The following is a 144,179-nucleotide window of genomic DNA, read 5'->3' on the forward strand; positions in this document are numbered from 1 at the left end:
AGAAAAAATTTATTTTTATTTTCAATTTTTTAAAAAATATTTTTCTTTAATTTTTTCTACTACATTTTTTACTTTTCTGTAAAATTTTCCAATTCTATTTTACTTCCATCATTTCATTTTATTTTATTTCATTGTATTCATTTTTTAAATTTTCAAACATTTTCCTTTTTTTTCCTTTTTCCCCTTTTTCTCTAATCTATCAAGCCCCTTTCAACACCCAGACCAAAACACACCTAGGTTCTGGCATCATTGATTTTATTTGTGTGCGTGTGTGTGTGTTGCTTTTAATTTTTTAATTTTAATTTTTTTTACCTCATTATTTCTTTTTCTTCCTTCAAAATAATGAAATGAAGGAATTCACCACAAAAAAATGAGCAGGAAGAAACGACAGCCAGGGACTTAATCAACACAGATACAAGCAAGATGTCTGAACCAGAATTTAGAATCACGATAATAGGAATACTAGCTGGAGTCCAAAATAGATTAGAATCCCTTTTTGCAGAGATAAAAGAAGTAAAACCAGTCAGGATGAAATAATAAATGTTATAACTGAGCTGCGATCTCGAATGGTTGCCATGGTGGCAAGGATGGTTGAGTGAGAGCAGTGAATCAGTGATAGGACAAAATTATGGAGAATAATGAAGCAGAAGAAAAGAGGGAACTAAGGCAAAAGGAGCACTATTTAAGCATTAGAGATATCAGTGACTCATTAAAAAGGAACATCAGAATCATAGGGGTCCCGGAAGAGGAAGAGAGAGAAAAAGGGGAAGAAGTCTTATGTGAGCATATCATACCAGAAAACTTTCCTAACCTGGGAGAAGACACAGACATAAAAATCCAGGAAGCACAGAAGACTCCCATTATATTCAACACAAAGCAACCATCAACAAGGCATATCATAGTAAAATTCACAAAATACTCCAGAAAGGAAAGAATCATGAAAGCAGCAAGGGAAAAAAAGTCCTTAGCCTACAAGGGGAGACAGCTCAGGTTTGCAGCAGACATATTCACAGAAACGTGGCAGGCCAGAAAGGAGTGGCAGGATATATTCAATGTGATGAATCAGAAAAATGTGCAACAAAGAATTCTTTATTCAGCAAGGCTGTCATTCAAAATAGGAGAGATTAAAAGTTTCCCAGATAAACAAAAATTAAAGGAGTTCATGACCACTAAACTATCCCTGCAAGAAATTTTAAGGGGGACTCTCTGAGGGGAGAAAAGATGAAAAAAAAAATAAATAAGGACAAAAAAGCAACAAAGACTAGAAAGGATCAGAGAACACCACCAGAAACTCCAACTCTACAAGGAACATAATGGTAATAAATTCATATCTTTCAGTACTCACTCTAAATGTAAATGGACTAAATGCTCCAATCAAAAGACATACAGTAACAGAATGGAAAAGAAAACAAGATCCATCTATATACTGTTGACAAGAGACCCACTTTAGACCTAGACACCTTCAGACTGAAGTAAGGGTAAGGGGATGGAGAACCATCTTTCATGCTAATGGATGACAAAAGAAAGCCATAGTAGCCATACTTATATCAGGCATTCTACACTTTACAATAAACTCTGTAACAAGAGATGAAGAAGGGCATTATATCATAATGAAGTTGTCTATCTGCCAAGAAGACCTAACAATTGTAAACATTTATGCTCCAAATGTGGAAGAAACCAAATAAATACATCAGTTAATCACAAACATAAAGAAACTCATTGATACTAATACCATAATAGTAGGTGACTTCAACACCCCACTTACAACAATGGACAGATCATCTAATCAGAAAATCAACAAGGAAACAATGGCTTTGAATGACACACTGGACCAGATGGATTAACAGATATATTCAAACATTTCATCCTAAAGCAGTGGAATACAAATTCTTCTCCAGTGAATATGCAACATTCTCCAGAGTATATCACATACTAGGACACAAATCAGCCCTCAACAAGTATGAAAAGATAGAGATTATACCATGCATATTTTCAGACCACAATGCTATGAAACTGATCAACCACAGGAAAAAATTGAAAAGGTAACAAATACTTGGAGACTAAAGAACATCCTACATAACAATGAATGCGCTAACCAAGAAGTTGCAGAGGAAATTAAAAAGTACATGGAAGCCAATGAAAATGATAACACCACAGCCCAGAACCTCTGGGATGCAGCAAAGGTGGTTATAAGAGGAAAGGATATAGCAATCCAGGCCTTCCTAAAGAAGGAAGAAACGTCTCAGATACACAACCTAACTTTACACCTTAAGGAGCTGGAAAAGAAACAGCAAATAAAACCCCAAAACAGCAGAGGACAGAAATAATAAAGACTAGAGCAGAAATCAATGCTCCCAAATTAACAACAGAACAGATAAATGAAACCAGGAGCTGGTTCTTTGAAAGAATTAACAAAATTGATAAAACACTAGTCAGTTTGATGAAAAGAAAAAGGAAAGGACCCAGATAAATAAAATCAAGAATGAGGGAGAGGAGATCAAAACCAACACAGCAGATATACAACCAATATTAAAAGAATATTATTAGCAATTATACACCAATAAAATGGGCAATATGGAAGAAATGGACAAATTCCTAGAGACATATAAACTACCAAAAATCAAACAGGAAGAAAATCTGCACAGACTCATAACCAGTAAAGAAATCGAGTTAATAATAAAAAATCCCCCCCAAAACAAGAGTCCAGGGCCAGATGGATTTCCAGGGGAATTCTACCAAACATTTAAGGAAGAGTTAACACCTATTCTCTTGAAACTGTTCCAAAAAATAGAAATGGAAGGAAAACTTCCAAACTCTTTCTATGAAGCCAGCATTACCTTGATTCCAAAACCAGAGACCCCACTAACAAGGAGAAGTATAGACCCATTTCCTTGATGAACATGGATGCAAAAATCCTCAACAAGGTATTAGCCAACTGGATCCAACAATACACTAAAAAAATTATTCACTACGACCAAGTGGTATTTATACCTGGGATGCAGGGCTGGTTCAATATCTGCAAAACAATCAATGTGAATCATCACATCAATAAAAGAAAGGACAAGAACCACATGATCCTCTCAATAGATGCAGAGAAAACATTTGACAAAATACAGAATTCTTTCTTGATAAAAACCCTCAAGAAAGTAGGGGTAGAAGGATCATACCTCGATATCATAAAAGCCATATATGAAAGATCCCATGCTAATATCATCCTCAATGGGGAAAAACTGAGAGCTTTCCTCCTAAGGTCAGGAACAAGATAGGGATGTACACCCTCACCACTGTTCTTCAACATAGTATTGGAAGTCTTAGCCTCTGCAATCAGACAACACAAAGAAATAAAAGGCATCCAAATTGGCCAGGAGGAATTAAAACTTTCACTCTTCCCAGATGACATGATACTCTATCTGGAAAACCCAAGAGATTCCACCAAAAAACTTCTAGAACTGATTCATGAATTCAGCAAAGTGGCAGAATCATGCACAGAGATTGGTTGCATTCCTATATACCAACAATGAAGCAACAGAAAAAGAAATCAAGGAATCGATCCCATTTACAATTGCACCAAAAGCCAAAAAATACCTTAGAATAAACGTAACCAAAGAGGTGAAAAATCTGTACACTGAAAACTATAGAAAGCTTATGAAAGAAATTGAAGAAGACACACACACACAAAAGGAAAAATACTCCATGCTCCTTTAAACATTGTTAAAACATCAATATTACCCAAAGCAATCTACATATTCAATGCAATACCCATCAAAATAACACCAGCATTCTTCACAGAGCTAGAACAAATAATCCTAAAATTTGTATGGAACCAGAAAAGACCCCAAATAGCCAAAGCAATCTTGAAAAAGAAAACCAAAGCAGGAGGCATCACAATCCCAGACTTCAAGCTGTATTATAATGTTGTAATCATCAAGAGAGTGTGGTACTAGCACAAAAACAGACACTCAGATCAATGGAACAGAACAGAGAACCCAGAAATGGACCCACAAACGTATGACCAACTAAACTTTGACAAAGTGGGAAAGAATATCCAATGGAATAAAGACAGTCTCTTTAGCAAGTGGTGCTGGGAAAACAGGTCAGTGACATGTAAAAAAATGAACCTGGACCACTTTCTTACACCATACACAAAAATGGATGACAGACCTAAATGTAAGACAGGAAGCCATCAAAATCCTCGAGAAGAAAGCAGGCAAACACCTCTTTGATCTTGGCCGCAGCAACTTCTTACTCAATACATCTCCAGAGGCAAGGGAAATACAAGCAAAAGTGAACTATTGGGACCTCATCAAGATTAAAATCTTCTGCACAGTGAAGAAAACAATCAGCAAATCTAAAAGGTATCCGATGGAATGGGAGAAGATATTTGCAAATGATGTATCAGATAAAGGGCTAGTATCCAAAATCTATAAAGAACTTGTCAAACTCAACACCCCCAAAACAAATAATCCAGTGAAGAAATGGGCAAAAGACATGAAGAGACACTTTCCAAAGAAGACATCCAGATGACCAATCGACACGTGAAAAAATTCTCAATATCATCAGGGAAATACAAATCAAAACCACAATGAGATACCCCTTCACGCCTTTCAGAATGGCTAACATTAACAACTCAGGCAACAACAGATGTTGGCGAGGATGCAGAGAAAGAAGGTCTCTTTTGCACTGCTGGTGGGAATGCAAACTGGTGCAGCCACTCTGGAAAACAGAATGGAGGTTCCTCAAAAAATTAAAAATAGAACCACCCTATAACCCAGCAATTGCACTACTAGGCATTTATCCAAGGGATACAGGTATGCTGTTTTGAAGGGGCACATACACCCCAATGTATATGGCAGCACTATCAACAATAGCCAAAGTATGGAAAGAGCCCAAATGTGCATCGATGGATGAATGGGTAAAGATGTGGTATATATATACAATGGAGTATTACTTGGCAATCAAACAGAATGAAATCTTGCCATTTGCAACTACATGGATGGAACTAGAGGGTATTATGTTAAATGAAATTAGAGAAAGACAAGTATCATATGACTTCACTCATATGAGGACTTTAAGACACAGAACAGATGAACACAAGGGAAGGACAGCAAAAATAATATAAAAACAGGGAGGAGGACAAAACATAAGAGACTCTTAAAAATGGAGAACAAACAGAGGATTACTGGAGGGATTATGGGAGGGGAGATGGGCTAAATGGGTAAGGGGCATTAAGGAATCTACTCCTGAAATCATTGTTGCACTATATGCTAACTAACTTGGATGTAAATTTAAAAATATAAAAAAAAGAAAAAATATATAATTTTATAGGAATATCTTTCAAAAAACATCTAAAATCTTTTAGATTAACGAAAGTTGGGTAGGCAGAACGGCCCTCCAAAGATGTCCATGCCTTAATTCCTGGAACTTGGGAATAAGTTAGAAGGCAGGGATTTTGCAGATGTGATGATGTTCCAGATTATCTATATTTGCTGATCTAATCACATGAGCCCTTAAAAGCAAAGAACTTTATTTGGCTGAAGTCAAAGAGATTCCAGGTGTCAGAGGGACTGGACCCGTTATTGCTAAGGAGACAACATGGAATGTGGGCAGCCTCTAGGAGCAAAAATCAGCCCCTATCTGATAGTCACAAAGAAACAGGGATCTCGGTTCTACAAACCTAAAGATCCAAATGAAGCCCTGGGGCGCCTCAGTGGCTCAGTCGATTAAGTGGCCGACTTCGGCTCAGGTCATGATCTCGCAGTCTGTGAGTTCGAGCCCTGCATTGGGCTTTGTGCAGATAGCTCAGAGCCTGGAGTCTGCTTCTGTTTCTGTGTCCCTCTCTCTCTCTGCCCCTCCCCCATTCGCGCTCTGTCTCTCTCTGCCTTTCAAAAATGAATAAATGTTAAAAAAAAAAATTTAGAAAAAAAAATCCAAATGAAGCCAATAATTGAATGAGCTTGGAGGTGGTTTGCTCCAGAGAGCCTTCAGTAAGAAACACAGCCCTGTTGACAACTTGATTTTAGCCGAGTGAGATAAACATCAGATTTATGACACAAAAAACTATGAGATATTAAATAGGTCTTGTTTGAAGCTACTAGGGTTTTAAAAATTTGTTATAGCAGCAATATAAAATTGACACAATGCAGTAAGTGCATAATTCCCACAGTTCTAAGTCATTTGGGACTTAAAAGTTTAATTGCCCTTAATTTCACATAATTAGTGAAATAAGTGAATTGCCATATTTTGGCCTCCTGTTTTGTTCAGAAAAACATATTATTTATTAATACATTCATTCATTCATTCAATATTTATTGAGAGTCTGTATGTCAGGTATGAGGAATGGTCTGTGAATTATGACATCAACATGGGATATACCAATAATTTTAGGTGGAGAATTGGAAGCGATTAGATTACATAGTGCTCAGCTAGTTTGTCTATGAAAAAAGGAGGTGTTACCAGTGTTAACTATATGTGTAAGCTAGGACTAGTCATTTTATCTCTCCGGATATAGTTTATACCTTGCTAAAGCAAAGACATGGCAATATATCAGTGTTTCCCAGTGTTCTACAGCATACTGGTGTAGCTGGCAATGTTAGGTAAGTATTGTGTTGGAGCTGAGGAGGAAGAGAAAAGCGTTCCATGACCAGAAGAGGACTTTTACAGACTCCCACCACCCCAAAATCTTCCCCTACAAACTCTACCTTCCTACCTGTCTACCAGGAAGGAATTTTTTGTGCTGATATCTAAAGTCAGAATAATGCTTGTGCCTTAAGGAAAATGCTCTAGCAAGTCCCCCTTCTCCTACATCATCAGTTTAAGGTTTTATGTATCACTGTCATAAGCATACAAGCATACAGACATTTTCCTTCCTAAAAGAAAAAAAAGCACAAACTTCCCTTGGCTGTACTTTCCTCCCACCTTTTCTTTGAGCCCATCTGTAGCAAAACTTCTTGGAAAAGTTTCTATACTTATCATCTTCAATTATCCCTCTTCTCATTTTCTCCTAAACTCACTTCATAAGGCTTTTGACTCCACCATTCTTCTAAAATTGTACTTACCAAAGTTACCAATGACTCCACATTGCTAAATCCGATGTTTAATTCTCAGCCCTCACCTTACTTGACTTGTCAGAGGCATGTGACACATTGTCACTCTTATTTTCTTGATGTAGTATCTTTATTTGTCTGCCAAGACACCGCATTCTCCTACTTTACCTCCTGTCCCCTTGACTACATTTCAGTCTCCTTTGCTGGTTCTTCCCCTTCTCCCCAGGCTCTTGATGCTGGAGGCTCCAGGATTATTCTTCCATCCCTTTTGATTTTTTATTACCATTTTGGTGACCTCTTCAAGTTTCAGGTCTTTAAATATAATCAATGTGTTGACTGCTTCCAGATTTGTATCTCCAGCTTAGACCTCCCTCCTGAACTTCTGATATATCTACATCATCTATATCTATATTACATATATCTAAGTGTCTTCCCAGCATCTCTGCTGCTATGCCTATGCATGATCACAAGCCCCAAACTAAATTCCTAAATTTTCCCTAGAGAGCTAGCTCCCCATATATAGCCTTCCTGTCTCAGTTGATGGGACCTCCATCCTTTCAGTTCCTCAGGCTGAAAGCCTGGAAGATATCTCTGACACCTCTCTTTCTCTCATGTAATGTGCAAATTCTCTTGGCTCCACATGCAAAAATCTCACCACTTTCACCATATCCACTGCTATTCTCCTATCAGAATTACAATGATCTCTCACGTGTATTGCCGCAACAGAGCCCTAGTGGGTTTTCTTGCTTCTGTCCTTGCAACTTTATAATCTATTCTCAACACAGTGGCTTAAATTATCTTTTTAGAACTTAAATAAATTCAAGTTACTGTTCGGGTCAAAACCTTGCTGAGGCTCCCCATTTCACTTACAGAAAAAGCCAAAAGCCTTAAATGGCATGCAAGTATCTTCAAAAGATTTTCTCTCATCTCTTCTCTGTGACTATCCTCTTGCTCATCTGGCTTTAGCCACAATGGCCCCCTTGCTTTAGCTTGAACATCAGACCTGCTCTTGCCTTAGCATTGGTTGTTCTCTTTGACTTAAATACTATTCTGTCAGGTACCTACTTATACAATTCCCTTGCCTCCATCAAGTCTTTGTTCAAATGTCATCTTCTCAATGAGCCTCTTTTGACCATTCTGTGAAATACTGAATGAGGTCTGTTCCCATCCCTGCATCAGCTCTCTTAATTCCCTTTACACTCTTCTAATTTTTTTCATGGAATTTATAGTTTTTCAATCATATTTTATAAATTACTTATTATGTTTGTTGTTTATTCCTCACCTCAACCATCCAGCATGTAAGCCCTGGGACAAGACTGTCTGTTTTGGCACTGATACATCCTAAGTACCTGTGGCAGAGCCTGCCATATAGTAGGCACATAATAAATTGTTTGAATGAATAAAACATATGTTTAAAGTTAACTGGATTTTTTAATGAGGAATTTTTCAATACCTTTAATATACTGATAAGATTTGAGGATCTCTCAAATATACTGTGCACATTGTCCACACTTATTTGATCACAGAACTCATTTGTTACCTAATGCTTATTAACATCTCATAAAATGCCCATTCCACAGTTTTAGCAAAAGCTAAATCAAATCATTTTTTAGGTTCCTTCATCTATAAAATGTGTAATTCCATCAGGGAATGCTTTGCAATTTTAAATTTCTAGGCATGACTTCTCGGTGCTAATTGATTTACTTTACTTTGAAAGAGGAATACACTTTCCAAGTGGCACATAAAGTCATCCAGTCAGACACTTAAAGTAGATGAATTTTATCTTTCTGATCTCATTTGTACTCTCATTTTACTTCTGAAACCTGCAACATTCCAATTAGTTAAAGAGTTTTCAGCCCTGTTAGAGACCTTAGAGATGATGACATATATTCATCTCATATTAAACGTGAAGAAACCTAGGCAGCAAAAGGATTTTTCCCAGGTTCTCACTACTGGAGCCCCATGAAACAGGTCCAATCAATATGGCCCAGTATGTTGAGGACAAATATAGCAGTGTATTATTTATTATACTCCAAACTTACCCACACGCATTTTTCACTTGTTCAGTTATCACATGGCATACCCAAATCCTTTTCTGATCCCTCCTTCCATATATATCTAACATCCTCACCCTAATTATGACACTAATTACATATTAGCATCTCCTACTAGAGACATTATTTTTCTCTGAGTAATTTATAGCAGCTTAGAAATGAAAAAAAAATCTAAGATTTTTACAACAATACATATCCTGATTAATTAATATGATCTTGCCACTATATCATTTTTGAAAAGACATGTAATTATTTCTTCCACCTCAAAAAATGAAAACAAGAAATTTCTCTTGGCCCTACTTCCCTCTTACTTTTCCTTTGATCTCATTTTCAGCAAAACTCCTTGGGAGAGTTGTTCTCTATGCACCCTTATGCCTGCTTGGTTCTGGCAGAATCTGCATACTTGTCTTTGGATATCTCAGGACCAGCAATTATTTCTCAAGAGTCGATCCTTTCAATTAATCTACTAATTTTCTAAACATTTGAGATAACTTAGCTGAATGCGTTCTTAACCCCACTTCCCAATATTTTAAGAGAATTATAGGAGGTATTAAAAGATGAAGGGTATGAGTAGTTGTTACTGCCTCAAATTTGATTCCTTGCAGTACATTCATTCAAGAAAGGCTTTTGTTAATTCTATTTAACTCCTATTTGGGTAATATAGGTGAAGAGCATTAAAAGGTACAAACTTCCAGTTAAGAAATAAATAAGTCAGGGGATGATGAGTACAGTGTGGGGAGTATATCAATGATACTGTAATAACTTTGTATGGTGACAGATGGTAACTACACTTACTATGGTAAGCATTTTGTAATGTATATAACTGCCAAAATATTATGTTGTACAACTGAAACTAATGCAATATTGTATGCCAACTATACTTCAATTTTTAAAAAAGTAAAAAACTGAAATGTTTTTGAACCTCTATTTGCCTTTTTAGAGGTTTGGGACACAGAGCTGAACAAAATGTCTGTTTTTAAGGCCTATATCGTCTAGTGAAAAAGAACAGAAAAATAGACAAATGGCAAGAAGCAGCCCGGTAGTGCTAAATGCTATAATGAAGATAAAACAAGATGAGATACTTGAAAGATTTGAGAAGCTGTTTAGATTAGGTAATCACGGAAGACTAAGGAAGTGTCTTTAAGATGGATCTAAATGGCAAGATACCAAGTCTCTTAAAAGAGGTAAGCGAAAATCTCCAGGAGAGAGGTTCTTCAAAGGCTGAAAATGGAACTAAATAAAGTTGGTGTCTTCAAGTAAGAGAAGGAAGGAAAGTGTAACTGTCGCTTGTGAGTGAAGCTGAACATGGTGAGAATCGATGAGAGTGGTTAGCAGGGGCCAGACCTGCAGGGCCTGTTGGCCAAAGGAAAGGGTTTTTTATTCCAAGTGGACTGGAAAGCCATCAGAGACGTAAATGATAAGCAGGTAAACGATAAGGGTCTGATTTTTCCTTTTTGAAAAAGAAAGTGCTCTGGCTTCTGTGTGGAAACTGGATAGCAAAGGGAAGGGCTCAGAGTTAACTGAGCAAGTGGAGTCTGTTCAGCACACTTCTGTACTTAAGATTTCCCTGCATATGCCTATTGAGAGGCTGAATCTAAGTAATTTTAACTTGTTCTGCTTTTGTCTAAAACATTAAAAACATTTTGAAAAAAATGTATTTTCTTACAATGAACATAATAATGAGTAACTTTTTTTATTCTTGAAAAGGGAAGAAAGGACATAATGGTCTCTTAATTTTGTATATTAGGTTCTCCATGTACTTAAATCACCCTCAATATCCCCTCTGGCCTCATCTCGCAGGCTTTAAGTTGCCCACGGATACATGGCACTCTGTGTACCTAGCCCTCCAAAAATCCAACTTAATTTTATAACATGTTCTGGGCACTCTGGAAGGTTCTGAGGATACTCAGGGAAATAAAGTATAGTCTATGCTCACACAAAGTTCAAAATTCAGGCATGGAGTGAAGACTATAAACCAGTAACTGGAATAGAATATATGTTTTGGGAAACATGATGAGGAAATAAATAACTCTGCACAGGTTGGGAGAGGGGTGGAAAAGATTGTTTGGGGAGGATTATTGTGAAAACGGGATACTTGAGCTCAGCAAACATGAGTGGAGAGAATGGAGACTTTACCAGAAGGAATCACAAGGCAAATCATGGAGACTTTCAAAGTGCAAAGTGTGTTAGGGGAAATAGCCAGTCATACAGTGGAGCTCAGGCTCAGAAGCATGCTTTATCATGCTAAAGAAAGTTAATTGAATGTTTGCAAATGTAGGTTCACAGTGAAATAAAGTTTCATAGGATGTAAGATAAGAAATTATTTCCTTCCTTCACTTTAGAATAGTTCATATAGAGTTGCTGTAAAAACCGAGTTTAATAATTTCTTAGGAGAAACATTTTAAACTACATTATCTTATTTCTTGCTATGGGAGGAGCAAACTTCACATTAATCTCTCCTTTAATGTATCTTCTTTTAAACTTATTAATATTGAATTCTGGTTTTAGTGTTGAGGATGACATCTTTGTTGTTTTATATTTTCATTTTTTCAAGGCTGAAAATAAGTCTAAGGCTGCTCTGGGTTATCTGGAATGTTGATGTTACTTGTAACTCTCTTCTATTTGGATTTGCTTCCGTAAAAGCCATTTATAGTTTATTGCCTCAGCAATCTTTGTCACAGGAAGAACTAATTTCTTTGAAAGGTTATGGTTTGAAAGATTCAAAATGATTGCTGCCTTGCCTATTTTAGTGCAATAATTTATATGTATATACATGTGCCAAAAATACATTTTGTAAATTATGGGATTTACAATCTTGGTCAGCCACTGGAGGAAACTCTGGTATTGAGATTATTTAAATTTTCTGATCTGGCCGACGACATTAGGAGCATTTTATGAAATAATTGAAATTATTGTTAACCCAGAGTGAACCTAAATTTTGTTCTGCTTAAAAATTTTAAAAAATGCATATAAATGTCACATGGCTGTGAATCTGTGCAATTTAAATCACCCCTTAATCAGTTTTGCTAAAAACGGAATCCAAGCAGAGAAGCTCTACAGAGCTCATCTGCTTCACAGGATTCTCACTCACGTGGAGCTCCCTCTAAGGCCCATATCAAGTACTGCACCACAAAAGTTACCCAACCCAAGAAAGGGATGCCTATGTGCTTAGCTTTGTAATAAGCACTTCACATGTACATCCATTATCTTCACAGCAATGCCCTAGGTTAGGCAAGCCCTATTATTGTCCTCATTCAAGATATAAGAATACTGATTCTCACACAGCTCGCACATAGTGATATCACTATGGGCTCTACAACTTTTAACCTCTCTGCTAATGTGCTCTTAGCACTGATACTAATATCAAGATGAATGATTTCAGTGCACATAAGCCAACAGCATAAGCATCAGGAATAAATACAGCATGTTCTTCAGTAAGAAAAATATAGCCTAATGGAAGCAAAGGTTTCTGGGAGAAATGTAAATTATCATCCATTTTATAAGCTAGGTGCTGTCTAGACATTTTACATTATCTCTTGGAGTTCCCAAGATAACCTGATTAGTCATTATTAGCTTATTATTAAAGGAGAAATTTGAAGATAGAGAGTAAATTAACTTGTCAAGGCTGCAGAGTGAATAATGGAAAAATTGGAGATTCAAATTCAAATCCCAGTTACTCTAAATGATGGTATGATTATCTCTTTATAATCCCACCCAAATTCTATCTTCCAGAGGTTGATCATGTATTTCATCAAGGATCATGGGACTGTGCTCTTGGTAATCAGCAAAATAGGAGCTCTTCATTATTATGACGCTATTTCTGTTTCTGTGAAACTTGAGGAGAAGGTTAGGAATCAGGTAAAAGGAACATGTTGAACATCTTATGATTAAAAATAATGGAAACTTTAATGATCTTGATGTAGATTGCATCAAAATAGTCCAACACATTAAAAGTACTATTTCAAAACCCTGCATCTAATTGTCATGTGTTGATGTGTGTTTAGTGTGCCAGATTGAGTATATGTGTTTGCTTCTCCTTGTTCTTAATATTGCCCTAAAATTTCAGTAAAAAGTATAATGAATATAATAAATCCATGTCAACTATGAAAATGAGTGAGCATATCATGTGGATATTACAGATTTTTTAAGTTTCTGGGATGTAGAATTTAAATGGCTCATACTGATGGGAAGGCAAAGGCAAAAGGAAACTAATGTACTATAGTGCCCTAGAGAGCCATCTGCTTCAAAGAGCCCCAAATCAAGCCCAAGGCTCCAAGCTCTATTTGGATTTTAAATCAATTATCAAAGTGTCTAATTGAAGAACATTTTTGACCAGTTGGCTTCTCTCCCATCCATTCCAGCAGTTAGCTATAACTTTTGCCTCTAGTTAAGATTTCAAAAATTTTCCTAGGTAGACCTCAAAATGTTGGTCTTGAAGTTGGGAAAAAAGGTAGAGCAGATCCTAAGATAAATTCAGATCTCCACAAGAGATCTAGAATACAGGTGGGTTTTAAAATTTTTGTTTTGTTTTGTTTTCTTTCTGGTTAATTGTGAGGGTTTCAAATCATTTTGCTTGCTCCTTATGACATTCTTAGAGTAGGAGTGCCAGAGGCCATGGGAGTGGAGACAGAGGCAATGTATGAAATGAAATAATTTAAAAAATAGTTTTTCCTGAGTTAAAGATATTTCTTTATCTTCACATTTAAAGTCTTTTCTGAGGTTCAAAGAAAAGTGAATGAAAAGAAGGGAAAAGATCTACACTTATTCACATCTTAATAAAATTTAAAAATCTAGGACAAAATTGTTGTCAAGAGTTACTTATGAAAGAAGATAAATAAGATTAGGATCATATCACCAGTACTAAATACTAAAAGCCAAAGGAAAAATACATCTAGCATTGCAGGAGAAAAAATGATCCGGAATATAGAATAATTTTATTAGTTAATTTATCAGTTAAGTATAAATAAAATGAAGCAATTTTAAGATGTTCATGTACTAAAGAATTTAGATCCCATTCATCATTTCCTGAAAACAAAAATCTTGTGAATGTCCATAGGTGGAGTAAAATCAGGAATGCAAGAAGGATAAAGTCATTAAAAAGTTAAAAAGAAAAACAGTAATGGAACCAAAATAGTAATATAGTAAATATAAATCCCAGAATGATAGCCATGCAGTTAGAAATGAATATATTGATATTGCAACAGAAGGCTCTAGAAGTCATGTCTCCAGAATAAAAATACACTAGGCAATCTCAGTTCAATTTTTTTTATGATTTATTTATTTTTGAGAAAGAGAGACAGACAGAGTGCAAACAGGGGAGGGGCAGAGAGAGAGGGAGACACAGAATCCGAAGCAGGCTCTAGGCTCCCAGCTATCAACACAGAGACCAACACAGAGCTGAAACTCACAAACAGTACATCATGACCTGAGCCGAAGTCCGAGGTTTAGCCAACTGAGCCCACCAGGCGCCCCTAGGCAATTTCAGTTTAAAATCTAGAAAGGTTTTATATATATTTTTTATACTTTTAAAGCTTACTTATTTTGAGAGAGAGAGCAAGTGGGGGAGGGGCAGAAAGAAAGGGGGGAGGGGACAGAGAGAGAGACAGAGAGAGAGAGAGAGACAGAATCCCAAGCAAGCTCCACAGTGTCAACACAGAGCCTGATGTGAATCTTGAACTCATGAACCGTGAGACCATGACCTGAGCTGAAATCAAGAGTTAGATGCTTAACCGACTGAGCCACCCAGGCAGCCCTAGAAAAGTTTTAAAATATAATAAAGCTAATTACTTCTCAGATAAATTAGAAGAAAAACAATTGGAAACTAGGAAAAACAAATGTGTACGTTACAGTAATGATCCAAATATGAAGCTAACTGAAATGTGATATGATTTAGAGCAATTGATACATATAGGAGAATTCAATTGAACTTTGCTCTTGAAATATTATTCTTAGAGTGATATGTGGATACATGGTATTGGTTTAGGGTTCCTTCTCTACCCAATCATACTACATGTGTGAGAAAATTTACACAATAGCAATTTCACAAAGTACTAGAATCAACCTATAGACTGTAAATAATGTAACCTTGCCAATGATGACACAATGACAAAAACTTTGAGAAGAGTAGGTGATAAGAGAATATCAAAGAATTATAGGAGAGCTGATTGCTCAATTTTCCACAATTACCATAATTAGATAATATCTAATCCATTAGATAATGTCAAATGGGTTATTAAGATATTTAAATCTGTTGTTTAATATTGAGAAGGTAAACAAGAGTGCTAAAATAGTAATATCAGGAAATGAGACATAAAGCAGGGGAGTAGGGGGGTAAGAGAAAGTACACCAAATTCCTCATTTTTATGATGAGATACTGTGTAATTGTGATAAATCATGAAATAGAAAAGGATTACTTAGAGTTCCAAGGGTAACCACCAGAAGCATTAAAAACTGAAATGTTTGAAAGTTCCACGTTAAATTTCTGGGGAGTGCAACTGGGACTGACAGTGGAGAGAAAGGAAAGACTTTTGCCTTTCTTTCCACATCCTTCTCTACTGCCTGAACTTCTTTTCACTTTAATTCTTTATTATCTTAATACAAAAATAATAACCCATGTTATGTCCTCTTGAAGTCTGGAATTTATATTAAACTGTGGAATTTGTATTCTGTGTGGAGAAATAATAAACAAACAGAAACACAGACAATATAATTTCAAAAAAGTTATTGTTGCGATGAAGGAAATAAAACAGTGGGCTGTGTTAGAGTGACTGGAGCAGGTACCACTAGCTGAGGATGGGGGAGGGAAAACCAGGAAAGACGCTTCTAAGGAGAAGACTATCCACCCAGATCTCAAGGGAGAAGATGGATTCCAAGGCAGGACAGTTCAGACAGATGGAAGGGCAAATACCAATCCCTGAGAATGAAAATTGCTTAGGGAACCCAAGGACAGAAAGCTAACCGGTAACACCAGAGCGACGAAAGGCAGGAGGAAAATGGAGTTATTGTAATTATAATTTCTAGTATAATTCTCTGCTAGTGTGTCTCAGTTGTGATTTGAGAAAGATTACTTTTCTTGACAGAGAGAGCAAGATGGGACGGAGGGAGCATGCTAGTCTCATTAACAACACAAATGTGGTTAAGTTTCTTGGATACAGACACTGGGCACTCTGCCAGCTTTATTCACAACTGTAGCTCCAGTACCTGGCTCATGGTATGCATTCAGTTAATGGTGATTAAATTAGGGGACTTGAAAATCATCTCTGAAGTGGACATTTTAGCTTTATATCATAATTTCGGGGCTACATGCCACATCTCATCTATTCAAGAACCTTATATTGGGTTTCTTTTTTATGCCAGATATTGTGCTAAGCATTAGAGACACAAAGATAAGACTCTGTCCTACTTGCAGAGGGCTTACAGCCTACATAATTTATTAGACTTTACATCATAATTGTAAGATTAAAAACATTTGTACACGCCCACAGATACAATTAAACCAATTATCATGAAATATAAAAAGTTATACTGGTATGAGAAAGGTACTTAATGAATCACAAAAGGGGGCTTCTCACAACAGGTGTAACACTTGTGTACTTTCTAATTCAAAACTGAATTTTGACCATTATGTAACAGTTTCCTACAGTACTGAATACTTAGTAGTTTTCATTGCTATGCTCACAAAACAATATTCATTTCAAACTGTAGTTGGGCTGACAGCTGTCTGAAAAGGTAGGAGAGGTTTTTTATTTTTTGTCTTCTTTATCAAAGTCAATGAAAAATGTGATGATTCATTTTAAAATGAACTTGGATAGCCATAAATAGTTGTTTTTTTGGGGGGGGGTGCAGCTGGTTTGACCACCCTCATGGAGTGACTTGGAAATCTGCTTAATCCTTCTCTATATAAAGAGTCAAAGAAGGAACAAAATTTTGTTCACCAAAAATTAGCTAAGGCTTCGAAGAGGTTTTGTGTATGAATGGAACAAGATGGTGATGAAGAAAGAGAAATGTTGAAATCTTCAGTAATAGACATTTGTGCCCATGACGTTTTTCTTTCTAAAATATACCTTTAAATAACATAATCATTAGAAGATTATACTACCCCCAACATATAGGTACAGTTTTTATAGATAGGACAAAGTGGTATAAACTATCTAGGGAAACATATGCAATACAGATAAAAAGTCATAAAAATGTAAATGTCATTTGACCTAGAAATTCTTTTAGAGCTATATCTTAAATACTTCTCAAACTTATTCACCAAAGAAACTTGGATGATGCAAGAAAATGTGCTTTCCTCCCATTCCCACATATCTTCTACTTACCCTTCCCCATGAAGCTCCCTAAAGTGGCCTGTTAACAGCTTGAAATTTCTTTGAAATTTCAGTTTTATATTTCAAATGTAAGTATACTTTACATTTTACTATACTACAAAACTATATATATTAGACATAAAAACAATAAGTTTATTTTATCACTCCTTAAGAAATAAGGACATTTGGGAAAATATAGCCTCCATTTGATTAGAACCAGAATAAGAATACAATTAGGCAAGTGCACAAATGTATCAACAAAAAAGAAATGACAGTGCTCTTATAATAGAGATAAATCCTAAACAGTACAGATCTGCCAAAAGAGATTGGCCCAATAAATTATCATATTGTAGAATACTACATTCCTACTAAAAATTTTAGTGAGAAGGTATATTAATTAACAAAAAATAGAGGATGATGTACTAGTACTTAGGTAAAAAATAAAAATAAAACAATTTAGAGAGCTGATCCCTATATTTTAAAAATATATGTTCCTGTGTGTGTTTGTCTGTGTCTCTCTCTAATCTTAAATATTAAATTTAAAAATTAAATATTTGGGGATGTCTGGGTGGCTCGGTTGGTTGAGCATTCAGCTCTTGATTTCAGCTCAAGTCATGATCCCAGGGTTGTAGGATCGTGCCCCACGTTGAGCTCTGTGTCAGGTTCCACACTAAGTATGGAGCCTGGTTAAGACTCTCCCTCTCTCTCTGTTTCTCTCTGTTTCCCTCTCTCTCTCTGTCTCTCTCTCTCTGTCTCTCTCTCTCTCTCTCCCCCTCCCACCCTGATGCCTCCCTCACTTGTGCTGTCTCTGTAAAAAAAAAATTTTTTTTCAATAGAACCCTTATCATAAGAATCAGAGTAAAACATCTTAATTATTTTAATATGTTAGAAGACAAACTTAAGGCAGCAAAGTAAAAACTGCCATTCTATATACTACTGTATATTCAAAATATGTATGAATAATTTGTGTAATTTTTATTGGTACACCACATACATGATTAGAAGGATTTAATATGTACACAAAATGTTATCAATACCTATCTTTGTAGTATGCTACAATGGATACATTTCATTTATTCTCTTTTTTGCTTATTTTCTAATTATTTCTAAAAAGAATATAAACTACACTAATATAAATAACATGTTTTAATAAGATTGGAAAATGTACTATTTTCATAATGATATCAAATTATTAAATGTTGGATCACCTCAATGTTGTTTTAGAAGTCCATAAGAATACAGAACAACATTAGGTAAATTATACACACACTAGCATTGCTGCTTCAAATCTTTACACAGAACATCCCCACACAATCAACTTAATCCCACCTAAATTTCTCTTTTCTCATTAGTGTTGTAGAAATAGTAGTGTATCATAGGTGTTTTGTTTCTAGCAGGTGTTATCACTAATCAATTCTTTGAACCTAGGAACAAAAGAAGTCTACCCTTTTCCCATGTAATACCATTCAGCTGCTGGTTTTTCTTGCCACTGTGAACAATGATTTTCAGACATTTATAATACTGTACCACTGTAGATAATAGAATTTGAGCCCACGCTGATGTACGTTTTTTTTATTTAAAGTATATCCACATGTTGTACCAATACACTGTAATAATACACTGCACATTATTTCTAACCATGTCTCTCTTTCATCTAGTCACAGCACAGCACCAGATGGATTCTTCTAAAACATGTCAGATCATGTCACTAGAAACCTCCAAAGGTTCCCTGTCTCACTTATAACAAAAGCCAAAGTCTTTAAAATAGCTCTGTAGGCCATATACAATCTGGCCCTCACCACTTGATATCCCTCACTCATTCTATTCAAGGCACACTAGCCTCCTTGCTATTACGTTAGCATAAAAGGAATATTTCTGACTCAAGGCCCCACCATGGAGTGTCAAAGCTAGAGCAAGGTGAGAAGGGTTTCACAGAGGGAGTAAGGGAGTAGATTGCAGTGGGGAATGAGCGCTCAAACAGGATGAGAAAGGTGGGGCACCTTGTCATGTTGTGCCAATATCTAAGCAACATGAGGAAGGTTCCACTTGGTGGGAGCAGCCTGGCATTGAAAATCAGAGCCTGAGCAGGGTAGGGATGGAGAGCATCCATTTGAACAGGTGGCTTGGCACTGTGAGTTGAACCCAAAGCACAATGAGGTAAGCATCCTTGCATTGTCACTGGGTGTAAGAGTCCAAAGAGGGGGAGGCAAGAATTTGTGCAGGAGGAGACGGCAATGGATATGGGAGATTTGTTGCATACCCAAATTTATCAAATAAACATGTAAAGAATACTTTGAAACAGTTTTCTCACTATTGGAAAAGGGAGATACAAATATAAGAAGGAAAAAACTAGAATATGAACGGACACACACACACATTTATTTCTCAATCCATATATATTTTTTAAATCATGAGTCCACACTGATACCTCCAGTTCCAATCCAATACCACAAGATTCATTAACACACACACATGCACACGCACACATGCATATGCTCCTACTTCTGTCCACTGTGAGGACTGAAGTAGTAATATCCCAGTAGTATACTGAGCATTCTCAGTGCCCACATCTTGCTTTCCAAGTTCTTTTTCCCAAAAGTATCCAAAATCCTTGAGATCACCTAGGTTCAGCACTGGGTGAGGAAAAGTACAAGGGGTGCCTTTGCTCCAGGAGGCAGGCAAGTGTTCAAAAAACGAAGGGGCCATGTCAAAAGGATTCAAAAGTTCACTTGAAAGGGTTCCATGAACAAATTGGGGAGAGAGACAACTTGAACATCTAAATAAGAATGTTCACAAGTTATAACCCACTGAATAAAGCAGGAAACTATGAGTCAATAAAGGTATAAATTAATAAATAATTCAATTATTATTTTGATGATGAATGAGATATTTATATAGCTTCAAAGTATTACCTGTAAAATATTTATTTATTATAAGGGGGAAACAGTAACTTTAGTGTTCAGAATCCCTGCAGACATCATTCTAATCAAAGTGATCAAAGTGAATGCCATTTAGTAATGGGACAAATTGAGACAAGTTGATAGGATACAATGAGACTACAGCATCACTTCACGTTTACTCTTGCCAAGGAAACATTAGACAAACTAAACTGAGAAGACTTCTATAAAATAATTGGCCTGCAATCTACAAAAGGTTCAAAGTCATGAAATTCAAGGAAATACTAAGTTCTTGTCCAAACTGAAGAAATCTAAAGAGACATGACAACAAAGTCATAGGCTGTAGTAGGATTCTGACTTTGCTATTTTCAGTATAAGGACATTATTGGGACAACTGGTGAAACCTGATTGGGTTTTGAGGATTAGTTGGTGGTAATGTATCAATATTAATTTTCTACCACTGGTGGTTGTATCGTGGTTACATAGGAGAATGTCTTGTTTGTAGAAAATACACTAAATGTATTTGTGAGTAAAGGATCACCAAATTACTCAAATGGTTCCAAAAAAAAAAGTAAACAGGTTTATTTCCTATATTTACAAATTAAGTTGGTGATCATTTCAAAATTTTAAGATTATTGAAAAAAGAAAATGCAGTTGAGGTCATGTCATTCCTTCATGTAGAAATCTCCTCCTGGCCCTCACTGCCCTTGGAATACAGTTATTGCATAATCAGGTTATTTACCACACCTGAGCCCTTCTTTCAGGTCTTGGATTGCACCATGGTCCTTCATACCACAGAGTCTTAGCACTTGCTGTTTCCTTTTCCCAAGACATGTTTCCTATGCTCATTGCAAAGCTTCAAGGTCTCAGGTTAAATGCACTTCTCCAGTCTGGGTATAGTTTCCCTACTGTGCTCACCTGGGCTCTACATTCATCCTTTGCAGGACTTCCCATGATCCTAATTAAATGTCTGCTCAACATAGGATTATTCCTCTAATAAATTACATGAGTTCTGGGACCTTATCTGTCTTATTTACAGTTTCTCCTGGATATTATATAGTGACTGGCAGACAAACATAAATATTAAATATACTAAACTTCAGGGCATTCTTTGAAGCAGGCATTGTTCCATATTTCAACTATTAGGATGCTAAAGATGGTGGAACAGAATGGAAGTTTTTTGTGTGTCTCACGTCCATGAAATACAGCCAGACCAACACTAAACCATCCTACACACGTAGAAAACTGACTGGAGGATTAACACAACAATCTGCACAACCTGAACCACAGAATTCAGTGGGTACACGGCACGGAGAGCTGAACTGGGGAGCGAAAAGCTGCTAAAGTTAGAGAACTGCTTTTGTGGGCGGAGAGAGGATGGAGACTGGGGAGAGGGGGAGAATATGGGAAAAGCACCCCTTCCCAAAAGCAGCTGGAGAGAAAGTGGAAAATTAGAAACAGCTGCAGGGACTAAACTAAAAAGGGAGAAAGGAGAAAGGAGAGGGCTTAAATTCCATTAAGACTGTAAACAAGGGGAGTGCAAAGGCTGCAACTCCGCAGCTCCATACCTGGCAGTGCTCTGGTGGGAAGGGCGAATCCCCAGCAACAGAGTGGGGTCTGGGAGGTTCTCGGGCCACACGGGAAAAGCGGTTCCACTGATGGAAGGACATTTGGTAGAAACTGTTGAAGCCACCTGGTCCCAGCAGACCCCAGAAAACAACCACATTCACTGGTGCTGGAACAAGGTCGTTAAGGGTGAAGCCTGGTGCCAGATGTGTGTTGTGATTTTCCATAATCCCTGAGGTGCTGCTGCTACACTATCTCGCAAACTTTTTCTGGAGCAGGCTGGCACCTGGCCACAGTCTCGGGGCACCGGCAGTAGCAGGGTGCAGCGAATGTTCCTGGGTGCAGCTGACATTCCGCCGTTGCTCATTCGCCATTGCACAGTGAGACCCTCCCACAGAGGGGTGGAACGGGTCAAAGCCACAGTCCTTCTGAAGTAAGGGGCTGGGGAAAACAGCCGCATCTGAGACAAAACTCAGGAGAGAGGTACTGCCTGGGGCCTGGTCACGGAGAGTAAAAAAGCAGGGAGTGGATGAAAGCAGAAGACCGAGGACGAGTGCATGATTGTTGACCCGGGAGAACAGACTGGGTAGCTGGGTGGTGCCATTTTCACCGCTCCCGTGCATGCGAATACACACCTAGGAGCACTGCAACAATCCACCCCAGTAGGATAGTAGCGCCATCTAGTGGAGAGCGGAGCTGTTACACTGAGCCCTGCCCAACTGGGCCAACCTCACTCTTCAAGAACACAAGTCTCACTGATGGCTTAATTTATGGACTATAAAATGCTACATAACCTGACTTCTAGGGGAAAACGAAGTAATTTCAGTCTTACTTCAATCTGTTAGCAGGTTAATCTATCCAATTTTCTTTCTTTTTTTTCTTCCTTTTTCTCTTTTACACTTCTTTTTCTTGAATACGGAAAGAGAAAAAATTCATTTTTATTTCCAATTTTTATTAAAAATATTTTTCTTTAATTTTTATTACTATATTTTTTACTTTTGTGTAAATTTTTTCAAATTCTATTTTACTTCCATCATTATATTTTAGTCTACTTCACTGTATTCACCTTTTCAAATTTTCAAACAATTTCCTTTTTTTCTTTCTTTTTTCTATTTTTCGTTTCTTTTCTTTTTCTTGAATGCAGAAAGAGAAAAACTTCATTTTTACTTTCAATTCCTATTATAAATATTTTTATTTAATTTTTATTACTATATTTTTTACTTTTGTGTAAATTTTTTCAAATTCTATTTTACTTCCATCATTTTATTTTAGTCTACTACAGTGTATTCACTTTTTCAAATTTGCAAACGATTTTTTCCTTCTTTTTTATCTTTTTTCTTTTTTTCATGTTTTTTCTTTTTTCTTAAATACAGAAAATGAAAAAGTTCATATTTATTTTTAATTTTTATTACAAATATTTTTCTTTAATTTTTTCTACTACATTCTTTACTTTTGTGTATATTTTTTCAAATTCTATTTTACCCCCATCATCTCATTTCGGTCTACTTCAGTGTATTCATTTTTTCAAATTCTCAAATGATTTCCTTCCCCCTATCCTCCTTTTTTTTCTTTTCTCTAATCTGTTAAACCACTATTCCACACCCAGACCAAAACACACCTAGGCTCTAGCATCATCTATTCGATTTGTGTATGTGTTTTTTTCATTTTTAATTTTAATATTTTTTTACTTCTAATTTTCTTTTCAATTTCAATTTTTCTACCTCATTAATTCCTTTTCTCCCTTCAAAATGACAAAATGAAGGAATTCACCCCAAAAGAAAGAGCACGAAGAAACGACAGCCAGGGATTTAACCAACAAAGGTACAAGCAAGATGTCTGAACCAGAATTTAGAATCATGATAATAAGAATACTAGCTGGAGTCGAAAATAGATTAGAATCCCTCTCTGTAGAGATAAAAGAAGTAAAAAATAGCCAGAATGAAATTAAAAATGCTATAACTGAGCTTCAATCACGGATGGATGCAGTGGCGGCAAGGATGGATGAGGTGAAACAGAGAATCAGTGATATAGAGGGCAAATTTATAGAGAATAATGAAGCAGTAAAAAAGAGAGAGATTAAGGCAAAAGAGCATGATTTAAGAATTAGAGAAATCAGTGACTCATTAACAAGGAACAACATCAGAATCATAGGGGTCCCAGAAAAGGAAGAGAGAGAAATAGGGGTAGAAGGGTTATGTGAGCAAATCATAGCGGAAAACTTTCTTAACCTGGGGAAAGACTCACACATCAAAATCCAGGAAGCACAGAGGACCCCCATTAGATTCAACAAAAACCGACCATCAGCAAGGCATATCATAGTCAAATTCACAAAATACTCAGGCAAGGAGAGAATCATGAAAGCATCAAGGGAAAAAAAGTCCCTAACATACAAGGGAAGACACGTCAGGTTTGCAGCAGACCTATCCACAGAAAAATGGCAGGCCAGAAAGTAGTGGCGGGATATATTCAGTATGCTGAATCAGAAAACATGCAGCCAAGAATTCTTTATACAGCAAGGCTGTCATTAAAAATAGAAGGAGAGATAAAAAGTTCCCCAACAAACAAAAGTTAAAGGAGTTTGTGACCACTAAACCAGCCCTGCAAGAAATTTTAAGGGGGACTCTCTGAGGGGAGAAAAGATGAATATATATATATATATATATATATAATATATATATATATATATATATTATATATATATATATCAAAAGCAACAAAGATTAGAAAGGACCAGAGAACACCACCAGAAACTCCAACTCTACAAGCATCATAATGGCAATAAATTCATATCTTTCAGTACTCACTCTAAATGTCAATGGACTCAATGCTCCAATAAAAAGACATAGGGTAACAGAATGGATAAGAAAATAAGATCCATCTATACACTGTTGACAAGAGACCCACTTAGGCCTAAAGACAAATTCAGATTGAAAATAAGGGAATGGAGAACCATCTATCATGCTAATGGTCAACAAAAGAAAGCTGGAATAGCCATACTTATATCAGACAATCTAGACTTTAAAATAAAGACTGTATCAAGAGATACAAAAGGGCATTTTATCCTAATCAAGGGGTCTACCCACCAAGAAGACCTAACAATTGTAAACATTTATGCACCAAATGTGGTGACACCCAAATATATAAATCAGTTAATCACAAACATAAAGAAACTCATCGATATTAATACCATAATAGTAGGAGACTTCAACACCCCACTCACAGCAATGGACAGACCATCTAATCAAAAAATCAACAAGGAAACAATGACTTTGAATGACACACTGGACCAGATGGACTTAACAGATATATTCAGAACATCTCATCCCAAAACAGCAGAATACACATTCTCCAGTGCACATTCTCCAGTGCACATGGAACGGTCTCCAGAATAGACCATATACTGGGACACAAATCAGCCCTAAGTAAGCACAAAAAGATCGAGATCATACTGTGCATATTTTCAGACCACAATGCTATGAAACTCAAAATCAACCACAAGAAAAAAGCTGGAAAGGTAACAAATACTTGGAGACTGAAGAACATCCTACTAAAGAATGAATGGGCTAACCAAACAGTTAAAGAGGAAATTAAAAAGTATATGGAAGTCAATGAAAATGGTAACACCACAACCCAAAACCTCTGGGACGCAGCAAAGACGGTCATAAGAGGAAAGTATACAGCAATCCAGGCCTTCCTAAAGAAGGAAGAAGGATATCAGATACTCAACTATTAGGATGCTGTAAAGTGTTCAAAGTCATGTGAAATGTGACACTTTTAAATGTGAAAAATCACAATTAAAACAAGTCTTTCTAGCTCTAGAACCCATGCTCTTGAGTTATTTCATAGAGTGGAGCCAGGATCAGTAGTTCTAGAGCCTAAATATAGAGTACCCAGGAGGAGAGCATGTGCAGAGTCCTAAGTCCTGGCCAAGTACTAAATGCTGGGTGATATACACTTGCCCTCCTGATTCTCTTTTTACTTTCCTGTTTCAAAAAGCTCCCAGACAATGGAACCTTAGTTTCCAGCCTGTCTTTTCTTTCCCAATGACTTCTGCCATGGTCTCTCCCTAGGAAAGAACTTTTTCTAAGGTGGTATTATTGTTATACACCTATAAAGTCAGCAAGATTGTGTTCTTCCACACAAAATGGGAATTCAAGAAGTCTGAGTGGCTAACTGGAAAACCTGATCAGTTTCTAACTATCTAACATTTTGTGACAGTGAGAGAGTGATCCATACAAATCAAAATGCAGTTGCCTGGTAGAAAAGAAAAACTTATTAAGAAAAAATGAAAGGTAATTATGGACATGCTTGAAGAGACTGCACCTTCTCTGAGTAAATAAATAGGATATTCTCAAAACTTTGCATACAATTCATGTATATACCTCCTGTTTGCTATCTCTTTTCATTTGATGTGAGACTCACTTCACTAATGAGTGTATTTGTTTGCATCTATCTAGCACTTAACTCCCTAGACCATGCAGCAGCCCAAATGGGCACAATTATGAATTTGGTCCCTTTTTCATGTGTTTCCGCTACTTTAGTTATACAACTTGCCAGAGTCAATATATGCACAGCACCCATCATAGGGCTGGTCACAAAACCGATGCTAAATAAATGGCTTGATTTTTTTTCTTTCTTTTGTCTATCTATTTTTATTATAAATCAAATGAGTAGTGGCCATAGATAACTTTGAAGAAGACTTCTTTCATCTGGACGAAATCTTGCTTGTTTTGCACGTCTTACTCCCTTTTCATCAGTGCCTAAAACAGTGTTAGCCATATAATAACACATGCTCCTGATATGTTGCATTGCACGGTGTTAGATGTTCTACATCTTGCAAGACAATGACTTTGCAGCATGATAAGGGAGATGGAGAACATAGTATTGTGACAACACCTGAAAAATAAGTAGGGTTATGATAAGTAGAAGACAACAGAGAGTGCTTGGAGTAGGAGTAAGAGTCATCTTGGCATTGAGAGTAAAATACTCTTTGGGCCCTTTAAAGGGGCAGCTTTCTAATTCGCAAAGAGTGGGGGAGAGGAAGAGAGATCAGGAATGGAATCTCTAACTGGCCACTTAATAACTGTACAACTTTGAGTAAATAATTTAACCTCTTAACCTCAACATTTGTAAAAATGGAGATAGAAAGGGTTGGGATGAACCCAATTTCCAGCATAGAGTAGGTACCAAATAAATTTTATTTCTCCCTTAACCTTGAATACTTGATATTTGGAAAAGGAAAACCAGCAAATTAGAGGAAGAAAATGAATTACAAGGGCACCAAGAGTCATATGCAGTTCCAAAACGCAGAGAGTTGCAGCATGTGGTGACAAGATTTGGTCTGGTTTTAAAGAATACATTAAGATTCCGGCATAGTTCACCACAATCTCCCGCTCTTATCACATGTTAAGAATCTGACAGTCTACTGATATCAACATCATGGTCTCTACAACCCTTCTCCAATGATCTACAAAGGAAGCAGTTTCAACAGAATTGCCATGTGATGCTTCTAGGTAGAAAAGTAAAGCAAAGGAAAACTGCAGAGGAAACACTTAAGGACACATCAAACACGTCGTATCCTATTATATAATTATAAATAATATTTATTAAGTGTTTACTTCATGAAGCACTTTAAAATGCAATCTCATCAACTCTTGTCAGTAACTCTAGGAAGTAATCCTGTTATACTTTCTGGTATTGACCAGCTCTACCAAGCTGGTCCCTTTTTCCTGCCTTCCAGGATCACTAGGCTCTAACATATCAGTCATTCTCTATTGTATTCTCCAGGTAGGCAGGGCTGGGTATTCTGAGACAGCCTAGAAAGACATTCCTCATTGTGAGGAGGGCTGGAGTGAGACTCATGCCCCATTGTGTCCTCCTCTGAATGGGGGATAGGAACCTGTTGCCTACCCTGTCCTGGGATCCTGCACAGCATTTGAGCCTCAGGAGCAGAGTAATTTGGGCCTTGCTTTGTTCCTGCTACTGTCCCAAAGTACCCCCAACATCTTGGATCATGATTAAATGCTTGAACTAAAAAAAAAAAAAAATCACAGATGAAAACCTGAGACCCAGAGAAGTTATATGACTTTCCTAAAGCCACACTTCTGGTAAATGGTAAATCTGGGATATAATCCAGATAATATGATTAGACTCATAGTCATGAAACTATATCATTAAGAAAAAAATAAAATAAGAAAGCAGTTTGTCTTAAAAATGTAGATATCCTAGAATGTAGCTATAGGCTTTGAAACCAGATTATGGTTTACTAAAGACTTGAAAGATTATGTGAACTTTAAACTTAGTGCTAAAATATTCATGTGTTTGTCTTTTCAAAACATGATTTCCACCATGATTTGGCCAGTCCAAGTAATTTTGAAAATCTCTTTGGAGAAGGTTGGAATCAGGGGATAATTAAAGAGTATAAAGTACACGAGAAAGCAGTAGTTCAAGGCTGTAAGAGGAACAGCTGCCCAAAGTCTTTAGATCAAGGTCACTGTCTATCCATCTATTGCCCCATTTGCCTATTTCATCTTCTAGTGACTTGGATTCCTCCAAGAATTTCAGGTATTCCTACACACACACACACACACACACACACACACACACATGCACACACATGCACATGCACATGTGTACATGTGCATGCACGCTCACACCTGGTAACTCCACAAGTTAATACCAACCAAGCATAGGAGCTGGTTTGTCTGCCAGATTTTTGGTCAGCATAAGTATTTGGAAAAAATACTGATAAGCTCATTTAAGCTACATATGAATAATGAAATATAATAAACATCAGACTTAAATAGAGGACATAATTATAGAGAAACATTTTCAAGTAATTTTCAAAAAAATATTAAGTTCAAAATAAACGTACAGGTCAACAATTCCCACCACCTTCAGTGTTCAATTTAATTCAATCGATATTCATTGCACATCAACATCATTAAACAAGCCACAAAGACTTAAAGGAGGGTAGAGGTTATTCATCTGGAAATGCAGAGAGCATTCCAGGCAGAAACACTGAAGGGTCAAAGAGCCTAAGGTGGAAGCATACTTAGTGGTGTTTGAGTGTGTGCACGCATGTGTGTGTGTGTGTGTGAGAGAGAGAGAGAGAGAGAGAGAGAGAGAGAGAGAGGGAGAGAGAGAAGGTATAAAATTAGTATATACTTTGGCCAGAGGAGTGAAAAATTACTTTCTTTACCTTGGTGATTTGTTTTCCTAAATTAAACTGAACCATAAAACTAAAAGCCTAATTATTGGAAATATTTTTGAAACATGCACACTGAGCTAATTCTTCTAGAAGAAATAACAGGGGCCTGAGAAGTGAAGGAATACAAAAGAGAGATGAGAGAGCTGGTGCCTCTGGTGTGATCAGGGATGGCTCTCAGCACCTGCTGCCATCAGCTGCCGGCACAGTCCTCTGCCAGTAGCCACCTGTGTGAATTCACGCTACAGGATTCAGAATGCTCTACGAAGACTGGTTTTGCTGTTTGGAATTTTGGTACAAACAAGAGAAGGCTTCCAAGAAATCTATGTTGTGCTTTACAGAACATGGGCATCCTCAGGCCTTTCTAGATGACATTTATAACAGATGTCTCATTAGCAACTACAAGTTCTCCTCTTCTGAGCATCTCTAATGAGAGTGTCTGTGATTATTGATATAATAACCTCCCTTCCAAACACAGAACATTAGATTCTGTATAATACAGCTTATGTAATGTATGCATGCATGCGTGTATGTATGTACATATACATGTGTACATACATGTATACTTCTTTTTCATGAGATCCCTGCAGCAACCTTGTGAAGAGCACAAAACAGCTGCAAGTTCCATTTTACTGTTGAAGTATCTGGCCAGAGCATCAGATATATTGGGGCAGATACTCATGACACAAGGAGACCAGACTAAGGGGCAAGAGAGGGCTGAGATCCAGCTCATGTTCTGTTCACCAAGTTTAGTGTCTGTGGGGCTACACTGGCCCAAAGGGTGTGCCTTTTCCATTGTGCCCAAAGACACCATATGGGCTAGAAATAGCCCTCTATGTGGATCTTGGAGGGATTAAACAACTTTCCCAATATCCACTCAGGAATTAGGTACCTCTCTTTCTCTTCTAATCAATTTTCTCTTCGTTAAATTTGCATTCCTCTGTAATACACTAAAATAGAATTCCAGGCATTGGTTACACAGATAAAGAACCTTCATGCTCAGAACACTTGCAAGCATAAGTTCATTGATTTCCACTCCCACTTTTAGGCCTTTTTCTAGTTTCATCTCGGCTTTTTCTTTACTGGACAGCCTACAGAATTTGCTACACAAGTTAAGATGGATCCTCAGTAGAGTGAAGGGCTTTAAAAATCCTTATAAATTTAAGCTGCATAAAGATGTGGATATCAACTACGGAAGTAGATGGAAATTAAATACTATCACAATTTTATTATAAGTAGTGTTTTTGAATGATTTATTTGACATATATTATTTGGTCTCATATATTACATAAGATGTTTATTTCCTTGAACTTCAGGGATCACTGAGTAGATATTTTTACTTTGCAGTGGGTAGGCAACACATATTTGCTGAATGACTATCTGAATGAAGGAGAAGACAATGTGAGGTTTGTTCCTGTAGACTTATATTCAGGAATAGGGAGTGGGATTTAAACTCCCTCATCCAGAAACCTATAGAAGATATATGACAGTCAGATGGACAAAATTCAGAGGACACACAGATACACAGACAGACTGACTGAGATAGCTCTTAACATGTGCTGGGTCCTCAAAATGAGTCTGTCTGTCACCGCACTATGGAAAGGGGAGTATGAGATGAAGCATGACTGAATGTGAGGGAAAATGGAGGAGAAATAGATAGATAAATACACATGGAGGAGCAACAAAAATATCAACAACCATCCCCAGTCTAGTAAACTTGAAAAGAGGTACCATGAACTAAGTCTGAAAGCATAAGTTTCAGTCCCCTCTTAAATTCTCTGTTGTCATTCTCTCCTTACACAAGATAAAAACAAGCAGGTTGACTTCCCAAGCACCAAACTCCCCATTGATAAAACAATGAAATTTAACTAAACCCCTTCCTACCCCTGACTTTTCTTGAACTATAAAGCTTTCCTGGCCAGAAGTCAGTCTTCTACACTTCTGCTAATGTTCCAGAAGGGGGCAGCATTTATTCACAGTAGGAAAACCAACAAAAATTTTTTACTTCAGCTAGCCTTCAAAACAGTAAAACTTGGAAAGTTGGATGAACAAAACATTTAAAATCTTTCTTGAGTTTTGAGTCGGTGTGTAAGAGTATCAAGAGTAGGAAAGTGGGTGGAAGCCTGGTATCCACTCTGTGTGGGCATTAAGTGAGGAACCAGTCAAATAACTCTATGAAGAGGTATATACACTCACCATTGAATCCCTGATGCTGAGTGCAGTTTCTGGCACATAGTAGTTACTTAAGAAATGTGAATATTAATGATTATATCTTGATCTCTATTTTTCTCACTCTTATTTTTCACTCTTCCCCCCCCCCCCCCTTTATGTAGGCTTCACGCCCCAGGTGGAGCCCAACATGGGGTTTGAACTCACAGCCTGAGATCAAGACCTGAGCTGAGAAAAGAGTCAGCTGCTTAACCCACTGAGCCACCCAGGCATCCCTTTAATAAATGAATGCCTGATGAAAAATGGGGATGGAATGGGTTCCCAGGGCAAGTCTCAAGCATAAGTGTGAAGCAGGCAAAACTATCTCTGGAGCTTCTCTCCATATATTCCGTGTTCTAGGGCTCATGCCTCTTTCCATGACTCTAAACAATTCTGTGCACCTACAGCTCTACACACCTCTGCACCCGTCTCCTTTAAATTATTGATTCATCCACCCATTTACTTAACAAATATATTGAACACCTGATACATACTAGATTTTGCTCTGATACATACTGGATTTGCCCTGACGAAATGCACACTAACTAACCTATGCCTGAAGATATAATTCTTAAGGGTAGTTGTATTAGAAAGCAGGGATTAATCTGCTTTTTATTATTATTATTTTTTTTACTGTTTATTTTTGAGAGAGAGAGAGAGAGAGAGAGAGAGAGAAAGAGAGAGAAGCGCAAGCAGGGGAGGGGCAGAGAGAGGGAGACACAGAATCCAAAGCAGACTCCAGGCTCTGAGCCACACAGAGCCCTATGCAGGACAGAGCCCTATGCAGGGCTTCAACTCAGGAGCTGTGAGATCATGACTTGAGCTGAAGTTAAATGCTTAACTGACTGAGCCACACAGGCACCCCGGATTTGCTTTTACTATATGCAGAGACATAGACTTTATAACACAAAAAGTGAGTCACTACTATTGGACACACCAAGTAAAGAAGGTAATAATTTGGGGCAAGAGGACTCATTGAGTTCCTCAGGACTCCTAGCACCTACGTGAGCCCCCCAAGAGTATCCTTGATTACTTTGTTCCAAAACTGAGCATGTGGGAGGGTTAAAAGAGGCTTAGAGATCACCTATTCTACATGCTTACTTTCTTAAGAGGAAATGCAGCCTAGGGAAGTTGCTACTTTCCCAAGGTAATGCTAACTAATTGGAAAGCAGGGTCTAGAAGCAATTCTCCAAGGTCAGGTCCCCATTCAGTGCTCTCTCTCTAGGGGTCTGCTACTCTTTTTCTTTTCTTTTCTTTTTTTTAAACCTCATCCCCATCCACTCTTCATCTGTTGCAGGTTTGTTTGTTTGTTTGTTTGTTTGCTTGTTTTAAACAGACTTTATTTTTTATGGCAGTTTTAGGTTTACGGAAAAACTGAATTATCAATTAGTTCTTTCATGGATCTTATCTTTAGTGTTGCATCTAAAAAGTGATGGCCAAACCCAAGATCATATATATTTTCTCCTATTGTTCTAGGAATTTTATAGTTTTGTGTTTTACATTTATGTCTACCATCCATTTTAAGTTAATTTTTGTAAAGGCTGTAAAGTCTGTGTCTTGGCTCAGTTTTTTTGCAAAGAGATGTTCAGTTGTTTTAGTGCTATTTGTTGAAAAGACCATGCTTGTTCTATTTTATTGTCTTTGCTCCTTTGTCAAAGATCAGTTCTCTATATCTGTGTGGGCCTATTTCTGGGCTCTCCATTCTGTTCTATTACTCTGTTTATTCTTTGACCCATACCACACTATCTTGATTCAGGTAGCTTTACAATAAATATTGAAGTTGGATAGTGTCATTCCTCCAACTTTTTTTTTTCTCTGCCAATATTGTGTTGGCTGTTTTGGGTCTTTTGCCACTCCATAGAAACTTTAAATTGATTTGTCCACAAAATAATTTCCTATGTTTTTCATTCAGATTGCATTGAATCTATAGATCAAGTTGGGAAGAACAGACATCTTGATGATATTGTCTTTCTATCAATGAATGTGAAGTAACTGCCCATTTATTTCATTATTCTTTGATTTCTCTCTTCAGAGTTTTGTAGTCTTCTTCATACAAATCTTGTACGTATTTTGTTAGGCTAATACCTAAGTATTTCATTGGGGAAGGGATGATGATATAAATGTTACTGTGTTTGTAATTTCAAATTCCACTTGCTAATTGCTGGCATACAAGAAAGCAATTGACTTTTGCAGATTAACTTTGTTAATCCTGCAACCTTGCTACAATAGTTTATTAGTTCAAAGTATTTTTGTTGATTCTTTTGTATTTACTACATGGACAATCATGTCATTTGCAAATAAAGCATTTGTTTCTTCCTTCTCAATCTGTATACCTTTTATTTCCTTTTTTCTCTTCATGCATTAGCTAGGACTTCTAATACAATGTTAAAAGGAACTGGCAAGAAGGGACATCCTTGCCTATTCCAAATCTTAGTGGGAAATCTTTGAGTTTCTTGCCATTAAATATGAAGTTTGCTGAAGTTTTTGCAGATGTTCTTTTTCAAGTTGAGGAAGTTCCCCTCTATTCCTTGTTTGCTGAGTTTTGTGCTTTTTTAAAAATTATAAATGGCTGTTGTATTTTGTCAAATGCTTTTCCCGAACCCACTATGATCATTTGATTTTTGTTATTTTTTTCTTTCTTTTCATAATTGGATTTGATCTGCTAGTTTGTTTTTAGGCAGATTAGTAAACTCTCCAATGCATCTATTTCCTTTTTCTTCAAAACTAGAATAATAATCCTTGTCCCAGAGATCCCTCTAGAAGCCGTGTGCTGCCAGTCTGCAGTTATGGGGAAGGCCCATCGGCTCAACAGTTCAGCCTGATTCTGAATCCCGCTGTGCCACTCTCCCACTACATAGACCTGGGCCGGCCATTCACCTGCCTGAGTGCCTTCACTCATTTATTGATCATGGAAACACTAAGGACATCCAAAAATGGTATTTAAAAGCAGCTTCTCAAAATTTCAATTAGATCACTTACTTCCTTTATTTCTGTTGAGATGATTAAATGCACTATGAATGTGAAAGCACTTCTTTTTTCTCTTTTTTGCTGTCCTGAAATTGCACTTCCAAACAAAAAGCATCATCAATCAAGCCTTGTCCTGCATTCTGTTTTCTAGAAAACATGAGCCATGACATTCATTTAAAGTACCATTATAACTAGGAATATCATCAGAGCATTTTTTTTCCTTTCATTCATTTCCTGTTTTAATTCGTTGCCTACTCATCAAGGCTTTCCCTAGGGAACAATTTTTTTCAAGTGAAATCAGATTAAAAATGACACCAATCAGAGGAAGAAAATACAGCCCAAAAGGGCAATGTGAAGAGTAAAAGTTTTTCTGTAATGACAGAAGAACCGCCCCTTCTGTTTCAGTAACTCCTCTGCTTTAGCAACCATCTAACTGGGGCTAACACTCCATTCTGGGTCCCCTGTTCAGAGCCTCCTTTATGAACTGTCCAGTTACTTGATCCCTTGAGGTGGGTGCCTGGCTATAAACACACACACATACATGCACCCCATGTGTGGCCTCAGGTGGTTTTTCCATTTCACATTTCCCAAAGTTTAAGGCCATGATTCCTCAATTTTCCTCTTTTGCAGATCTTTTCATAAAAGAAAGACCTCTTTGTCACAAAAATATAGAAATTACATAATTTCAGAGTAAATGATCTTCCTTTCAATTAAATAAATTTAGCCCTAAAAAAAGTCCTCACATTATCCTTATTTTTCTCATTTTACTTCATACCAGTGAAATTTTGTCGCACTCTTGTGAGTGGTTTGGAAACCACTGGCAGAGGGACAAGTCAGTTAATGAGCTAGAGAACTGGAAAAAGCTGACTCACCTCACCAAGGTGAGGAATGTTCCAGTATAGGCAAACACCAGGAAATTCAGAAAGGGACAGTTTGAACTAATTTCAATATTTTAAGTAATTAAGACCACCATGCCTTTAATAGATGTTTTACAGCAAAGCAGAGGAGAAAGTTTTGTTCAAGGTGCCTGGGCTTTCTTTTCTAATCCTTTTGTAGAGATTATTCTTACAACCCAAATTGAAGCCCCAATTGTTCATTGCTTTTATGATTATTATTTCAATATAATTTTTCTCCAAATACATCTGAGCTATTATGGTCACTGCCATGGAGCACTGAATAAGATTAACACCCATGAATGTATGCGTGCATGTGTGTGTGTGTGTGTGTGTGTGTGTGTGTGTGTGTGTGTTTTGAGAATGTGACCCTCGTCAATGACTCTGTGGCCTTGGCAGAGTGGGAAGCTCTGTTTTAGGTATCATCCAGAGCAGGACTAGACATGGTCCCTTCCCTTGAAGTTCTAAATTCCCAACTTTAAATATACACAGCACACACAGCATTACAGACACAGGGCATACCAAAAGGTAAGTTTTATATTTGGTTTTGATATCTCCTTTAATTCCCTAAGAGAAGAAAAGAAAGGAAGGAATGAGGATAGAAAGTGAAGAGGGAAAGTCAGAAGAAGGGATTAAGAGAAAATGGAAAACAATAGTGGTAATTCCCAGAAAGAAGGGCAATGGCTGGTAGGAGATTTATGGGAAGTGAGAGCCCTGATCCTGCCCAGCTTGTCCGGGAATTCTTCCTGTTAGAGGGTGATTTGTTAACTGCTGTCTGAACAGCCTTTCCAGGGAGTCAATTTTGGACTCTGATACTCACATTTAGAATCACCAAAGCCAAGCCAAGGTTGTTTTCCAGGAATAGGGTTTTATAGGATGAGGCTACTTCATGCATTGTGTGGTAAATGGTGAATATTCCACTTCATATTTAAGAACAGAGTCAGGACAGAAAAAAAGGGGTAATATTACCAGAGCTTGGAAAGCACTAATTTAAAGAAAAAAAAATCATTTCTTTCTTCCAGCACAGATATGGCCCCATGTGACCATGGGTATAAAATAGTTAAACACTCAAACCTCTGAACTTCTAAAGTCATGAGGGACTTTCATTGCTATTTCCCAGTAAACATCATGACACCAATGTTTCTGTTTAGTAAACTACTTTTCAGTTAGGAAACATAATAACAATAATAGTAACAGCAGCTAGCATGTACTAAACTCTTCCCACATGCCAGCCACCATCCTTTTACGGTGATATCATATGTGAAACCATGTTTAGTCCTCACAGTATCCCAGAAAGTTAGCTAATATAATTATGTCCATTCTATAGATGAGGAAACTATTTCTCAGAAATTTCAAGTAATTCATTCAAATTCATTCAATACATGAATTCAAGTAATTCATTCCACCTTTGAATAAAGGTGGAACCAGAGTTTGAGCCCAAGCAGTCCAACTGCAGAGCCCCATGCCTTATGACCATTACATATTTTCTTCCATTCAAATAGTCTTTTCTCACTACACTGAGAAATGGATACAATGCCTTTTCAGTAACTCTGAGATTTAATTCAGATAGACAGATTTAAATCATGATGTATGACCTTAGAAAAATAGTCGAATTTCTCAGATTCTTGGGTTTTTATTTGTAAAACAGAGATAACACCACTCTGAAGAATTACTATGAAAGCAAGAGGTTATATATGGTGGCCATTTCATACATGAGAAGTATTACCACAGCACAGATAGATAGAGAACTGTCAAGATTAAAAAGCAAAAATAGGGCATCTGGGTGGCTCAGTTGGTTAAGTGTCTGACTCTATCTTGGCTCAGGTCATGATTTCATGGTTCGTGAGTTCAAGCCCTGTGTCAGGCTCTGCGCTGATAGCACAGAGACTGCTTGGGATTCTCTCTCTCCCTCTCTCTCTCTGCCTCTCCCCCACTTGCTCGCATGCAAGTGTTCTCTCTTTCTCTCTCAAAATAAATACATAAACATTGTTTTTAAAGGAAAGACAAGTGGGGTGCCTGGGTGGCTCGGTCAGTTAAGTGTCCAACTTCAGCTCAGGTCATCATCTCATGGTTCTTCAGTTTGAGCCCTGCGTTGGGCTCAGTGCTAACAGCTTAGAGCCTAACACCCTCTTCGGATTCCGCATCTCCCTTTCTCTCTGCCCCTCTCCCACTCACAATCTGTCTCTCTCTGAAAAAAAAAAAATTATATATATGAAAAACAAGCAACAAAACAATGAAAGCCAGGCACCCAGGACAGATATCCAGGGTGAGGGATAATTGGAAGTAGATCATCAGAAATATTGAAGGAAGTATTTCCCTTAAACAACTCAGTTGATAAAGTAAACTTTGAGTATACTTGCAAAAGAAGAAGAGATATCAGGTAATCACATAAAAACAAAAACAAAAATACAAAAAAAAGAGGATCAGTTGACCCTGTACAAAGAGAGAAAGCAAAATGCAAACCATTACAAAGTATTATGCTCTGAGCCATGGCAAGCCAAATTAATTCACACAGTGAAGGAGGAAATGAAGCTTGTGTCAGAATCCATCTATCACATACAACGCAATATTCACAAAAGTAGCTTAAGTTAAACCAGACAGAGTTCTGATCCCATGTTGTGGAGGAATCATCTCTGTGACTCTTATTGTTGTTTCACTGAAGCTCTAGGTTAAAGAATCGCTTTAGCAAACACTAGACCGAGTGGACAGCCACTGGCTATGCCAATCAAGAATCCCATATGTGCTGTGAAAAGAAGTAGATGACAGACTTTAGAGAAGATCACTTTGGCCAGGTCTCCAGTGTTCTTGTGCTCTATATTCTCTAATGAAATTTCCCTTTCCAGTCAAGTTTCACAGCCTTTCCACTGTGGATGCACTAAAGATCTAAGATGAAAAGGGGGTGGGGGAGCATTATGAAGGGGAGAGAGGAAACTATAGCACAAATAGCAAAAGGACAATCTGAAACAGCTTGAGAGAGGATCCAGTGTTCTAGCGGCAGAAATCTCCATAACCATTTGTTACCATAAGTTGGGTTCTTCTATTCTCTAGATCCCTATCTTCACAGAGCATGGTAATGAAAAGGTAAAATTTATGAAAATAAGACATATCCTCTCCTAGTTTGTTTTGTGTACATAAAATACACAGACAAAAGCTTGAATTTTAAAAATTCAGTCAATTAAACTTGCAGTTGTTAGATGTACCTAACTACTGCCTACTAAAACAAGAGCAACAATCTTAATGTCGTTGGGGGGAAATTACTGAATTCCCAGGCTTTCTGGAGAGACACTTCAAAATGGCTTCCACCTACCAAATATTAATACATATTTTATACACTGGCTTTGAAGATAGCTATTAGGACAAAAGAATATGATCGTGACTATATTCCTTATTTTATTCTGTGTGATGCATTTTAACCTGCTATTAATACTGGAACATCTAGTAAGCACTCAATGGATATTTGTTAAATAAAATAGGAAGAATTTGGTAAGGAGTTTTAAATGAAATTTCATGATAATTAAGACCAGATCAAATGGTCTTTCAGATCAAATGGACCTGATAATTTACTTCTCTATATCTTTGAGCAAATTTTTAAATTTCTCTAAGCCTCAGATTTTTTCATTTAAAACTCAGTCGGTTAGGCGTCCGACTTTGGCTCAGGTCATGATCTAATGTTTGTGGGTTTGAGCCCCACATTAGGCTCTGCTGACAGTTCAGAGCCTGGAGCTGCTTCGGATTCTGTGCCTCCCTCTCTTTCTGCCCTTCCCCTGCTTGAGCTCTGTCTCTGTCTCTCAAAGATACATAAACATTAAAAAAATTTTTTTAATGTCAACATATAATTAACCCTTCCATTGACTGGTCCTTTAGATTAATTAGATAATTCATATAAAACTCTTATCTCAGACCATGCTCATGGTAAGTACCCAAAAACAGTCATTAACACTTTTGTGCTTGATCTTAGGCAGATAATACACACAATTCTTTAATCTGCTAATTATTTAGTAAGTCTTTTTGTGATAATATTGAGTATTATGTTCTTGCAAAACAGCACACTTTTTGGATACCTGTGAGACTTACCCACAAACAGATGAGAAGAATATCTCAGAATTTGACGTGCTCATGGTTTTATGGAAGATCACTGAGAGCATGGAAGTGGATTTAACAGCAGAGGGCACAGCAAAGAGACCAGGAGGGAGAGAATAATTCACTCCTAAGAGAAAAAAAGGAAAGGATTCTGTCATTTTCTGATGCTGAATCTCATAATATCTCTGACAGGCACCATTGAACAAGTATACATTATACAACTCAGCTGTCCAAAATAGCAGTACACGGGAAGAAAAAGATAGTTTTTTTTTCTTGAAAAGGAGGAAGACGGAAAAGAGGAGAAAGCAGCAGAAAACTTCACTGTACATAAAATGGAGAAAATCAAGGTTGGACTGTGGAGCGCAGGGCAATATAGTGGACAGTACATGGGCTTTATAATGGGATAGATCTAAATCTGGTTTTCTAGGTCAGTTATTTGCTACTGAGGCTAAGTACCTATTGTTAACAATTTGTGCTTCTTTTGCTTGATCTTTGTAATAATACCTGTATCATTAAATTTAAAAAAAATAATTGTGTAATAAAAATTGTGATTATGTCATAGGGTTGTTGTGAAGATATAATAAAACAACAATGCTAGCAGAGTGCTCAATCCATTTTCTCGTCTATACGGGTACTTGAAAAATATTTCTCATATACTCTGAAGGCAAGGAAATTACAGAAATGCTTGCTAGAGCATTGTATCTTGCATTTGTCTACTCATTTTTCCAGAAGCATTCCTGGTAATTGTAGGCATTACATCAATTTAACCAAGCTTGAACTACATTTCCCAGAATCCACCTTTCCTTCATGGGATTAGTTCAGGTGCAGACAGGGAAGATACAAGTGAAGCCCAGCTGTCTTCTAGTGCTGAGAAGGCTGGTGCAGCACAGGGCACTTGTGCAGCTCCTGCCTATTGGAGCTGACCTCCTGGCTTTCTGGCTGGAGGGTGGCAGCAGTAACTCCTCGAGACTCTACCACATCTCCTGCTCTAAGTTCTCCAACTCCTGGTCCAGGTTTGTGTTTAGGTCTGTGACAATGGGGCAGGCACTAGCTTCTGAAGAAAACCTTTATCATTAAAATTGTAAACTTGGAGGTGATAAGGAACATGTAGAGGTTCCAGTTCATTCGTTCATTCTCAAGGGTTCCAGTTCAAATTCACAGTTTCCAGTTTGTATTTTTTCCCCCAGTCCATAACCATCTTGCATTCCCAACTACCTGCACATGGACATCTGGTTCCAGCGCTAGACTTAGAAACTAAACATCACATAGACTAGTTCTTCTGCCTCTATTAACCATGTAAGGTCAAGTCCTTATGATAAATACTGTAAATATTATACACATATATATTCTGGTGGTTCTACTTCTATAAGAACCTTGATTGATACAGAAGGTTTTCTATGTGCCAAGAACTATGTTTTGGGCTGAGGAAACAGATGAATAAGGTATAGTCCCTACATTCATAAAGGTTTACAGTGCTTAGAGGAGAAGTCAGCCATCACTCATCATATCACAAATTATAAAGTTTCTATGGATTTACCTAATCTGGAAAGTTTGTATAAATGGAACCATATAATGTTACTATTTGGTCTTTTTTTTTCTCACTTAGCATGTTTTCTAGGTTCATCCACATTGTAGCATGTATCAGTACTTCACTTTTTATGGCTGAGTAATATTCATTTGTAAGGATATATCAGATTTTGTTTATTCATTCATCTGTTACTGGACATTTGGCTTGTTTCCACTTTTTGGAACTATATAGTTCAAAACTAGACAATGATTTTTGCACAACGTACAAATGCCAATCAATTATACACTTGAAAATAGCTAATTTTATATTATATAAATTTCATTTCAATAGAAGTTTTTTTAGGGTTTTGAAGTTATAAAGTTGTTTTCCTTTATTAAACAAATTTACATGTATCTACAATTATTCAGAGTGAAATTCAAGAGATTCCAGATTATGGATTTTATGCAGTTTATGGATGTCAAACTGGTAAAATGTTCATTACACTAGATATTTTCAGTGATAAGGTCAGATGCTTTCCACATTTGACTACAATCTGCTTTGTATATTTTTCTTTGCTCTGCTATTTTGCAGCAAGCCTGTCATTGATTGGCTTCTTGACATGCACATAAAATCAATTAGCATTCAGTCTCTGAGAATAATTCTCTTAATAGGTTACTGCTTTCACCATTTAACCAACAGAGAAACAGTTCTTTCCACACCACCCTATACTTATTTAGGAAGGCATTTGGTAACACTTATCAGCCTGCACATGCCAGCAATTAGATGTCAGTAGAATTTCTATGTTCAATCCTTTGTATACAAGAAACATTTTAGCCAAAATTCCCAGTCTTCTCACAATTTTCTGAACTCATCAGTTTTTGTCCATTCACCATGGGGTGATTTTAGAGACATGGAATAAAGGTCCATCACATCTGCCTCTAAACTTCCCCTAAAAGGGGGACAGTATGAAAGTAGATATCAAGATTGAGAATATGCCAGGCCTGTTTTCTATTCCTTATGTTTCAGGAGGTACAATGACAAACCACTATCTAACTTCTTATAAGTGTAACTTTTTCTTCAACTGTTAACCTAGCTTTTTGTTGTCATTGTTTTACTTCTTTGTTACTCCAGAGATCTGATCTGAATGTCATTGTCTTGCAGAACTTTCTAACCTCCCTCCCTCCACTATCATTCTCTTGCACTACGATCCAGCCATACTGGCTTGCATTTGGGTTCTAGAACATGTAAAACTCAACTGAATCTCAAGACCTTTATAGTTGCTGCTCCTTCTACTTGATTCCTCTTCCTCAACAATGCCATGTGGCTTCCCTTTTTCCATTGTTCAAGTCTCAAATCATTTGGTATCTTTTCAGAATGGGCTTCCCTAGGGGTGCCTGGGTGGCTCAGTCAGTTAAGCATCTGACTTTGGCTTAGGTCATGATCTCACGGTTTGTGAGTTTGAGCCCTGCATCAGGCTCTGTGCTGACAGCTCGGAGCCTGGAGCCTGCTTCAGATTCTGTGTGTGTGTGTGTGTGTGTGTGTGTCTCTCTCTCTGCCCCTCCCCTGCTCACACTCTGTCTCTCTCTCTCAAAAATAAACATTAACATTTTTTTTAAAGAATGGGCTTCCCTAGCTATAGCAGCTCTTCCAATCACACCTTAACCTCTTTCCCTGTTTTTTTTTTTATTTTATGTATCCCCTCACTAGATCATATAATTCTTAACATAGGGACTCTGCCTGTTTTGGTCACCACTGTTTGCCCAGAGTTTAGAATAGTACTGGAACAGATAGTAGTTGCACAATTAATATCTTGGCTGACTGATTATAAACTAACAGACACTAATTATGCCAATAAATGAAAATTGCAGTGTAATTCATGGTGGTGCCATTCCTTGTAACACAGTATTCTAGAAAAGATCAAGTATGTATGTATGTATGTATGTTGGATAGATATTTTTTGTGGGGGAACAGGTTATAAGTTCAGTTTAGTATTTTGAAGTACTATTACTTTTTTAAAAATGTTTTTTCCTATTTATTTACTTTTGAGAGAGACAGAGTGAGAGCAGGGGAGGGGCAGAGAGAGAGGGAGACACAGAATCTGAAGCAGGCTTCAAGCTCTGAGCTGTTAGCACAGAGCCCGACGTGGGTCTCGAACCCATGAACCATGAGATCATGACCTGAGCCAAAGTCAGATGTTCAACCAACTGAGCCACCCAGGTGCCCCAACTATTACTTTTTTTTTTAATTCAAGTTAGTTAACATACAGTGTAGTCTTGGCTTCAAGGGTAGAACCCAGTGATTCATCTCTTACTTATGACACCTTCAAAAATTAATATGTTGAAATCCTAATCCCCAACACGATGTTATTTGAAGGCAAGGAGGTAATGAGGTTTGGATGAGGTCATGAGGGTACAGTCCCCATGATGGAATTTGTGCCCCTATAAGAGGAAGAAGAAACACAAGAGCCTTCTCTCTCTTCTTGTTCCCATAAAGAACAGATCATTTGGGCACACAGCAAGATGGTAGCCCTCTGAAAGCCAGAAAGTAGGTCCTCACCAGGCACCAAATCTGTGGGCACCTTGATCTTGAAATTCCAGCTTCCATAATCGTGAGAAAATAAATTTCTGTTGTTTAAAACATGAAGTTTATGGCATTTCGATATAGCAGCAAAGGTGACTTAGATAAGAGTGTTTCCAGAAGGAGAGCATTGTACAATGTGTGAGATGCTGCTGGAATGATGTAAGGTGAGAACTGAAAAGTATCCAGTGAACTTAGTCATATGGAAATTGCTGATAAACTTTGTTAGAGTTGTTTTACTGAAGTGAGAGGGTCACAAGTCAGACTGAGGAGTGGGAGATGAAACACAAGGACTATGAGTACATGTGTATCGTTTTTGCTATATGTGACCTTGAGCAAAGCTCATACATTCCCCAGATTTAATCGTTATTATCATTAAGTTGAGCAGCTCATACTTATGTTGGAGACATGTTGTAAGGATTAAGTAATATGATATGGAAAGATGCTTAAAACACCATGAACCCTCAATAAATGCAGATTTCTTTCACTTCTCCCACTTGAAGGCTTTTAAAATAAATCTGTTGACCGGAATCAAACATATTGCCTTAACCAAGGACTACATGGGAGTTTTGTTATTTGTCCAATAAAATACTATGCAAGAGGAGTACAGAAATTGTGTGTGTGTGCGCGCACACATGCATGTGTGTGTCCTAAAATCATTTGGTGATATGCCTTACTACAATTGCAGAACACTATGAATTTATGTTCTATTTATATTTCATCCTAACCCTGAGATTTTTAAAATAGAATTTATTGTCAAATTGGCTTACATACAACACCCAGTGCTCATCCCAACAAGTGCCCTCCTGAATGCCCATCAAGCATTTTCCCTCTCCCCACCCCCCTGTCCACCCTCAGTTTGTTGTCTGTATTTAAGAGTCTCTTATGGTTTGCCTCCCTCCCTCTCTCTTTGTAACTATTTTTTCCCCTTCCCTTCCCCCCCGCATCCCCCACCCCCCACTGCCTGGTCTTCTGTTAAGTTTCTCAAGATCCACATATGAGTGAAAACATATTATATCTGTCCTTCTCTGACTGACTTATTTCATTTGGCTTAATACTTTCCAGTTCCATCCTCGTTGCTGCAAATGGCATGATTTCATTCTTTCTCGTTGCTAAGTAGTATTCCATTGTATATATAAATCATATCTTCTTTATCCATTCATTAGTTGATGGACATTTAGGATCTTTCCATAATTTGGCTATTGTTGAAAGCGCTGCCATAAACATTGGGGTACATGTGCTCCTATGCCTTAGAACTTCTGTATCCCTTGGGTAAATTCCTAGTAGTGCTATTGCTGGGTCGTAGGATAGTTCTGTTTTTAATTTTTGAGGAACCTCCACACTGTTTTCTAGAGCAGCTGCACCAGTTTGCATTCCCACCAACAGTGCAACAGGGTTCCCATTTCTCCACATCTTTGCCAGCATCTGTAGTTTCCTGAGTTGTTAATTTTAGCCATTCTGACCAGTGTGAGGTGATATCTCAGTGTGGCTTTGATTTGTATTTCCATGATTATGAGTGACATTGAGCATCTTTTCATGTGTCTGTTGGCCATCTGGATGTCTTCTTTGGAAAAGTGTCCATTCATGTCTTCTGCCTATTTCTTCACTGGATTATTTGTTTTTTTGTGTGTTGAGTTTGGTAAGTTCTTTATAGATTTTGGATACTAATCCTTTATCCGATATGTCATTTGCAAATATCTTTTCCCATTCCATCTGTTGCCTTTCAGTTTTGTTGATTGTTTCTTTTGCAGTGCAGAAGCTTTTAATCTTGATGAGGTCCCCATAGTTCATTTTTGCTTTTAGTTCCCTTGCCTTTGTAGATGTGTCAAGCAAGAAGTTGCTGCGGCTGAGGTCAAAGAGGTTGTTGTCTGCTTTCTCCTCTAAGGTTTTGATGGTTTCCTGCCTCACATTTAGGTCTTTCATCCATTTTGAGTTTGTTTTTGTGTATGGTGTAAGAAATGGTCCACTTTCATTCTTCTGTGTGTTGCTTTCCAGTTCTCCCAGCACCATTTGCTAAAGAGACTGTCTTGTTTCCACTGGATGCTCTCTCCCGCTTTGTCAAAGATTAGTTGGCCATACATTTGTGGGTCCAATTCTGGGTTCTCTATTCTATTCAATTGGCTATGTGTCTGTTTTTGTGGCAGTACCATACTGTCTTGATGATTAAAGCTTTGCAGTAGAGGCTAAAGTCTGGGATTGTGATGCCTCCCACTTTGGTTTTCCTCTTCACTATAACTGTGGCTGATCGGGGTCTTTTGTAGTTCCATACAAATTTTAGGATTGATTGTTCTAACTTTGAGAATGCCAGTGCAATTTTGATTGGGATTGCATTGAATGTGTAGATTGCTTTGGGTAGTATTGGCATTTTATCAATATTTATTCTTCCAATCCATGAGCATGGAATGTTTTTCTATTTCTTTGTGTCTTCAATTTCCTTCATAAGCTTTCTATAATTTTCAGCATACAGATCTTTTACATCTTTGGTTATGTTTATTCCTAGATATTTTATAATTCCTAGGAATTGTAAATGAGATAAGTTTCTTTATTTCTCTTCCTGTTGCTTCATTATTGGTGTATAAAAATGCAACCGATTTCTGTACACCAATTTTATACCCCTAACCTTGAGATTTTTATTGGAGACTCTACTTCCTAACTAGCTTATTCCCATATCTTTTGGTTCCCTATTTATTATGCCTCCTACAGGAACATGTTTATTTACATAAAATTCTTAACATGACTCTCTCTCTCTCTCTCTCTCTCTCTCAGTAGATGGCATTTCTTCATGGTCAAAATTGCAGTGAACTTGAATCCTTCAAAATATCCTTGATCACTTCCAGTTTATACCACTTGCCAGTTCAGACATGCTATAGTCATTGCAGACTTTTAAATGTTTGTTCTCTTTAGGAATGCTAAGCACAAATGACTATATACTCTCTTGTTTCTAATATCTTATTTTGACTACAAGTTTTTTGCGAGGCCCAATCAACCAGAGGCTCCAGCACGGGAGTGTGATTTTTAGCAAGGGACAAAAGACATTTAGATTCTTTCATAGCAGCAGCAGCAGCCATGGTGTCCTGCATGTAGCAGCAGCTCTAGACCAGCCTGTTTAGGCTGAAAGACCTTGGCTTCTTCCCTCTTGGCATAAAATGCTTTGGTTCATATCCAGTCTTATGCTGGTTCTTTATCTTCCCATTGATTCTGTGCCATCCTTGCACATTTATATATATAAATTTTTCTTTTTCTTTTTTTCCCCTAACATCAGCCAGTTTTGTTACCTGTAATCAAAACATTCCTAACTAATAGAGAGGGAGGTCTTCACAGAATAGACCCAAGTAAGAATCTAGTGACCATGCTTAGTGATGGAGCTGGCACTTCCTAACAGAATTATTTGTTGCTTTTGGCAGATTCAGGAGGGAAAAAAAACCCACTGCATTACCAGAGCTTCTGATGCCAGTGACTATCACTCTGGGGGTATTCTCCAGGGAAAAAGAACACTGGGGGAAAAAACAGCATTGCAATTTAGACTGCCACTCCATTTAATAATGGAGAAATGGTATTACTTTACTGGTAATTATTTTTTTTAAAGCCTCATGTAAAATGTTAGCTGGACTCTGTTTATTGGAATGTATCAACACATTAAACAAACTTAGCTTTGTTGATTTACCCAAGACAGCTAACCTGATGAATTTCAATGGAGCCCGTTACAAATCTGGCTCTGAGTTGTAAAAATGTCTATTTTGAGTCAAGTCTGAGTTGGACTATCTACTTATATATGTGTTTTTCTGCCTTTAATGACAGACACATACATATGAAAAAGTTGTTTATCCTTTGAGCACCAAACATCATACAGAGTCCCTTTTAAATGTTAAAACTGGAGCCATTGGTCTGTTATCTACAGAGAGAAAAACAATACTGTGGCTTCAGGAGAAATAGATAGGAGGGGGTGAGATGGGAAGAAAAACACCAACAGGAATGATAAACTGGATTTTAATGACAAAGTCACTTTGCCAACTGTAACTTGGGTGTTGGGTAAGCTGATCTGACTTCATTAGGTGATAGCCAGCCTCCCAAAGCCATCATCAGCCTGGAAGAAAGCCATATGTGTTGGTCGCACAAATGGACATTGATTTTTCAATAAACTGGAACCCAAAGCCAACATCACTTCAATGATATCTTTTCTCAGGAGAGAGGATTTCTCGCTCATGCCTGGCACCATGTCTCAGCTCTTACATTACAAGAATTACATGGGTGAAGCAGAGTAGAAAACATCAGCTCACTTAAGTCATGTGATAAATGAGGCAATTAAGTCAATTAGATGCACAGTTACTGAGTTATATCTGTTTTGCTTTGTAAAATATAATTTTAAATAGGATCATCTATCTTACCATTCTTGACAGCATTAGAATTCTGTGGGGCAGAAAAAATGTGATTCATTACTCTATGAAAACAGTGCCTACTCTCTGAACTGGATAAAGTAACCTTGGTCTTTAAATTAGAGGTTGTGATCCCTTAACTCTTTCTCTGTAAGCAGAACACATTTTGTGTTTGTTGTTTATCTAACACTCTAAATGTACGGCTTTTGTACTAGCCATCATGTGGTTGGGGAATTAGTATACAGAACATTAATTTTTCAATGTGTGATTTACCAGATGTGTCTCTTTCTGGGGGAAGAGAGAATAGAGTTGTAGCAGATTTATGTTCTGGTTGAGTCACTTGAGTGACTTTGTAATAAAAGGATGAGCAGTCACCCTTGTTTGTGGGAAGATCACCAGGACCTTCAGTAGTTTAATTAAATACTGTTCAGTCCCACACCATCCTCTCGGTATACAGAATTGTCACTGGTAAGAGGTTTATCTATCTGCAGAGAAGCCAAGGAGCTTTGGGAAAGGTGACCTAACAAGACCCTTTATTTTTGGAAGATCAGTACTTCTAGAGCCTCCAATGAATTGTGATGGCTTTACCTAGGGTGTGTGGGCCAGTCAGGGCACTATATGCCACCAGGGGAAACTAATCGTGAATCAAGTTAATATTGGACTGGTAGCCACAGCTAGATTGGAGGCTTATCAAGAAATTGCTCATGAGTCAAATTATGTTTCCTTTGCCCTCCACAAATTATATTTTAGTGAACCAACTAAACTTTCAGTGAACTATTTTTGTGAACCAACTAAAATTAGTGAACTACTTAAAAGTCTGGATATTTCACATATAAATATGGATTACTTTGGCCAGAGTACATGCACTGTAGTTTGCTTTCCAAAGCCTACCACTAGCATATATACTTCTACTCTCCCTGCTTTATTCATTTCTCTTACTTTCTGGAATCCAGCAGGTAGTTGAATTTTTCACCTTTTGCCTACATGGTCTTAGACGAGGGTTCTGATTCTGCCACACAATGGGGCTGAGATTTAACCCAGCCACCTGGGTGTGTGGTTGAGAGACTACAGCTGAACAGGTGGGGAGAAACTGAGTTGTAGCTTTGGAAGTATTCCTGGCTGAAACTGAGCATGTGAGTTTTGATATCACACATTGAAGGGTGGAGATCTAGCAAGAACATCACTGCAGGAGAGAACAAGGACATTAAACATGGAATTTTAAAGAAAGAATTAATTGTTGGCTAAAGAATATGTAAATCTTAAAAAATATATCATCAAATTGACCTGAGAAAGATTGAACCAAGTTAAATACTGACCAATGGTTCATGAGAGCACCAGTTTGCATACTAGTCTTTTTCAAATTTTGCTAATCTGATGGGGGAAAATTGCCACTTTGAATTTTTTTGAAATCTGATGAGTTTAAGTGTATTTTCATATGTATGCTGGCCATTTGTATTTTTTCTAAGAATTGACAGTTTGTAACTATTGTTTATTTATCTTATTAGGTTATTTGCATTTCCTTATTGACTGTAGGAACCTCTTGATGGTTCTTTCTCTGTCATATCTGTTGCAAACATTTTCTGCCAGTTTGCTATTGCATTTAAATTTGGTGTCATTATCTCATTGTTTTTATTTATAAAATAAAAACTGTTAATGTTTTTTACGGGGTTTGGGGTTTAATGTCTTTCATAGGTCCCCTCAACTCCATGATCGTCAAAATAATTTCCTGTACATTCCTTTAAGAAGTCTGTAGGCTTTGTAGTTGTATTTGATTAATTATCCAAAAGTTATTTTAAGTTTGCTGTGAGGTACAGATTTAACTTTTTGAAACAAAAGGAGAGCTGATTACCTCACTATCATTTTCTCATTATTAGAAATCCTAATTGTATCTTAAATTAACAGGTGTCTTTGCCTTTTGGTTCATTTTGAGATTCCTATAAGACAACTTCCTTCTCGGAGATTTAAGATTGGTGATTACTCATCATCCTTTTCTCTAGATTCCTCAAAAATTGACAATAGGCACTTAGAGTACAATAAGAAAGAAAACGTACAGCATGAGGGTTGCACTGGCTGAATAGTGTCCAATAATCTCCCAAAAATATAGAACTTCTGATATATTGTGTAAAAGGATATAGTTTAGCTTGGGGCCAAAGTGAGACTATATTTCTTCCCTACAAATCTAGTTCTTAGGGTCTAACTGTGGGGAGAATGAGATCTGCAAAGCAATTACTCAACCAGTTCAAGGTCTTAAGAGAATGCCAGGATCCCAAACCCAGTTTTCTTGGAGTATTTACTCCAATAATATCTCCCTCCAAGGAGGTGTAGAAATGTTCTCTTCTTTAAGGAAAAAATAAAAAACAAAGGAATGACCATCCCTCCCAACTTACACTCTCATTGTTTATCTTTCTCAATTTTTCTTTTTCAGATATGCTTGCATGTTTTCTCTTTCAGATGAATTTTAAAAGACACTTGTAACTTCATTTAAAAAAATCTTATTAGGATTTAATTCATTATTGTATGTAATTTACTTATTTATTTAGGTTTAATTAACATCTTTACAAAACTGAGTTTTCTCTTCCTGAGGCTTCTTTACTCAGGCTTTATTATATACACTTGAGTAAAGTTATGTAATTTTCCCTATAAATGTCTTATGCACTCTGCTAAGTTTACTTATGGATACTTTAATAATTTTTATCACCATTGAGTTTTTAAGATTAAAAAAAAAATTTTTTTAATAAGAGGGAGTAGGGGAGGGGGCAGAGAGAGAGGGTGAGAGAGAATCCCAAGCAGGCTCTGCACCATCAGTGCAGAGACTGACTCAAGGCTGGATCCCACCAACTGTGAGGTCATGACCTGAGATGAAATCAAAAGTCTGGACACCTAACCAACTGAGACACCCAGGTGCCTCTTTCTTTGTTTTCCTAATTAGTTTTTTACTTGTATATAGAATAGAGATTGATTTTTACATTGTATCAACCTATTTTACTAAAATTACCGTTCTGTTCCTTCTCTCTACCAATTTTATTTTTACAAATAATACAAGTTTGAGTCTCTTGTTTCAGTACTTCTAACTCATTTTCTTTTCTTGCCTGTTGCATTGGTTAGGACTTCTAGTTCTAGTCTTAATAGTTCTAAACATCCTTATTTTGGTCAAGACTTCAGGGGAAATGCTTTTAACGTTTCACCTTTATGATATTTGCTAAGTTTTTCTGACAGATTTATTTTTAAAAATTAAACTAAGGAAGAACCTGTCTATTCCTAGTTTGACTTTGTGAAGAATTGTATTGATTCATCAGAAGTGTCTTTTCTAATAAGATAACTATATAATGTTCTCCAAATCTGTTAATCCAGTTGAATTATATAAATAGATTTCCCAATGCTAAAGCATTATTACACCTCTAGACTAATCATGTTTGGGCATTTATATTATACTCTGAAAAAAATACTGCTTTTTATTTGTTAATATTTGTTAATAATTAAGATATTTAACTTATGTTTGTAAAGGAGATTAATCTATAGTTTTCTTTTTTTTTCAGAGTTATGCAGCTTAGTTAAATGAGTTTTGAAGTTTTCAACATTTTTAATGCTTTGTAAAGATTATTAAACAGTAATTTTCTTTTCTTTCAAAGTTAAGTAGGATTGGCTTATGAATTACTTTTGAGCTAGTGTCTTTTATAGGGATAGATTTTTTTTTCTTTTTAAAAAATTTTTTTTAATGTTATTATTTTTTTTAATTTTTGAGACAGAAAGAGACAGAGCATGAGCAGGGGAGGGGCAGAGAGAGAGGGAGACACAGAATCCGAAGATGGCTCCAGGCTCTGGGCTGTCAGCACAGAGCCTGATGCGGGGCTCGAACTCACGGACTGTGAGACCATAACCTGAACTGAAGTCGGACGCCCAACTGACTGAGCCACCCAGGCGCCCCTATAGGGATAGATTTTTAATATGGTTATTGATGTATTCAACTTTTACCTCTTCTCAAGTCATTTAAAGTAATTTATACTTTCTTAACCATTCATTTTCTTTGTTTTTATTATTCTTTTTGAGCAAAAGTTATGAGTGCATCCTGTCAATATTTCTTGACATTTCCTATCTATAGCTATGTTTTCCTTCTTTCACATTATTTTAAATTCTTTTTTTCCTTTTATACATTTATCAAAGAAAACAAAAGACTAATTTCTCTCTTCATTAATTAAATCTACTATGTCCTCCCATCTGTTTATTGAGTCCTGCTCCTATTTCAGGAGTTGGGTCTTACTGTGTGCCTTACTAGAGTCTTTGAGAGCCAAACCAGAACACTGTGAGATTATTTAAGTGAGAGTCCGTCAGTTTATATGAGCTTCTGAAAAGCAATACTGAAATTAAGGAAAAGAAATTTAATTACAACCCATATTATCATTTGGTGGAAAAAGCTTTTGAAATGTTCTAGTCTAACACTATTAATTTTTTAATTTATTTATCAAATAATAGTTTTGAATGAAAAATATTCAATGTCTACTATATACTGGATGCAATGTGATGTGCTGAGGATATAGCAGTTAAATAAAAACACATGGTTCCTCTTTTCACAGGGCTTACAATCTGGTAGAAGAGACAGATAAACATACATTAATAGGTAATTTTTAATTGTCCCATGTACTTTGAAGAAAGAAATAGGGTGCTATGAAAAAGAGTAATTTCGATGGAAAAGAAAATCAGAGAAAAATCTCTCTGAGGAAGTGACATTTAAGACAAAAATGATGATAGATGTTAGGTAGGCAAAGAATGAAGACAGAGCAGTGGGGGTGAAAGGAGTAGCATATGTAAAAGCCTGGAGATAAGAGTGATCTTGGCTTGATAAAAGTTAAAAGATGACTGGCTGAGATTAGAGCAAATTAGGCAGTGGGGGAGAAACAAAGCTGAGATGTAGACAAAGACCTGAGCATAATGGGCCTGTAGCCACAACCAGAAATTTTGGATTTGATTCTAAATAAAATGAGAAATCACTGAAATGTTTTAATCTGGGGAGTGACATAATTGAATCCACATTTCCAAAAGACGCAGCTGGCTTCAGGGCAGAGAATAAATTGGAGCAGAGCAAGAGTGGAAACAAGAAGAGTAGTTTGAAATCGTTGACATTTATCATGCAAGAAATAAAGCTGGCTTGGGCTAGGGTGGCAGAGATGGTAAATATATACTGACTTGAGGCATTTTACAAGATGAAATCAGTATGACCAGGTGATGACTTTTTTTATTGTGGTAAGACACACACAACATAAAATTTACCATTTTAACCATTTTAACTGTGCAATTCAATGCCATTTAGTACATTCACAATGTATGCAACCACCACCACTATCTAGTTCCAGGACATTTTCATCACCCCAAAAGAAAGACTCATACTTTAAGCAGTCATTCCTCTTTATGGGCTGAACCACCACACCCCCCACCCCTGCCCACCAAAAATTTGTAAGTTGAAGTCCTAACTCTACGTATCTCAGAATATGACTATTTGGAGACATGGCCTTTAAAGAGGAAATTAAGGTAAAATGAGGTCATATAGATGGGCCATAATCCAATCTGACTGGTTTCCTTATAAGAAGAGTAGATTAGAACATGTACACAGGCACAGAAGAGAAACTATATGAAGACAGAGGGAGAAAATGTCCATCCATAAGTCAAAGAGACAGGACTCAGAAGAAATCAACACTGCCAACAGCTTAATCTCAGACTTACAGCCTCCAGAACTGTCACAGAATAGATGTCTGTCATCCAGTTTAAGCCATCCAGTCTGTGGTTCTTTGCTACAGCAGCCCTAGCAAACTAATTAACTCTGCATTCCCTCCTCTTCCCAGCTCATGGCAACAACTTATTTGCTTTCTGTCTCTATGGATTTGCCTATTTTGGATATTTCCAATTAAGGGAATCATACAATATGTGGCCTTTTGCATCCAGCTTCTTTTACTTAGCATGTTTGTATGTTGTAGCATGTATCAGTAGTTTGTTCCTTTTTACAGATGAATAATATTCCAGTGCATAGATATATTACTTTTTATTTATCTATTTGTTAGTTGATGGTTAGTGACAACTTCGATGTAAGAACAAAAAGACTTTGATTTAAGGAATGAAGGGAAAGAATGCGTCAAGAATGATTTTCTAGATTTCTAGCTGGAGAAGTTAAGAGAATGGATGCCATTTATTGCTTTGGGAATGAATGGAAGAAGAGTATATTAGAGGGACGATTTGGAAAGATTATGTCTACAAAGGTTTGATGACTAGTCACATGGCCTAGCCAGATCTGTGTTCTCTCATTCCATTCCTCTCTCTATTCTTCTAACGAATCAGCATGGGTGATGTAATCATTTTAGTGGTTTTAGCCATTTGCCTTTTCCCATCAACCAAGTGAAACTATTCCTGGTCATTTCTAGCCCTGAGATATGTCTTTTGGTCAATTAAGAAACTCCTAAAACATGCAAACAAAAACCACAGGCAAAGACTGTCAACATATGAGCACATAAATGAGTTTAAGTAATAACTAATCCACATTATTAAAATTCTACCAACTAACCAAGTGATCTGTTCTCTTGGTCTCCCAGAACATTCCAATTAATTTTAACAGTATTTTTTTCCTGATTATGAAAATAATAAGTGGACATGTAAGAAAATTTGAAATATATAGAAAGGAACATAAAAGAAAATAAAAATTACTTATGATCTCTCCATCCATAGATAAACACTGTTAACATTTTGCAATATTTCTTTTTTTCTATAAATTTTATAGAAATACCTCTGTAAATTCAGGAGCTGTATACCTAAAAGTATTATAGGTGGCAAAACAGTGACTGGCATGCTCAAAGTTCTATAGAAAATATAACTTTAAGAAGAAATGTTAAATTGTATTGAATTAGTTTTAAAACATAGCCAACATAAATTCTACAACATATTTACTTTTAAAAAGTCCTAAATACTTGTTTTGTTTGAAATTTCTTTTCTAGGGGTGCCTGGGTGGCTCAATCGGTTAAGCGTCTGACTTTTGGTTTCAGCTCAGGTCATGATCTCCTGGTTCATGGGTTTGAGACCCTCATCAGGCTCTGTGATAACAGCATGGAGTCTGCTCGGGATTCTCTCTCTCTCTCTCTCTCTCTCTGCCCCTCCCCTGCTTATGCCTTCTCTCTCTCTCTCTCTCTCTCTCTCAAAAAGAATAATTTTTTTAAAGTTAAAAAAAATAAAAGTTCCTTTCTAAATCACCTTCTTCAGTTCTACAGAAAATATTTCTACAATGTCATGAGCTGCTGGGGTTTTATATTAGACAGACTCTATCACATTACTTTTTGAACAAGTTTTTATTGCCTTGAAATGTCTTCTGCATTCATGGTCTCCATCATTGGTTTTGCAATTAGTAGTGACATGGTTGACCACTCATCACCCTCCCCCCTTGCCTTGTCCCAGCCTCTTCACAATTTATCATTGGGCTTAAGACCACAGTTCTTTGAGTGTGACTTTCAACTCCTCCTGTGAGACGCTGGGATCTCTTTTCTTTGAGTAATCCCATAAATTGGTTTATATGGTCTATAGGCAGAGTTAACAATAATTGTCATCTTCTTTTGCTTAAGAGAATCTAAGAAAACTGGACATGATGATGATGATGATGATGATAATAACAACATCAGCAGTAGCAGCAACAGCATAGGATAACATTCCCAGATATTTTAATTGACATGCTAATATAAAATGAAGTTATCTAAAAGCCAAAATTTTCTATATTATATATTTTTGTACAACTGAAATCTATTGTTTTTGTCATCTTCATTCTTAATATTCTATAAGAATCTCTCTCACACCAGTCACAAAAATTAACTCAAAATGAATTAAAGACTTAAATGTAAACCTTAAAATCACAAAACTTGTAGGAGAAAACATAGGAAAAAAAGCTCCTTGATATGGGTCTTGGTAGCAATTTTTTGAAAATCACACCTAAAGCACAAGCAACAACAAAATAAACAAGTAGGATTACATCTAACTAAAAAACATCTGTGCAGCAAAAGAAACCATAAACCAAGATGAAAGACAAACTATGAAATGGGAAAAAAATACTTGGAACCATTTATCTGATAAGGGGTTAGTATCCAAAATATACAAAGAATTCATAGAGCTCAATAGCAAAACAAAAACAAAACAACAACAACAAAACCACAACCCATAATCCAATTAGAAAATGAGAAAAGGACTTGAATAGACCTTTTTCAAAGAAGATATAGGAATGGCCAACAGGTATATGAGAAGACGCTCAAACTCACTAGTCATCAGTGCAAATTAAAACCACAATGAGATACCATCCCACACCTATCATAATGGTCATCTTCAAACACCCAAGAGATGATAAATGCTGACATGGGTGTGGAGTAAAGGGAGCCCTTGCGCATTGTTGATGGGATTGTAAATTGATACAGCCACTATGGAAAGTAGTGTGGAGGTTCCTCAAAAAAATTAAAAATAGAACTACTATATGATCCAGCAATTTCACTTTAGGGAATATATCCAAAGGAAGTGAAAACTAACTCAAAAAGATATCTGCACCCCCATGTTCATGGTATTATTTACAATAACCAAGACATGAAAACAACTAAGTGTCCATCTATGAATGAATAGATGAAGAAGTGATAATACATACACACACACACACACACACACACACACACACACACACGCACACACACACACACACATATGAACATTATTCAGCCATTAGAATGAAGAAATCCCACTATCTGTGGAAACATGGGTGGACTTTGAAGGCATTATGCTGACTGAAATAAACCAGAGAAAGACGCTGTATTATCTCACTTATATGTGGAATCTAAAAAAGGAAACCAAATGCATAGACTGAGATCAGACTTGTGGTTACCAGAGGTTGATGGTGGGGGGAGGAAAACTGAAGGGACGTGGTCAAAAGATACAAACCTCCAGTTATAAGGTAGATAAGTATTAGGGATGTAATGTAAAATGTGATTACTATAGTTAATGTTGCTATACAATATGTAGAAAATTGTTAAGACTGTACAGCCAACAGTTCTCATCACGAGGAGAAGTTTTTTTTTTCTTTTCTTTTTATTATTTCTATATGAGATGGTAGATATTAACTAAACTATTGTGGTAATCATTTCACAATATGTGTAAACCAATATATCTTGCTGCACACCTTAAACTTATACAGCGATGTATGTTAATTACTTCTCAATAAAACTGGGGGAAAAAAGAATTTCTCCTGTGTGATTAAAAGTTCTGAAAAGATATAGTCCTTCTTTAAAAAACATAAAGAAGACATAAATGCATCTTATAGTCTAGTGTTTTGTTCTGGAAGTAAAATAGACATCTCTGTTAAGTAATAACCTCTCCAGGAGAAAGGCAGCATAAAAACTGGCTTCCTACTTGATCTGTATATGGAAATATTACCTATGGTGATCTCTTTCAAGGTTATATTGAATTTGGACACTGAACACTGAACACTGGTGATAGACTAAAAATAAAATGTCAAAATTTGGATCACTGTAGCTTGTCACAACTCATCTATATGAATGTATCCTTAAATGCAAGTCTTATTAAAAAGGATCTGGGAAGACCGAGGCTGATCCAATCTCATGGCTCCAAAGCCAATTAGCTACATTTGATCTCATGCCCAACTATAAATAAAATGCTGATCAGTACAGAAAGATGGATTTTGTGGCAAAAACAAGAAGTCAAAGTAACTGTCATTACTTGTCAATATTCCTCCTGCCACGAGGTACTGGTGGAAACATGGCTAGAGTTTGAACCATTTCTGGAAAAAAGTCATCTGGTCAGATTGTGCATGATTCATTTGTTTCATAAAAGGTCAAAATACCAAGGTTGTTTTGAAACTCACTTCAGTCAAAAATCAATTTTTTCACATTAAATTTAAGCTACTCCATTTTCAAGTATTTTTTTTTTAATTTTTTTTTTGACATTTATTTATTTTTGAGACAGAGAGAGACAGAGCATGAACGGGGGAGGGTCAGAGAGAGGGAGACACAGAATCCGAAACAGGCTCCAGGCTCTGAGCTGTCAGCACAGAGCCCGACGCGGGGCTCGAACTCACGGACCGCGAGATCATGACCTGAGCCGAAGTCGGCCGCTTAACCGACTGAGCCACCCAGGCGCCCCTCAAGTATTTTTATAGAATATTTTATATCATACTTCTAGCTCACTAATATGCATAATGTATTTTATGTTAATTTTTTATTTAAAAAGAATCTTTTATTTAAGAAGTTTAATATTCTTGTATTATGTTTTTATGTTTTTGTTAAGGTCAGTATTTATACACTGTGTTTAATTTTGCAAAATTTTGCAAAAATACTGATTGAGTGACTAATTATTTGGAATCACTGAGATAGAAAGAAGAGAAACTAGATTATATTCTCTTCCTTACAGGCTGGATCACCCTAGGCCATATTATAAACTGTATCCCAGAAACTGTATTTATCTCACAAATGATACCTAAATAAAATTCATATCTTTTAGCCTAGGAAGTGAGATGTTGGATTTAAGAGATTTATGATGAGATGCTTCACACCTAAAGATTGAAGTATAAATTCCAGTGGCTAAAAAAAAGATAATCAATTGTTCTTTGAATAATATTTTGATTTACATTTGAGTGTTTGTGACCAAAGTCAAGGTTAATTTGAAATTTTACTTCGACACTTAGAAGATTTTTCTGGTCAAGCCCATGAAGGTTCATTGCTTCTTTTGTTCAGTTATTCAATAACTACTTTGTGCCAGATGCAGGTGTTAGCAGAGCAAGCAACAAGACATTATTCATTCATTCATTCATTCATTCATATTGAGATATATCGATGAAAAAAGAAACTTAGATAAAATTCCAACCCTCAACATGCTTACATTCTAGTTGAAGGGAAGGGGAAAGAGTTAAATAAAAGATAAACATAATATGTAAGTGTATTATGCATTTTGTTAAAAGGTGAAAATTAATATTTTAGAAAAACAGAGTAAGGTGGTCAGGAGAAGGATAGAAATTTTAAACTGGATGATCATAGATGGCCTCATTGTGAAGGTGTCATGTGAGTAAAGACTTGAAGAAGTGGGGTGAACCATGTGCATATTCCCATGGCTGAGGCAAGAGTCTGTGCAGACTCTGAGATAGGACAGATTGTGCTTCGCATGTTTGAGGCCCAGAAAGAAGGCCACTGTATACAGAGATGAGTGAACAAGAGGAAGTTATAGAGATGTGGATAGAGAAGTAGAGGGAAAATCAGGTAGGGTCCCACTGGAGGGATTTTTGGCTTTTATTCTGAGGGAGATTGGCAGCCAGTAGAAAGTTGTAAGTCAAGGAATGTCATGAGCAGATTTAAAGTCCCCAACAGTATTCCTACAAAGGGTTTGGTATCCTGTATATGTTCTCCTAATTTACTGACTTCCCACATCCCATTTCTGCTATGCAATCCTGATATTCTTCCCTTCTCCTCTGTGATAATTCTCCTTTCGAGTATCCTCCCTTTTCAATATTTCACATTCAACATTCCCCCACCTTTTACATGAGTCTTTCACAATTTGTATCTCCTTTTTAAAAAGACGTAGTTTATCATTTTGTCTGCCTATCCTTTGTGGTTTTCTCTCTTCTTTCAAACTATTTTGTTACTACAATATAATTAATATTAATAATATTGCCTCCTGGTCATAATTCCCCATACTAAACTATATTCAATATGACGTGTTTTCATTCATTTCCAAATAAGTGACATTCTCTGGAATGAGCATCTTTTAACAACTGTGGATAGCATTGGCCTGGATCTATGTCTCATTGGTCTAAGTGAAAGTATACTCATCATTTCCTAATGTATTTTTAACTGCTGTGTCACATCCTCTGAGATTCTGTGTCACTTCTTCTAAATTTAAAATTTTTCTACCATTTAGCTCCCTCCCTAAATGGATAACAGAAAAGATTTGTTTTTATTTTTATTTTTTTCCATCTCTTCCATGTACTCTGGAAAAAGAATAAAATTGTGACCACAATTTCTTTAAAGGGCGTACAACATTGGGTAGTAACAAAAACAAAATTCATTTGGATGCTTTGAGACTCATTAGGGCCCTCTAATTAGGATTTTCAATTGTTTATTCAATGGGCATAGATGGTAGCCACAGATTTCATGTTATATTTTGTAGGAATGTCCAATCTACCCTGACAGCTGTTCAGGGCCACTACTCTAACTCCAGTAGACAAGGAAGAGGACTTCTCTAAAGCAACCAGAATTGTAAACCATATTCTGGAAATTTTTAAGCAGATCTAGGTTATACTTTGTTTCAGTTTCAGATCTCCCAAAAGATTCTAAGAAGTCAAGTTGAAGTAATTTATTTGGCAAGTACAGGTGATAATGAAAGGAAAGTGGGAAGGTGACACAATAAATTGAGGGCAATCAATACATGATATTTGTGTGTGTGTGTGTGTGTGTGTGTATTTGTGTGGGTGCGTGCACACACACACACACACACACACCCCAACTTCTGGATTCATTGGTCAAGAACTATTCTGTGGGTATTGACCCAGTGCTCCCAGCATGCCACTTTTCACAATGGGGGACAAGGTATTGGAGAGGACATGTCTCTGGGCGTATCTGGAAGCTGGAAGTCCAGTAGAGCAAATGGAAACATTTGAGTGATATAGGTTGGGCACTGACAGCATCTTCTACACATCTGACTCCACCTTCCCTTGGGGGTTGCACGCATAACTTCCCTTGTCTGCTGTACTATTCCATGGAGCATAATTCACATAGATGACAATGTGAATGGTGCCCCTCCAGAGTCATGCAGTTTGGCCCTGCCCATGTGGAACCGAGTTCAATCTTTACAACTACTAATTGCTTTGGTTCATATGACATGTTAAACTGTTAACTTCTCTCATAGATGTGGTCCCATAATTAGTTATCATAACAGTCTACAGATAAGGCCTAATCTTAGCCATTATGGTTCAATTACAGAAATTTCTGAATAATTTCCATGGAGTATTAAGCCCTGTGACACACATGAGGTTGAATCTTCAGAATTTTTGACCTTTGTCTCTTTGATAGTATTACTTCTCACTAATTGGTCTTATCACCCAGATGTATAAAATCCATGACAATTAGTATTATGTTCCTGGAGCCACAGTGGAGACTAATGGGTTAAGACAGGCAAGATGAAAAGTTAAGGATAGTTGTTCCCACTATGATGTACTATGTATCTTGGGCCACACTTCCTTCTCTACTAACATGCAGAGAAACACACAAACACACCACTGTTTAACAAATTCATGGAGCACCAACGATACCACATGTTTGATGTTGGGTATATTCACATAAATAAATAAGATACATTCTCAGCCCACATTAAGCTCTTTGTATATGAGTAGGGGAAGTGCAGAGAGAGAGGGAGAGAGCGAATATCAAGCAGGCTTCACGCTCAGCATGGAGCTCGATGTGGGGCTCAATCCCATGACTGGGAGATCATAACCTGAAGTGAAATCAAGAGTTGGAGGCTTAACTGACTGAGCCAAGAAGGCGTTCCTATGTTTGTTGATTTTTCTGTATCTCTCACAATGTTTGCTTTTTGTTCCATACAATCCGGTCTGGGATTGTGTCATGCTGAGAGTTTACCTGAAATCTGTTTGAAGTAGTCTTTATCATTTGGTTGCTTGTGAGTTTGGGTTCCCTCTAAATGTTCTCTGTAAGGGGTGCCTGGGTGGCTCAGTCAGTTAAGCATCCGACTTTGGCCCAGGTCATGATCTCATGGTTCGTGAGTTCAAGCCCCAAACTGGGCTCTGTGCTGACAGCTCAGAGCTTGGAGCCTACTTCTGATTCTGTGTCTCCCTCTCTCTCAGCCCCTCCCCTGCTCTCACTCTCTCTCTCTCTCTCTCTCTCTCTCAAAAATAAATAAACATTAAAAAATTTTTTTAAAAAGTTTGAACGTTCTCTATGAAATACCTATTCCTGTTGCTTGGCTGTCTCACTAAGCTGACTACTCTCTGGCTATGTTCTCTCTGTTGACTACATTCCCTGCCATAGTGAGGAATAGCTACATTCAGCTTTCACTGACCTAAAGATTTGCTTCCTTTCACAGTTCCTAGACTCTTCCAGTGTAGAACTACACAGCAGCTTACCACTCCCTAGGCTCAATGTTCTGAAGTCATGTGATAATAAAGGTAGGAACTAGTATTTCCAGTGGAAATTAATACTCCAAATGTGTACTGACTATGAGATAGGTACTGAGTATGACAGAAGAGTTTTACTTTGGAGTATACTTCTTTGATCTGTGTTTGAGGATAACAAAGACAGCCTCATAGGATTTTCAGGTAGACTGGTGAATTCTCCAAATGCTATAGTTTCTGGGGTCAGCCATAGCATTAGTTTTCTGGCATTCCTTTCATGGAATGAGAAGGATCCTATGCACAATTTTTTTTTCAAAAACAACTTCACAGGTAGATATTGTAATACTGTGTAAATATCCCATGAGTTTTGATGAACTTGTTAAAATCCTTATACAGTATACTCATCACCATAAATTGATCAAATATTGACAATACTCCTCTGAATGAATGCATTGCTCATTGCTGTATAGTCCATCCAGTGACATAATCATAGAAGACAAATATGAAATGGATCACTAGAATTGCATCTCCAAAGGATATATCTCAGAATTTTCCTTTTATTCCTTTGCATGCTAAGCATTTATGCCTGGAATTAAAGTCATGCTTAAGGAGAGGGTTAAAAGAACAACTTGAGAGAGAACCAATACTTATTGAGCACTCACTACGAGTCAGGTATAGCTCTTTATAAATATCTGATTTGATCTTCACAAAATTCTTATAGATTATAATTTTTATTTTATGGTTGAGGAACCATGTAGTTTCCTCTACATAAGAAAAATGAAGTTGAAAAGTTGCGTTTAATTAAATCTTGGTCTTCATGTCAAAACCACCTCTATTTAAAATATTTCAATTCATTCACTCAACAGCCAACATTAAAAAGATTTGTTTTGTGGAGAGTGTTGTATTAAGCCTACACCTATACTGATCATTCTCTATCATCTTGTCCTGAGCAAAGAACTGCTCTTGCTAAAATCCCAGATGCTCAAGATGACACTTTTACAGATTTGAACTGACTTAACTTTTTTGGACTTCAGAAGGATCTTCATTGGTTGATCTCCTTGAGATAGAGTCGAGTACAGAAAGGAAAGGTAAATGTAATTGCTTTAAAATTTTAATTCTGTGACTTGAAGCCACCAACATACCAAACTTGGCTGGCTCATTTCAATGAACCAGACCTCCAGCTGGGCTACATCCCTGTGCAAACTTTGCACAAAATAAACAATCCTTTATAGATTGAAGAGTGGCCCTAACAGTCGACTGACATCCCGAAAGCAGCTGTGCTGGTCCAGGATGAATCCATGACATAGTTCTAAATAGAGAGACCTACAAGCCAACCAGAAAGATGCTGAGGCTGTGTCTCACAATGCCAGGAAAAAAAAAATCTAATCTTTCCCTGATTTCATCTACAATGAAATCAAAGACTGGATTTCTGGAAACATCTGGGTGACTATGTAGATTTTTGCAGTTTTTCCTCAATATTTGGTAACACTTAGACACAGCCTAAGGTTCCTAGACTCAAGCCATTCCCTACTGTTAAAAACACGTTTTTTCTCCTCCCCCCATAAAAATGGTCTCATTGTTCTTTATTTAGTCTAACAGAAGGATCCATGTACCAGCATTGCCTTAGCTTTGCTTGGCTTCAATTATACAAACTAACCACAGTCAGTTGGATGGCAACTGCCGTAGCAGTGTGCCTGCCCTCTCCAAATTCATGAGTGGAGTTTTTCCACCCACAATGTCAGGTACAGGATATGAATCGAGGATCAAAATTCTCTAGTGCAAATGGGGGGAAATTCCAATGAAATAATACTGCTTCTAAGATTAAGATATACCGACCTGCTCCCCCATACACAATAATAATAAAAACTACCAGGTTTTTAATTGATTAATAGCTATGATCCTGGCACAATACTAACATCCTTACATATAATCTCATTTAACACTTTACCTTCTAAGGAGGGCAATACAGAATTCATCCATAATTTATCAAATTCTTAAATACTCAGTGATGTTTATCCCTTACTTTTTTTCAAAATCACAGTTTGTTTTAATTCACTTGAGCTGTTGGTCCTCTCCTGTTTGTGGTCCCTGAGGGCTGTCAACTCCCTGCTGCCATGCAATACCAATTACATATTTTCAGACCACTAATCTCTCTCCACCCCACCAGCTTTCCTGCTTCTGACCACAGAGTGACAACATCAGCTGCACCATGCCACGGAAAACAGGACTCAACATTTCAGGAGAAATAGCTCAGCTAAGAGAGTTTCCTGAGTTGTGAAAAAGCCTCTTAACACTTCAATATTGCATTAACCTCAGTCTTCACCTGCTTTTCTTTGTGTCACAGGGATCATTAGCTAAGTGAACATCTTCCATCCAACCACAAACAGAAACAGGATGATTGCTTTGGGCCCAGGTAGATCTTCTCAGCCTGCCAACAAGGTGGTACAGCTCAGGGGTCAAAGTAGCAGAGTGGGAACCCTGTTTGCATGACAGTCAGAAAACCAAGATATTGTGTGACCCTGAGCTAGTGTTTAACCTTTGGCTCTGCCCTAAGCCCAGTCAGAGGTGCCTTTTAAAAACAATTACAGAGGGGACCTGGGTGGCTCTGTCAGTTAAGCGTTTGACTTCGGCTCAGGTCATGATCTCATGGTTCCTGGGTTCAAGCTCTGTGTCAGGCTCTGTGCTGACAGCTTAGTGCCTGGAGCCTGTTTCGGATTCTGTGTCTCCCTCTTTCTCTGCTCCTTCCCTGCTTGTGCACTCTCTCTCTCTCTCCCTCAAAAATAAATAATAAACATTAAAAAAAATTTTTTAATACCAATTGGATAACTCCTAGCCAAATATAAAAGAAAATACTTCCAAGAATAAGAACTGGCCATCATCTGTTTCTGTTAATGATTCAGTCATATAGTTTGTAACCATATTCAAACACAACATCTATGGAACCCTATCAAGTCCGAGGGTTCTTTCCTGGCTCAAAAAAGATATCTCTGACAAGACTGAGGAAATGTTTTATCTTAGAATTCTGACTGCACACTCTCTTTAAAAACATCATATCATTAAGCATAGGTACAATATTCTCTTAATTTTTCCAGTGTTCTTCTTAATAATTAATGAACACCATTTGTCATTCTCTGAGACTTTGATCCAGATCTTGTGAGGATTCTAAAGTTTAAATAGGGCTTAAAGGTTTGTAAGTTCATTACATTATGATTATTTTATTACATTTCATTTTCCCCTTTTTCCTTTAATCTAAAATGCATTTTCTTCTCAAGTAGTATTTTTTCCTATTTTTCTGGATCTTAATTCCAGAGTGAACACAGAATGAGTTTTCTGGTGACATCTCACAAACCACTGAATTTATCCATCTTTCATATATTTCTGTATCTAGACCTTCCACAAAAGTATAGGAAAGTTGTACTTTACTCTTTGTTAGATAGAACTATTTTCAAGGATTCTTTTTTTTTCAAGGATTCTTAATCTGTTTTCAGAAGATGAACCAGTTTTATTAAAAGTCTTGTGGGGTGTTAAGAAAGTAAGTGAAGGGAATTAATCTTAAAGTATCAAAATAAATCATTATGATCTTTATTTGTTTTTAAAATGGGGAAGTGATATCATAGGGTGCATTAAGATTCAGCCACAACCACATGGCACTGCAGCATGTGGAAGACTCAGAATAAAAATTATGTTAATGATCTAAAGCTCCCATATATTGTGCTACAGAATGCTTGATACTGGATTAAACTGCATGAAGACCTTGCAAGGTAAACCATTCCAGAAGCAGACAGTGCTTCTGACTCCAGTAAATGTTGAACACAGCACCAGAATGACAATAGTTGTTGGCCGTTTGTTCAGAGAGGAACTTAAACTGGAATGAAACTACGGTATAAATATATTTTGTCATGGAGCAAAGAAAGGACTTTTGATAACAGATCAAATTTATCCAAATCCAGAGTTAACATCTTAGTTATACTTTCACTGTCAGTATTTTTTCTGAGTGCAAGAAAAATAGATATGAGAAAAGGAGATGAGTCTGCTTACTTCTTCTGGAGAATGTTCCATTCTTTCATTTTGGAGAGAAATGGTACTTCTTTCTGCTTTGTGGCTATCTATGATAAGCTGATAACAGAAAAGCATACAAATGGGTGTATTTTCCTCTGCTTTCTGCTTTTGAAAATCTTATACTTAACCTTATTAAAATGAGAAAAATAAAAATAATATATTATTGCTCCAAATAAGAGTCTGCCCAGAGTCACAAGGAATTTCCACTTACTACCAAGAACTGGTGGATAGATCTTTTCCTTCTACCCTTTCCCAAGGCCAATACAAATGTCACCAGCCAAAATTTCTCTGTATTTCAGCCCAGAATAAAAGATGAAAGCTTTGGGGCTTAGTAGATTTTTTAAAATAACTAAAAAGAGCAAAGATGATTACCTTTTTATAGTAATGTGTTTGTCAGGATAACATGTGTGTGTCCTCCCTAGAACCCCTCCTCAAGCAAAATATCAGTCTTTTGTACCCCAGACTCCAGAGATTTTGGCAAGGTCGAGAAGCAGAGCGGAAATGATACTTTGAGGTTCAGGAAGTCTAGGAAGAAGGGAGAGGTGGTACAATTTAATAAGCTGAAGAGCCTGAAAAGGGAAGGAGATCTGTGAGCCGTCTGAGCAGTATCCACATATGCTCTGTGACAGCAACCTCAGAAGGTGGCAAGACTTTAGAAGGGAATGGTTGCATCATGTGTCTAAGGAGCCAGGATTGTAGACACTGAGATTCCTAGGTCATAAAAGATAATGCTTTGTACCCAAGGATAACACATAAACAGCAGAGTTCCAGACCTGAAGTGGTAATGTAAACTGGATTAATGTTGTAATAGCAGTTCAATTATGGTAGACTATTGACTGATATCCAAACATGCTTCCCCAGTGCTTTAACACCAAGTAAAATCATAAAGTTTTGGAGGATAAGGAAAGCCAGCCATAATGACCAAGAAGTTTGGATTCTCACTATTGATGTGAAAATATTTTAATGTGAGATATTAGTATAAATGTGTTTATTGATTTTACTTTGATGAGAGGCAAATTTTCTTTCTTTTTTTTCTTCTATAATTTGTTAGTATCAGGATCCAACAAGGCTCATGGTGGATTTTTTAATACCAATGCCAATTTTCTTGATAGATTAGATATCAATATGACAAAATACCAGATACCAAAGTATGTATTCTTGCAAGTCAGAAAACCTTATTTCATTCCCTGCTTCTGCCTTGGGTATGTCCTCTGACCTTGAATAAGTCACTGAAATACGCTCAGCTTCAGGTTCCTCCTTTAAGATGAGAATAAATGTAGCCGTCAGGCTTACCTCATAAAATCGGTAATGTGTGTTGTAGTGGTACCAATGGTAAGCGTTGATGCTATTGTTGTTTGTTTTGCTATGGTATGTTTTGAAAATGGTACAGTTGCTCTAATAAGATCCACCAATGACTGCTGCCAATACGGCGATTGGCAGACGTTATAATTCCTCCAGCTGGTAAATGTAAATAAACGTTGTAGATATATAAATATGCTTTTATGCATTTGTACATGCTTTGATAAATTTATTAAACAATAGCTACATATAAGCTTAGAGATTATATTTCTAAAAGCAGTACAATTATAAAGAGCTCTTTAAAAATCCATTTATTAAATTAATGAACTGACTAAGAAGGTGTCCTGATTTGTTTTTGGTCATATGAGTAATATTTAAATATGAGTAGACTGTATTTTAAATGATATCCCAATAACCAAATGTTGGTGGCAAACTGATTTGAAATAGAGCATGGTGTCTTAACCAAGCAATATTTTTGCTTTAAGTCAGGGAAACAAGAGCTGCAGAACCAGGAAATGTGGAAGGAGCATGGAAAATATTTAATCAACAGTTATCCCTCTACAGGAAAATCACTAGTGTCCATAAAATGAAGCAGATGACAGTGTTGCTCTGCTTCTTAGTATTATGGGAGGAGGTACTCAACATGTAATTTCTTTCAATTTAAAGAGGGGAATGTACATGTGCTGAAATCTGGGGGGTAGTGAGGAGGAAGCAAAGGAGGAGTATACTCTACACTGTTCATTCCAAAGATGAATGACATCTAGGAATGTTACTTTTATAAATTATGTATATCAAGGGGAAATGAATGAAACTATTAAACTGTACCTATGAGATTTACCAGACTATAAATTGGTATTTTCTTTATCATAATCAGATTATTGTGGAAATGAGACAATTCAGTAAGTGGTTCCTCTCCAGTTTAAGCACTGCCCAACCAGTAAGTCAGCTACCACTTAACAGTAATCTAGAAATCTGTGTTTCAGTGTAGCAGGGAGATACTTCCATGATCTTTGAAGTTCTTATTTCTCTAAAAAGAGTGACTCAGCAAAAATTACTTAGTATTCAATGGCCATTCTAATTAAAATCCACAAGTAACTTTCCTTCCTTATTTACTTGTTCTGTTGAATGAAAGGGCCCTTTTGTACAACCACATATTTTTGAGAGACATATGAGCCACAGCACGTTAATGTTTACATATTATATATTTCCTCTCCTCTCAAGGTTCAGATCTTGGCTTCAACACCTTCCACCCAAAAGAATAACTATGTTGAGGCTGAACTAAGATTGACCACACCTCAAAGAATAGAGATGAGAGGCAAAAATTAGGAAACAGTTAAATAGAGGTCTTTTCTCACATTATCTTTGTTTAACCTTGATAAAGTCACTCTGGTAGAAGAGTTGCTCTTTTTAAGTTGAAATAAAGATATGGGATTAAATTATCTATGAAAATCCTACTTCTTGATTTTCTGCTCAAAGTGAGGATGAAAGGAAGCATGGAGGTAAAAATAAATCCACTTAAACACAGCACTGATAAAAAGACAGCCAGAAGGAAAAGACGTTTCAACATAAGAGATACAGGGTTCACCTTCAAGGTCAATTTGTATGTCCTCCAAGTCAACAACATAGGGGTAAAAAACAGGGCCACAGAATAGTGATAGATCAGGGTTTTTCTGCCTTGGTCCAACAATCACAGTGGAGAACACTTGGCCCCTGGTGAAATCTCCCCAGCAAATTCAGCAAGACCCCAAATCACGCTTTCATTTTTTTTCTTGTCCATCCTGTACTCTCGTATTTCCTCTACTCCTGATTCAGTAGCTTCTATTGTCCCTTCTAAGAGTAAAATCCTCTACTTTGTTTCCTTTTTTGTGGTATTACATTTGTTATTTTTGTCTCCAACCTCTATTTCCTCATCGTCTATCAATAGCAACCAAATTTTTATTTTCTGGGAATTCCTTCTCATCCCTTGTCAGTCCTTGTTGCTTATGTAGGATTGTCCCAGTCCTGATATATATTAGCTAATCATGTATATAGCCTATCACACTGGTTACAATGACCCATTCAGGAATGGACCTGTAACCCATTCAAGGTAAATGAGTCATGAAAAGATGCTTGTTCTATCTTCTATGGCAGCAATCATCAGAAGCTGTGTCTCAGCCCCTGGATGGTTTAGCATATAAGTCTGACTGCCACTGCTGTTTTGTTACTCTATAACAGGCCTGCTAGGTCTGAAGTCCTATTCTGCCACCTAACTGTGGTCTTGGACAAGTTGCTTAACCTCCTTGTACCTTTTTTTTCCTTACCACAGTAGGTTGTTATTAAGAATTAAATCAGTTAATTTCTATAAAGTACTTAAAAATAGTTCTAGGCATGTCATAAGTACTACATAAGTGTTTAAGCAAAATATTCCTTTCATCACTCAGATTCTAACTTTTTTTTTAAAAGAAAGGGATTCTTCTTTTTCTTATTGTTTATTCATTTTTGAGAGACACAGAGAGAGCACGCACGCGCATATGCACAAGTTGGAGGGGGGGGGCAGAGAGAGAGAGGGAGACACAATCTGAAGCAGACTCCAGGCTCTGAGCTGTCACCACTGAGCCCCACACAGGGCTCAAACCCAAGAGCCGTAAGATCATGACCTGAGCCAAAGTCATACACTTAACCCACTGAGCCACCCAGGAGCTCCCATCACTCAGATTTTAAACCTTCTGGTTGTCTTTGACTCTTCCTCTTCTGTATCTGCCATTCACTGAAAATTCTATTTCTTCTGCAACACCATCTTCTTTTTTTCCCCCAATTTGTGTACTCTACTAGGCTAGGTCATTATCTTTATACTTGCAGACTCTTTTGTTTACCTCATCCATACTTTTTAATGAACACTTATGAAATTTCCTGTTCCAGTATCCCTTTTCCCTTCTCTAGGAACTGGCTGGCCTTCCCACTCTTTCCAAATGTTTCCTTAGAAGCTGCCTCCTCAATACAGCATGAGTCATACCTACTAGTCCCAGCCATGGCTTATTGATCAGCAAGTGGTCAACACAGTCTTTTGTCTGGGGTGTTTAGACTTGTAGATCAATAAGAAGATGACATAATTTCCCTCCAGGAGCTAAAGTTGTACAGTGTAAAACTGCTGGGGTAGCCAAGTTTTCTGCCATGTAGAAAAAGTTAATTCTTTTTTCCTTTGACATTCTTGGAAACTTTAATATGGTAATGTGCTAGGCCATATATCCAGAGTCATTGTGATAGGAAGTATCCAGTCACCTACATATACCTCTCCTTGAGGACCAACTCATGCTTCCTTTCTGCAAAATGGCTTAATTTAATCACATCCACTGTTTTTAAACTGTAGGTACTCATTAGCCTGGGGCTGGTCCATAGCGCTGAAGAATTAACTGCTGTGTATTAACAAAATAGACTCTACCTCAGAAGCCTGGATCTTTCAGTGTTTAGTCAGTCCCATATAGCCACTTGAGAGCACTATGGGCCAGTATAGGATTCCTTCAACAACATTTTGCATTGGGTCTTATTTTCTCCACTTTACAGATATGGACGGATGCTCCGTTAAACAACTGATCCAGGTCAGGAAACTGGTTATAGTAGTAAGAGAACAGATGTAAAGGAATCAAAACAGATGTAAAAGAATATCAAGTAAGGAATAAATAAAAGACAGAGTTGAGCAACAGCAAGAAGCCTCTGTGGCCCCTAGGGTGGGAGAGAAGGGGAGGTGTGGTCTTCCTAGAGCCCAGAATCTAGTGTCACCCAATGAAAGCTGGAAGAACAGAAGGCTTACCAGACCTGCCAGGAGTCCGTACCACAGAGGGCAGACCTGTTTGGTGGCAGCTAGAGCAAATGAGGGTGTTGCTGGAGTTCCATCCGTAGCTGACCAAGAAAGGGACAGCTACTCTAGCTTCCGCCTTCCTTTTGCTCTTCAACCTACCTGAAGCTAGTTGGCAAAGAAGTCTGGGAAATGTAGTTTCTTGCTGTATAACACAGAAAAAGAAAAAGGCAGGAGAATAATCTGAGAGCAAACAGGGAAACAACCAGCACACACTCCCCTATTTAAAAGACTGAAACCAAACTGAGGTTTGTACTTTGCGGGAGGGGGGGGGGAGGGGCGGGTGGCAGACAAAATTCAAAATTTCAGAACTACAGAATGAGAGTCCTGACTCTATTAACACTGAGATACTTGCTACTGTGGTTTAAAATCTAGGCACACCATTTGTTCTCCTTATTAGACAGGACAGCAGAAAGTGACTCCAATTTAAAACATTTTTCAGAACTTCTCTGTTCACAGTCTCTATTTACTTTACTTTTATCATTGTCATTGCCATAAGGACAGATACTAACTTAAATTGATGTTATGTAATAGGGATTTTATTATATGGAAATAAGTAAACAAGTCCCTTTTTTTATCTTTAGAGTATCTTCCTAGAAGACAAAGGAGACTGAAAAGCCAGATATCAGGAAGGGCAGAAACTGGGATAGAGATCATAGGGGTTAGAATGAGAGTCATGCAGAATCTAAGGCAGCTGTAGCAGCAAAAGCCCAGGGGTTTTCAGTCAAAATATATACCTTTCAACTGACTCAGCTATTCTCTGTATTCTTCTTGTTCTCTATTTCTCTTCCTGATACCCTCTGGTTTATTTTTTATATTTGGCAGTGCAAAGTCCTAAGAGAAGTAATCTAATGGGCACAACTAATAACCTTTCATCCTTTTAGGAACAGAACTTTTGGATAACATCACATCATGGGCTGCTGTTCATGGTATGGATTGGCTAACCTTGGTTCAGTTGCCTATTGAGTCTTATCGCCAGGGGGCAACCAATCATATGCCACAGGGTTGCATGTTACACAGCACGGTTGCCTGAAACTACCTTCTCAGAGGACAGTTTTCCTTAGAAAATCTATGGTTATAGCTGCTCATCAAACATCATAAAGGAAAATATATCATTTTACTATAATAGTCTATCTTGACCAAAAATGCTTGACAATATTATGTTAATTTATACTGTCTGCACCCTGAGAGACTGGTCAGTCTTGCTTGCTTTCTCAAAGAAGTAGAATTGTCACACAGACAGGACTTGTACTCAGCACTCCAGGACACAAATATCTTTCTAATCTAGACCAACCAGATTCCAGCCACGGTGGCACTGGCTACTTTGAAAAGCAGAGATCCTCTGTATTGCACCTAAAAAAAAAAATCTATCCATACTGGGAAATTAGATCTCTCTTTACAACTATCAACTTGAGCTAGCCATTGTTTCTGTGTGAGTCCAGAATAAACCTGGCTATTCTAAATGGGTGATCTAAGAAATCCATTATAGATGAGCCAAGATTGGATTAGAAAATAAATGTGAACAAAATCATCAGAGTTAATGCTACAAAATGGCCTAAGTTCATTTGCACTAGAAGTGCCACTTGTGCTGAATTATTTATAATGCTGCATGATGTGGTAAATATAATGCAGTGTTTAGGTAGTATTCAGTTCAGTTGGTTGCTGGTTTTAAGCCACTGGATCTTCAAAACTGTGATGCCTTTAAATCTGAGCCAAGAGATAGGATGTGACCACAATATGTCCTGTAAAGTATATATAATTCACCTCCTTCTGTTGTCCAATCTCCCACCTTTCAACACTGAGATAATGAAGAATAGAAGTAGCCACAGTATAAGGCCAGACAGGGGTCCATTCACTTGATTTTATATAATAAAACAGGTAAAAGAAAGTTCTCCTCTACATCCACTACTGTGTCCAAAAGCTGTGGTTAAACTTGACGATAGCCTTCACCTTACAGTGGGTAATAGGGATGACCCAGCAAGACTAATATTTAGCATACACTCCAGAAAATAATTATCAGTTCCTTTAGACCTAATTCATGGCTGTGATGCTTTTAAAATATTTTAAGGATCATTGCCAACATGTATACTGACATTCAGCTTGTAGTTACCATGGTTTCTACACAGTGATTTAGGTATTAAGCAAATAATGTCTACCAGATCAAATGTAGGTAAACACCTATGCTGCCATCTGATTAAATAGATAATAAATGGAATCTGTTTTTGAAGATGGGGCTCCTTGAAAGGATGTATTAAAGGGCTCTTTCTTAGAAGAGCATCCAACTGGAATGCTCAATAATAAAAATGTTTTTTATTATTTTAATGGTATATCATGTGGTGAGTTTTTCTTCCTCCACAGTATTCTATTTGACAGCAAGGCAATAAAAACAGACATTTTTTTGTTTTTGTTTTTGTTTTGCAAATGAAAATGATTCAAGTGTTTACTTATTCTTTATGCATAGTCCTAATCAAATGATATATTCTTAGCACTACCCTGATACTTCAAATTTCAACAGACATTTTACATTATTGTTTTTGTCCTGCAAGCATATTGTTTTGAACCAAGCATCTTTTAGAGTGACTTTTCGATCTTGTTACACATCTCTGCATCAGCAGCTGAGTCAGATGCTCCAAAATAGTACTGCTATCTATTCAATAAACAAGTATTAAGACTTTATTGTTTCCTAAACTCTGCACTCCTCCTCTTCTGTTATATCTTGACCCCAATATGCGCACTTAGCCAACCACATTTTCTAGGACAAATCTAGACTTTAGGTAAACGGGCTTTATGCATCTCCATTCACCATTTTTTGACTTGATATCATTATTCGTCCTGCTATACAAGCCCTTACATTCTTCTCACATGTTAGGTCCTAGGCTACTAATGCACTCAGAAATCTTAGGGACTGAAACCTTTCTTGCATTATTTTAGTCTTCTACTGTCCTCTTTGAACAGGATATCTTGCCCTTGTACCAAGGTGTGGGGCCTGTTTTCAGCTATGGTTGCTTCACACTCCTTATTCCTCTAGTTGAAAGAATTAGCATTAGACTCCTCCTGTCTCATTCCCATGATGGCAGACTGCCGCCCTAGTACTATCTTCTATAGAGTAATTCACTCACTGACATCCATGTTCCACTTGCTGAACTGGAGTTATCCTTCTGCCTGTAGATGGATCTCTTTCTATCACAGAAAATTCCTATCACAGTGGGAGAAACCATTTCCAAGTCCTCGACCCTTTCTACCTGGCCTGTCCACTGTAATTCACTATTCACAGTTAGGTGTGCCTAATATAAGGAAGTAAACAAGAATGTCAAGGTATTTGACCATTAGTAGGAGTGAGAATCTGTAGTTGATCAAGAAAAGAATGTGTGAAGTTGGTCCAACCACCTATAATTTCCATCTGACCTCCTGATAATTCAGAGATGGCATAAGTATGTGAACTAGTTGAGGCATCTATATCCTTCTTCCAAATCATTGAACTCCCTTGAAGTAAGAAGTAATACTGTAGAGGGGAAATTACAGTGACATAAACAGAGAATCTATGATCTGGACATCTATTTGCCATCTACTATTAATCTCACCTTGAGCAGTCTCTCTTAACATAGCCTAGCTGTTTCTCCTAGGAAATGTGGGAATAATAATATTCATTAGCATTGAACCTTTAAGACTTGACTTTGGTAAGTTAGAAGAGCAAAAAGATAACAGAGAATTTGTCCCAGCTTGGCTGGTTGAGGTGAATAATTGAGACTTTCTCTCCATTTGAGCTATTCTCCAGGATTCATGTGTAAAAACATGTCCATGAATAAATGGGCTGTTTTCCAGCAAATACTGTACCCATTCACTATAAAAAGTCAGAATCCAGTGTTTCTACTGATATCAAATTTTATGCTGTCTATTGAAATGTACATGTGGAGAATGAGGATACACGGCCCCATGTGACTATGTCACTAGAGTTCACCTATATTCTGCCTGTGATGAATGGGGTGAAGCAAGGTGCTGTAGGAACACAGAAGAGGGCATCTAATCAGATCTCTGAGATCTAGGAAGACTTCCCAGTCAAGATGATGCCCAACTGTCTTTCTGAGGTACAGTCTGACTCCTCAGAGCTCTCTCTGCATGATTACTGGGTTCAGAACAGAGAAAAGTCACATTCTGGCCACATGAATCACAGTGAGGAACTCCAACCCTGTAATGCAGCACACATGCCTGCCCTGTTCCCATCGCTGTTTCACCACTGTGGTACATCACTGGGCACCTATGGGGCCAGTCTGGCCATGTTTACACATCCTAAAGTGAAAACACAAATTCTAAAAATGTTTATAAGTAGGGCAGTTTTACTAAACTTTCTGTGGAGAAACAAAGAGCATTACATGAGACAGTAAAGGTTCTCTTCCTTAAAAACCTTCCTTAAAAACCTCTATAAGTAGCCCTCTTGCCCCAAAGTTGTAGCTTCTGTGGTAGCTGCTTCACTTTTTGCTCTCTATAGCTCTATTTAATATCTGTCTTTTTAAATGTGTCTCTATATCTATTTCTCTGTTGTCTCACTACCTCTATCTCATATTTCTTGGTGTGCATTCTTTTCTTTTCTTTTCTTTTCTTTTCTTTTCTTTTCTTTTCTAATTGAGACAATTGTCATATAACATTGTGTAAGCTTAACATTTTGATTTCATACATTTATATATTGCAATAAGATTACCACCCTAGCATTAGGTAACACCTCTATTATGTCATTATTTCTTTTTTTGTGGTGAGAACATTTATGGCCTAGTCTCTTAGCAACTTTGACATTTGTGATACAGTACTGTTGACTATAATCACTACGCTGTGCATTAGATCTTCAGGACTTACTTATCTACAAGTTGCAAATTTGTACTCTTAGATGGCATCTTACTTATTCCATCCCCCAGACCTTGGTAACTGCCATTCTCATCTTTCTATGAGTCCAGCTTTTTTAGATTTCACATATGAGTGAGATCATACAGTATTTGTCTTACTCTGACTTGTCTCACTTAGCATAATGCCCTCAAGGTCCATCCATGCTGTTGCAAATGGCAGTGTTTTATTATTTCTCACGACTAAATAATATTCCTCTGTGTGTGTGTGTGTGTGTGTGTGTGTGTGTCACATCCTTATCCATTCACTCACTGATGGACATATGTTCTTTTGTTTAAGTGTCTCTACCTCACTCTGTTGTGTGCCTCAGTGTCCCTGTGTTATATGTGTATTTGTATGTGTATATGTCTTTCTCTCTTAGTTTCTCCCTTTCCCTCTATCTCCTCCATCATATCCTCAACTTGTTCATATACTTCTTTCTCCATCCAGACTATTTGAGACTCTAGGCCTTATATCCCAAATCCTCTGTTCTCCCTATGGGTCTATCCATCTTTTTTAGTATATGAAGCAATCCTTAACTTCTTTCACTTGCCATAACCATCTCTCTCACTCACCTAGGATATAAGAACTATTATCTTTGGTATCCACATTGCATAGAAGATTGGAGATGAAAAATGGTAAATGCTTATAATTTAACATCTTTTTTTTCTCCACCAGCTTCATTTCATGACTTGCTCCTTTTCATTCTCATTATGGGCTACACAGAATTTCTTGCAGTTTCCCAAACTTCTGCTTCTTCAGAAGTCCTTGTCCATCTTGTCTGTCTTACTTCTCCCTCCTCTTCCCTGGATAACTCTCACTCTTATTCATTTAAAAAAAATTTCTTAATGTTTATTTATTTTTGAGAGAGAGAGAGAGAGACAGAGCATGAGTGGGGAAGGGGCAGAGAGAGAGAGAGAGAGAGAGAGAATCTGAAGCAGGCTCCAGGCTCTGGGCTGTCAGCACAGAGCCTGACACAGGGCTTGAACTCACAAACTGTGAGATCATGACCTGGGCTGAAGTTGGATGCTTAACCAGGCTGAGTCACCCAAGCACTACACTCTCATTCTTATTCTAAGGATTGTGTCACCCACCCAGAAAGTATGCCACTCCCTTCACTGTGAAATTAGATGTCCCTCAGTGTTTCAGAAGGCCCCTGTGCTTACTATTATGGCACTCATCACTCTGATCAGGAAATGTTAACAGGCTTAAATGTCTTCTCTATAAGACATGACTCCTAGAGTATATGAACACGTAGGTATCTTCGATATCTGGCTCATAGACAGTGCTGTATAATGTTTGTCCAATGACTACTGAAATTCTATACAATAAGCAGTAATCCATGCCAATCTATCTTTGAAAGAGTCAACGTTAAACTGAAAATAAAAAGACCAACGTGCAATCACCTATAAGCCTCTCCATGTTTCTCAAATCACCTCAGCAAAGAGAAAAGACAAGCGTTGCAAGAAAGGAGAAAGAACAGACCAGGTCCAGTGGCAAAAATCACAAAACAGGTCTTGCACAATTGCAAACTGAAAACATCATGGCTGCATAGAGCCAGTTTTAAATGAAAGTCTCATAATTTGAAAAGACCATTTGTATAAGGGAGGCAGTAACTTTGGCCAACAATTCTTTTTGCCACTGATTTAAGAATCTTGGAATAAGTAGTTTCAAGGGAAAGGCTTAAAGTAAAGGAAAATGATCCAAATCAATCAAATGAAAATGCTACAGAGGAGGTTGTTGGGTAGAATTCTTGCAAAGCCCTGAATTTAACCATATGGGATTCTCTTCTAAGTATCACCCTTGTCAATCTTTGGGAATGAAGGATTTCCTTCTTAATACTAAACTACATTTCATCACAAAGATGGACCCCAACCTCCTTTATTTACTTATTCCCCTTCACCACAGACAGTTTTCCATGTTCCATATGCAAAAATCAAGAAAGTCAATGATTATAGCTTTTCTCTGGCATGGTCAACTCAGCTACAAATATAAGAAATAAGTAACAGTTAAAATCCGTTCTCTTCTCCCACTGAACTAGGTTATCTACACTAAATACTCTCAGTGGGGGTATCACAGCTAACTGTTTCACCATGTAATATAACAAAGGGATTAAAAGGGGGCAGTTTTATGATGTGTGAATGATGTGCTTAAATCATTTTATAAACAAATGCTCTGTAACAGAGGCACAACTATTTAACTGTACATTTAAATAATACCACTCTAGGCATTGTTTAAATCTCACTTACCTGGGTTGTACTAGTTTATTGATTACCCAAACATTTACAGAATTTCTCTAAGTGTCAGGGACTGAATGAAGTTTCTGCTATGGAGTTGAGGGTGTGAGTGAAATTTAGGGGACTATATACCAAGATGAATAATATTTGGCTTCTAGCCTGGAGGATTACATAGTTAAATAAGGAGAGAGACTTGTAAACTTGCAGCTCAGGAAGAAGGACGACAATGGCTCTTCTGGGTGCATTCTACAGATGAAACCTTAACCTTCAAATTTATTAAGACAGGGTTGTCTTTCATATGTCCCAGTCTATAAACAATTGGCCAGACACTAATCTTCTCTATCAAATCACCCAAGAGATTAAAGTCAGTAGTAGTAGTAGTATTGTTTTTAGGAGAAAAGGAAAGCAATTACTTGTGCTTATTCATACATTCATTCAAATAACATTTAGTGAGTAGGGAATAGAAATTAAGAACTGTGCTCAGCATGGAGACCAGTGTCAAAGTTTACAACATGATAGAAAGACATGTATAAGTTGAATGTCACCTTACAGTGTGGTAAAGGCTATGGTGAAGGATATGTCAAGGGCATCGAGGGCTAGAGGGAGGAGTTACTGGGCCTAGCTAGAGGCATCAAGGAGAACTTTACAGAAGAATTAATACCCGAGACAGCCTATGAAGGTAACAAGTGGCTGTCATCTTGTCTTAATCTTTAATTTTGGAAGAGAAATAGCCTTCTCTTAACATTATTTAAGTGACTTGTTAATTTCCCTCATTTATCTCCTTCCTCTGTAATCTTTTCTTCAGTTGGCTATTTCTACCAAGCCTCACAGATCTGCCCTATCTTGATGTGGGGAGAGGAAGGTTGGTAAAAACAAGTTTAACTTGATGCCACCATCTAGCTATCATCTATTTTCTTTCATTTGATTACCCTTCTTACATCAGAACTAAAAACTTATTATTTTTATTTCCTTTCCATTCTTTATTTTTTTGGTTTGTTGATAATAATAATAACTACCAATATACCAGGGTTGGGGGGTAGATTGTAATCTTCCATATTCAAGTTATTGTGTATGAATCATAATTTTGGCTTTACCATTGAGGCTCAAATAACTTCAGAAATTACAAAACTGCTAAGAGGCAGAACCAAGATTCAGATTGATATCTGCTCGGCTGCAAAGCTTTCCTACCTCCTGCTGCTTTTATCACATTCGTGATTATTGACAAATTCAGAGGTCTTCTTTATTCCTCATAATCCTTGTCTTCAGTCGCATTTGATATTCTGACTTTCCTCTTTGTGCAGGACATCTATTTTTGCCAGTCTGAAATCTGTTCCCCTTAAATTTTGAAATAGTACCCAGTATTCCTTTTGGAGAACCATGTATCCTTCTCATTCCTAATGGTTTGAAGTGGGGCTTGTCTCACTCAACCCCAGAGATACAGGTAAAAATATGACATACAAGAAAGCAAATGTAGAAATCCCAAAAAGTGTATGGATATGCTAATATTCTTGCTTATTTTAGGTAGCCCACCTCTACATAACCTTATTTCTTCTACGGAAAGCCCCCATGCACCAGTTTTAAAAACTGAACTTGATGAAAATGACAACCAGCTTATGTGATTTGCTGAAATCCCTGTCCTCCTCCCACTACACTATGATGATCTAGTGCTTGGCTGGTGTTCTCCCAACTCAGGCTGTTAGCTCCCAATTTACATGGCCAGCAGCCACCAGAAATGAGTCACAAGCTGGCCAGCCTGCTCTCTGCAAGATTTTGGGTTCTCTCATTTTCCTCTTGCCTTGTTCTTATTCTCTATTTGGTCCTACTGTCTACCAGATTCCTGGTCCTTTAGATTTTAATATACGAAGAATAAATTCTATTTCTAAAGCCTGGAAGTAAGAGACCTTAGAATTCTCCAAAGACTGTTTTGTTGTTGTTGGTGGTGGTGGTAGTGGTTTGTTTTTGTTTTTGTTTATCAACTAATTCTGCCCAGTCTTGGATACTTTAGAGCACTTACCAGATCAAGATCCAGACTTTAAAAACCCAAACTTAGCATTAATCCATTTGGCTCAAATCTAGCCTGCTTGATTCTGGTACCTCAGAAGAGGAGGATCAGCTGGTTGGTTGAATTCACATCTGTCTCTCCCATTTATGAGTAAGAATCTCAGGGACAAGGACCAGGTCTGGTTAATCTTTGAATCCCCCAGCTTCTAACACCATGCTTCATACATGGTAGTTACTCTGTAAACTTTTGCTAAATTAAGCTGACTGGACCTAGTATGGCTCAGGAGTATAACCTTAGAATTTCAGTTTTTAAGTGTTCCAGGCATTTTCCTTCTAACCCGGAATGACTCAAGGTTTCCCTTACATATAAATCAGAGATGCTGATTGGAACTGTCTATGAAAGCCTATAACATTTTAATATCCTCAAGTAAATCCTATAAAATGCATTTTATGACTATTATGTAGCAGTGAAAACCCCAAAGGAAAGGATTTTCATTTGTCATGGATTCTGAGCCTAATTTCAAAGGGTTTTTTTTTGTTGTTGTTTTTTTAATAAATGGTTTCAGAAAAATAAAGTTCTAGAGTTTGGAGAAAATTGGTTTTCACTCAGATTTGATTTAAGAAAACCCTAGAAATGAGAACAATATGATATTAGACAAGATTTAATTTAGTTTTCCAATGAAGAAAGCAGGATTTTTCTTGCACATATTTCTAGTCTTCTGCTACTTTGTTATATCATAGAAATTTTTTTGTTATCTACATGACAAAAATGAGGAACAAAAATACATGGCCACAGGAATTCTAGCTGAATCCACTACTGTGAGATGAATATGGTGAATATGTCAGATGGGGCTGTACTTTTGTTTCTTTGGAAGCATGAAATCATGAAATAATCCCCAAAGTGTCTATATTTTGGCCACAGCAACTTCTTACTTGACATGTCTCCATATTGAACCTCATCAAGATAAAAAAGCAAAAATGAACTATTAGGACCTCATCAAGATAAAAGCCTTCTGTACAACAAAGAAAACAATCAACAAAACTAAAAGGCAACCGACTGAATGGGAGAAGATGTTTGCAAATGACATTATCAGATAAAGGGTTAGTATCCAAAATCTATAAAAAAAAAAAAAACTTATCAAACTCAACACCCAAAAAACAAATAATCTAGTGAAGAAATGAGCAGAAGACATGGATAGACATTTTTCCAAAGAAGACATCCAGATGGCTAACAGACACATGAAAAGGTGTTCAACATCACTCATCATCAGGGAAGAAAATCATAGAAAGATTTCTATTTGAAGCTACTGCCAGGTAGAATAATATGTCAGTGAAATGATAGTTTTCACTGTGCATGGTATCACAATAATAAGGCGAGACTCTATTGGAAGATAATACTAGAGCTTGAGGGACTATTAACAACTTCCTTGTTTTCCCCTCCTGAATGAGGAGATGTTCAAAAAATGAACAAAATGTTCATTGAGATAAACAAAAGAAGGAAGCAGATAGGGACCAAAACAGGGCTCTTAGACAACATGTGGCAACGATGGACTTACTGATTCTGAGCCCCTAGAATTAAGTAAGTGCTCTCACCTACTCATTGCAAATAAAAAGCAAGTTTGGGACTTATACCACTATGCTTTCCTCATGATCTACTAGTGCAGATTCTCTGTAGGCAGGCAGACCCCAAAGGTTCAAGGGGGGAGGAGGGGACTAACTTGTCAGGTCCTCCTATAAAACTCACTAAGCTCTAAATCACTCTGCATCTCCTAGGAAACAGAGGGTAAAGGGACTGAGAGGGAAAAAAAAATTCCCCCTAAGGACAAGAGGAGTGGGAAATAAGGGCACTTCCTACTCCTACCAGCACCTCAAAATGATGTATAATTGATGCATTATTAATGCATCTATTCTACAGAGCAGTGTTTGGGGGAGCATAGGGGAGTAAGAGAGAATTTCTGTGGAGATGAGTTCTCTAAGAACTGTATTAAATTTTTTTTTCTAGCAATGGCTAGAAAGTGTTGGCTTTGGAAGCGTTCTTTATAATTGTACCTGTGAACACACAAAAAAATGTCTTTTAACTTCCCCACAGAAACTTTTTCTCACAATTCTTGATGTTCAAAACTATGCTTTTATCCCAATGTTCTTTCCCTTAGGATATATTATTTGATCTGTTACACTTGTCTACAGATTTCAATTCTTAAGAACATTTCCCATTAAATATGATAGTAGCCCTGCTTACTGGATAATTCATCATAAATTGTATTTCTGGTACATAATACTAACCAGCTATGGAGTAAAAGATCTACAAAAGGTCTTGGATACTTATGCCTATGAGGAAAACTGAGAAGAAATGTTCACAGGTGGGAGGTGAGCCAGGAAGGACACTTTTCTGGAATCCAACAGAGAAGATTCAAGAAATTTCAAGAGGACTCAAGACTCAAGAAGTGGTCAAGATGTTGATGTTGAATTGATCAAGAAAAATCAGAACTGAAATGTATATTTTCCCCTGGCAACTAAGAAGTTACTCTGTAGCCCAATGAGAGTAGTGTTAGCAGAATAGAGGGATTAAAGCAATTTATAGAGGTTTAAGGAATAAAGGAGCTATGGGAATGGAAACCACACTATTATTGAATGTAGATTTAGTTTTGAAAAGAAGAAGAAAGTACAAGATCTTACAGGAAATTTTAGGTTAAGGGAAAATCGATGTTCTTTCATAAATTGCTACCAATAAATAAACATATACTGAAAACCTATAGTAATTATTAAAATATATTCTGCTTAATGGCATGCAATAAACTACTAATTTCCGTGTTCTCAATTATTAGACTATACAGTATAAAATGGGGCTAAATGTGATGAACAAATGATATACGTAAGGGAGTCAGACAGCTGTGAGTGGGCCAGGGATTTCATCAAAGTCTGTGGAGGGAGTGGGGCTTGTTTATTTTCTTAAAATCAGGATATATAAAAACTGGATAAGAGGTCTTCCAAGATGACAACAGCAGAAACAAAGGTATGATGATTAGGATACAAGTTGCATTTTAAACATCCAATCGAATTAAAATTTCCCCCATTTTTTGCTACTCATTAAGAAATCCCCTTATTCTTCTCCTACTCATTAAGAAATCCCCTTATTTGGGGCGCCTGGGTGGCGCAGTCGGTTAAGCGTCCGACTTCGGCCAGGTCACGATTTCGCGGTCTGTGAGTTCGAGCCCCGCATCAGGCTCTGGGCTGATGGCTCGGAGCCTGGAGCCTGTTTCCGATTCTGTGTCTCCCTCTCTCTCTGCCCCTCCCCTGTTCATGCTCTGTTTCTCTCTGTCCCAAAAAAAAAAAAAAAACGTTGAAAAAAAAATTTTAAAAAAAAAAAAAAAAAAAAAAAAAAAAAAAAAAAAGAAATCCCCTTATTCTTCTCCCTCAAAAGACCACCAAACACAGAATCATTAGAGAAACTAGACATGGGCCAAGTTAGAGGAAATAAAACAGATTGAGTTGTTAGCTTCACTTCTCATTCTGCCTTTTCTCCCTGTCAGTTGGGAGTCAAAATGCTTTCTGGGCATCACAGGAAGATTAGCTAACAGTTTCTCAAACATACACACACACACACACACACACACACACACACACACACTCAGGCTCTTTCTTCCATGTTTTCTGAGCCATAGTTGCCCTCAAATTCAATTTCATCTTTCAACTTGCTCCCATTCTTTTTCCAATTTTCAGACATCTTTTAAAAATTCATTTTTGATCTCCATCCTATCTTATCTTTCCTACAATGTGTTTATTTCATTTTGTGTTTTCTTATTATAAATCTCATAAAAAGTCAGCCTGAACGAGAAACCACAGGGTAGATTTTTTTTAATATTAGTGATATTTAACTATATATATAATTATATAGTTGAAAGCATTGATTTAGATGAGAGGGAAAGAGGAAAAATGCAGGAAAATATGAGAATAGATGATGAATGAATTCTTTAACAAAGACAGTAGAAATTGGATTCAGTATATAAACGCAGAAGTTCCTTAGCAAGTAAAAAATCACTTCATTCAACAAATATTTATTGAGCTTCTATTATGTGCCAAGCAATATCATAAACATTGGGAAATATAGCAGTAAACAAATAAAAAAAATCCCTTGTTTAATGCTTACATTCTGGTGGAAGAGACAATGAACAAAAGAAGTGAATATATAAAATGTTTTATCATAGTAAGCACAGTGGAGAAAAGTAAGACACAAAAGGGAGCTAGAGAGTGGTCAGTGGGATTAGGTAGTTGGGGATTTTTTTTAAATTTTTTTGATGTTTATTTATTTTTGAGAGAGAGAGAGAGAGCATGAGCAGGGGAGGAGCAGAGAGAGGGAGACACAGAATCCGAAGCAGGCTCCAGGCTCTGAGCTGTCAGCACAGAGCCTGATGTGGGGCTCCAACTCATGAACGGTGAGATCATGACCTGAGCTGAAGTTGGACGCTTAACTGACTGAGCCACCCAGGTGCCCCAGGATAGTTTTAAACAAAGTGATCAGAAAAAAGCTCATGGAGAAAAAAAATATTTCAACAACAACCTGAACGAAGTAAAAGGAAAGGCATGCAAATTACCTGGGGAAGTCTGTTGCAGGCAAAGAGCAACAAATGCAAAGGCCTAAGGCCAAAACAAATCCATCCTATTCAAGGAAGGGCAAGGAGGTAGATGAGTGAGGAGAGTAGTCAGCCATGAGGTCAAAGAGGCAATGGTGAGCCTGTTGGTATAGAGCATTATGGGCCACTGTAAAAACTTGGGCTTCTGCTTGGGATAAAATGGGAAGACAATGGAGAGTTTGAAGCAGAAACTGTGATCTGATTTACATTTTTAGTATAATGAATGACTCCAGCTGCAGTGTTGAGAACAATCTGTGAGGCCACAAGGGAGATGAAAGAGAAAAAAATTAGAGTTACTGCAATAACCCAACAAAAGATTACAGTAACTTGGGTGCCAAGGAGGACTTCAAAATTTGGGACCTTAACAACTAGAAGTATGGTCACCACTAACTGGCATGGGGAATATAATGGAAAAGCAGGATTTGGCAAGGAAGATCAGGAGTATTGTTCCGAATATGTTACATTTAAGAAGCCTGTTTGATATCTAGTGGAAATGTTTAGTACACGATAAGTATGAGTCTGGAGTTCAGGGAGGAGGCTTGGCTGGAGACATATAGCATACAGCTGATGAATATCAACGCATTTTCCCTTCATACAAAAAAAAGAAGGATGGATGTTACTTTGGGCAGTTTTATAATGTAGGGAAGGGAAATTATTAGCGTCTGACAGTCCTATTTCCTTTGTCAAGACTGAGGCAAAGTTATGGACGCAAAAAGAAAGAGTTCAGGCTACTAACCAGCATCAAGTAAAAGGATTGCCAAGTGGCACTGAGAGTCCAGCTAGACTTTAAAATACTAAACTTGTAGTAGTTCCAGTTTGTGGTTATACAATTTTATTTCTACAGTGTTCAGTAGCCTAAGTGGTAAAACAGGGAAGCTAGGTCTTGAATTCATTAAGGGTTAGGGAATGACTGGTGGGGGCAGAGGAAGAAAAAGGAGGCAGAAAATTAATGATTCTGATGACAGTACCATAGAATTGATGACCAGAGAACCCAAGCTGAGCAAGCATGTATAATAGAAGTGGCAAAAAAATATTTACATATACTGTAGGAAATTGATCCAATACATAATCTTAGACACTGAAAGAAGCTGGATACCATGTAACAGAAGTGACATTTTGCAACACCAAGATCCTTATTCATCCTCTAAAAATTGTACACTTACACCACTGTAAGTACAATTTATAAGGATATTCAAGGAAAGAAAAAGTTTGCAGTAAAACTGATACTTTTAATAGTTGTGAAATTTCTTTCATTGCTCAGACAAAGTATCTTTGCTTTTTCATTCCAAACTGGTTTCATTTGATTGAAGCCAAAATCCCATGTGATTCTTTCTAACTTTCCCTGGAATTTTTCAACACACATAGGCATAATAATATAATTGTGGTCAGTCAAATCCCTTAACAAAGGATAGAATGTCTTCTCATGGCATTCCAAAGGGATGATTTAGTCTGAGCTGAGTAGAGAGTGAGACAAGTAAGGCATGGAGGCTCTCTGTAAGCAGCTCTAGGTTCATGTTTATTTGTTGCAATGAAATAATACTCAATATCACTTTCTTTTTAAGTGCCTACAAAATGCCAGAAAAAAAAAATGAAAGATAAGTCTAAAGATGAGTGAATGTCTTTCCTATCATGCTTCCCAAACATCAGGGTATCTAACAAATTTGTAACAGGTTGGTAATGAGAAGGAATTCTCAAGTTGCATTTACAGAGCTCACAGTCAGGCAGTAACAGAAACTAGCCCTGGCTTGTTTAAGAAAGAAGGGAACTGTATTGAAAGGTGACTGAAGAAAAAATAGAAATCCAAAGAGGTGAGCCACCAAACTTAGGAAGGGTAGGAACTAGAGCAGACTGGGAACTCAGAGGCAGGAATGGTGAATTTTTGCTTTAGAGAGCTACCCACATAAGTCCCTAAGAAAGTTAAGGAAATAACTATTTTTAAGTAGCTTAATGTAAACATTTTGCTTCATTTATTTTTTATTTTAAATTTCTAGATCAGTGTATCAGTTAGCTGTTCTTGTGTACGAAATCACTCAAAAACCTGGTGACTGAAAACAACTGCTCATTATCATTCATGATCCCTGAGTAGTCTGGGTGGTTCTTCTGGTGTGTCACAGCTTGACTGATCTCGGCTGGGCTCAGCCAGGCAGCTGTGGTCTGCTAGCAGGTTGCCTGGCCCCTAGACAATGTAGCTTGCTCTGTTAGTTTTTCCTATCGCCACTGTAACATATTTAATGTATTTAATGTATTTAAACACTACAAATGTATTTAACTAAATGTATTTAACACTAAAATGTATTTAAACACTACAAGTTCATTATTTTACAATTCTGAAAGTCAGAAGTCTTGAGTAGGCTGAAAGCAAGGTGTCAGCAAGACTGCTTTCCTTCTGGAGACTCTAGAGAAGAATCTGTTTCCCTGCCTTTTCCGGATTCTAGAGGCTGCCTGCATTCCTTGTACCATGGCTCCACTTTCCGTTTTCAAAGTCAGCAGTAAAACATCTTCAGATCTTTCTGTGACTTCTACCCTTGCTTCTATTTTCACATCTCCTTCTCTAAGGCTGTACCTCCTGTTTCCTTTTGATAAGGATCCTTGTGATTACAATGAGCCCACCCAGATAATTCAGAATAGTCTCCTCATTTCAAAATCCTTAACTTAATCACATCTTCATAGTCTCTTTTGCCATGTAAGGTGACATATTCATAGGTTCTGAGATTAGGATTGGATATCTTTGGGGGAGGAGGCTTAGTTTGCTTCCTACAGATGGCTTCCCTTACATATCTGACCGTTGGCAGTCTGTCAGTCATGACGCCTCAGTTCTCCTCCATGTGATCTCTCTTTCCCACAACAGGCTAGCTCAGACTCATAAAATATGGTGGTCTCAAGGGTCAAGCTTAGCAAGAGGTCAGGCTCCAATGTACAAGCACCAGTCAAGTCTCTGCTAGTATCATATTTGCTTAGGTCCCGTTAGCCAGAGCAAGTCACATGCCCTACTCAGATTCAAAAGGGAAAGAAATATATTTCACCTCTTTATGGGAGGGTCTGTAACATCACATTGTAAGGGCTTGGATACAAAGAGGGGAAGAATTTGTGGCCATATTTACAGTCTCTTATAATTAGCACAGTAGGTAAGACCTTCTAAGACAAGTCCATCACTGGCTGGAATAATCCAACTCCTTGTATAATTGTTTTCTTTGCCTAGAATGCGCAAAATGCATTCCTCTCTTCCTGGCTAAATTATTTTTCTCCTTCTTATCATAATTTAGATATAACCTCCTCTAGGAGGCCCCCTCCTTTTTGCTGTCATCATACTCAGTACTTACCCTTGACATAGCACTTAACTGCATTGAAATTATGTTCGTTTTTCTGCCTTTCAACCTAGACTCTAAGCTTCTTATGGACAGAAAATGGGTCATAGTTGCTCTTGCTTTCACAAGAGTAGTAACATATCCTGCATGTAATAGGTTAATAAGTTATTGAATAAATGTATTAATAAATATTCTATATTTATTATTACATATTTATTTATATAAATATTTTATATATTTATATATATTTATTATTATTATAAATATTCTATAAACTCTAATCTTCAATTATTAATGTTTCATTAAAATATACTTATTTAATAAAGCTTTAATCCTTACTTTTTTTCTACTTTGGAACCTAATCTGTCATTGATAAGCTAAATAAGAAGGAACGTAATTACTAGTACTAAATATTGGTTTCATAAAAGGTTTTCCTGTAACAAAAAAAATAGTGATTTTGGAACCTCGATATCACAAAATGATTGTATGACGTTTAGGAAATCCACAGAGTTCCACCAAGGGTGCTGATTTGCCAAACTAGAGGTCAGGCTGTCGTCAATTGGGTGGCCAGTCAGAATTAGGAAACCAAGGCTAACTTAACTGGAATCCCTTCCAATTAAATACAAAATAAAAAATGAAGTATTTTGGGATTTTTCCAGGAAGGTCTTAAGGGGCTGCCTGATTGCTGTTAATACATAAGGCAGAAAGCAAAGATTTCCGAAATTACATGACTCAAGGGCTAAGATTCCAGAGCTGCAGACACAACATGAGTAAGCAGGCTGCTCCAAATTGCCAGTGGAATTAAGGAATCAAATAGAAGATGGTGAGTTACAAGAAACAGAGCTTATGTGGGGAAAGGATATGCTGTATGCCTGTAACTGAGAAAGCCAGCTATAACATAAGCTAAAATGAAATGTACAGATGTTTAATAGGATGAAATAACCAAGACACCATCCCTTTGTTATTCTCCAATGTAATGTTACAAAGGACCACACTTGGAATATGTGTGGGTGCCATAAATAAATAAATATATATATACATATAAGCTAAGTTATGAAAGACAAAAATGAATAAAAACAACATTGAAGTTTAAAGACAATCAAGTTAGTTAATGTTTAAATATCTTGAGAGTGCTTCTGGCTTAATGTTAAAACTGTCACTGTTAATGCACTGAATACTTTACAGAACATCAGTTAATTACGCTTCAAAACAGATCACAGTTTAATAACAATAACAACAAATTCTAGGCTTTTCGAAAGTTTCTTCATTCTAAGCCTCTAAAACTAATGCACCCTAAAAGGCACAGTTATGTTTATTTGAAACTCATTCAGGAAATGCCCAGCCATGCAAACTGGATATATCCAATAAATTATCATTAATGTTGAGTTCTTACATTTTAAAATCCAAAGAATTAATTCATTGAATCCTCAAAACAACCCTGAGAGGCTTACTATTATACACATTTTTCAAATGTGGGACTGGTTGCAGAACATTTAGCTTAACTTGTCCAAGGTCATTTAATTACCAAATGGTATTACTTGAATCTAAGCAGGTGATTCCTGAACCTATTCCCTAACCATAGCACTACATTGGCTCACTTACAATATACTGTGTCCTTTATCCTAAACTGAACATTTAGCATTGACACACTTGAGTTATTTAGAAATACTCCAATAGAGTCATGTCAATATAACAAATATTTCTTGAGCACATGTTAAATATGAAGGTTTTTATTAGCCTTCATGGAAACTCACAGAAAATGTATAGAAGTGTTGGTTTCCTGGATTCACAATTTCTTTTAAAATAATTTTACAATTGACATATCATCCAAGAGAGGCAAGTATAAATCTGAATTCACAAACAAAGATGTGTAAGAAATAACACTTATTCATTGTTCATTAAATTTATTTGAATCCTTATCCAAGCCTCCTTTGTGTTCTGGCAAGAAATCCATTCTGTTGATTATGTTGCTTCCCTCCTCCAGGACTTTAAAAGGCCCAAAGTGTTACACAGCACCACATTATTGGGGGTGGGGGTGAGAGGAGTTCCTTAGTCATCACTCAGAATCTCTATATGTCCATTTCCATAGCTTCCTCTAAGTCTTATGGCTCTCCTGCTTCTGTGTCCCTTGCGCAGGATATGCCAATCCCTGGCAAGGCTGGGAGGCCTCATACCAGGATCATTCTTGCTTGATGATCCATTTTCAGAGGTTCTGCCATGTCTCTAGGACATGATTATAAAATAGGGAAGCTTCCCCTCTGATCATAGACTTCAGATTTCTGTCCAGTCTAACCAAAATATTTTCTTTCTTCTGTATCTCAGAGGGGCCTCTATTCCCCTCTTCTTGCAAAGGACACCTGGCATAAAACTTTAAAATTGAGTATAGGTGTTTATAAAAGAGACTTGAGTTCAAAGAACTTCTCTTGTATACTCTGAAAAATTTACATGTGGGAAGAAATTGCTAAAGCTCAAGCTTTCTCCTTGAATAGGCAAGAAGGAAGAAATGTAACTATACAAACTAACATTTCAATGAATTATCTTCCCTCAAGTTATCATTGAACTAATGAGGTCACAAAGTTTAGCTTAGCCTACCCTATTGCTCCTTTAATCTAAAGCAATGGTTATTTTTTTATTTATTTTTTAATGTTTATTTGTTTTGAGAAAGAGAGAAAGACAGAGATGGAGAGAGCACACGCAAGTGGGGGAGAGGCAGAGAGACAAAGAGAGAGAGAATCCCAAGTAGGCTCTGTGTTGTCGGCCTGGAGCCCAAGGCAGGGCTCTATCCAAGAACCTCGAGATCATGACCCGAGCCAAAATTGAGTCAGATGCTCAACTGACTGAGCCACCTCCACACCCCTAAACCAATGGTTTTTGAAGTGATTTCTGGACCAGCAGCATTAGCATCACCGGAGAACTTGCAATGCAAATCCTAAGGCTTCATCCAAGACATACAGAATCAGAAACTCTGGGGATGGGCCCAGCGGCCTGTGTTGTGAAAAGCCTTTGAATGATTCTGATGCCTGCTAAATTTGAGAACCACTGGTTTAGGCTATGCATAGGCTCTATCATAACATTGATTGTATAGTCTTAAAATTAACAATTTACTTGTGTCCTTCATTAGACTTTAAAGTTGCATAAAAGCAGGAACCCCATCAGTCTTTCACATTGCTATATTCCTGTTGCCTAATGCAACACCTGGAACACGGTAGTGCTGAGTATATTAATAAATGAATGAATTTAGATATGTTTTGTCTTCAGGATTATTGTTCTAGCTTTTTCCAGATTATCATTCAGATTATATTCATGGACTTGCAATAATTCCTAAAATGAATTCACTTTTGTACCCCAAATTTTCTTAGGGACAGAAAGCAGATTTAACCTCCAATGTTACTCTAACTAAATACATGGGTTCTCTCATTCACTAAATATTTATTAAAAACTTAGCTATTATTAGGTCTTCTGTTAGGAGCTCACTAGATAGGTGAGTAAAGTGCATTCTTACTCTCAAAGAATGTACAACTCAGTAGCTAAATTAAATTAATTCTAAACCTATTAATTAATTCTAAACCTAAAACAAATCTGTTGGGTACCATGGATTATTGGAGAAGAAGCAGGTAAAGTCATGTTTGTCTTCTGAGTAAAGTTGAAAGCATACAGACCACTGGAGTTTTCCAGCTTTGGCAATGACTCTCCAGGATAATTCAAGCTATTTAGAAAGATAGATAATATATCTTTTAGCTAATTAAATGCTCTTGTATTTTCATAAATATGTTTATGTATTTCTTTTTTTAATTGAGCTTTTTATGCTCTTTTTAAAAAATTTTTTAATTTTAATTTTTGAGAGACAGAGGGTGAGCAGGGGAGGGACAGAGAGAGCGGGGGGGTGGGGTGGGGGTGGGTTTAGACAAAGAATCTGAAGCAGGCTCTAGACCCTGAGCTGTCCGCACAGAGCCTGACGCAGGGCTTAAACTCATGAACCATGAGATCATAACCTGAACCAAAGTCAGACACTTAACTGACTGACCCACCCAGGCACCCCTGTTTATGTATTTCTAACTATATATTTGAAAATATTCATTTGGATGAGACATGGATCCTCCAACTTAAAATTTCTACTACTAATTGTTTTATTTGCTAACATTCCCATTGAGTTTGAGTTTTCACTGTGCCAGGTACAAGTTATTCATTGTTAATTATCATATCATACTAACAGTATTCCCTAGGGGAAGTTAAATTCTTCCTCAGAGACCTAGGAAGCTAAGAAATCACATGGAAAATAAAGATGGAGTGAAGTTTATAAAATCTCTTAACGATCAGATCTTTCTTGACTATAGATAAAGAAGGCTTAGGTGAGAGCTAGTGAGGAATAGTTTTAGCCTGGGCTGTAAATTAATGAATTTAGTGTTATTTTACATCCTAACTGACCATTCAGACTGGAGCCACCTATCACACTAGTCTGCTCACTTTGGAGGAATGCTCATCTAGGAATGGATGTTATAGAGAGGGATAGAAGAGAGTCCCATGCAAGATTATAGACAAAACCAAGTTGCAGATGAGTTCACATGATGGGTGGCCCTCACAGTTGTTAATCTTGAGTGCAGTGACGTGCTAGGAGAGAGGAAAACACACCAGTCTAGACAGGCAGTCAGCATTGGTGCAGAGCTAACAAAACACTATCTGGGCAATGGCACTGGTGTTCTGTCCCTGAAAATAACAGCTAAACATATGGTCTTAAAATTAAAATGAGGAAAATAGACTCTGTCAACAAGACATCATTCTCTAATTTTTACTAGTTTTCTTTGTACTTTTCTGCTTTCTCCCAAAGTCTTCTGTGATTACGTATTGCTATTATAATCAAAAAGCAAATTTTGTTAGTTTTGAATAGCACTCAGATTTCTAGGCAATCAACTTACCTGCCAACTTCAAAAGGATAAGTAGCTTCTTACCTTCCCTATTATACTGTAAGCTGATATTCTAAAATATTCCAACTTGAAGTATAGAATTCAGAAAAAAGCAGCCTAATCTGTAGCATCATGATCCCAAGTAATGCCTAGGCTTGGATTTTTTTCCTAATTTGGGAGGATAAAGCCATGAAACAGAAACTGAAGAGAAAGAAAGGGTTGAAAAAAGCAAAAGCATTTTCTATATCATTCCTGATTGAAAAAGTACAAAATAAATGGCTAAAATGATGATATCATTCTTGGACAGGTATGGGTAGAATAGAGCTGAAGTTAATACCTTCCCTGGAAGTAATCAGGGTCTGTTCCTTGAGAAATAATTATTAACCTCTCTGTTTAACATGATGTTTAACATCTTTGGCCATGATGTTAACTGAAGAAAGTCAGTGGGGTCATTGTCTTAAGACACAACTGTGCCAAAACGACACCAACACATTGTAGTGAGACTCTGAATAAACTATGCATAAGTTGATTATGCATAAGTTGATAAAATGATATTGCCATTTTTTCCAAACAAAAAATTGTGTTTTCACATATTTATTTTCTTCACCCTGATAGTTAAATACACAACGTTCGTCAACAAATAAATTATAAGTGGAAGAAGATGTTACTATTAGATTAAAAGGAGTCACCTAGGCATATATTTTTTTAAGTATAGTCAAAACGAAACTATGTTGACCAGGGGTATATACATTTGGCTGAGAAAACTACAAAGAAATAAAAATTTAAGAAGTGGTTATTATAAAATCTAGGAAGTAGTTACTTTTGGGGGGATGGAGGATGTTGCAATAGGGACAAGGAACACAGGAGAGGTATCTGAGATTGACAGACAAAGTACTTCTTTATTTGAATGCTGATGTCAAGAATGTTTGCCTTATAATAATTTATTAAGCTAAACAATTAAATTAAGCTATTTTTAATTGGTACATACACATAAAAAAACTATATGCATTTTGTATTAACTCCAATATTTAAAAAATTCCAACAGTGGTTCTCAACTGGAAGTGATATCTCTCCCCAGCCTTATCCCCCATTTAGGGAAGTTTGGAAATTTGGGGCAGGAGGTAGATGCCAAGATTAATAGTCAAAATTACTATGAGGACATTTTTAGTGGTCATTATGACTGGGATGGGGGCACGCAGAACATTACAGAGACAAGGTCCATAAACATGTTGCAGTCCTAAAAGAGTCCTGTACCGTAGGAAAATTATTCTGCCCAGATGTCAATAGTGTCACCTATGTGAAGTTAACAGATCAATGATGATCACCTAATGCTCCATTATATTACATCTATTTCATAATGCTCATTTAGGTCCTTTAATAATGGAGATACTCTGTGTGTGTGTGTGTGTGTGTGTGTGTGTGTGTACAGGAACTAATCTCAATTTTTAGGTGGAAGATTTCATTTCAAAGTTTTACAAATTGTGTTTTAATTGCATATGTTTAAGTTCATGGGCTTTAGAGTCAGTCTTCTTTTTTTTAAGTTTATTCATTTATTTTGAGAGGGAGAAAGAGAGCACAGGAGGGACAGAGAGAGAGGGAGACAGAGAGAGAATCCCAAGCAGGATCCTCACTGTCAGCACAGAGCCCGATGTGGGGCTCAAACTTACGAACCATGAGATCATGACCTGAACCAAACCAAGAGTCAGTTTAACCAGCTGAGCTACCCAGGCGCACCTAGAGTCAGTCTTGAACAAGTTACTTAATCCTTCTAGAATTCAGTTTCCTCATATACAAAATAAGAATATTAGTATCTACATGTATCAGTTAGCTATTGCTAAGTAATCAATCACCTCGAAACTTAAGAGTTTGAACTAATCAGCATTTATTATTACTCACAATCTGGTCTGAGCTGGGCTGACCTCAGCTAGACTCACTCATGCTTCTCAATTACCTGGAAGGGTAGTTGGGGCTGTGTAGGTTAGAATGTCCGTGTTTAGATATCTTAGCTCTTCTCCAATATAACTCATGTCTCTCCAGAAAGCTAGTCCAGGTCTGTTCACTGGTGGTGGCAGAGGTCTAAGAGAAAGAAGAGAAACATGCAGGCTCTTTTTCAAGTCTTTGCCTGCATCAAGTTTGCCATTGTTCCATTGATCAGAGCAAGTTACACGGCCAAGCCCTGAGTCAGTGTTAAAAGAAATTATTAAATGGTATGGATTCAGGAATGCTATGGTCTGAATGAATCTCCCCAAAATTCATATGCTGAAATCCTAACCCCCAAAGACAGTGGTATTAGAAACAATAGCCTTTGGGAGGTACTTAAGTCATAAGGGTGGAACCCTCATAATGGGATTAGTGCCTTATAAAAAGAGGGTGCAGAGAGATCCTTAGCCCCTTCTACCATGTGAGGACATGGAGAGAAGTTGCCAGCTATCAACAGCAGAGAACATGATCTAGGACTTCCAGCCTTCAGAACTGTGAGAAATCAATTTCTGTTGTTTATAAGCCACCCAGTCTGTGGTATTTAGTTATAGCAGCCTGAATGGACTAAGACTAGGGATATGTGAATAATTGTAGCTATTCATAAAACCAACCCACCATTACTATATCACAGAGCTGTTTTTAGAATCATACATGCCAATAAGTGTAAAATATTTAGTTCAGAACCTGATGTACAATAAGTGCTCAATAACTGTTAGTGATTATGAAGAGTAAGAAGCTATAACCATAACATTTCAAACTTCTAACTCAGTATAGCTGCATATAACAAGTAATGGAATTATGACAATGTCTGACTGCTTTATTTCTAGAAAAAAATTTAAATGGTAGAGAGTTTGGAAACTTCACCAAGTTATTGAAAGTTTGTTACTTATATCTGGGTTGACTTACTTTAAATCTCTTGAAAAACCACAACACAAATAATGAGGAAACTAGCATGAAGAACATGGCTTTTCCTGGAACCTAACTAACAATGAAATAGACTCATAGTAAAAGAAAAATTAATGTGAAGGTCATTTCTCTCCAATGAACTTCAACAGGCAATCTTGAAAATTTTGAACTTAAACTCCAGGAAACTAAAAAGTATGAAGACATTTCTGAGTTCTTCAAATGGTCACAAAAGCAAATTCTCATTTTTTAATTAGTAATTGTGAAGCGACATGGTATTGAAAACAGCTTGAAACAGCTTTAAGCAAGCAAGAGTTTTTGCTGACCCTTTGGAATACACACTGGCCATACACACAGTTCTGCTTTCATGCCCAAGTGTGAAATAGGCAGACACATGCACACAAAAGGACATTCAGAGCTGGGCTGCAGTAGCTGAATGTGTCTGAAAGGAGAAGTTGGTGATACCCAGAAGCTAGAAATACACAACGATCGTATCAGGTAAGTAAGCACCAAATAATTTCCTTCAGTTAACAATTTATTATACTATCTTTTCTTTCCATCCAGAAATAGATAGGCAGTAAAACAGATTACAAATTAGCTTTGCTACTAAAGTCTTGCCACTAATTGTGTCTTAGCTGGGTATATAGATTCCTATTGCTGTGGTAGCAAATTACTGCAAATTTATTGGCCTAAAACAACACACATGTATGATCTTAGAGTTCTGGTCTGAAGTCCTAAAATAAGGGTGTTGGCAGGACTGCCTTCCTTCTGGAGGCTCTAGAAGAGAATCTATTTCCTTGACTTTCTTCTGCTTTGAGATACGACCTGCATTCTCTGGCTCATGCCCCTTCCTCCATTTTCAAAGTCAGCAGGGGCATAACACCTTCAAGTTTCTCTCCTCCCTCTCCCTCTCCTGCTCCCAATCTGCTTTTGTGATCACATCTCCTCTCTGACTCTGAACCTTCCACTTATGAGGATCTTTGTGGTTATATTGGATCCAACCAGATAATTCAGGATAACCTCCCCATCTCAAGATATTTCACATTAGCAAAAACACTTTGCAATATAAAATACCATATTCACAGGTTCCAGGGATTAGGAAGTGGACATTTGGGGAGGAGGGGGACATTATTCTGCCTATCACACCAGGTCAAGAGGAGATTGGATTATTTTTAAATATTATACAATCAAGAAGCCTTCCTTGACTATCAGCTACAAAGAGCTGACATTTCAAATGGGGGAAGTAATATTTGGCCTTCCTAATTTATAAGTTTATTGTGAATATCAAAGTAATATGGAACCCTCTTTATATTCTGCATGCATGTAGAATGCAGAATATGACTCAGTCAAATCCCAAAATATAATTATGCTTGAATTTTCACTTATCAGAAGAGGGAGGTTTGGTCTATATTTCTTCAAGGCCTCAACCCTCTCTACATTTTAATTTCAAGGAACCTCTTGTGCTTAATAGTATGTAGGAGAGGGGTGCCTGGGTGGCTCAGTCAGTTAAACATCTGACTTCAGCTCAGGTCATGGTTCATGGGTTCAAGTCCCGCATCGGGCTCTGTGCTGACAGCTCAGAGCCTGGAGCCTACTTCAGATTCTGTCTCCCTCTCTCTCTGCCTCTCCCTTGCTTATACTCTGTCTCCGTCTCTCAAAAATAAATAAACATTAAAAAAATAAAAAATAGTACGAAGTAGAGAAGAAGAGTATTTACTATCATGGAAAGCTACTGGGTAGAAGCTGGATTTAACTTGGCTGGTCATGGTCAAAGCACAGTGGCTGAGACAAATTTTCCTTTCCTTCCCTTCCCTTTCTCCTTTTCTTTCTTTCCCTTTCATTCCTTCATTCCTTTCCTTTCCTTTCCTTCCCTTCCCTTTCCTTTCCTTTCCTTTCTTTGAGGAGTGGCAGGTTCACTCCCCAGTGTAACAGCCATTAAAGAGCGTTGGGGCTCCCAGGATCAAAGCAGTTTCAAAGCCAGTTTTATAGGGTATACTGTATCAGATGTGAAGCCTAAGTGAAACTTGGGCAGTGTTGGTTTCGGGCCAAGTGGTTTCCAATGGTTGTATCCAGAAATGTGATGGGGACTCAAATCCCTTTATGCTGCCCACTGTTGGGTGTAGGTGTCCTTTTTAGATGTATTATGTTGAGTTTTAGTGTAGGCTTGACCTCCAAGTGTGATGGTTAATTTTCAGATCTTCTGGGCCTTTTGTTCCCCATGACAGATAGTCCCAAAGAAGAGCTGAACTAAAAGCTGATTCCAGTGTTTACTACCCTCGACATAGAAAACAGTGTTCACTCTTCCCCTTCTCCTAAGTGCCCTCTTCCTCTGAACTTATGTTAACTTGACTTAAAGGCTCATGTTGCCCTCTCTTGCCAACTGATGGTTGGTCAGGACCACACTAAAACAAGCAGAACTCCTTAATTCTGAATCTCAGGGAGAAGAAGTTAAGGGAAATAAGTTGCTTCCCACTTAGGTAACTCTGAGCTCCTCAAGCAGCTTTCCCCTCCCACTTAAAAATTCCTCATACAGACAGAGGTTTGATGAATAAAACAGAAGCTCTTGCAGCTTTTTGTCATCATGGTGCTCTCTCTGGCATATATTTGCTTACTCAAATAGGTACCAAGGCTTTTTCCAGGGTGTCCGTGAAACTCTACAGAGGGTGGTCAGCAGCTACTTTCTCTGATGGAAAATACAAATTAATTAAATTCTGGTAAGGCTTTCTAATTCAAAGATAATGTATATGAAAATACACCACAGACTTTAAGAGGCTAAATTCAAATGGTAGAAAACTTTATCTCTGAAAGAGAATTTAGAGTAGACTCTGATCCTTGATGAGTTTATACTCTAATTGGAAAGATGAGGCTAATTGTTATTAAAGTATTCAAGAACAATACAAGACAACATTCCAGGAGAGACCAACAGAAATTCAAAGAAGCAAATAATCATTCAAGGTTGCAGGCTGGAGTGGCCAGAGAAAACTTCATGGAAAAGGGTGTGAGTTGAGATTTAGATTTTGAATGAATAGGGTTAGCATAAACAAAAATTATTTTAAAAAACCTTTTAGGTGAGGAAAGATATGAAAGTTAGAAATAAACTCTGTGTTGGTGAGGTGAATGAGAACGGTCTTGTCTGACATGGAGATGTGTTTAAGGGAATAGCAGGAAAATGAGGTTTGATAAATTTGCAGTAGGTTCTATAATATTTCAAACTTAGCAAAGTATTTACAGCTGATTCAGGAGAGGCTGGATCCTACTTCAGGCTTCTAAACAGAGGAGAAACTCAAGGAAACATTGTCTTGAGAAAAGTGTAACTATATGATATGCAGAAAGGATCAGAAGAGAAAAGACTAGAGACAGCAATATTAGCCAAGACATGATCATAGTTTCTTGGGCATAGAGGCTGGGAAAACATCAGTGGTAAGAAAGAAAAAAAAAAACAAAAACCTAGGACCAGATATAGTATGTAGGGAGAAACAATAGATTTTGTCTTTTTTTTTCTTTCAATTGAGTTGATAATGGGAAGAGAAAGGGAGAAGAATTTGGGGGAGGAGTCTCAAAGATTACTTTTTTTTAAATGTTTATTTATTTTTGAGACAGAGACAGAGTGTGAGAAGGGGAAGGGCAGAGAGAGGGAGACACAGAATCTGAAGCAGGTTCCAGGCTCCGAGCTGTCAGCACAGAGCCGATGTGGGGCTTCACCTCACAAACTGTGAGATCATGACCCTATGACCTGAGCTAAAGTCGGATGCCTAACTGACTGAGCCACCCAGGCACCCCTCAAAGATTACTTTTTTAAGCAGACATGGGAGAGATTCTGAAAGAGGCCAGCCAGTGGAATGGGGAAAGTGAAGGACTTGCTTTAGCCATGACATATTTGAAATTGTGAAAAGACACAACAAGTTGGCAATATGAGATTGGAAGGCTATGGAATTAGGACCGGGTTGTGAAGAGGAATATATACAAAAGACCAGCTACAATGATGACTGAGAACAAGAAGGATGGGAATTTTCTGATAGCCTCTCATGCCAGAATGAAAAAACTTACTTAGGGGCAGGCAGAAAACTCTCAGATCACCTCTTTTGCTCAGACTGTGCTGTTGAACTCTTCACTTTGAAATGTAGTTCATCTTGGGAACCTTTGGTGCTGTGAATACAGTACTGTGCAGACCCACTGGCATTGCCAAGGTTATAGGGCTTGAGCTAGGTGTCCAGGACAGCTACAATGTCAAGTTGAGGGAAACTCTCTTGCCAGATGATTAAAGAAGTGCAACAGTCTTGGTTTTCTTAGAATAGAGAATCTCTGAAAGTCAGCCTTAGTACCAAAACTAAGAAGGGAAATGGAGTGGCTGACCATAAACAAACAAACAAACTAAATACCCTTCCAACTGGTGTGGGTAGCCATATCCTATAGAACACCTTCAAAAGTTACAACAGGCCCATAAGATGGCTGCTTTTTCCACAATGGTTAATGAATTTTAGGCTAATGTACAGTATTGAGAGAGGAGAGGGACAGGTGGAAAGAGGAATACTTGGTTGAACACAGCTAAATAATGCTAAACAACTCCTTTTACAAGTGCTAAAACATAAGTTTCTCTTCTTGTTTTTAGGCTTATTTCATCAGCTGTCATTTGCTAAATACCATTTTGTTGGGGGTGGGGGCACGGAGGAGTTTATTATTGTGGCCTCTCCACCTGTTCTTCTATCACTGTTCTGATTCCTCCATCAGAATGTAAATCATGTGGCCATGAAAATAGTCCTGGCTGACTGCTTTGTATTCTGTGCCCACATACTTCCTTTTCTCTCAATGGCTATAGGAAATGTCAATGAGGAGTCTCAATTTGTCATGGTTGTTGTTGCTGTTTTTTATCTTCTACTTGGTAAATTCTTCTTTTTTTTCTTTTTGCCTTTGGCTTCTATCACTTCCCATAAAGAAAGATACTTGTCTTCATGATTTTTGCAAGGCAATCTTCCCATTAAAACCAAATAAGATAACACTTACACCATCTAAAGAATGTTCAATTGCTTCAAAAATGCATTACATTGGAAGGTTTATGCCTAATATTATGGCAGAAAGAAGAGATTTCCCTCAAACATATGTGTGAGGGTGGTAACCACTGAAGCTGCATAAGGATTATGGCCAAGTTCCATGAGAGCATGATTTAGAAATCAATAGTGATTCATATTTAGACATCAATATTGATACAACAATTACAAAATCAATACCTACAACAAGCATGCTCTTTGAGGGTGAGCTAACTCTTCCAGGGAGAGAGACAGAGAGAGGGAGTGAGAGAAAGAAAGACAGAATATGAATAAGAACAAAGCCTGGTGGGAAACTTTACCTGGTTCTAATCCCAGCTCTGGAATTTATTAATTATATGGTCTTGGAAAAGTTATCTATTTCAGAGTCTCAGTTTCCTTACCTGTAAAAAAGGGATAATGGTATATTCTTCATGGATTATTATAAACAATACAAGAGATCCTTTTCTTAAGTTCATAATTAGTGGGTGATAAGCACCATTCATTAACATTCACTATCAACCTAATGAGTGGTAGCACCATTCACTACCAACCTAAATGAGAAGACAGGTTGAGGTGAGGGTAGAGAAAAAAAGGAAGGGTACTTAGCATGATCAGGGAGAAAAGGGGATACCAGCACAAATTCTAGTTGCTTGAGGTATTTCTCCAAGGCCAGCCATGTTTCTCTCCTCTCAATGCTTAATATTTTCACAATTGAGTCATAATTGCTCATAAACTAAGATGTAAAATTCCCATTGTTTCTTGGAGCAAGAATGAGTGTACAAAAGTCTACAGTTATTATAGTAACCCTCTGAGTGATAAAAACCAGTTTCCACAGAGACATGACAGATTTTTCACAGAATAAACAAAACTCACAGTTTTTATTTCATACAAATCATAAATGTGTGACTTTTATTACTCTGGGAGAAGGGGGTTGTTGCCTAATGGGACTGTTATTTGAACACTCTTCTTCCCAGTATGGAGTTATTAACTCAGTAGACTTGGGCCCAGGGTATTTGGTGTTAGAATGGCGGCACACTGAACCAACCTCACATTCTACCCATGTCAACCAGGATAACATGTTCTTACTGCTCATGGCAGTGTCATTTTAGAACTAAGAGCAACCTGGATCCAGCTCTCTTATTTTTCCGATGAGGAAATTAAGTGCTCTCCCACTTTAGGTTAATGACTTGCTCAGAACCCACACAGAAAGGAAGTGACACAGGCAGGAGGCAAATGTAAGCCTTTGCCAAGAAGTCAAAAATGACTACTCTATGTTCTATTCCTAATATATTTAGAACTTCAGTAAATATCTATTGAATAAATACATGAATTCTAACTTGAAAATTAGTTCATTTTCTACTCCATGTGGCTGCTGCACACCCTCTAGTAACTTTCCATCTTTTTTCCTTCCCTCGGTACTTAACCTACTTTTGAAAATAATCATTGTGCTTATAGTAGATGGGTGTCATGTTCTCTCATTCCCCCGTGGCAATGACTGTGTTATACCCACTATCTGGGCTGCCCTCTCTTTTCCCTCCACCCGCATTCACCTAGCTAGGAGGACCTATTAGACTTGGTTCAGGCATCGTCTGTTCCTAGAGGCATTTCATAGCTTCCTCAATACCCTCCAGGATGACATAATGCCCTTTCTGTGTGTTCTCAGAGCATCCCTGAGTTCTTCAGCAATTGTTACAGTCTGCTGCAGCTTTCTGTTTATTCACATACATCCCTCTTTAGATAGTAAGTCTTCTGAGGACAGAAACCAAATTGTGTCTCCCATCAAAGCCCTAATGTCAATGGAGCCTGATATATAGTAAGGGTTCAATAAATGTCTGACAAAAGACTGGATGAATATGTTATTAATTAATCTCAAACAACTATGTATAACTCTAGTGGCCTGTGTCATTCAAAACAGAAGTAGAAGTATTTCTACTGATGTTTCCTATCATCTGGGTTTGATTTACAAAAATGGAGGAGTTAGAAGTAAGATTCATACCTTTCCCTTCCTATTAGTTTCAAACCAAACATAAGGTCCCTCCTAAATATGTTGAATCCTTTGAGCATGCTTTTAACACCAAGTGGAAAGCAAATAGGATGATTATTACCACTATGCTGTAAAAACCCTTGGAAAACTAGAGGATGGGAAGATTCTGGGATCCTGTTTTTCCCAAGTACTGAACAGGATTAAACCACATCCAAACTGACAACTCCCCTAAGATGCCTTTCCTAGTGTCTGTGACCATGGCTTTGTAACTGAAGGAGGCCTTACTTCTTTCACATGCCACTACCTGCACCACCAATATCCTCACTGAGTCCACTCTGAGACACTTTTTATTAAGTATCTGTACTAGTTTTCTAGGTCTGCCATAACAAAGTACAACAAATTGGGCAGCTTAAACAAAATTTATTGTCTTACATTCTAAAATCCAAGATGTTGGTAGGATGGGTTCCTGCTAGGGTTGTGAGTGAAGGATCTGTTCCAGGACTTTCTCCTTGGCTTGCAGATGGCTGTCCTCCCTGTGACTCATCACATGGTGGTTTTCCTCTCTTAATATTTCTATGTCCAAATTTCCCCTTTTTATAAAGACATAAGTCATATTGGATTAAGGCCCACTCTAATGACCTCATTTTAACTTGATACCTATAAAGACCCTATCTCCAAACAAGGTCACATTTTGGGAAAACACAATTCAGCATAAAGGTATCCAAGGTCCTAGATGAAGGGACTTTCTGGGCTGATGGACATTATCTCATCACTCTAATGAGCATCCAAGGTGTTCACACATTGTTTTCGTAGACACTATAACCTGTTATCACTACTCTTCTAGACCAAAGTGTTGGCTAAGGTATGATCCTCCATGTTCTTAGCCCCCTAGTTCCCTAAGGACCCCATTGCTACTTCATTTAACCCAAAGAAAATTTTACCTCACTAGATTAGCTTTCCAATATGTAACCAAAAGTGTCCCTAAAATATTAATAACAGAAACCCTGATTTTTTGAGCATTTAAAATGTTCCAATAAATGAGCTAAGTTCTTTACTTTCATTACCTGATTCTATCCACAAAAATCCTATGAGGTAGATGTCATTTTTAAAATAGAGAAACTAGAGATAAGAGGCTAAAAGATTTCCCAAGGTCGTCAGGTGTAAAAGTGGCTAAATCAGTCTTTAAATCCAAGAAGTCTGACTTCAAATGGAGACTGCTTAACCAATGCATCAGGCTCTGTTACTGCTCTGACTAGTGGAGTCACTGATTTCTTTGGTGCTATAGCTGAGGAAGGCACTAACCTAGAGGAGTTAAGTTCTAAGCCAAAAATGGTGGGATCTGGAAATGCCAAGTTCTTTCCCAGAGGCATCAGTCTCCTCATGCATGGAAGGTCCTTCGCTATGACAATCTCTTCCTTAGCCTGAACTCCTCATTAGGTTTGCTAAGAGTAACTGGTCTAATGGACACTACATGGTGGTCTTCAAGTAGAAGCACCTCTGTTTGTATGTTCCTCATCAGATCTGGGAAAGCGGAAAGGCTCCTACTATACAAATTCTCCTAAAGACTCCAAACTATCCCCACAAAGCCTACCTTCCATGGTGAATATGGAAAGCATTTAGACAAATCTCTTCATCATGCCTGCTAAACACATTTAGGAATATGAAAACTCCCAATTTTTATGGATTGTAATAGATGGTGTCTTCAAAGGTCTCCTTTTGCTGTGTTTATAATTCTAAATAATGACAAATTGATTTAAATTAACTCTACAGCTTCTAGACATGGATGTTACAGCTTTGAAGATCATCAGAAACAATAATTTCTACTTTTGATCAAGCTGTTAATGTTCCAAATTAAGTGACAATACTAAGCATAACTCAGAGAACAAAATTACAGACCTTTCTAACGTGCCTTTATTTGTATAGTTACTTCTGACACTTAATAAGCCCCAATAAATAGCACCATTGCCCACCCTGTGAGACTCAGTGAAAATTCTGTGTCTCATTTTGAGGATTTGCTTTTAACTCTTGCTTTATTCCCGTATGGGTCCTCCCCATCAAGGTGTGAGAAAGGGGTCTTTCTCTGTGAGTGTGAGAAAGATTTCTCAATGTACTTTCTTGGACACAGAAGTGAGAATAAGAGTAATGATTAACCTTACTGCATATTTACTGTATAACATATATGCATATATTGCTATATGTATATTGTATAATATATGAATATATTGCTATGGTTATTTACTGTATAACAGGAACTGTGCTAATAAGAGTTTTTATTCATTATCTCATTTATTCTTTAACAACCTTAGAAGGTCAGTATTAGCATTATCCCTACTTTACAGGTGACTTGCCCTAAGCACACAACTACAATATGGTGGTGCCAGGATTTGAATTCCATCTACATTATTCTAAATCCCATGTTTCTATGTTATATAATATCCCACAGCACTACAGATCATTTCTCAGATGGCACAGGTGTCCACAGGAGCTGGAAACTGTATCTAAACTGAGCATTACTAAGCCCTTTGTCTATACCTGTCTTACTCAAGGGATCAACCAGAAGTGTGGGAGACAGGGGACAGTCAGGATTCCTCACCCTCTTTGTAAATTAAAGCAGTTTTGCAATTTTCTTATTTTAATATCCAACACACTATAATAATGGAGAGTGAAAATGGAATTGTCCCATTTTTTATGATGGTTTTACTAAGTAGTAAACATTTTGTATTATTTTTAGATACTCAAAAGAGAAATGATAGTTTTGACAAAAGAGAATAAGAGAATTCACATCTTAAAGATTTTTTAAAGTCTATATACAATGACTTCTAGCCAGTTCAAGATTGCTTAATACCGATTAGTAATGACCATTAAGAAATCATTTATGGATTTTTTGTGAGTGTTCAGAGATACTAATGGGTTTTAAAATTACTTGGGATTCTTCCTGAGGTCAAAGGAAGAAAATAAAGTATGAAGTGATAATAAAATGTATGAGGTGACTAATGGACAGGTTGTATATATATATAATGGTTTCAGGAAAAAAAAAGAAAAACAAAAAAAACATTCAATTTTTACAGCATACATTTAAACAAATGGAAATCTCACTGCCATAGCCTCTTGTCTTCACTCAAGAACCAGGAAGGTTGATAACATTGTGTATCACCACGGTCTGTATCAGATTCTCAACAATTTTTCAGCCATCAGGTCACTGGCTCTAATCACCTCTGTAACCACTCCCACTCGCAGCTGCCAAAAATCTTATGAAAAGTAGTGGAAAAATAATTCTACATTTGATGAAGCACCAATAAAATGCCTTGCTCTAACATAGCACAAATAAATAACCAACTCAAACACAGTCTTTAGATGGCAAACATGAATACTGAAAATAGTTCCCCACAGACCATCTAGGGATCAGTTATCTAAGTTTTTGCTACATGTGTAAGTCAACAGAATAACAATAAATCAAATGAAATAAAGAGTTACATAATATCATAAAATTTTGAATTGTAAGAGAGAAATTCTGAATAAAATTTAATTTGAGGATTTTATTTTAAATCACATGATGGCACTCCTGATTTCCCAATATAGAGACAACACAGAATAATATTTTATCAAAAATAAATATATTAGAGATATTATAATAATGTAAATTCAGACAAAAGATGCAATTAATAGAAATAAAATGGACATTATAATCTTAATGTTGTCTGGAGTCATCATTGAGGCTAGTGAAGGAGGCTAAATGAGATGTTTAGATGTTCATTAAAACCATCTTCATTCTGGCTCTTAGCAAATTAGATCTTAGAATCTAAGGTCTTCAAGCCATCTGGCTACATGATTGAGCAATTCAATTATACACTGATTTTTCTTCTTTAAAGCGTACGTAAAGTTTATATTAAGTATGCTTGACCTACTACGTACCTCTTACATATTATTCCTGTATTTGAAGAATGTGTTTGCTTGAAGTAGGATGTAATTGGTATTTTCCAAATATAAAATCTTTTTTTTTTAGATATACAGTTCGTAACTACAACATCCCTATAGTAAAATCAAGCTTGCTTCCAGGTTAATATTGAGTAGAGAGTCTTAAAAATGAATAAGTTTCCTCAAGAGCAAAATAATTCAACAAGAATTATTTTGTATAGTGGGCAACAGAGTAAGCACACTGGGGATATTAAATGATATATAATTGATAAAGTATACCCTGCAAACATTTTGACTGCTATACCTTATCTTTAAACTTTAAGCTGTGAGCCTATTTTTAATCTAAAGAATTCACATCTGCAATATATAATTTTATGTTTTGTTTGGAAAAGAACAGTTGAACAGTCCAAAAGAATTTTTAGTACTGAGAAGGGAAGAGTAAAGCTACTTGTGCACTGGAAAGCAATAGATGAAAACACTTTCATGGGAATACTGGAAAGAAATATGTTAGTATTTAACCGTGATCTCATCGCATGACTATATAGAATGTTTACCTCATCATATTTTGATTTGTTCTTTATGGTATGAACATAGTAAAGGCAACTTTTTAAAAAACAAATGCAGAATTGCATAACATGGTCCCTTGCTTTTATGTTTCATTGCTACCCTCTCACATGTGTGGCTTGTGTTGCAGTTAACAGTTTAAAATCTGCAGGCTCCCTCTTCCACATGATTAACAAATATGTGAGATAAGCCCTAAGGATCCAGGTCAAAGTCTCCCACCACTTGCTGCCCTGTGAGAAACACACATCTAAATTCTTATCTGTCCTCACCTCTCACCCTCTACCTCTCTCCCTCCAGAGTTTTCATTAACCAGAAAGAACACTCTGTGGGAAAGGTTTGTAGAAAATCTGAATGCTTTCAAGTACACCAAACGAAACAGGATAATTCATGTTGTTGCAGCTCTCTCATGTTTTGGGGGCTTTAAAACAGTGAAATAATCTAAATGAGGGTATTTGAGAGATAACAAAAGCATGGAGGAATAACAAGTAATTGCATTCAACATATTATAGACACACAGACCCTCCATAGTAAGAAATGTTATTTTGGTAGTACCTTTATCTTTACTGTGGTTTTCAACTCCACAGGGAAGGCAGACCTGCAAATACCCACTTATCAACTGAATCAATTAAATGCCAATGAAGTGCATGTTCAGGAGACAGATGTTATGAGAAAAATAAAAGATATAGAGTGCCTTACCTTTAAAATATAAAATATTTAAAATTCAGTTGAAGGCACCATAGATTTTTAATAAGATATGCATATTTATAAATCCACGTGCATAGATAGGATTTTAATAGGGAAGAATAGAATAGTTTGAGCAAAGATTTTAAAGTGAGAAAACAATAAGGAGATTCTAGAAAAAGTGAACATAATTCATAATGATCACTCAAATTCTGGTGCTTTAACAAGTGGTGGTTGCATTCATTATTCTTCTACCTTTCTACCTGACTGGCCAAAGCCATGTTAACCTTTTAGAGATCTTAAACACTGAAAAAATTATGGTGTCATTCCCATCCATACACGCACAGACATACATACACAACACTTAAAACAAAAGCAAGAGAGCCTTTAAAATTAGTCTGAGGAAGTAAAAATGCTGATTGTTCCATTTTGGAATAATAAAATCTATTGGATGAGGTGTTGTTGGTTCCCCCACTTCGCTTAAGATTGTGTTTATCTTGACCCTGGGAAATCTAAGATTATGGCTGGCAGAGCTAACCTTAAAAAATGCAATTATATCTCCAAACTTTTCAAGTAAGAATGAGGTTAGACTCCCCTATAAACATTTAAGTTTAACAATTAACATAGAAGTATTACTGGTGAGAGGGAATCACTGATAATCGAGTTGAAAGCAAGACACAAAATACTGACACATGGGGTCAAAGGTTAAAGTCCACACTTCCAAGGAGCAGGACCAGATCAAGTAGGATAAAAGTGTTCAGGATTCTTTCAATCGTGCTTGTAGCTATTGCCTTATAAGTGTGTATTCATGGCTCCGTCTACTGCTGATGGTTAGTCATTCTTTCAAATATGATAAATGTTGACATGTTTAAAAAAAAGAATGAGGTTAGACCTGCAGTTTCTCAACCTCAGTACTATAGATATTTGGGGTCAGATAATTCTTTGTAGGGGACTTCCCTGTCCATTGTAGAATATTAAGCAGCATCCCTGGGGCCTCTATTTATTAGACGGTAAACAGTTACAGCAATTGTAACAACCAAAAATGTGTCCAGATATTGCTGCATGCCCTATAGGGGTAAAATTACTTCTTAAGACCCACCAGGTTAGAGAAACGAATCAAGACTAGTGAATTAACATGAAAACCCATCAATTTTCAGCTCAAAATTTAGAAATACATTTCTAAGCTCTATTTGCATTCATATACTGATCTTGTTCTCAGGAGTGAAGACACTTATTGTGTGTATTGTCTATCACAGCCAGTATTGGGCCAAGAGATGGGTAGGTAGATAGCTAATTATATGTAAGTGGAAAGATTAATACAAATCAGAAAACCATTAAAGGCTATTTGCAGCCAACATAGAAACAATATGTTATCTGCACCTGTGAGAAACACTAGACAGAAAACAATGAAGCCCATTAGAAAGTTCTCAGCTTGGGGGATAAGCATTTTTTTTTTTTTTTTTGAGACTCGTGACATCCTTGAGCTTCAAAAGCCAAGGAAGACAGCAGTACTAGTCCCCACTTGGAAAGGGGTTTGTTTATTCTGCTTATCTGCAGCCAAAGCTAACAATCTTAATGGTTTTAAAAACCTTAATGTTTCACAGTACTAGGAAGGTCTAATTTGCAGACAGAAGTATCTATAAATGAGCATGTCTTCAGAGAGTCTTGACATATAGTCAAACAACGTAAAAGCATTCAGACTATTTCTAAATAATGAATAGAGGGCAAACAAAAGTGGTGAGTTGGTTATCTTTTTTTTTTCTCAGTTAAGGTACAGAGTAAAGGAAAGAAGGAAGGAAGGAAGGAAGGAAGGAAGGAAGGAAGGGAGGGAGGGAGGAAGGGAGGAAGGGAGAGAAAGGGAGAGAGGATGGTAGGGAGGCAAAGAGGGAGGGAATGAAAGAAAGAAAAGAAAGGAGAGAGAAAGAAAGAGAGGGAAAGAAAGAAAAGACAGAGAGAGAGAGAGAGAGAAAAGGAAGAGTGAGCAAAACCAAATGTAGATACTAAGCTACTTTCATCTTTATATTCCCAAATCATAAAACATGGCTTATACAGTAAGTTTTTAACCCTGGCTTATGAACTGAATTAATAAGAATGGAAGAGAAGGAGAAAGAATATTAATTAGAAATTCTGAAATATATAAGGTTAATTATGAAATAACTTAAAATCTGAACTCCTTTGTTACTACTTTCATTCATATGGACTCTCAGCCTCTCTTTTTAAAACTTTTATCCTTTTACATGATCAAATTTATATAGTACTTAATTATAAAGTGCTTATATAATTTCACAAGATCCCCCACATAATGTTATGGAATAAATACCATTATTCCTCTTTTATAGAAAACATGAGTTCAGAAATATTAAATGATGCTGAAGGCCACAAGTAATAAAGCAGGACTTAACACAAGCTTCGGTTCTGAGGCTATTCTGAATATCAGCCTTAAGTGATGTCAGTAGAGAATAACATTTATCCTACTGCAGTGTTTCAATTGCACATAGTGGTATTAAAAACATGCACTGGTGTCAGACTCCCAGCACCACAAATTACCAGTTGTGGGATCCTGAGCAAGTTGTTTCAACTCTCTGATACTGTTTCTTCATCTGAAAAACTGAGCTGGTAATAGCTACCCCACAGATTTGATATAAAGATTAAATGAGATAATAGGTGTAGCACATTTAGCACATCCCCATCAGTAGAAATCATCATCATATTTTATCCAATGGAATCTATGTCATACTGGGTATTGCTTATGTGGAGTTCTTATGTGGACTGTTTATGGCAACACTAGCTCTTTCTGGCTTTCAGAACCTCTTGTCATGATGCCCTTTTTTAAACCCGTACCCCTTAAAAGTTGAATTCTTTGATTACTCAAAATTGGGGTAGATCACATGTTAAGATATATGTGAAGTCCTGCATCTGGGAGAGTAGAATTTGATGGTAGAGCGTAAAAGAAAGCTTTCTAGTTGAAGAAATCACAAAGAAGATTTTTGAAAGTTCTGTTCCATATTTGTAAAATTTAGGAGGCAATGTAGGTCTCTTGCATGACCAGAAATAGAGTGCTTGAGTGCCTATTTTGGGATTAGCACAGTTGTAAATGCTTTACATATATTAGTTCATTTCAACTTGACACAAATACACTTGAGGTAAGCTTTATTATCACCATCCTCATTATATAAAGATGAAGGAACAGGCACTGAGAAGTTAAATAACTTGACCAAGTTAACCCAGCTAGTAAGTAACAGAGATGATTAGAATCCAGAGCTACACCAGAGTCCATGGTTGTACCCACTGCACTATGCTATCTTTCTCCAGAGTATCCCATCATTAATCAATCACATATATACAAGGAGTCTACAGAATGGTGCAAGGCACTTCTGTAGTCTACCCATCAAGTTTCCTGTCGGTTCACAGAGACGTCTGTAGCAGATGCTGCTGATATCCTGCTCCATACTCCCTGGGCTCCCCAGTTCACTTACAGGTACAGTAAGATCCATGATAAATGTACAACTTCTTACCTGGGTTTCTCTTAACCCTGAAGGCTTTTTCAGGGACTGTGGAAGCAAAACCTTCCAAAGACAGGCACAACCTAGGAATTCAGGAGAAGTAAAGACCCTAGGGGTGAACCTTCAACCAATACAAAATAGTAATTGGTAAATTATTGCCCAGCATCCCTGTATCATTCACTTTTGTGGAGGGTCCCTAGTAGAACTGAGTCGAGTTGGCCCAAAGCAGTAACCTGCTCAATAAAACACCTTATATCAGTTCTTCCCCCTTCCTTATCTCACTTTCCACACATTCCTTCACTTATGTTTTCTGCAGTCAGCTTTAAATAAACTACCTACACCCATGGCCTTGTTTTGGGGTCTGCTTCGTGGCAACTCAAAATAATCTCAGCTGGCTACCCAGAAGTTTCCTCCTGTTTCCAATAACACAATCCCCTTGGCTCTAGTTCATTCTAAATGATTAGACATCATGGGAGGAGTAGAGGTAGGATGAGGAAGGAAGGATTCCAGAAGGAGACTTTGATCCTTTGGATTCTTTTGTTTTTTTGTTTTTTTGTTTGTTTGTTTGGATTCCTCAGATTGAAACAAAAACATTTCCTCTTGCTGGTGCTGACTGTTCTCACATATCACTTCAAGATGCTATGATGCTAACCAAGTTTCTTTCTCTATACTCTTACTAAGGACTTCCCACCAAGGAGACAGAGTAGGGGAAGAGGCAAGAAGGGAAGAAAACACTATACCACCAGACAAGGATTCCAAAAATCAAAAGAGTTATTAATGTATCTAAAAAGATTTTCATGAATGTGCATTGTCATTAGGAGGATGAACACTCCTATTAGTGATATCCTTTTAAGAGATGCAGTTCAGTGGAAAGAATATGCACGTATCTGGAGACATACTGACCTGAATTGCTTTTCTTTTTCTTTTTTTATTATTGAAGTATAGCTGACATGCAATGTCACATTAGTTTCAGGTGTACGACATACTGATTTGGCAATTCTGTATGTTACTCAGTGCTCACCACACTGTGGTAACTGTGGTTACCATCTGTCACCATACATTATTACAATATTATTTATTAGTTCCCTATGTTGTGCTTTTCATCTCCATGACTTACTGATTTTATAACTGGAAGTTTGTAGCTCTTAATCCCCTTCAACTATTTTGCCCATTCCCCCACTCCCTTCCCCTTTGGCAACTACTAGTTTGTTCTTTTTATTTATGAGTCTGTTTCCGATTTTCTATTTGTTTGTTCACTGTTTGTTTTTTTTTTTTTTTTAGATTCCACATATAAGTGAAATCATATGGTATGTGTCTTTGTCTGATAGATCTGAGTTTGGATGCCAGCTTTACCACAAAGAATATGACATCAAGCAAATTAAATTATTGAAGCCTGATTTTTCATACATATACAATGGTGTGGAAATATTTATCTCCCCCAAATTGCTGAAGATTTAAATGAGATAATGTGTGTGAAAATTGCTGGCAGATGTTTAATAAATGTTAGTTTCCTTTCCTTGTCTACTCATGCCCCATCTCAACCTGCCACCCCACAGAGAAAATCCCATGGGAAGTTTTCTTAATGATCCTCAATCTTTCACATGTAGGGATTTCCACTGCTCTATTGTATTAACCTCTTAGAAATTCTTCTAAACTTTTATGGTCAAAAAAGTTACTTTGGTGAGCCTTTCTTTTGTGACTATTACATGCCAGATTCTACAGGTTAGCCAAGGAAAACTAAAGAAGTCAGGAAAGAGGCAAATAAACATTAGGTATTGAAACTGCAATATATCTGCATTAACACAGGCAAAGATGTGGGAAGTCAATTTAAGACAAAGGAGAGCTTCTATTATGTGCCATTGATAATAGCAAGGTAAATAAACAAGCCTCTCAATCCCTATGACAAATGGACTACTTTTCAACAAACTATTTTTTAAAAAATTAAGAAGCAGCAAAGCAGCAAAGGGCACAGACCATCTTTTGTCTCTCATTCCAGCACAGACCCTCCTGATTTACACATTTCTCCCACAGAGTGATTTGACCATTAAGTGATTAATGATGTGGACATTTAGAGGAGTAGCTGAAGCAACTTTTATTCATAAATGTGCTTTTTTAGGTTTTGAATAACTTAGCAAAATGATCTAGCTTCAAATTAGAGAAGCATGTATGTATGTGAATAACTGCTCTCCCCACACCTAAAGGCTAGACTCAGAGAGCTCTTTTAACTCTCAGACCTTCAATCTTCTCAGGGCAGGACTTATACTAAAGGTCCACCTAGAACACTGGAGAGAGGATGCTGATGCCCAGTTTACACAGGGATCTATGGCCTGAGGTTGCCCAGCACCCAACTTACACTACTACTGATGACGTTTATCACAGTAGCCCATCCACTTCTTGGGTGACTGAAAATGTGGACAGGCCTCAGCCCACACTCTGAGTCACACAGTCAATGCAACATCTATATATCCAAAACCTTCAGCAGGACAATACTCCCATACCTCCACTTTTCAATAACTGAACTTTTGACTCTGCTTATTCTTAGATAATTTTTATTATTACTCAGAGTCCCTTATTTTTCTTCCTAGTTTCCATTCCTGGGAAGCAGTGTTTTATAGAGGTAACAACATTTGTTAAGTAAAAATATAACATCTGGATTTGAGTAATTTCTCTGCCACTTAATAGCTATATAAGCTCTCTGTGCCTCAATTTCCTCACTTTTAGGATTAAGATTGATAATAAAACTTACATGATAAAGTTGTTCTTGGGATTAAAGAAAGGTTTAAACCATGCTATAAACCACAATGTCTGGCACAAAAACATAATAATTTTCTTTCTTAGAAATGAATACTAGCAGAAAGAATACTATTGTTTATCAGATTCTTTGGTGTGGCCTTAGGCCTCCCATGACATTATCACCTCAGTAAATACTGGGCAATGGTGCCAACAGTGATGGTCTGTTATCATTGCTTACATTTTGCTCCCTGGGTGAAATGGTTCGGGTAGATACTAAAACTTCTACACCATGTCTGTTTTGTCCCATTAATCCATCTAAAACTCAGAACAGGGCATAAGGTCACTGAACCATTCTTTCCTATTTCAATAAAAAATAATAAATGTAAGTAGCTCCTCTCAGAGTTGAGAAGGTGAGTGGCATTTCAACTACCACAGCACTTCCTGGGCTATTTCAATGAATAGGTACTGTTTTCAGTGCGTCAGTCCCTACAGGCTGCAGGGTGGCGGAAAAGATTCATTGAACAGCTTCAAACAGCATAGAATTAAACTTTTACTAAAGTACTCCAACAAGCACTGATGATCAGTGACAGAACTACCATCATATAGAATAAAGAACCATAACATGTTCAGACTGAAGTAGACGAGCTGTCACAATTGTCTATCTTTTGGTTCACTGGGTCACAGATGATGAAACTGAGACCCAGAGAGACCAAATTGTAGTGAAATGGATTTCCTATGAACAAAGTTCAGCTTCAAAATCACAGTCAAGCAAAGATCTAAAACCAGACCTAAAGTAAGCACAGATCTAATAGGGGAGTTATGTTCATAATACATAAAATCTAGCAACTGGTCTGGATCTTCACCATCAAATCTTTTTTACCCATTACCACTGCTCCAAACTATTTAAATGTTGAAATGCATCATGTATATTATAAACAATATATGACTTACTTTCAAAATACAGACTCTGCAGTTGATGGAAGAATCGTGGAGTATATCAAGGGCAGTAGGCACAAGAGATTTTGAGTTGCTGTGAGTTAGGCAGTGAGGCAGGGTGGAGTGCCTGGATCATCTACTTTCATCAGTTCCAGAAGCTACAGTATAGAAGACAAAAGCTTGCTGTTTGCTTGCAGGTTCCTCTTTAGCCTTTTTCAAACAGTAAAGACAGGAAATGGTATGCATTCCTGTCATTGCACTACAAATTTTAGCATCACGGTTCATACAATGACATGCCTGCAATCTGTCTGAGGAAAAGGATTGTGAAGTTCTCCCATAAAGAGCCCGCATACTTTCTCACACACACCCTCCCTCCTTACTAGTGTTCTTCATACAAGATCTGGGAGAACCAGTGGGGGGAAAGTCTTCAGGAAAACTACTTGAGAATCAACACTGGTAAATTGTCCTTGTAAGTAAGGTAGTCCTAAGGCTCAATTATCAAGTAGGTAAAATTTTTCTTTTACACTTTTCATCCCCCTTCTGAGGCTTTTGGTTTCACCTTCATCTGCTCCTTCCTACCTCAGGTCCTTTGTACATGCTTTCTTATGCCTATAATGCTCTTCTGAAGTCCCCTCCCCCTGTATTCCTACCTTCTCCTGATTTATCCCTACTTAACTTTTAGTGCTCAGGCGATGCTGAATCAGGGAAGATTTCCCAGATGCCCAGATTACATCATCTCCTCCACCCACTGCACTCTGCTCTGTCTAGGAGATCTCTTTCTCTCTCTCTCTCTTTCTCTCTCTCTCTCTCTCTCTCTCTCTCTCTCTCAGTTGGTCTGAGGGGGGATCATTAGCTCAGAACTTTATAAAAACAATACTCTTGGGAATGATAGTACTTACACCATTAAGCAATAACTATATAAAGCTTATAATAAATCAACTCAAGTACAAATCTATACAACAACTTAAAGTTCCAAGCAATGGCTTAGCAATAAACTTTTGAAATTTAGCACACTTCTAAGTTGGTATGTATTATTATATTTTCCTACTTTGGTACGAAAGTCAATGTACCTTAAAGATCTTATAATGTGAAAACAAAGGAATTAAAATTTTTATCTGAGAGCATAAACTTACCATAATGTCATACTCTAGTACAGTAGACCACAACTAAAAATTAAATAAATATTGCCTATATTATGTATCTGGTTTTTTTTTAATCTCTCCCAAACTTTCCACTACATACTGATAAGAATTTTGGACAAAAATCATCTAAGGAAATAAAATGCATTATTGTATGATCACAGTTAAATGTCCAACTAGGATTTTATAATGGGATTCCACCTAAGCATAGTAATCTGCCAGATTTGATGTTATCTGATGAAATAAATTACTTTTATAGTTCTTGTGTTTCATTTACTTTGATCTCATAAAGAAGCCATGACAAATACATAAAGACTACCTGTGTGGCATGCTATCATGTACTGCTGAGATTCCCCGCAACAACACGGGATTTATCTCCCTAGCTGCTGGGAACACTGCCTGAAGATGGCCCCGTGCTGTCAGCCCTCTTGGAGGACTGTCTCAGCTGAAGGAAACTGCTTTGCTTAAGGCCACCTGTACTTTAAGGGGAAGCCACTATCCAGTGTCCTCATTCCATCTGAATCCATGCAGGGGTATAAAAGTCTAGCCACCTTGCCCCAACTCTAAAGTGTCATCCCAGTTCTAAAGCTCCCAAGGGATCTGCAGAGGTCTTTAGTAAAACGGTGTAACATCTCAACTTCTTGGTCTGCCCAGCTCTGCTTCCCTCCCCTCCCATCTACTAGTATTCATCTCTAGAGCGCTTCCCAATGAGTGTCTTGAACATTAATCTCCATCTCACAACCTACTTCTGGGGGAACCCAACCTGCAACAATCTGGAGTAAAGGCCTTCAATAATCACAACTGAATTTGTGTCAATAGAGAACTGGTACTTGTTAAAGGAGACGTCATCTGCTTCTTTCTGTCCAGGGCTTTGGTTTGTGTGGATAACAAAGTTGCAGCGAATGAATTTGTGTGAGGGACACTTTCTAGGAGGCCACCTCTTAGTAAGTAAATGCCTTTTGTTTAATAACAATCCGGTCACTAACGACTTCCTACACGAAAACTTTGCTGCCATGAGATATGACGTTCCTGAGCCACATTCATCTTGGTGATCTCTATTGGGGTAGTGACCCTCTCTCCTGAGTCATATTGGAAACTGGTCTTTGGCCTTCTCTACAGCTTCTGCCCTATAGGTTGTCCAGCATCTCCTCGGATGTAAAGGATAGGTAGCAACAATATACTGAGCCAGTTCGCTGAGAGCGGGAAAAAGAGACCCATTTGATTTATTTTTCATTTGGGAAGATCCAAGATATCGACCTGCCAATAAGTCAGTTTTTATTACAACAGTGCAGGTTTCAGAACATTCTACTAGTATAGTTCAATATTTGGAATACAAATATAAATTTAATTATGTTTGACTTCCTACATCTTTTTGGCTATAGTATTTAATTGGTTTGTTCATTAATTCATTCACTTATTATTGTGTTCATTCATATGACATATTAAGGGTCTAGCATGAAGCATGTACTTTAATGTCCCTGTGAACTAAATGGAGCATCCAATGCTCACTTATTGGCCCTCACCCACATGCAGTACCCCTGTTGAAGTCAATTAAATTCTTGAGCCTTCACTCTGAGTTTCTCACAAAAGCCTCCATCACTACACAACTCATTTATCACTGGAATCTATCTGAATGCTATTAAAACTCTGCCCCTAGTGTATTAGCACTTCACTGTTAAGTAAGTGTGACTCCTCCTCCCTTTTTCTTACAGGAATTATCATAGTTGGACTTCCTAGTTCATACTTTTTGACATCTGTGGACCTCTTCATCCTTCTTTCCTCTTGCCTTCTTGTCTTTTCAAGTTCCATTCCTATTCCCTTTAATCTCTGATGACAATTAGTGCATTTTCTCCAGAAAGTATTTTTTAAAATCAAACTAAAATGTCAAATGTACTTGATATGTTCTCAGGGGTATGGAGTCCAAGGGAAATAAGGCAGAAATATTAATTGTGCTTAGTGAAAATGGGAACAGACTTTAATTTGGGCTAAGGCATAAAAGAGAAAGAGAAGAAAAGAAGGAGTGGCAATATTGCAATATGCTGGGCAGAAATTGTTGTATAATACCCATTCAAGATATCTTAAAATGATTTTAAAAACTAAAAGTCTGTAACACTTCACAATTACTTAGCCTACTTTATTAATAAGGATCATTTCATTTCATTAACATGAAAAGGAAATACACAAACACAAATAAACCTTACCAAAAAGTTACTTCTCCCCAATCTTCTCTTAGATTACTTATTGTGTGTCAGGTTTCTAAATACTCCACATACAGTATCACAAGGAAGTTGGTATTCTTACCGCCTCCTTAGAAGATGAAGTACTGAGGCTAAGTAAGATGAGGCAATTTATTCAAAGATACAGTTGAAGGATTTGAATTCAGGTAGTCTTTCCCCACAGTACACACTCTTCATTATGACATCATGGTGCCCCACTGATGTAAGGTCTGGAGCCCTGGAGAATATATCTGGCCAAGTGTAGAAGCCAATCAGAGTTTGTGGGTTTGGACTTTCAAAGTGAACTCGGGCCTTTTGGCATTTGCAGTCTCTTTGTGGTGGACAAATGCAAACTTCTATTTGGAAAGGGGGAAATAAAGTGGTCTGAATGGCTTCAAGGTTTTTGAACATCAAATAGTTTTTACCAAAGAACATTACAATCACTGAAGTGTATCTGTATCTGAGTCAAAACATACATGGATTTGACAGCAATCTGATTCACAAAATATGCAGAGCCATTTCGTGGTTATCATGGTTCCAAGTTAAATAGAAGGCTCTGTCTTGCCTTCTCCCTATTAATTAATTCCTGACTGGATATTCCTGCTCTTCCAGGGGCATGCCAGTGGACATGCATTGAGGAGTTTCACTCTTCAGGAAATGATGTTGGCAAGAGTGAGAGGTTTGGCAGGGTGGGTGGTTTGGGGGCAGACGTGGCGGGAGCTGCCTCCTCTCATGTGGCCCAAGTCAGCAGCAGCAATAACTGTAAGGCATTTTAAGTCTGCAAGTTTCACAACGGGTGAGCTTTTTTACATTTCCTTCAAAGTCTGTGGATGATGGGATGGGCAAGCAATTGTGCCTGCAACTTGGTAGCGTGGGCAGCTAAGATCAAAGCAAGGGAAATTGTACAAATTGTCCACTTGAATACTAAAGAAGCAAGAAGAGCCAAGCCAACTCAACCAAATATTGCTTCTTTTTCTTTGAACCCAGAGGTTTATGTTCTAAATGGCTGGTTAGCAAAGCAGCAGAAGTGGCTGACAGTCCAGATTTGAGATTGCTATCAGAAAACCTGACTTACAATATATAGAAGACCTGTACTTTTTATTTTGCTGCCAATGAAGATAATAAGTTGGCATAATTCAAATAACCATGTCAAGCAAATCTAAGCTGTAATGATTTACAGAAGAGCAACAAGAAAGTAATATCAGCTTGAAGAAGAAATTAACTAGAGTCAGGATGCAGCTGGAGCATGAAAACCTCACATAACACATTTCTTATCAGAAAAATGAGAGTTGCACTACCTTCTCCACTGCGCCTTCGCATTCTAACATTCCATGCCCCTATATTATGTCAAATGTATGCATGGAGCTAAATAGATCACTTTATCTTGAGTCTAGGGGCTTATAGTAGTGAATCATAGATAGTATCCACCAATTCTTAGATGAATCTTGTTAAAGCTCTGATCTTGTGGAACATTCCAGAGCCCGATGCCAAAAATGAGATAAGCTGGACTCGACCTACCTCTAACAATTGGTTAGCAATGTGAGATTAGGCAAACCAACTAGCTTCATTTCCTCATCTGGAAAATGAGACTGATCCTAATACTTCTAATGTTTGATTCCCAAATTTTCATTATTCTGAGATATTTTGTAAAATTTTTAAATATTATTTTAATTATTTTAATATTTCTTGAGCTAGAATAATTTTAAGTAGGTTCCAGTTTCTTTAGCACCCAGAAACCTATGAAAAATGGACACCTTTAATCCCATTTTCTTTAACACAAAAATAATATGGACTTGAAGAATCCAAGAGTTGGTGCCCAGAAAATAAATGTCAGTCCTGAATAAATATTTGAAGATATACCTTTATGGTTATTTATGGCAGATCAGTTCATTGACAGAAAAATGTAGTCACAGTAGTTACTTGGCATTGATAATTAACTAGAAGGGAGATGAGATCAAAGATGTTGCTGAAAAAGAATGAAATCACAAGAATCCTCACCTGGCTAAACTCTGGCACCAATTCTGGTTTCTATATCAAGTTTCATCCCAATGAGAGCATTATCTATACATCTGAAGCATCAGCATGTTTCCTTTGAGCCCAACTGCACCTCACCAAACTATAAAAAAAATACCTCTTGGTTCTATAATCTCAAATATCAGCTACAACCTACTAGTGACTAAACAATCATTGTGTTGAAGAGGTCAAGAACAGATTGTTATTCCCAAATATTTCATATGACATATACCGTTTCCATCTTTTCAGGTTCCTTAGCTTAGGAAATTTAGTGATTTTTGATTTATTGATCTTAATGTTTTCTCTCAGGTATTAAGGTTATTTGAAACCCTAGGTTTTTGGAAATAAAAATGGAAAATTTCATTATACATAGATACATATACTCTAACCCACAAATCTTAAATACCTTTCCAACATGACCAAATTATATCTTCCTTCATTCTTAATTGAAAATACTCCATATTTACATGCTTAAAAGAATCTTGAAAATTGAGGCAAATATTGACAAGTTTTGACAATAACTGCTTAGGAAGTAAGTGATTTATATAATTTCCATCTATATTATAATATATTTTGAGAACAAGGTCAGGTTTTGTTTTATTTTATCCATCCTATGCCATCCTCTGACCACAATCTATCCAAACATCCCACAACACAGATACTGCACACTGCTATCTCTGTAAACACTTTTACAATCTGTAATTTTAATAACCTCTTCAGGTGATACTTATGGACACTTAAGTGTCAGAGCCACTGACAAATATTTTGTGGCCCGCTTATTTCCTAATGTCTTTCTTCTGTTGTACTAGGCTATACATGTATCTGTCTAATATCCATGTATCTGTCTAATTGCTAGGGACCATATCCACATGATTTTCCTTAAATTGTGCTGGGTACAGGAATATAGATGTTAAACCAATTATTTGATAGTTTTTGATGGAGAGGATGAAAATAATGGTAACAACCATTACAACTGTATTTTAACGCTAAAACACTTCATTTCATTAAGTAGGATTTAGGGATTAAGTTACTTTCAAGTAATTGTCTGAATGCTAAAGGCATTTTCTCCTTTTCATATATGTATATCATGTTGAAGCTTTTCAATATTTTAGGAATAGTTTAAGTTGAAAAAGTCAACTGCTTCTCTTGAGAAATAACCTATTTTAGATAAAATCTTCAGTTAACATTCAGAAACCATCTGAATGTTACATCTTACAAATACATCTTACATCACTCAATCCATTGCAATCTATTGAGAAACATCAACATTGCTTACTTGCTTCTCTGGAGCATTTACCTAGATAGTGATTTGCCTCCAATGATCAGGTAAAGAAGGAAACTACAGACTTTTCAAAAACCTTTATAAAACCTGACTGCAAGCTGACCTGAGATTTTTATAGCAAGTGTGAGGTTTTTACAAGGCAAGAGGGAAATAAAACTTGTTTGTTTGTTTATCTAACCAGCACACACATTTTTCAAACAATTTGGGTTTGGCATCACCCACAATGCATCTGGCCAAACACTTTTTCCCCTTAATTTTTATAACCAAAGAAATTTTCAGGGAAATTTAATCCACATGTTTTTGATTCATTCCATATCCAGTAATGTTTCAGTGAGGGGTATTTGATTTCAAGCACTTTGGAAAACATTCCATCATCAGCAGTTCCTAAGATTACAGGTAAGTCAGTGTAAATAATAGAAACATTCAAGGGGACAGATTTAGGCATAGAAAGATTCACCCAAAATGCAAGAAATCAAAAGTTTTTCTCAAGGTTCTGGGAAGTTAGAGTTAGCTTGTTTTAGGGCTACAAATTCCCCATGTGGTCAAATCAGAATTAGTTTACCAGTAATAGTTCCATTTGCATTGAAACTCCACTGCAGAGAGTTGAGTATTCAATACTTATTGGGTATATAAAATGTGCCAGGGGGAAAAAAAAGGTGCATAACACAGTGTTGACCTTCACGAACTTCCAATTTAGTAAGAGATGTTAAGACCCAATAAGATAATACCAATATTCTACCTCAAATCTTTAAGATAGACTATCTAGTTCTCTATGTAGACTACACTAGCAAACTCTCTCAAATCCTCATCCACATAAATACACACAGACATACACACAGGACTGTAATCTTAGATGTCAGGAACTAAGTAAGAGCTTATCCCATTCAATTTAACCAAAATGTATCTTTTATCCTGCATGGCACACAAAGCATTTTAAAAATAGTATATGTTTAAATATATTTTAGTAATAATAATAAAGTGAATAAATAAAGTATAATTTGTTTTCTTGCTTGTTTTGTAGGTTAGTCTGCAGAACTGAAAAGAATATCATAGGATTGGAATCAATGACACTTGAGACTGGAGAAGTAACCTGGAAAGCCATGAGTGCCTTTTCAAGAAAAAGTTGGACTTCAAACTAAATTCCAAGCCATTAACATAGAGAGTATTATGCCCACGGCATTACTACATTTGACACAGCAAAAGCTGCTACAGTAGAATTAGTGATATTGCATTTGACCTAATCAAAGAACAGAGTCTACTGTTGTACCAGGAGCTCATCACATCATAATTATCAGGTAGATCACAGACCAGAACCTAATTGTGTAGACCCTTTTTTTTTTTATTTTATTTAAAAAAATTTTTTTTCAATATATGAAATTTATTGTCAAATTGGTTTCCAGACAACACCCAGTGCTCATCCCAAAAGGTGCCCTCCTCAATACCCATCACCCACCCTCCCCTCCCTCCCACCCCCCATCAACCCTCAGTTTGTTCTCAGGTTTTTTTTAAATTTTTTTTAACGTTTATTTATTTATTTTTGAGACAGAGAGACAGAGCGTGAACGGGGGGAGGATCAGAGAGACGGAGACACAGAATCTGAAACAGGCTCCAGGCTCTGAGCTGTCAGCACAGAGCCCGACGCGGGGCTCGAACTCACAGGCTGTGAGATCATGACCTGAGCCGAAGTCCGCCGCTTAACCGACTGAGCCACCCAGGCACCCCACAGTTTTTAAGAGTCTCTTATGCTTTGGCTCTCTCCCACTCTAACCTCTTTTTTTTTTTTCCTTCCCCTCCCCCATGGGTTTCTGTTAAGTTTCTCAGGATCCACATAAGAGTGAAAACATATGGTATCTGTCTTTCTCTGTATGGCTTATTTCACTTAGCATCACACTCTCCAGTTCCATCCACAATGCTACAAAAGGCCATATTTCATTCTTTCTCATTGCCCTATAGTACTCCATTGTGTGTATAAACCACAATTTCTTTATCCATTCATCAGTTGATGGACATTTAGGCTCTTTCCATAATTTGGCTATTGTTGAGAGTGCTGCTATAAACATTGGGGTACAAGTGCCCCTATGCATCAGTACTCCTGTATCCCTTGGGTAAATACCTAGTAGTGCTACTGCTGGGTCATAGGGTAGGTCTATTTTTAATTTTTTGAGGAACCTCCACACTGTTTTCCAGAGTGGCTGCACCAATTTGCATTCCCACCAACAGTGCAAGAGGGTTCCCGTTTCTCCACATCCTCTCCAGCATCTATAGTCTCCTGATTTGTTCATTTTGGCCACTCTGACTGGCGTGAGGTGATATCTGAGTGTGGTTTTGATTTGTATTTCCCTGATAAGGAGCGACATTGAGCATCTTGTCATATGCCTGTTGGCCATCCGGATGTCTTCTTTAGAGAAGTGTCTATTCATGTTTTCTGCCCATTTCTTCACTGGGTTATTTGTTTTTCGGGTGTGGAGTTTGGTGAGCTCTTTATAGATTTTGGACACTAGGCCTTTGTCTGATAAGTCATTTGCAAATATCTTTTCCCATTCTGTTGGTTGCCTTTTAGTTTTGTTGGTTGTTTCCTTTGCTGTGCAGAAGCTTTTTATCTTCATAAGGTCCCAGTAATTCATTTTTGCTTTTAATTCCCTTGCCTTTGGGGATGTGTCGAGTAAGAGATTGCTACGGCTGAGGTCAGAAAGGTCTTTTCTTGCTTTCTCCTCTAGGGTTTTGATGGTTTCCTGTCTCACATTCAGGTCCTTTATCCATTTTGAGTTTATTTTTGTGAATGGTGTGAGAAAGTGGTCTAGTTTCAACCTTCTGCATGTTGCTGTCCAGTTCTTCCAGCACCATTTGTTAAAGAGATTGTCTTTTTTCCATTGGATGTTCTTTCCTGCTTTGTCAAAGATGAGTTGGCCATACGTTTGTGGGTCTAGTTCTGGTGTTTCTATTCTATTCCATTGGTCTATGTGTCTGTTTTTGTGCCAATACCGTGCTGTCTTGATGATGACAGCTTTGTAGTAGAGGCTAAAGTCTGGGATTGTGCTGCCTCCTGCTTTGGTCTTCTTCTTCAAAATTACTTTGGCTATTCGGGGCCTTTTGTGGTTCCATATGAATTTTAGGATTGCTTGTTCTAGTTTCGAGAAGAATGCTAGTGCAATTTTGATTGGGATTGCACTGAATGTGTAGATAGCTTTGGGTAGTATTGACATTTTGACAATATTTATTCTTCCAATCCATGAGCAGGGAATATCTTTCCATTTCTTTATATCTTCTTCGATTACCATTCATAAGCTTTCTATAGTTTTCAGCATACAGATCTTTTACATCTTTGGTTAGATTTATTCCTAGGTATTTTATGCTTCTTGGTGCAATTGTGAATGGGATCAGTTTCTTTATTTGTCTTTCTGTTGCTTCATTATTAGTGTATAAGAATGCAACTGATTTCTGTACACTGATTTTGTATCCTGCGACTTTGCTGCATTCATGTATCAGTTCTAGCAGACTTTTGGTGGAGTCTATCGGATTTTCCATGTATAGTATCATGTCATCTGCAAAAAGTGAAAGCTTGACTTCATCTTTGCCAATTTTGATGCCTTTGATTTCCTTTTGTTGTCTGATTGCTGATGCTAGAACTTCCAACACTATGTTAAACAACAGCGGTGAGAGTGGGCATCCCTATCGTGTTCCTGATCTCAGGGAAAAAGCTCTCAGTTTTTCCCCATTGAAGGTGATGTTAGCTGTGGGCTTTTCAGAAATGGCTTTTATGATGTTTAAGTATGTTCCTTCTATCCCGACTTTCTCAAGGGTTTTTATTAAGAAAGGGTGCTGGATTTTGTCAAAGGCCTTTTCTGCATCGATTGACATGATCATATGGTTCTTATCTTTTCTTTTATTAATGTGATGAATCAGGTTGATTGATTTGCGAATGTTGAACCAGCCCTGCATCCCAGGAATGAATCCCACTTGATCATGGTGAATAATTCTTTTTATATGCTGTTGAATTCGATTTGCTAGTATCTTATTGAGAATTTTTGCATCCATATTCATCAGGGATATTGGCCTGTAGTTCTCTTTTTTTACTGGGTCTCTGTCTGGTTTAGGAATCAAAGTAATACTGGCTTCATAGAATGAGTCTGGAAGTTTTCCTTCCCTTTCTATTTCTTGGAATAGCTTGAGAAGGATAGGTATTATTTCTGCTTTAAACGTCTGGTAGAACTCCCCTGGGAAGCCATCTGGTCCTGGACTCTTGTTGGGAGATTTTTGATAACTGATTCAATTTCTTCGCTGGTTATGGGTCTGTTCAAGCTTTCTATTTCCTCCTGATTGAGTTTTGGAAGAGTGTGGGTGTTTAGGAATTTGTCCATTTCTTCCAGGTTGTCCAATTTGTTGGCATATAATTTTTCATAGTATTCCCTGATAATTGCTTGTATCTCTGAGGGATTGGTTGTAATAATTCCATTTTCATTCATGATTTTATCTATTTGGGTCAACTCCCTTTTCTTTTTGAGAAGCCTGGCTAGAGGTTTGTCAATTTTGTTTATTTTTTCAAAAAACCAACTCTTGGTTTCGTTGATCTGCTCTACAGTTTTTTTAGATTCTATATTGTTTATTTCTGCTCTGATCTTTATTATTTCTCTTCTTCTGCTGGGTTTAGGCTGCCTTTGCTGTTCTGCTTCTATTTCCTTTAGGTGTGCTGTTAGATTTTGTATTTGGGATTTTTCTTGTTTCTTGAGATAGGCCTGGATTGCAATGTATTTTCCTCTCAGGACTGCCTTCGCTGTGTCCCAAAGCGTTTGGATTGTTGTATTTTCATTTTCGTTTGTTTCCATATATTTTTTAATTTCTTCTCTAATTGCCTGGTTGACCCACTCATTCGTTAGTAGGGTGTTCTTTAACCTCCATGCTTTTGGAGGTTTTCCAGACTTTTTCCTGTGGTTGATTTCAAGCTTCATAGCATTGTGGTCTGAAAGTATGCATGGTATGATTTCAATTCTTGTATACTTATGAAGGGCTGTTTTGTGACCCAGTATATGATCTATCTTGGAGAATGTTCCATGTGCACTCGAGAAGAAAGTATATTCTGTTGCTTTGGGATGCAGAGTTCTAAATATATCTGTCAAGTCCATCTGATCCAATGTATCATTCAGGGCCCTTGTTTCTTTATTGACCATGTTTCTAGATGATCTATCCATTACTGTAGGTGGAGTGTTAAAGTCCCCTGCAATTACCACATTCTTATCAATAAGGTTGCTTATGTTTATGAGTAATTGTTTTATATATTTGGGGGCTCCCGTATTTGGCGCATAGACATTTATAACTGTTAGCTCTTCCTGATGGATAGACCCTGTAATTATTATATAATGCCCTTCTTCATCTCTTGTTACAGCCTTTAATTTAAAGTCTAGTTTGTCTGATATAAGTATGGCTACCCCAGCTTTCTTTTGGCTTCCAGTAGCATGATAAATAGTTCTCCATCCCCTCACTCTCAATCTAAAGGTGTCCTCAGGTCTAAAATGAGTCTCTTGTAGACAGCAAATAGATGGGTCTTGTTTTTTTATCCATTCTGATACCCTATGTCTTTTGGTTGGCGCATTTAGTCCATTTACATTCAGTGTTATTATAGAAAGATACGGGTTTAGAGTCATTGTGATGTATGTATGTTTTATGCTTGTAGCGATGTCTCTGGTACTTTGTCTCACAGGACCCCCCTTAGGATCTCTTGTAGGGCTGGTTTAGTGGTGACGAATTCCTTCAGTTTTTGTTTGTTTGGGAAGACCTTTATCTCTCCTTCTATTCTAAATGACAGACTTGCTGGATAAAGGATTCTCGGCTGCATATTTTTTCTGTTCATCACATTGAAGATCTCCTGCCATGCCTTTCTGGCCTGCCAAGTTTCAAAAGAGAGATCAGTCACGAGTCTTATAGGTCTCCCTTTATATGTTAGGGCACGTTTATCTCTAGCTGCTTTCAGAATTTTCTCTTTATCCTTGTATTTTGCCAGTTTCACTATGATATGTCCTGCAGAAGATCGATTCAAGTTACGTCTGAAGGGAGTTCTCTGTGCCTCTTGGATTTCAATGCCTTTTTCATTCCCCAGTTCAGGGAAGTTCTCAGCTATTATTTCTTCAAGTACACCTTCAGCACCTTTCCCTCTCCCTCCTCTGGGATACCAATTATGCGTAGATTATTTCTTTTTAGTGTATCACTTAGTTCTCTAATTTTCCCCTCATACTCCTGGATTTTTTTTATCTCTCTTTTTCTCAGCTTCCTCTTTTTCCATAATTTTATCTTCTAGTTCACCTATTCTCTCCTCTGCCTCTTCAATCCGAGCCGTGGTCGTTTCCATTTTATTTTGCATCTCGTTTAAAGTGGTTTTCAGCTCCTCCTGACTGTTCCTTAGTCCCTTGATCTCTGTAGCAAGAGATTCTCTGCTGTCCTCTATACTGTTTTCAAGCCCAGGGATTAATTTTATGACTATTATTCTAAATTCACTTTCTGTTATATTATTTAAATCCTTTTTGATCAGTTCATTAGCTGTTGTTATTTCCTGGAGATTTTCTGAGGGGAATTCTTCCGTTTGGTCATTTTGGATAGTCCCTGGAGAGGTGAGGACCTGCAGGGCACTTCCCCTGTGCTGTGGTGTATAACTGGAGTTGGTGGGCGGGGCCGCAGTCAGACCTGATGTCTGCCCCCAGCCCACTGCTGGGGCCACAGTCAGACTGGTGTGTGCCTTCTCTTCCCCTCTCCTAGGGGCAGGATTCACTGTGGGGTGGCGTGGCCCATCTGGGCTACTTGCACACTGCCAGGCTTGTGGTGCTGGGGATCTGGCATATTAGCTGGGGTGGGTAGGCAAGGTGCACGGGGGGCAGGAGGGGTAGGCTAAGCTCGCTTCTCCTTCAGTGATCCACTTTAGGAGGGGCCCTGTGGCAGTGGGAGGGAGTCAGACCCGCTGCTGGAGGGGTGGCTCCTCAGAAGCACAGCGTTGGGTGTTTGTGCAGAGCAAGCAAGTTCCCTGGCAGGAACTGGTTCCCTTTGGAATTTTGGCTGGGGGATGGGCGAGGGAGATGGCGCTGGCGAGTGCCTTTGTTCCCTGCCAAACTGAGCTCTGTCGTCCCGGGGCTCAGCAACTCTCCCTCCCATTGTCCTCCAGCCTTCCCGCTTTCTGAGCAGAGCTGTTAACTTATGACCTCCCAGATGCTAAGTCCTGCTTGCTGTCAGAACACACTCTGTCCAGCCCCTCCGCTTTTGCCAGCCAGACTCGGGGGCTCTGCTTGGCCAGCAGGCTGCCCCTCCAACCCGGCTCCCTCCCGCCAGTCCGTGGAGCGCGCACCGCCTCGCCGCCCTTCCTACCCTCTTCCGTGGGCCTCTCGTCTGCGCTTGGCTCCAGAGACTCCATTCTGCTAATCCTCTGGCGGTTTTCTGGGTTATTTAGGCAGGTGTAGGTGGAATCTAAGTGATCAGCAGGACGCGCGGTGAGCCCAGCATCCTCCTATGCCGCCATCTTCTGACGCCGCTCTAGACCCTCTTAATAAAATGTTGGTCTATACATTTGTTTTTTAATTGATTGTTTGGTCTAAAATAGCATTCATTTTCACTTTCAAAGTCTTGACTTCTCAATTTATATATTGTACATTTTACTCAAATGCACATCTAACATAATACCATTGAATTTACCCACAGATTGAGTCAGACTGTGGTTTTAAAAATGGTCTCAACCATAACTCCCATCCTGCACGCCCTCCAGCACTGTGACCGTATCATATTCCCCATCAAGAACTGGAATCCATTTCTTTACCCTCTTGAATCTGAGAGGTTCTGTGACTGCTTTGGCCAATAGAAGAATAGGACTGAAGCTTGAAATGTCACTGTGCCAGTTCCTGGCATCTCTCTTTTTTTTTTTTTTCCAAGATTTTATTTAAATTCCAGTGAGTTAACATATAGTGTACTATTGGTTTCAGGAGCAGAATTTAGTGATTCATCACCTACATATAACATGCAGTGTTCATCACGAGTGCCCTTCTTAACACCCATCACCCACTTAGCCCATCCCCCCACCACCCTTCCCTCCAGCAACCCTCAGTTTGTTCTCTAGAGTTAAGAGGCAAATCTCTTAACTAGCCTGGCAGCTTGGAAGCCAGCCATCAAATAAGATGTGTAATTACCTCAAGACAACAGAGAGAAGCCTAAGCCACATGAAGGGGCCTTGAAGGATGAGACATCATACAGGGAGAGACAGGTCAAGGAACACCAAGGAACCTAACATGTGACTGAAGAAGTCTAGTTGGAATCCTCCAGCCCCAGCTGCCCCAGCTGCTATCAAAGGGAGGTGAGACAAACTACCAGCCAAGCCATTCTCAACTTCCTCACCTGTAAATCCATGAGTAAAATAAAATGATTGTTTTAAAGCATTGAATTTTGCGGTTGTTTGCTACAAAGCGAAAGACAACTGAAACACAGACTATGGGGGAGCTTCCCTTTCTATGTCCAAACTGATATGTGGAAAGGGAGATCTAAGGGATCTGGATAGCAAGTCACTGCAATCAAGAAGTTTGCAATCCAGTGAGTGACAAAAAGTATAATACTAAAGGAGAAGGACAAATGAAGAAACCATCAAGAAGTGCAAATAATAAATTATTCATGGTAATAAAAAGAATCTCAGCTTCTGGAATCAAAGAGAAAATTAGTGCTCTGACTCAAGTACAGCAGCCAGAGAAAGTTTCTCATAGATAAATTACATCTATGTAATTAAATGATGGGGAGTTAGGATTGTTAGAGAGACGGAAGGCCTTTTATAAGACAAACAGTTTGAGCAAAAGTGGTTAGGGAGAAAATAAGCAGAAAGAGAAAGAAAGAAAGAAAGAAAGAAAGAAAGAAAGAAAGAAAAAAAGAAAGAAAGAAGAGAGAAAGAGAAAGAAAACAAAAAGAAAAAAAGAACAACAGATGGAAGGAGGGAAGAAAGGAAGGAAAGATGGAGGGAATATACAAAAAAAAAAGGATCAAGAAAAGAAAAAAGGGGAGTCAGAGGGATCATAGGAAAACTGGCTTGACCAGAATAAATGGCTGACCGTGATTGGGGAAGTATATTTTGAGACAAAAACCTGTACTTGAGTAGAGGAGGAATGAACACAAATACTTGCACACAAATATATGTGTGGGTGTATATGTATGTGTGTGTGTGTGTGTGTGTATATATATGTGTGTGTGTGTGTGTGTGTGTATATATGTGTGTGTGTGTGTGTGTGTGTGTATATATATATATAGTGATCTCTAATATATAGTGATATATATAGTGAGATACATATATATATATATATATATATATATATAGTGACCTCTAATATCAAATATATATATATCTATGTCTCTGGCCATAAGCAGCCTCCTCTTTTGTCCTTGCCATGCCATACAAATATAAGCATTTGCTTTCTGAGTGTGAGCTGATAATGGTTTAGAAATGTAGGACTTTAAAAGTTTTTGTAAGTAAGATTCCTAGTGGCCAAAGTAAAGACCCAGAATAATTTTTTTTTAAAAAAAGATTTGTTACAATGGGGGAATCCTAATTTTCTCTGAGAAACCTGAGATTAATTTGCCAGTGCTCTCCTTTATGTAGTGTAAGGTCATTAGCAATGCACCTATAGTAGACACAGTGATGAATTTGGTGAAGCACTATCCAATAAAATCATTTTGGGGGCACCTGGGTGGCTCAGTCCGTTAAGCATCTGACTCTCAGTTTTGGTTCAGGTCATGATCTCCTGTTTTATGATGTTAAGCCCCATGTCGGGCTCTGTGCTGGCAGTGGGTCTGCTTCAAATCCTCTGTCCCCCTCTCTCTTTGCCCCTCCCCTGCTCATGCTGTGTCTGTCTCTCTCAAAAATGAATAAACTTTAAAAAATAAATAAAATAAAATAAAATAAAATAAAATAAAATAAAATAAAATAAAATCAGTTTTACAATGACTCCAAAAAATATAGTGTTAATGCCCTACTCTTGGTGTTACGCCTTGATCTAAGAGAAAAATGTAGAATATCTTGAAGACTGCATGTCCTTTTGGTAATTTTCCATAAATATTACAAATGAATTTTCTTTTTTGGATAACAGTCATCAAAAAGTTTAAAGAACACTCCCTAGAGGAAGCATTCAGTGAAAATATTCTTTTACATATCTAACAACCAACTAGTCAGAAAGTAAGGTTAACAGTTTCTTATAAAAATCTAATGAAGACTCATGTCTGAATGAATCGCCATCTCACTTGGATTGCCAAGAGATTACTTATGTGCAGTGCTGACGTTTTCTATGATAATAGACTTGGTATCAAGCCACAGATGAATAAATCACCAAGCAAAGCCTCAAACCTCTAGATCTATATGGCATACCATAAGAATTTTAGCTTGGAAATTTTTAGGTGGAATTTGCCACTCACATCTCAGAACAATAGAAAGCCAATTATAACGATTCATTATAAAGATGGTGTCTAATTTTAGAAAATATAGCATACACACATACTTTTTGAGATAAGTTTTCTGTACCCCTGGGGTAAATAAATGACTTGTCTTGCTGTACTGAACTATTGAATATAAGCCAATTAAATATCACTTGACATCTCTCAGGGTGGATGGTTTGGATATCAGAGTGCTGATGTTAAACTATCCTTTCTGGCAATACTATACAGCAACACTAAATGAATATGGGGGTTATTTCTAGGGCATGATAACAAAATCCAATTACTCAAAATAACTAGCATTGTTGAGTGCTTACAATGTGCCAAGTTCTGTTCTAATTGCTTTACATTTATTAACTCATTCAATTTTCACAACTCTTTGTGGTAAATACATTACTATCCCTATGTTACATAAAGGAAACTTAAGTATTGTGATTATTTCACTTGCTTAAGGTCACAAAATTAGAAAGCAGAGGAACCAGGATTCCAATCATGGCAGTCTGGCCGAGAGTTCACATTTTCATTATTATCTTATTCTTTCTTCCGGTATAGAGAATTATCTTTCTATTCATCACCAAAAAAACCCTGTCCATCTCATCTAAGCACCGTCATATCATTAACCTACAATTTCAAAGGCACAGTGAAAACAGATCACTAAAAATAGCCATTATTTCTGCCATCTCTGTAGTCTACTCTTGTGTTTTCTGCAAACTACAGTGGTTTCGTTGTTTTTTGTTTTTGTTTTGTTTTGTTTTGTTTTGTTTAATAAAGAAGTGGAACTTCCCGATTGAAATCCCACCTAAATAAATCTTGCTAGTAGTATCAGGGCACTCCTGCATAGCGATGTTAAATTTTCTCTAAATGAAGAAACTCCAGGTGTTTAATGTTTAGTCATATTTAATGCTGAAATTACGCAAGCAATACTTGAAAAAGTAAATTCTGAAGAAAGCTTTCAGTAAATCTATGCAATATTTTGGAAACATTCTTTGATGGCTTGGGTTTTTGAAGGTCCTCTCACATTTGGTAAAAAGCAAAAGACTGTCCTTGAATTTCCCATTCTAGCTGTCAATGAAGTCTTGGTGTTTTCTAAAAACTGCATGTTGGGGCATCTGGGTGGCTGTCAGTTAAGCATCCGACTTTGGCTCAGGTCATGATTTCATGGTTCGTAAGTTCGAGCTCCACATCAGGCTCTGTTCTGACAGCTCAGAGCCTGGAACCTGCTTCGGATTCTGTGCCTCCCTCTCTCTCTGCCCCTCCCCCACTTGAGCTCACACACACACTCTCTCTCTCAAAAATAAACTTAAAAAAAAAAACCCTGCATTGGGAATTAAAACACTTTAGGTAAGAAATTATTACTTTACAAGATATCTTATCAAATGTTCATGTGGAATTGTCCTCTGACCAGTTGTTTCCATTCTTTCTATCAGAAAAGAGACAACAGCTGAGGTGGAAGAGTGTCACTAATAGAAGGCACTGAAAAACTGGCTTCCTACATGGCAGGAAAGTTTTGTTGACATCTCAGAGACACCTTGGAGGGGTCTATAATGGGGAAACTGTTTCCCAACATTAATAGAAGAATCATGTGATGGCATACACAGGTTTTTAAGAGAGCCTTTGCAACAACGAATTACTTCACTTGCCCTTTATCAAAATCCTGTTTCTAATGTGTATGGGTTTTTTTCTCTTTTGACTCCTTTTTCCAGTTCTGCATGTTTCTGTTAACTTTTATAAAAAGAAAGAGGGATGAGCCATGGGAGTGACTCTCATCTGCACACAATAGATTGGCAAAGACAAGGGGGACAAAAAGAGGTATCTGAGAAATCATTTCTTGGAAGCTCAGTGGCTATCATGAAAAGTGAGGTTAGACGGAAGTGTCAGAGGAAAAGGAACTAAAGAGTTGAAAATTTCATTAAGTGGTAGCAATTTTATTTACTAGGATGGGGGGGACAACTAACCAATTCACAAACTAAGTTTTATTTCTTTTAGTATTAATTTAATACAATGCCTGCTACCTCAATTTTTATCTTATTTCAGGCATTTTACTGGGTCCTGGGGATAAAATGATCCATTAAAATTGGGCTCTGCTCTAAATTTTCACAATTTAGTGAGAAATTACACATGTATATAATGAATTTTAATTTCATGGTCATAGACTCAGTTGTGCAAAACTGGATCTTGTTAAGTATTGGAAAGCTCAATCTTGCTAATTTGAGATATCTCTGGTTTAAACTTAGTATTTTTATTGTTAACAAGTTGGTTAATTTGGCAGTCTCACTCTCTGCTTGTCCTTCCCTTCTTCTTGGGTGATGTTTGGTTTTGGAGAAGGCTCAAAACACCATGGTATTCCAGAAGTTGTGGGGTGAAGGGAGTGGGCACATGTCCAGTCCATTGTAATCACTGATCTCCCTACTGAGGCTTAATACGCCCTGCCTGGTCTTGGCCACTGACTCCTGAATTCACTGTTTCTGGAAACTGCTAACACTCAAGCTCCTGCATGGCATCTGGTATTTAGGGCCGCACAGCCTGTGTTCTACAAGGACTTTTCTTGGCCATGTGTCACACAGTCCTCTCCTGACCATGGGAAAATGTTGAAGGTTCTCCCAGACCAGTGGGGTTCAGAGGTCTGTCTCAGGTCTTCTCTCTGTCATTCCCTGCCTTTTTGCTTCGCTATTCCAATCTCTGCTGTATCCTGGATGTGAGATCTCTAAAAAATAGCAGCATTTCCTGTGGTCATTCTATAGAGTAAGACACAAATCTCTGCTCTTAAGTCCCCAAAACCTATGTTCCTCTCCTGACCCAAATTTGGATCAAAGGAGACATGTGAGGATCCCCTCACCTTCTTCCAAACCTTCTTTTTTATGTTTCCCTTTCTTTTTTTTTTAATTTTTTTTTTTTTACTGTTTATTTTTTATTTTTGAGACAGAGAGCATGAACAGGGGAGGTGCAGAGAGAAAGAGGAGACACAGAATCTGAAACGGGCTCCAGGCTCTGAGCTGTCAGAACAGAGCCTGACGTGGGGCTCAAACCCACGAACTGTGAGATCATGACCTGAGCCAAAGTCGGACGCTTAACCGACTGAGCCACCCAGGCACCCCTTATGTTTCCCTTTCTTATGAAGTTTCTCTCCTCCTGCCTCCCTGAATGGAGGAAAATCATTTTTACATCAATAGGCATTAACCCACACTTTGGTAACTAATATAAAATGCCAAAACCTCCAGATTTCTGAAACTCAAAGCAGAGAAATGATTCCTTCCTTTCTCTCTTCGTTTCTGCAGTAACATCCAATTCTAAAGACAATGCTTATAGAAACTCTTCACTGATGGGGCCATTAGAATAAAAAGTACATGGTAAAAAATCTAACTAGTACCGTTATAAGTATACAATTAGTCTGCTTCCCTGATAAGTCCCCACCTATCTTCTTCCAGCTAACACATAAGATATCAGTCATGTAAAGATCAAAGGGATTACTTATATAGGTAATAGGAGGTTAAAAAGGGACTGGTCTTTTCTCAGTATTGGTTAAGCCACCTGCTCACATTCCAAAGTAAGGGCCTATACTATACAAGTAGAACTTGTAAAGATTGTGGTAGAGAACCACTTTGTGACCTTCCCATTAACCTCTACCCTACAAAATAGGTTGGGAGTCTGAGACGAGTTAGTAGAAAAGTACAATCATTCTTTAGAGAAAATTGTTGACGTGCTATGAGACCCACTAGGTATGGAGCTAATGCAGAAAAACTCAAGAATACTTGAATAGCTTAGTGGATCCAGTTGACTGTAGTCTGACACATGCCCAAGGGAGTTTAAGGGCAAAAAACAGAGTACAGGGTTATGCTCTGGGAAGTTAAGTGATTTTCCTGTGGACTATGTGTATGTGAAGAGAGAGAAAGAGTGAAAGAGAGAGAGAAAATACTCTGGCCTATAATAATCTTAAGTCAGTTTTGCTCGAAAGAGCCACCTGAATGAGTGTTGGACACCCAGCACTTAGAGTTCACAAGGAGGTGGTGCATCACCTGTGTCCTGGAACTGTAGGTGACACCTGCAGTGAGGGAGAAGTGTCTGAAAACCCTGCAAATGAGGAACAGTTTAGCTTTAAATATTTCCCAAGTCTAGGGCCAATGTCACCTCCTGACAGTGCCAGCCAAGTAGTCCTTTTCCTGACCCTTAGGTCTTCTCCACATTTCCAACTCTATCCTTCAATCCTGGGGAAGCCACAGATGTCTGGTGCATTCAGGAGAAAGAAAGAAGTGCTAGTAAGCAAAAAAGGGAAAATGACAACCCTGTCTCCTTGTCCCTATAACACTATGGTTTGAATAGTCCTAGGGGAAAAGCTTCAACTTTAAAATAAGGTTGGGACTTTCATTATTATATAGGGATGTCCATAATATTCCTGAACTGAAATGGTTTGACATAATAAAATAACTGGAGAACTGTTTTGTTTTGTTTTGTTTTTAACTCTTGGAGTATGCAGTTGAGTAATGAGGCCCCCCAAAAATTTGACTGAAAGACAACAAAATAGCCCCTTTGAGTGTGTCTGGCATTAAGTACTAGGAAAAGAAAGGTATTTTATTTCCTACCTGCACCTTATAATCTCTCTTGCCTTAAATGTTGTGAAATATAACACATGAACTCCTATCCTTCAAGAAACACACACACACACACACACACACACACACACACACACACAATTTGCAAAGGGGAGAAAAATTTTTCCAAAGTACTTTTTGCATTGTTGGGGATTAAAATATTTTCCCCTTAAAAATTACTCCTAAAACTTGGTGGATAAATAGCATGCATAAAAACAAACAAAAATCTCTTATTTTTAAAAACATAAAAAGGCACTAGTTCCAGGTAAGATGGAGGAGGTATACCCCCTCCTGTATCTTCCACTGAATGCAGCTTAAAAGCCCAGACAGCACGCTTGGGGTGGCTATTTGAGAACTCAGAACAGAGTATCAGGTAGTTTGGGAAAAACACCAGGATTGAAAGTATTACCAGTGTAGTGGTGAGTTCACAATTTCTTTCTTCTGCTACCACTGGGCCTGAACATTAGGCAATCTGAAACCTGGAAGATGTATTCGTGTGGAAAGGGAGAGCTAGAGGAGAAGGCCTCTAATTCTGTCTCAAAGAGAAGGAGAGGGGTTCCGTAACACTAAAAGAGAATAGGGAAAATTCCCCCATAAGACTAAAAACAAATCAAGAATGTTTACTCTTAACATTTCTATTCAGTATCACACTGGAAGTCCTAGCTCATGCAGTAAGGTAAGACTAAGTAAAAGGCATACAGATTGGAAAATAAATGAAACCATCCCTACTAATTGAAACATCCCTACTTATTGGTTTATATAGAAAATATCAAGAAATCTACACATTAATAATAATAACTCCTTGAACTCATGAGTTTAGCAAGTCATAAGACATAAAAATAAGACATAAAAATAAGATATAAAAAGTCAATGCTCAGAAGTCAACAGTATTTCTATATAAAAGCAATGAACAACTGGAAACAAAAATGAAAACTTATGACCACTTAAAATAGCTCCAAAAAACTGAATTACTTAGGTATAAATCTAATAAAATATACAAGATCTATTTTTCAAAAACTACAAACACTGATAAAGAAATAAAAAAACAAAAGACTAAAAAGTGGCGGGACATTCCATGGTCACAGACTGGAGGACTCAACAATAGTAAATATGTTAATTCTTCCCAAATTGATCTACAGATTTAATACAATTCTAATCAAATCCCAGCAAAGTTTTTTTTTTTGTTTGGTTTTTGCTTGTTTGTTTTGTGGATACAGACAAATTTATTTAAAAATATGTACTGAAAACAAAAGAACTGAAATCACTAGAACAATTTTGAGGAATAAAATTAAAGTTATCTCACCACCCAATCTTCAGATTTCTATAAAGCTACAGTAATTAAGACAGTGAAGTAAGACAGATATATAGATCAATGTACAGCATAGAGTCCACACATAGACCTTCATTAATACAACCAACTGATTTTTACAAAGATGCAAAGATAGTCATTTCAATGAATGGTATTAAAAAATCTGGACATTCATACGCAAAAATAAAAATGAATTTTACCCTAAACTTCACTGTTTATACAAAAGTTAATGTATCATTAGTGAATGAATCATACATTTAAATGTAAGATACAAAACCATAAATGTCCTAGAAGAAAACAGACATAAAACTCTTTTTAATCTTGAGTCAAACAAAGAATGTTTAGATATGACACCAAAAGCACAATCCATAAAGCAAAAATGAATAAATTGGACTTTATCAATATTAAAAACTTTTGCTCTGCACAAATCACTCTTTAAAAAGTGAAAAAAGAAACTACAGACTAGAGAAAATATTTTAAGTACTTATAAATTACATATTCAACAAATGACTCATATAGAGAGTACATAAAGAACTCTTGAGTACTAAAAACCAAATAGCTCAATTTAAATATTTATTTTTGAGAGAGAAAGAAAGTGGAGGAAGGGGAGAGAGAGAGGTGAACTAAGGATCTGAAGTGGGCAGAGAGCCTGATGGTGGGGCTAGAACTCACAAACTGTGAGATCCTGACCTGAGCTGAAGTCAGATGCTTAAACACCTGAGCTACCCAGGTGCCCCACAAATAGCTCAATCTGAAAAGAGGACAAAAAGATTTGAACAAAAACTTCATTGAAGAGAATATAAAGAAGGCAAATAAACACACAAAAAGATGTTCAACATCATTAGTCATTAAGGAAATGCAAATTAAAGCCAAAATGAGATCCCATTGCACACATATTAGAATGACTAGTTAGCAATATGAATAATACAAAGTGCTGATGAGGATACAGAACAAATGGAACTCTCACACATTGTTGATAGCAATGTACAGCTACTCTGAGAAATAGTTTGGCATGTCTTATAAAGTTAAACACATACTTAACTACTTACTACAGGACCCAACCATCCCACTCCTCACTCTCCTAGAGAAATAAATTCGTATCCACACAAAGCCTATATATTAAAGTTTAAAGCAGTTCTATTAATAATTGCCAAAAACTAGAAGGCAATCAAACTGTCCTTCAATGGATAAACACCCTGTGGCACGTCCATGCAATGGAATACTACTGAGCAATACAAAGAAATGAACTATTGATACACACAACTTGGATGAAATCTCAAAGGCATTTACTAAATGAAAAGAGATGATCTGAAAAGGTTACATATTATGATTCCATTTATAGGACATTCTTGAAAAGATAAAACAATAATGATGGAGAACAGATTAGGGGCTGCCACGAAGGAGGGATGGGGTAAAAGTGACGATGGAGGGATATAGTACAAGAGAGCGTGGGAGCAATGGAACTGTTCTATATCTTGATGGTGGTGGTAATTATACAAATTACCATATATTAAATCCACAGAATTGCACACCAAAAAAGCTCAATTTTACTTTGTTAATTCAAAAATTAAGGTAAAATAAAGGGATGAATAAGAAGTAGTTGGGAAACTACTTCTTATTCATCTCCTTTACTTTCTGGTAATAGACAATAGTTTGCCAACAACTTCTAGCCAGACTAGATTGTCCTACCAGACATGCATTAAACTGTCCAGCCGAGATGTGTCTCTTAATCACACAGGCACATTTCTGAAGGTGTTCTCCAAGAATTACAAAAGAACTTCCAAAACTTTTGCCAGAATAAGAACTGCCAAAAAAAAAAAAAAAAAAAAAAGAGAGAGAGAGAGAGCTCAGGGAAGCCAGGTTCTGTTATTCTTGGCAAGTTCAATTGCCAAACCAAACCCCATCAATTATAAGATAACATTTACATGGGATTGGGATGATTTCCCTTCCTACCAAAAGAACGGGGCACTTACTACTGCATATTTAAATTCATCAAACTGAACGGTATTTCTGTTGGGAAATAAACACCTCAATTTCACTTGCTCAATTCTGATTTCAAAGTTAACATTACCATTACAAAGATTGCAAAACTGGGCCTCATTTTAGATACATCATGATCACATAAAGGCCAGGTAGAGGGAAAAATGCACAGGAAGCCTATTTTTTGGCAATTCATGTGGTTTTAAAAATACGTAATTTCTTTGCTAGAATAATACATAAAGTCTCAACGAAGAGACAAATATATATATTAATTTGTTTTTAAAATGAAAACACTCAACAGTCTGAGAAAAAGTATATTGCTAATTAAAAATAATGAAATGAAGTAAAGAATAAGACTATCTCTTAAAAGGCAAGTAGAAAACACCCACCATCACAAAATCAGGGTCTTTAGAAGTGGTTTGACTTTAAGGAAAAATGTCAGTGAGTAGGTCAAAGTGTGGAGAACCTCCTTCAGCTTATGTGGCTCATTCTCCTTACAAATGTATTGAAATCTCATTTCAGTAACTATTCATAGTCTAATTTGTATCCACTAAAGCAATTAAAATATTCCAGCTTTGAACCTCCTCTTCTGCTCTGCTGATCCAGATACAACAAAGGTGAACACACATTCAGCTAAGTAAACACTCATGCATGACAGACTATTCAGATGTCCTGGTTATTTTATAATTAATGTGTTTCATGATGATATCTGAGGACATGGCATTTATACTGAGAAGGTACTTGTATACTTATTCTACTTATTTGAGGATTAGCAGTCTCAACGAATGCTAATGTTTTTTAAAGTGCTGCTTGGGTGGTTCCAAAGAATGAATCAAAGCAAGTTTGTATCTGATGTGTGCGTTTATTTATATACAGTTGAAAAGCCTTCTTCCTAATAGGAAGAGAGCCATGCAAACCAGGGGATTGATGCCCTCTTCCTTGGCAGGAGGCTCCAGAGCCTGTAAGTCCATTTATATGTTATCCCTTTTAGGGAAGGGGAAGCAATGAATTGCAAACCTCTCCAGCTGAGGTCCGCTCACCTGTGCAAATTCACTGCAGGCACCCACACCTTGTCTACAGGCAACAGTTCTTTCCCCAAACACATCTCCTCCCTCTTGATCCCTGATCTTTTAGACTCACATGTTATTGATTCAATCAAAAACAATATAGCAATAATATATCTGGCAAAAAATACTCAATAAAGTTGGTTAATGAAGTCCAAAATTAACAGCAAATAGCACAAGATGAGAGTAAATTTCCTTTCTCTCTGTCACTGCACCATGTTCTGAGTTTTGCAATGCTGCAGCCAGAGATAAGGGAGATTTGTACTCTCAGACCCTTTCCCATGCAGGCTTTCTGTGTGCGTTATGCACTTAAAATAACGATCCCTACTTACTGCGTACCAACTTGTACCGAGTACTTTAGATGTATTTCTCTGGTCCTTAGTACAGCCCTGAGGCACAGATTTCATTAACTCTCTTCCATGAGTAAACAAGTTGAGGCTCAGGGAGGATGCATAACTGACCATGCTGTGTGTCTAACCATTAGGAGCCCAGTGGGGATTCTGGCCCCTTCTGTGTGAGATACCACGCTGCCTGAGGCCTCTAGGACTCCTATAGACAAGGTGACCATATGTCCTGGTTTGCTCTGGACAGCCTGGATGCGTGTCTGTTCTCTCAGCATCCCATCTTATTTGACATTTTTTCCCTATCCTTTTTCACTTTCAAAAGCATCTCAGTTTTGACAGTAAAAGACAGGATGGCCCTGCCTTTGGAACACGGACTGATCCACAAAGGGGAAAGACGTGTGTCTCAGGTTCCTCCTCTCTCTCCACAACTTTGTCCTTGACTCATTTTCCTTTTCTTCTCAGATGAGAGGTACAGCATCTCATGGGGACTCCCTTCTAAGCTAGTCCTCTGATAGCTTTTCTCTATGTTTGTATTTTGTAATAAAGTTGAGATATGCCCACCAAGAGGCCCATCTGTAAGAGTGCTATTAGCTATGGGGGAAAAAAAAAGGATAGTTAATGAGAGCTTCAACCATCATGTCCCCACTGGGTTATTTTCACAGGAATTAAGAGGGAAAATGGGACTAACATTTATGGAATGCCTATAACACAACAAATACCATGCCAAGACTTTTACATGAACAAATTTCTCCTATTGCTGGTGAGAAAACTGAGAGTCAAAAAGATTAAGTAACCTTCCCAGGTCCTGGATAAAGATCTTAACCTTCATGGGTCTGACTCACAGGCCTTACTTTCCTTTCAACACACTGCCTCTTACATAAATTAAATATAACACGTTCATGCATTAATATAAAAATGTTGCTGACTAGATTAAGATCAACACATTCCATATTTAAAGAATTTGTATTCTTCTAAGGCATTTTTGACCTCTATGCTGTTTCTGTGTCACAAAGCCAGTGCTGACATGAGATGAGCTTGCTGTAACCAGACCTATATTTATTCCTCCTTTTGTTTCCTATACATAATTACCAGCAATGTGTGCGCCTTTGTGATCAGCATTAGTTGTTTGGGTTTGGGATTGGGGCTCTTTAATTGACAGAGACAACTCTGTAAATGTGTATATTTAAAAAATAAAGTTATAAAAAGTGAACAAAGTAAAGCTTCTCTTTAAAATGAAATAATACCAATATTTACCCACTACCCTACAATCAAATGTTTGGGTTATTTAAAACCAGTTCTTGAATGGTTTCTTTCAGATATACATTCTACCTAAAGAGTCTATGAAAGGAGAGCTTTCAGCTTGCCGTATATATTAAAGAGCCTACAAAGGGCACTGAGTTGGCGTAGAGTAGCACAAACCAAAAAGGTCGTATTTACATCGATTGCCCAAATCGCTCAGGGCCAGCAAATATGCAGCCTGGGCTACTTTTTTTTTTTTTTTTTTTTTCAGTTTATTGTCACCAGCCTTGAGGCTGATTGTGGCCCTCTGCCAAAAACAAAAGGCATTTTTGTCTTCTTATATTCCACTTGAGAATGCAACTCCCATGTGAATTTAGTGGTAGCCCTCAATACAACCCCCTCCATTCTTCCCAACCCTCCATATATACAAAGGTTCTGCTTCGTGGTCTCTGTGGTACTTTCATGAATCTGAGGACACTCCAAATAGTGACTCAGAATGTTTCAGAAGCCAAAACCAGGTCACTGAGCATCTCTGACCCAGCTGCAGAAATAGCCTGCCAGTTAGCCAGGTACCCCTGGAATTGATCCTGTGCCCCCCAGATAAATGAAACGGAAATACAAAGATTTCATCTCAGAACTTGTGACCAAGGAAAATCATGAAGTAGACCAAGTCTGCCCCTGAAGAGTTCCAATCCCTTTGACCCCAAGCTGTAAATAGAACTCTGCAAGAAATGTGATGTAGTAGGCAGAACAAGGGTCAGAAGACTGTGTTCTAGGCTTACTTCTGCCACCACTTGGCTCTGTGACATTGGAAAAACCATTGTGACTCTCAGATGGTCAGCAGCTTCATTGTCAAACTAGGGTGGACTCTATGCTTTCTGAGCTTCTTCCAGCTCTGGAATTGTGATTCTCTTACTTTCTGATTATTTGCTAATGTACCGCCAAGATAGGAGTAAGTGTGGTATGGCTTTCTTCTCCCTTTCCCCACTGCTAGTGTCCTCTCTCCCAACCCTGATAATATGTGAACACCAAGAACAGTTATTTGTTGTGTCTGCCTCCTATGAGATGGAGAGCTCCTTGAGTGCCTTATGTGTAGCTTATCCATCACTATATTTCCTTTAGATCAGGCATGATGTCTGACACATAGTAGGTACTCAGCAAAAGGGGCTCATTTATTTCTTGGCTAGTCAATGGCTATAGTTGAAGACTATCTAAGAAGGTAGAATGCAGAAGGAATTGTTAGCAGGGAAGTTACTCTACGAAAGGAAGTACCCCTATCGCGTTTGAAATTTTATTTCAATGCCACCTTCTCTACCATTTTAAGGACAGCCTTTATCTATTCACGTGACAGTCTAATCAATATAATCATAGAGCTGTTTTATTTTTAATTTCTTCAACACATGG

The 144,179-nt window shown here is 37.5% G+C and overlaps 1 long non-coding RNA gene across 2 annotated transcripts; it reads right to left on the reverse strand.

Annotated features, from left to right (window-relative positions):
- Window positions 1-31,477: 31,477 nt before the first annotated feature.
- Window positions 31,478-118,881, reverse strand: LOC125924764 (uncharacterized). Of its 2 annotated transcripts, none has more exons than XR_007458550.1 (7): window positions 118,513-118,881; window positions 115,188-115,330; window positions 94,901-95,025; window positions 70,958-71,147; window positions 66,244-66,396; window positions 65,851-65,928; window positions 31,478-34,398 (listed from the first exon to the last, which is right to left on the reverse strand). It is a non-coding gene; the product is annotated as an uncharacterized LOC125924764 (long non-coding RNA). The 2 variants fall into 2 exon arrangements; XR_007458549.1 differs by lacking the exon at window positions 31,478-34,398 and adding an exon at window positions 63,371-64,240 and having other exon boundaries at window positions 118,513-118,880.
- Between the last annotated feature and the right edge of the window lie 25,298 nt (window positions 118,882-144,179).

This window comes from Panthera uncia, chromosome F2 (assembly GCF_023721935.1).
Source record: "Panthera uncia isolate 11264 chromosome F2, Puncia_PCG_1.0, whole genome shotgun sequence".
Lineage (NCBI taxonomy): Eukaryota > Metazoa > Chordata > Mammalia > Carnivora > Felidae > Panthera > Panthera uncia.